This window comes from Carassius carassius, unplaced genomic scaffold (assembly GCF_963082965.1).
Source record: "Carassius carassius unplaced genomic scaffold, fCarCar2.1 SCAFFOLD_95, whole genome shotgun sequence".
In the NCBI taxonomy this organism is placed as follows: domain Eukaryota; kingdom Metazoa; phylum Chordata; class Actinopteri; order Cypriniformes; family Cyprinidae; genus Carassius; species Carassius carassius.
In genome coordinates, this window is record NW_026774998.1 from 1 (window position 1) to 144,179 (window position 144,179).

At 39.5% G+C, this 144,179-nt stretch overlaps 1 protein-coding gene and 1 non-coding gene across 3 annotated transcripts; one reads left to right on the top strand and one right to left on the bottom strand.

Moving 5' to 3' along the window:
* The first annotated feature begins 122 nt into the window (after positions 1–122).
* Positions 123–76,172, top strand: LOC132134043 (inactive dipeptidyl peptidase 10-like). Of its 2 annotated transcripts, none has more exons than XM_059546917.1 (26): positions 123–265; positions 49,482–49,596; positions 49,743–49,838; positions 54,782–54,876; positions 55,292–55,366; positions 62,061–62,113; positions 62,409–62,490; positions 63,101–63,221; positions 63,485–63,639; positions 65,112–65,209; positions 65,279–65,402; positions 65,505–65,543; positions 65,622–65,729; positions 65,804–65,895; positions 68,484–68,531; positions 68,758–68,879; positions 68,976–69,020; positions 69,117–69,215; positions 69,320–69,389; positions 70,745–70,939; positions 72,160–72,214; positions 73,023–73,122; positions 74,725–74,783; positions 74,853–74,925; positions 75,138–75,211; positions 75,321–76,172. In XM_059546917.1, the coding sequence occupies exons 1-26, from the start codon at positions 200–202 to the stop codon at positions 75,456–75,458; spliced, it is 2,397 nt and encodes a 798-aa protein (XP_059402900.1). In that variant the 5' UTR covers positions 123–199; the 3' UTR covers positions 75,459–76,172. The 2 variants fall into 2 exon arrangements, with proteins under 2 accessions (XP_059402900.1, XP_059402902.1); XM_059546919.1 differs by lacking the exon at positions 123–265 and adding an exon at positions 39,136–39,390.
* A 30,300-nt stretch (positions 76,173–106,472) lies between these two features.
* trnad-guc (transfer RNA aspartic acid (anticodon GUC)) lies at positions 106,473–106,544 on the bottom strand. The gene has a single exon. It is a non-coding gene; the product is annotated as a tRNA-Asp (tRNA).
* Between the last annotated feature and the right edge of the window lie 37,635 nt (positions 106,545–144,179).

A 144,179-nucleotide genomic window follows, 5' to 3' on the forward strand; every position in this document is an offset into this window, starting at 1 on the left:
GAGAGAAAGAAAGAGAGAGAGAGAGAGAGAGAGAGAGGGAGGGGGAGTGAGAGAGAGAGAGAGAGAGAGAGGGAGGGGGAGTGAGAGAAAGAAAGAGAGAGAGAGAGAGAGAGAGAGAGCATGGCTCAGTGCAGTCACCGAACATCATCAGAAGACTATCACTCTCTGAACTGATCGATCATTTCAGATCTTTTCCTCGATGAATCAAACGGCCAGTGTCTCTCATCAGGTGAAATGTCAGTCCTCTTCATCCAAGAGCACCACAGTAAGTGTTTTCTGTGTTTCTCACTGCAGCTGGAGTTTGTGTGTTGTTTTTTGGACTGAAAAGCAGTCAGTGACAGATTGACTGGCTAAACTGAACTAATCAAACACGGATGATCAATAATAATTCAGCTGATGTGACTGGCATGTAGTTGTCTTGATATTTCCCGTTATGCGGTTGTTTGTTTCACTTTTTATGTGCCAGAAACATCAGGAAAAAGATGAGATTACCGTGAACGCATGGAGTCAGTTTATCAGCAGTGTGTGATATTACAGTGATGATGAGAAGTTGTGATCTTTGTGCTGTTTGTCCATCTGTGACTGACAGCAGGAGCTTACTGAATCATACCCTAACTCTCATATCATATTCAGGGTTATCTGTAGTACATAGTGTACAACGAATTTGATCTATTATATATTATTAATTTAGGGTGATAGAAATGAATGATTCTCAGATGCATCACAAGTCGCTTTAATAATTCAGAACTGATTCCGAGCGTTTTTGAACGCAATGAAGCAGACATTCAAGATTCAGTCAGATTCAAGCATTTATACTGTTCCGGTTGATCGTATTATTTCAGATGTGTTGTGTGTGTGTGTGTGTGTGTAAATGCAATGCTGGACACGAGAGGTCAGTTAGTATCAAACATCACTCGTGTCCATCCATCATCTCAACATTACTCAGACACACACACGGTTAGTATGGTATAGTGTCTGTTCGTGTTCTCACATTACCTTCAGAGATGCTCATAGAGGAAACTCATGGTACACCACACACACACACACACACACACACACACACACACACTCTCTCTCTCTCTCTCTCTCTCTCTCTCTCTCTCTGACACACACATACACAAGTCAAGTCACCTTTATCTGTATAGCACTTTAAAGAAAAAAGATTGTGTCAAAGCAGCTGAACAGCATTAAATAGGAAAATAGAGTGTCAATAATGCAAAACGACAGTTCATCATTGAAATTGGTGATGTCATCATTCAGCTCAGTACAGTTTAAATAGTATATGTGCAATCAAGTAAACGATATCGCTGTAGATGAAGTGACCCCAACTAAGCAAGCCAGAGGCGACAGCGGCAAGGAACCGAAACTCCATCGGTGACAGAATGGAGAAAAAAACCTTGGGAGAAACCAGGCTCAGTTGGGGGGCCAGTTCTCCTCTGACCAGACGAAACCAGTAGTTCAATTCCAGGCTGCAGCAAAGTCAGATTGTGCAGAAGAATCATCTGTTTCCTGTGGTCTTGTCCTGGTGCTCCTCTGAGACAAGGTCTTTACAGGGGATCTGTATCTGGGGCTCTAGTTGTCCTGGTCTCCACTGTCTTTCAGGGATGTAGAGGTCCTTTCTAGGTGCTGATCCAGCATCTGGTCTGGATACGTACTGGATCCGGGTGACTGCAGTGACCCTCTGATCTGGACACAGACTGGATCTGGTGGCTACGGCGACCTCGGAACAAGAGAGAAACAGACAAATATTAGCGTAGATGCCATTCTTCTAATGATGTAGCAAGTACATAGGGTGTTATGGGAAGTGTTTCCGGTTCCGGTTTACCTAATTAATGCAGCCTAAAAATCCTTACGGATTGGATGTTAAAAGCATATTACTATGTTATGTGTAAGCCAGGTTTAAGAGATGGGTCTTTAATCTAGATTTAAACTGCAAGAGTGTGTCTGCCTCCCGAACAATGTTAGGTAGGTTATTCCAGAGTTTAGGCACCAAATAGGAAAAGGATCTGCCGCCCGCAGTTGATTTTGATATTCTAGGTATTATCAAATGGCCTGAGTTTTGAGAACGTAGCGGACGTAGAGGATTATAATGTAAAAGGAGCTCATTCAAATACTGAGGTGCTAAACCATTCAGGGCTTTATAAGTAATAAGCAATATTTTAAAATCTATGCGATGCTTGATAGGGAGCCAGTGCAGTGTTGACAGGACCGGGCTAATATGGTCATACTTCCTGGTTCTAGTAAGAACTCTTGCTGCTGCATTTTGGACTAGCTGTAGTTTGTTTACTAAGCGTGCAGAACAACCACCCAATAAAGCATTACAATAATCTAACCTTGAGGTCATAAATGCATGGATTAACATTTCTGCATTTGACATTGAGAGCATAGGCCGTAATTTAGATATATTTTTGAGATGGAAAAATGCAGTTTTACAAATGCTAGAAACGTGGCTTTCTAAGGAAAGATTGCGATCAAATAGCACACCTAGGTTCCTAACTGATGACAAAGAATTGACAGAGCATCCATCAAGTCTTAGACAGTGTTCTAGGTTATTACAGGTTATATAATTAACATCTCTGTTTTTTCAGAATTTAACAGTAAGAAATTACTCGTCATCCAGTTTTTTATATCGACTATGCAATCCATTAGTTTTTCAAATTGCTGTGTTTCACCGGGCCACGAAGAAATATAGAGCTGAGTATCATCAGCATAACAGTGAAAGCTAACACCATGTTTCCTGATGATATCTCCCAAGGGTAACATATAAAGCGTGAAGAGTAGCGGCCCTAGTACTGAGCCTAGAGGTACTCCATACTGCACTTGTGATCGATAGGATACATCTTCATTCACTGCTACGAACTGATGGCGGTCATATAAGTACGATTTAAACCATGCTAATGCACTTCCACTGATGCCAACAAAGTATTCAAGTCTATGCAAAAGAATGTTGTGGTCAACTGTGTCCTTTGTTAGTAGATGCACCAGGGACATGATTACCATATTTTTCGGACTATAAGTCACACCTGAGTATAAGTCGCATCAGTCCAAAAATACGCCATGATGAGGAAAAAAACATATAAGTCGCACTGGACTATAAGTCACATTCATTTAGAACCAAGAACCAAGAGAAAACATTACCGTCTACAGCCGCGAGAGGGCGCTCTAAGTCTTCAGTGGTAGACTACAGGAGCAAAAAGCAGCATTGAGTGCCCTCTGGCGGCTGAAGACGGTAATGTTTTCTCTTGGTTAATTTCTCTCAGTTCATGTCAAATTAATTTTGACAAATAAGTCGCACCTGACTATGGGTCGCAGGACCAGCCAAACTATGAAAAAAAGTGCGACTTATAGTCCGGAAAATACTGTATAACACTTAAAACCTGGAAAAATCTGATTTTTTGTGGTTGTTCTGTGGAGATTAAAAGAGAGATCAAGCTGAGAACTGAACAAATACATATGAGCTGCTTCTGCTAAGATACATGTGAGTTTCATGTCAAATTATGACTTTTATAATGACTAATACTGAATTGAAACTGACAGGTTTTAGAGTTTCAGATCCTCTATTCTTTTTAATAGTCACCTCCTTTTGTAGTCATTAGTCATCAGATACGCTTAAAATAATATGGAGCATTGACCATAAACTCCCTCCGTCCTGCAGTCGATCTGTGTGTTGAAGTTTGTACAGTCCAATTAGATGGTCATGATAGTTACTGTACTTTAATCAGATGCTCGTCTGCCACAGCAGCCCTTCAGAAACCTTTCCTTGCTTTATTTATCAGCTGCTTCAAGAGTGAACAGGGTATAGATTCACATCAGATGATTCTTATTTTTTTTATGTCTTAATATTTGTTTGACCACCTTCATGTCCATCACAGGTTTCTGAAGCGTCCTGGCTCTGCGCCGCCACAGTGTTGATTTGTCAGTGCTGCAGTTTGTAAGTTCTGCTGTGCAAATACTGCAACACCAGTTCCTGTTATTGGTTTTCTGGCACATCAAAGAGGAATTAAAGATGGTGTTGTAGATGATGATGGCTGTTGGTGGGCGGCAGGCTGCTAATGACTGCATGACTCTACAGCGCGAGCTCCCACGCAACAGATGCAGAAACACACAAACACACATGCTGTCCAGACTCCACAGTAAACACAAGTACAAACACGCTGTTCTTTAAAACCAGCTCTCCACCAGAGTTTGTGCGATTATAAACATGTTTTACACAGCTTCTGACAACAAGCAGTTTAGTGAGGATTTTTTTTTTGTGCAATATGAAAATGTTTTAAGATGACTAAACATTGACTTTGTGTGTTTTCCTAAATAGTATATTAATATAAACAGACACAAATATGAATAGTGTGTTTATAGTAAATAGTGTTCCATCTTTATTTAACTTGTGTAAACATCAGATGGAACAGATTTCTGATTCATTAAACCCAGACCCAGAGAGGTTTTATATCTGAGGTCTTCATTGCTTAACTTGGTTTTGACTTGAAGAAAATCTCCATCAGATGTGAGAATGGATGAGAGCGCTGTGCCATTTCTGACCTGCTGCTGTGTATATTAGAGAGGAATCTCCACACATATCTGCAGTCAGTCATGAGTCAGTGAGTTCAGGGCTGTGTAACAAACTTCTGTGAATGACACTACATTAGAAAACCCCAGAGAATCAGGTTTTATCACTTCAGTCCATTTACCATCGTAGATCTGAACTCTGTGATCAGATAATCATAGTGTGACGGAGGCACTTCTTCATGTCTGGATCTCCACATTCAGTGGAGGAGAAACCGATGCTTCTCTCCTCTGTAGATTAATGGGATAAACACTAAGATTTTTTTAGTTTTGTGAGGTTCATTTTCTGCCTCCTCGAAGGACAGTGTTTGCAGTTTTTACAGAGTGCTCTCTTCCCACGTTTCCAGTCGTAATGGATCTGATGTTCTTCATGTTTGTGCTGTAGAATCTGTGTTAGACCATGCTGCTCGTGCTGCGTCTGCTGCCTGACATCTGGCTCCGAGTCAGGAATAATACACCTACAAATACAGCTCATATGGACTATAAACACCTGAAAACAGACAGGCTTGTAAACGGTTGTGAAAGATGTTTTCCCTGTTTTGGGGGAAGGACTTTATTTAGAGTAGACCTTATTACAGTCAAATGTTTTAATACTTTTGTATAGTTTAGGGGTGAATAATTTTATTGTTTATTATTCATGCAACAATACTTATTACTGTAATAGTTTTCATTAGTAAGCATTGCTCTATGGTCTACCGCTCTTATCAATGTTTTCACATGACTTTGTGAAAAGTTAACCAGTAAAACTGAATAAAATACCCAAGGCTTCTTCATGGACAGTATCTGCATATTGAGCGTTTATTTCATTCTGTAACCTGCTTCTTTTGCAGATCTCTGTACGAGTGTTATGCTGGTTTTGATAGACTCACACGAATCTCCCACAAACACTGAACTATCACACCATCTAAACTCTAGGACACATGCAGACACTCATAAGAGGAGTTTACCTTTACAGATGTTCAGACTGTGGGAGAACCTCATTCATTCCTGAGAAGCAGCAGTAAATTCCAAATGTCTCTAATGTGCAGACCAGAGAGTGTGTTTGCAGACAGTGTAGTGTCCAGCCCAAGTGCTGTCCTGTAGTACTCCATTGTGTCCACTAGAGAGCGTCTGAGTCTCACAAACAGCCTTCAGAGGAACTAAAGCCTCAGAATCAAGGTTTTTACGGTTTTAATTTAAGGTTTAATATAATTTAAACTGATGAGTTATAAAGAAAATAACCCCCCCCCCCCCCCCGCCCTCACAGTTGTCATGAAGGAGAAAATTTGCTCTATAGACCAAAATAATTTTTTGAACCAGCCTGTCTATTTATTTGTTTATTTTTTGCTGTAAATTTGTAATGGATTTGTCTGTTTTAATTTAATATAGATATTTAGGATAGCTTTAAGCTAAGCAGCACAATAAAGATGTCAAGACATGAGACTTATGATATAGCTGAAATATAATCCATTGCAACATGTTCATTGTGTGTTATAAATGATCATACTTTTAAAAACTATAAACTCATAGTCATACTCAAGTAAAAGTACAGATATCTTACTAGAAAATGACTTTGGCAGAAGTTGATTACTTGAGTAAAAGTCTTAAGGCCCTATTTTAACAATCTAAATGCAAAGTGTAAAGCACACGGCGCAGATGCACTCAGGACGTGTCCAAATCCACTTTTGCTAGTTTAACGACGGAAAAACAGTTGGCGCGCCTGGGCACATGGTCTAAACGGGTTGTCCCTATTCTCTTAATGAGTAATGGGTGTTTATTTGGCGTAACGTGCAATAAACCAATCAGAGTCTCATCTTCCATTTATCTGCTGGTGTTGGGCCACTGTGTTTTCTGAGGTCAAAGGTCAACACAGCCGTATACCAGGAGGTTTTAGAGCACTTCATGCTTCCTGCTGCGGACCAACTTTATGGACATCAGAGTAACCTGGGCTCTCATAACACCTGAGCAGTGCCACAGACTGATCGACTCCATGCCACGCCGCATTGCTGCAGTCATTCAGACAAAAGGAGCCACAACTAAGTATTGAGTGCTGTACATGCTCATACTTTTCATACTTTTCAGTTGGCCAAGATTTCTAAAAATACTTTCTTTGTATTGGTCTAAAGTTATATTCTAATTCTCTGAGATACTGAATTTGGGATTTTCCTTAGTTGTCAGTAATAATCATCAAAATTAAAAGAAATAAACATTTGAAATATATCAGTCTTTTTGTAATGAATGAATATAATGTACAAGTCTCACTTTTTTTAAATGGAATTAGTGAAATGATCTACTTTTCGATGATATTCTAATTATATGACCAGCACCTGTATGTGTGTGTGTATATATATATATATATATGTTACGGCTGGCTCGTAAACCGCAACATAAGAGGCAGACAACAAATTCTTTAACAATAAAGCAACTGATTATCAAACCAAATAAACAATTTAAAAAAAACCGACGTCTTGGGGAAAAATAGAACACACGCGTGTGGTTAAACAAATATAGCAAAGGGATGATTAATACGAAAATAAAAATGTACAAATGACAAAGTTGGGAGAAGTGAGGGCGAAGCGAGCCTCCTCACATTCCAAGTCACCGGTCTTTATACTCTGGGTTAGTTAGCCGAGGATTGAATACACCTGTTGCCCAATTAACATCTGCACTGTGTAGCAGAGCCAGCAGGGGCAAACAGGCAGGCGTAACACCTCCCCCACAAAAGTATTCCTCTAAGGCAGTGATCCTCAATATTTTTTTCACAAGAGCCACATTGGCAGAGCAAAATCAAAAGGCGAGCCACTATTACGACAACATACTAAGTCACCTTTGCAAATGTGCATTTCTACATTCACTTTCTGTGCAAGTGGTTTCAAAGTGGGAAAGTCTGCTTCAGAAACCAAACTCCAGAAGTGGCCAACACCTGCTCTGAGTTCAACTTGGAGAATGTTATTTGTTTGCAGCTCAATTATTTCACTCTCCAGAGCAGCACGATTACCAGGGCAGAGCTGTGTGATGGTTGGCGTGAGGGAGGACACATCCACATGGAAGGGGTTTTCAATAAAATTGAAAATCTCCTTATGTTCAGTCACATCACTGAATCTGGATTCAAACTCACCCTTCAGCTCCTCCAAAACTTCAACAAATCTGCTGTAGCTGAAGTGCTGCTGCAGAGATGGGTCACTTGTGGTTGTTGTTCTGAGTTTAGGGAAGTGGATGAGTTGTCTGTCAGGTATCCACAGAGCAGTTATTTTGTTTTGGAATGCTCTGACTGCCCTCAGCATGTCACTTGGAAGCTTGTCTCTCCCTTGGAGCTGCAAGTTGAGAGTGTTCAGGTGACAGGTAATGTCAGTAAGGAGGGCCAGCTGGATGATCCAGTTTGGGTCTTTCAGCTCTGGCTGGTGTTTCCCCTTGGTGTCCAAGAAACTGTTGATTTCAGGAAGGAGGCTCAGGAACTGCTCCAGCACCCTTCCACGGGACAACCATCTTACTTCACTGTGCAACACTAAATCGCTGTACTCTGTTTCATAGTCCTGGATTAACTCTCTGAACTGTCTGTGGTGTAGTGCTCTTGAAACAATGTAATTGATGACATGCACAACCCTTTGCATCACATTTTGGAATTCACTGTTTCTGAGCTTTGATACCAGTGCCTCCTGATGGATGATGCAGGGGAAGCTGATGAAATTGGGGATTTCATCTCTTTTTTTCATGAGGCCAACAAGACCCTTCTCTTTGCCTCGCATGCTTGGAGCACCATCAGTACACACACTTTGTTTGGACCAGCTGAGATGATTTTCCTCAACAAATACTAAAAGTGCATTCAGAATATCTCTCACACCTCTTGTTTGGCCATGGAGTGGTAGTAAGCACAACATTTCCTCTTGAAAAGAGTTTTTTTTTTGGGAACCTCACCCAAGTGCACAGCTGAGGAACGTCAGTGACGTCTGTGCTTTCGTCCACTGCGATGCTGAAACAAGGTGCAGCGCGCAGATCAGCCAACAGCTGGTCACGTATGTCCTTTCCGATGTCTTCCATTTGCCTCATTATTGTTGAATCAGACAGCTGTAACCCTTTTATTTGTTTAATGATGGCGTCCTTGTTGTCAAAGTCGGCAAACAGTATTTCTGCTATTTCTGTCTTTCACTATTTCTGAGTCTGAGAAGGGTTTTTTAGCCCGCGCCAAAATCCACGCTATTTCATAAGATGCCTCTGTTAAACGCTCTGCAGTGGAGGTTGTCCGGTGGATAAGATTTTGCTGCTCACAAAGTGAAGCAGTGAGCGGTGCTATTTTCTTCTTTCTTAGTTCACTGCCAGACGGGTAACTTTCATTGAATTGTGGATGCGCGGTTTTGAAATGGCGCTCCAAGTTGCTTCGTTTGAAACTGACACAGGTTTGTTTGCATATTAAGCACAAAGAGTTCATGCCATGCAGAACAAATAAAAATTTGTCTGTCCACTTGTCTTGAAATTTTCTGTGCTCATCTTGTATGCTTCGTATTTTTCGTTTCTTGCTGGGTAACGTTACACCTGTCGTTTGTCTGCTCGTCCCCTCTCCGGTATCTTTGTGCTGATTTTTGTTTGCTGCTTCCTCAGACTCATTAACCTCATCCACTCCACTATTCGTTACAACACTTTGTGTCTGTCCGTCTGGTTTTTGAGCTCGTTTCTGTCCCTTTTTTATTAAAAACCGGTCCATTTTGTGTTTTATGCTAGCTAGCAGAGCTTTCGTCGCCTGCCTGCAAACGTGCACTGCGGTCAAATTTTGTAAACAATGTCACATGCACACATTTGAAAAAAAAATATTGTATTACAACTTACTGCCACGAGATGGCAGTTTAAGTCCGCTGTACCATTGCCGGTAAACAATGGAGCAGATTGTATTCAAAGGCAAGCAGAGCATATGAGCGGAGTGGAGCGGTGAGAAACTCCGCTCCCCTGCTCAAAGCTACATCAGGCCGCTCCGCTCATTTTCGCTCAGCGCTCAACGCAGTTTGCTTCGCGCTCCACTCAAATCACCCCCCGCTCTCTCCAAAAAAAAGAAAAAAATCTACATGTATATCACTTGTAGCGGTCCCCAACTTTTTTTGCGCCATGGACCGGTTTAATATCAGACAATATTTTCACGGACCGGCCTTCAAGGTGTGTGGCGGATAAATACAACAAAAATAAAATGATACGACTGGCATAAAAACTGGGGTATTTTTTAAAATAGCCTATTATAATAAACGTGAATCCAATGTGTAGGCCTACTCGCAACTTTATTAATAACAGCGTCCTCGCGCAGGCAAATGAGAAAGTTTGAACACAAACAAAATGCCCCCAAAAGAAAAAAAAATCTCTATGTTTTCAGTGCTGATGCATTCATGTAACATTTAAGGGCACTTAAAAGCTGTCACAACGAACCGGCAAAATGAATGATTATGAATATGTAAAATATAGCAGAAGACATTTACATTTTTTTTATGTCTGTCGGCTAGAAAGATGCTGACTCGTGATCTTCGCAGTAGTGAACGCGCCTGAGAGAAATGCACATTTCATACGGGAGGGAGAGCAGTCTGTTTTCTTTCGTTTTGAATTGTTTTGTTTAAAAGTAGACATTTCAAGCTTTATATATAGCCTATGTGAGGTCTGTGAGGCAAGTAGGCTATACGCTGAGTTTCGGTTCATTCATGAGACAAACTCCAGGTTCACACCGGCTCCTTCGCATCGTGGTTATCTATTTTCTATTTACTTCTTATTAAATCCAGACAATTGGTTGATGAAACCTTGATTAAAATTAAGATACAATTAATACAAAATGAAATTAAATTTAAAGACAGGCTTTGTGCTTTCTGTTTGAGGTCTCAGTGAAAGTTTTAAAGCAGTCTTAGTGCCGCTGTCAGAGCGCTCACGTCCGTAACGGAGAACTGTCCCATCCATAAGATTTTTTTTATTTTTTTTTTATTTTTATACATTTCTAAATAAATGCGACTTATAGTCCAGTGCGAGGCTAGGCCTATATGTTTTTTCTTCTTCATGGCACATTTTTTGACTGATGCGCCTTATAGGCTACACCTGTATGAATTCTCATTTTACTTTTTGAACTCCATTATTGAGCCGAGTTTTGCTTGAAAATAGTCTACTGTTGATGACTGTGCAAGACTAATGGATTCAGGGTCAGGCTTGAATGAGCATCCTTCAGACTCGTAGTGTGAGCAGAGCGAAATTGGAGCGGGAAATGCGACGCTCCGTCCACCATCCTTTTGAAATTGCCGCTCTGCGCTCGGTCCAAGATCCGCCCGCTCGCGCTCCCCGCTCGCTCCCCCCTCACATGCTCTGAAGGCAAGTGGCAGTGTGATACTGTAAGCTACTATGCGAGCCGCCAGTTATAGCTTGACGAGCCGCACAATGAGTAACTGTGCTCTAAGGAATACAAAAAAAAAAAATTGGAATTTCGCCATTGATCCCACTCTACTTGGTTCCTGATTCCTGGGCCCTAGGAGACAGGATAGAAAAAGAAGAGAGAGAAGGGAAAAAAGGCAAAACATATTTACAAGCTCACACTCGGGATAGGGCATCAGCAATGACATTTTCACTGCCCTGAAAGGGTTTAATGTCAAGAGAGAATGGCTGTAAGAAGAGACTCCACCGCATTATCCTCTGATTACTATCCTTCGTCTGATGTAAAAACACCAAAGGATTATGGTCAGTATAAACCACAACTGGACTTGCAGATGATCCCAAATAGACTTCGAAGTGTTGGATAGCCAAAACAAGAGCAAGCGCCTCCTTTTCGACAACAGAATATACACGCTGATGGACATTGAATTTTTTTTGAACAAACTGGATGTTCTACTCCATCTGGACGTTTCTGTAGGAGAACAGCTCCGGCTCCAGTGTCGCTAGCATCGACAGCAAAACAAAAAGGTTGAGAAAAATCTGGTGCAACAAGCACAGGAGCACTAGCCAACAGTGCTTTGGCTCCATCAAATGCCTGTTGGGAAACATTGGTCCAGTTAAAAGATACCTTAGTACTTACAAGATCAGTCAAGGGTGCTACAAGGGATGCAAAGTTAGGGCAAAACCCACGATAATACCCGGTCATTCCCAGAAACCTACGCAATTCCTTGCGATTTGTAGGCACTGGAAAAGCACAAATCGACTCAATCTTAGCTTCAATGGGGCGGACATGTCCATTTCCTACTATTTTACCCAAATAGGTAACTAGCTTTCCCAAATTCACATTGACAAATTTAAGGTTAAAGAGGCCGCAGTCAAACGAACAAATAACTCCCTTATTTGGGCTAGGTGATCTGACCAAGATGAACTGTACAAAACCATGTCATCCAAATAAGCCTAACAGTCAGACAATCCAGACAACACCTTAATAACCCATCGAGAAGGACCGTGAACACAATTATCCCCCATACAATTCAAGGAGGAACTCTGAAGAGGAAGTCCCCTCCTCACTCGAATGTGAAGAATTGTCTGGCACAGCTGTTACTAAGCCCACAGAAGATGCAGGAGAAAGATAAGATTTTAAAAAGTTTATATGGCAAACCTGTACTCCTTTGCGTCGTTCTGGGGTTTTCAAAATAATTCTGTCCAGAAAGGCATTTGAGGACCAGATAAGGACCTGCAAAACGGGCTTGAAAAGGGTTACTTACAAGTGGCAACAAAGCTAACACTTGGTCTCCACCCGATCCACTGCTCGTTTGTTAAACAACCTCTTCATCATACACTGTGACTTCCCCAGTTTTCTCTGAGCAATTGCTCGAGCCTCATACAGCCGATATCGAAAACAACTCACAAAATCCAACACATTTTGGGAGGGTTCAGAAGGAAACCAGTTGTCAGCTAAAACTGCAGTAGGACCACGAACTTCATGACCAAATACCAAGTCATTTGGACTAAATCCAATGCTCTCGAGTAACCTGTCGAACATAAGCAACCAAGGCAGCCCCTCCTCCCAATCAGACCCAAGCTCCACACAGTATGACCGTAACAAGGACTTCAGGGTCTGATGAAATCTCTCGAGTGCCCCTTGACTCTGAGGATGGTATGCACTGGAAACATTATGACTGATTTTCAGTTGTCGCAAAGCCTTCGCAAACTGACAGCTCATAAAATTAGAGCCCTGGTCAAACTGGATGACTCTAGGAATGCTAAATGTTGACAAAGGCAGTTAAAGCTTTGATAATGCATTTTGTATTGATGGACCCAACAGGATATACAGCTGGATACTGGGTAGATAGACACATAAATGTGAGTAGATATAAGTGACCAGATTTTGATCTAGGTAAAGGTCTTACGCAATCAATTTGCAAATACTCAAATGGTTTTGATATAGCTGGGATAGGTTGGAGAAGAGCCACAGGGATTTTCTGGTTTGGCTTACCAGTGAGTTGGCACACATGACAAGTTCTAATATGTTTAATAATTTTGCCACGTCTCTTTTTAAACCAGGCCAAAAGAACCTGCGTAGCAATCGATCATATGTTTTCCTCACCCCCATATGTCCAGCCACTCCATCATGAGCAAACCCGACCACAGACTGTCTGAATTTAAGAGGAACTACCACCTGAACATAAACCTTAGTAATGGGTTCAGATTCACTGACCCAACGTCTCAGCAACATCCCATCTTTTAGGAAGTAGCAAGAAGGTAACTGAGTCTCAATATCTCCCTCAATACAAATAATTGAGAACAAAGGTTTAAGTGTTATATCAGCTAACTGTTCTTGGATCAGGTTCTCTCTAGAGACATGAAAAATAGAGGATAAAAGATCCTCTGATACTTCTTTCTCCCGAGAGAAAAAATACTCAGAAAATAAATCTGATGATTCAGAAATGGTGTTATCTGCCAAGGTCATACCAAGTGGTTCTTTAACTATCCCTCCATCAATCTGATTTGATGGAACAAAACTACCTCCATCTACAGCATCCTCAGAATAAACGAGTAACGATTTCTCCACGGTTACCTCACTGTCAGGATGTAGATCAAGTTCACCTTCACACAGTCGGTCAGCTTTAAGTTGTTTTCCTCTGGCTCGGGTGACAGCACAGGAAGGAAACACATGGGGAAATCTCTTCCCACATTCATCAGGAACGTCTGCAGACATGGGTGTGGAAACAACAGCAGATGGTACAGATTTTGATGTTCCCCAGACATTTCCCCGAGCAAGATCGTTCCCCAGGATAAAAGAAACCCCTGGCACAGGAAGGGAAGACCGTATTCCAACAATTACATCACCAGATCAGAAGTAAGATGTACCTTGTGTAAGGGAACTTTTAAGGTCATTTCTATCCCTCTAATTAACACATCCTTCCCAGTCGCAGTCTGAGCGGAAAGTGGAAGATCTCCCTCTAGCAGAAATGATTGAGAAGCTCCAGTGTCTCTCAGAATCTTCAAATAAACTATTCCTTGTCCTGGCAAAGACACACTACCGTTAGTAATAAATGGAGCATACTCTGTATAATTATCTCCAACATCTACCTGATGCGAGAGCCCGTTCCTAATCTCAAAATTCTGTTGGTGCAGCGGTTCAAGTCCAACCAATCCAACTGGCTTAGCAGACTTCTTTAAAGCATTACATTCGGAGATTTTATGTCCTACCTTGTGACAGTAAAAGCAGATCACTTTACCTTTTTTCTCTGATAAATTCTGACTCGCCACAGGGGGCACACCTGACACCGTATTTGATGTACTCACTGGAGGCGTCCACAGATTCAGAGACAACCTTCTACTCTGATCACCTGAACCTCTATCAGGAAAAGAAACTCTGTGAGTCAGAACAAATTCATCAGCCAACACAGCTGCATCAGCTAATGTAAGAGCCTTCTGCTCTTTCAAATAAGTAGACACAGACCGTGGTACACAATTCTTCTACAAGCATTAACTCCCTTAACTGGTTAAAGGTTTCTACTTTCTGAGACTGACACCACCTTGTAAACGTAACCTCTTTTTCCCCGAGCAAATTCAACATAGGTTTGTCTTTCAGGTTTTTTATAACCCCGAAATCGTTGGGGATAAGCCTCCGGTACTAACTCATAGGCTCTCAAAATGGCTATTTTGACCCGTTTAAAATCTACACTCTTCTTCAGAAAGAGAAGAAAACACCTCCTGAGCCTTCCCTGTCAAAACACAATGCAGAAGCAGAGTCCAGTCCTCTTCTGGCCACTTTAGAGAAGCAACCCTTTGAAGATGGGCAAAATACTTGTCCACATCACGTTCACAAAACGGGGGAACCATCTTAATGTTTCGACCCACGTCAAAAGAAGAATGCACAACCTGAACGGATTTTGAAGCTTCAGCTTTTTTTACTTCCAGTTCAAGTTCAAGCTTCCTCATCTCATGCTGCCGATATTCACGTTCACTTTCACGTGCATACTCTAACTTTTTCAGCTAAAACTGTGTAAGCTCACGCTCCTGTTCAAGCTCTAATTTTTAGTTATTTAATAGTTTTTCCCCCATTCCCTATCTAAGGTTTTAGTACCTTCAAACGATATTCTCAGTTTCAAACTGTGTTTGTTTCTCTATAGACATTAAATGTCTGGTACTGGTACCAATATTGTTCCTGTTGTACATTAATGATCTGTGCTATGTATCGCCTAAACTTAAATTTATATTATTTGCCGACGACACCACAATCTTATACTCAGGAAAAAACCTTCAGCTAATTGTGAATGAGATCACAGTGTAGTTAAGGAGAAAACTTAAAAAATGGTTCAATCAAAACAAATTATCATTAAATATAATGAAAACAAAAGTGATGTTATTTGGTAAACGTAAGGAGGATGTACAGTTTCAAATCAAAATTAACAAAGAAACAATATTAGCTGGAGACCACAAATAAACAGCATACGTACTAAATTAGCAAAAAATATTGCAATTATGGGCAAGTGTAGATATCTATTGGACCAACAAGCTCTCCTTATCTTGTACTATTCGCTTATACTACCTTACCTCAGTTACTGCACGGAGATTTGGGGAAATACCTACAGTAGCAATCTAGAGACTGTATTTAAACTACAAAAAAAGCTATTAGGATAGTGCACAACGTTGATTTCAGGGACCATACCAACACACTGTTTATAAAATCTAACCTTCTAAAACTTGAAGATTTAATAAAACTAAAAGTGCTTTTAATTGTATTTAAAGCTAGAGCTAACCAACTTCCTAGCAACATCCAACAATTATTCACCAACAGAGAAGGCGGATATAATTTGCAGAGAACGCTTAATTTTAAGGTGCAGTGTGTTCGTACTACCCTCAGGAGCCAATGTGTCACTCGAAGAGGTGTGAACTTATGGAATGATTTAAAGGATGAATTAAAAAGTGCTGTAAATGTTCATCAATTTAAAAAACAATTTAAGATAAGTATCTTAAGGCAATATGTCAAATGTAATCACTAAGCAGGATTTCTGTCACTATCTATTAAAATGAGTATAATATATCATATCGTGCTGATACAACTACTGTCACCAATGTCTCCACATGATCTGTCATAATTAAAATGAGGAAATTGAGTTAAAATAATGCTGTTTATTACCATTGTCATTACTATCACGACACACAATAGACAAAAGAGAATTAGGGAAGACGAGACATGGACCCGTCGGGTGACTCCTCCAGACTGGCTCATGAAACATCATCTTTTTAAATGCATCACACAGCAAAGGTTATAAACATCGCCCGCTAAGACAATTATTTAGGGTAGCTGGGCGGGCCTGCTGGATGGGGCCGAGATCCACTTCCAACGAGCCCATGCCCTGGCTTTTTAAGGCACAACACAAGACAGGGTACACATCATCATCATCATCAAAATGAATGCTGTAAATGTACACCCAGTTGCTATGGAGATGATAATAACAAGGTAATAACAAGACAAAATATGTATAAGAAAAAATGGTTCTACACAATAGTGTTAGTAATGTGATACTATTGAATCTAATACTTGAATTATAGAATTGATAAAAATTATAATGAACATATGGTTAACCAAAAATTACTATAATAATAATAATAATAATAATAGAAAGAAGTGAATAATGTGGAGACTGGTCATGTCAGTTGTGCCAGTTATGATTGTTTTTTGTTAACAGTGGGTGTAAATTTTCTAGTAGTATACAGGATTCTGTATTAATGTTATCCTTCACGACATAATGCCTTATGGAAGATACTTATTAATGCAGATGTAGTCATGCTGCTTGTACAATAGATGTATCCTGTAACTCAAACACAGTTTGTACAGTTATCCCTATACGCTTGTGACAATATACATTGGATGTGGAATGTAGCTACAAGCTCTAACCATTTCAAATGCTGCAATTTGTAACGTCCATATTACTGATAGTATGGTTGGAAATGTAACTCATAAACAGGTGCACGCTCGTGGTGATGTGTGCCTGGGTATGAAAATGATATACTTGAATTTTGCACATTTTATGGTAACCTTATCAATGTAATATATATTGTTAAATGCAGTGTTATTTATTGAGTTACAATTGGGAATACAAATGTGAAATCCATGGGTACTGAGAGTATTGTACATAGGGGTAGGCGCATATAAGCTTCCTTGCGTCAGCCTACTCCTTTTGAGCTTCCATTACTGTGTAAGTTTATGACTTCTGTAACAACCATGATTTTGAACAGCTCAAATAAACTAAACTAAACTAAATCTGTTTCAAGTGGATGCACTACCCCACCAAAACTAGCTTCATCTCCTGCTACCAGAATTCCTTTCGCTATCAACTGGCTTTTAACAAATCCTCCTTGCGCTTCTTATCATTGCTAGTCAAAATGATCGCTTGACTCTCTGCGACTTCTAAAAGTTGTTCTTTGGTGCACCCAATCTGATAAAACACTTCCAAACCAATGTCAGAAAGCACAAATGATTATTCAATTAATACCCATCTCAATCCACTATAACACTAGAAACATCATAAAGATCAAGTGAATTAATAAGCCCAAGACATAAATCCTGCTTTTATTATTCAAATTAATAACACAGACATTAATCACACTTAACGTCACTGCAACAATTTCAGTGTTAAGGAGGATGATAAATGCACAATTTTAATAGGAATATAAGCTATCACTTTAAAAAAAAAAAAAAAAAAAAAAAAAGGAAGTCGTGGCCTAATGGTTAGAGAGTCGGACTCCCAATCGAAAGGTTGTGAGTTCGAGTCCCGGTCCGGCAGGAATTGTGGGTGGGGGGAGTGCATGTACAGTTCTCTCTCCACCTTCAATACCACGACTTAGGTGCCCTTGAGCAAGGCATCGAACCCCCAACTGCTCTCCGGGCGCCGCAGCATAAATGGCTGCCCACTGCTCCGGGTGTGTGCTCACAGTGTGTGTGTGTGTGTTCACTGCTCTGTGTGTGTGCATTTCGGATGGGTTAAATGCAGAGCACAAATTCTGAGTATGGGTCACCATACTTGGCTGAATGTCACTTCACTTTCACTTTCACTTTCAGCTCTGCATAACCACTCAATACAGTGCTAATTTACTTCAGTAAACCATCGGTCATACTCATTAGGTTACAACGGCTGTTTCAAATTTATTTGCTTCATCGATCAACTCTATTGTCCCCAACAGAAGATCGTCATGTAAACTAATTAAATTTTATAATTGTAACCGGTCTACACAATCATCTACTTCCTATATAAATTGGCAACTTAAACCACACACGAAAACATGCTCTTTGTAATAAAATTAAACAAATCAGGGAGAAATATAAAGTACTCACCAGGATTTCAATCAGCTTTACATCTCCGATATACCTGCCTGTTGAAACTATATCCTAGCTAGTCTTCAAAGGACTGCTGGGCTCGAGGCGACTTGAAACGCTGAACCTCGTAACAACCATACTCCAAATGAGTTCAGCTGCGCGAGAAGCGTACCCCCACCCAGGATTTCCTTCAGAAAACTCCAGATAAAATACAAATCAAAATCAACAAAGCAACAAACAGTGTTCCGATGGAAGGACTGCTCGCACACAGCCCAGCTGAAAACACTCTACTAACCGGAGTGAAAATGGACTCTTACAGAAATCCTGAAGAGACAAAAATACTCCCTCAGAAAAAAAATCTCGAACAAGGCCCCATTTTTATGTTACGGCTGGCTCGTACACCGCAACATAAAAGAGGCAGACAACAAATTCTTTAACAATAAAGCAAATGATTATCAAACCAAATAAACACTAAAAAAAAACCCTACGTCTAGGGGAAAAATAGAACACACGCGTGTGGTTATTAAATAAACAAATAGCAAAGGGATGATTAATTAAGGATGGCTGAAGCGAAACAGTCGTTCCGAAGCTTTGCGAGATCCCGAAGCGCAGATGTGTCGAAACACTGATCCGAAGCGTGATTCGAAACACCCATGTCACGTGACTATGACCAAACGAAGCCTCGAAGTGTTTCACTAATTGTTTCATCAGGTGTGGTCCGCCGAATCAGCGTTTGATTGGAACGGTCGGGAACAGACCACACAATCGCACATCTGTATAAAAGTGAAATAAACGCATTTTGACCTCGTGGGTTTTTGTGAGAGGAGTTTGACTTTGAGATAGCGGATTTTTGGTGATATAGTGACATAGTGCGATTTGATTAGTTATAGGCAATTTAGACTTACATTTAAATTTACACAACACATTGACTGAGAGGCTAGAGACAGACAGAGTATACATATAGTGACACATTAATAGATACATAGATATAAATATATATAGACAGCTAGATTAATAGATAGATACATATATAGATAGATTACAGATACATATATAAATACATATATTATAGATAGATACATATATAGATAGATTATAGATACATATATAAATACATATATTATAGATAGATACATATATAGATACATAGATTATAGATACATATCTAGATACATAGATCGATTCATATATAGATAGATAGATTTGGATAGATAGATAAAATGGAAGCTCCCCAGAAGAGATGCCGTACATCTGTGGTGTGGGAGCATTTCCATTTAGAAACCCCAAATAAAGTGAGATGTGTGTATTGTGATCGGCAGCTAGCCTACTGCAACAATACATCATCCATGATGCGCCATTTGAGGAGCACTCATCCTGCCATTTTGCAGGGTGCAGAGGATGGCATTCCCCCTGTACCTAGGCCTGCTACTGACACTGCTGGGCCATCTAAGCAAGGTATGCATTGTTTGGGATATAATTATAATTGAAATATAATTACAACCTTTTGGGACACTGTTTATAAAGTTTATAAGTTGTATAAAGCACTGATTATAAACACTGGAAGGTTTCCAAATAATGAACCAGTAGGCTATACTTTTAATAGATGTGCACTAATTGAAGCTGTATTTTTCCAATGTATTTGTCTGAAAGTATGTTTTGTCTTCTCTTTTAAAAGTCAGACAGAGGGAATTGGATGAGGCTCTTATAAACATGGTGGTGAAGGATCTGCAGCCCTTCACCATCGTGGACGATGAGGGATTCAGGGCATTTGTGAACAAGCTTGATCCAAGCTATGTCCTCCCATCCCGGAAGGTGCTTAAAATAATGGTCAGCGAAAAGTACAGCAAAGCCAAGGAGAAGACAATGGAGGACCTACAAAAGGCCGAATTTGTTAGCCTTACAGCTGACATGTGGTCCTCCATTAATATGGATGGATATCTTGGTGTGACTTGCCATTACATATCACCAGAGGCAAAAATGGCAACTGTTGTACTGGGTGTAAGGAGGTTTTACCAAACCCACACAGCCCAGCATCTCATGGAGGCTAAAGCCTTGCTAATGGCTGAGTGGGGAATAACCTCCAAAGTTCAGTGCATGGTGACTGACAATGCATCTAACATGATCCTAAGTGCCCAGCTACTCCACCTTCGCCATGTCCCATGTTTTGCTCATAATTTAAATTTGATTGTGAAAAAGGCACTAGATCAAACCCCAGTCATTAATGAAATACGCCAGAAGGCCAGAAAGATAGTGGGGCTGTTCAGATCCAGCTGCAAAGCAAAGGACAAGCTTGTGGAGATGCAGAGCTTGATGGGAAGACCAACTCTGAAACTGATACAGGAGGTTGACACGAGATGGAACAGCACATTTGACATGCTACAGCGCTTGTATGACCAACGTGAACCAGTGGCTGCTGCACTTTCCAACTTAAACAATGATACTGCTCCCCTGACAAGTATTGATTATGACATTATTGAACAATCATTGTCAATACTGCAACCATTCAAACTCGCAACAACAGAGATGTCAGAGGAAAAGAGAGTGTCTGCTTCAAAGCTTATACCACTGTACAGGATGTTGCAGCACAAGCTTGCACAGAAAAAAGGAAATGCAACACAGGAATCAACTGTTCAATTAGGTAGGCCACAATGACCATACTACCCATGTGATTGGCCATAACTGTCATATTATTGTCATTATTATAAATATGTGTTTCTCCTGTTTTGGCTCATAGGCTCACATCTGCAAGAAGGTCTGCACTCCAGATGTGGAGGTTATGAGAGTTTTAGAGCCTTGGCACTGGCTACACTGCTGGACCCAAGGTTCAAAAATGTGGCATTTGGAAATGCTGCCAAAGCCCAGGAAGCTGAAAAGCATATCACACTGGAGTGTGCTTCACTGATGCGTTCAAACACAAATCCTGGTGAGCAGTTTCAGTCTGTGTTATGTTATGTAATCTGAATCATGTAATATAATATATCCTTCATATATGCCGTCAGTTTAGGATTTGTTACTAATTGCTGTTTTCATTTTTATTCAGACCCAGAAATGTCAACATCACACCCATCATCATCACCATCAACATCAACACCAGTAGAAACACAGGACAGTTTATGGGAACTTTTTGATACTCGCATCCATCAAACCAAGATGATACACAATGCTACAGCTGATGCCACAGTGGAAGTGAAAAAATACATCAACGATGCGTATTTGCCCAGAACTCATGATCCACTAACTTACTGGAAAGAGAGAGCAGTAATCTTTCCTCATTTGTATGTCCTTGCAAAAAAATATCTTTGTATGCCAGCAACAAGTGTCCCTTGTGAGAGGATTTTTTCAAAGGCTGGAGAAATTATCTGTAAAAAAAGAAGTAGGCTAAGTCCTTCCACAGCAGATAAATTAATATTTTTGAATAAAAATCTCTAAAAAAGTGAGACATTGTGGCTTGATTTCTTTTATTAATATTCATTTTTCATGACCAAAATAACATTATGCACAGTGAGGAGCCTATAGGTTACAAGCTTCACATATTAGAACATTATAATAATAAAAAAACAACACATTTTTTTAATGGCTCGTCAAGGTTGTTTCAGATCAACACCTGCAAGTGACCACTAGGTGTCACCGTTGAGACGGGTGTCGGATTGATTCGAAGCCTCGAAACAATATGGCACATTTGGTTCAACTGTTTCATTGGTTCACGAGGCCTCGATTTTGCCATCACTATGATTAATACGAAAAAAAAAAAATGTACAAATGACAAAGTTGGGAGAAGTGAGGGCGAAGCGAGCCTCCTCACATTTCAAGTCACCGGTCTTTATACTCTGGGTTAGTTAGCCGAGGATTGAATACACCTGTTGCCCAATTAACATCTGCACTGTGTAGCAGAGCCAGCAAGGGCAAACAGGCAGGCATAACATATATATATATATATATATATGTTCATACACAGCTTGAGTAGCAAGATTGTATTCAGTTTTAACTATTTCCTCCATTCTGTATTTTTGGGTGAGAATTACATCTCATCTCGACATGAATGCAAGCATAGTTGATCTGATGTGTGAGAGTGGAAAAATAATATTTAATTATTCATTGCTAATTAGAATGAGTAACTAAAACAATACCTTAAAAATTAAAAGATGGAGGTTTTTGAGATCAGATATTTTTTAAACCGGTAAACTTCTATGAAGTTTTTAGTCTAAGGATCCAGTAAATGAATGTGTACAAACAGTAAGTTCAAAACCACTCTAATAAAGAGAAAACTCAACCGATTTCATCAGAGATTGTGGAGAGTCACGTCCAGAAGTATTCTTCAGTGTATATATTTGGCTTAAAGCAGGAGTGTGTTATAATGGACGCTGGCTGAAGCCTGAAGGTGCTGTAGATCATGTGCTGGTCATGTACTGATTCTGAATGGACTCATATAGTAGCCTGTACAATCGGGTCAAGGTAGCGTCTTCCTGTGGTCCTGTATGATATCACAGCTTGACTGGTGCCAAATTGTATTAAAAATTCTCTAAAAATTATTTTTATTTTATTTTTTGCATATATAAATTGTAAAATGTGTATTGGGTTACTATTTTCAAGTCACTGTATGCCATGGGAGAAACAGCGAGTCAAACATATGTTTAGACCTGCACAATTCTCAACAAATTGATTACATTTCTTTATTTTATTTTTTTTGGTAGGGCTCATCAACCTGTATTGAAATGGTCATGATAGTCCTGGATCAACATTAGTGAATCTACCCTGTATTGAAATGATGACGATAGCAATTATCAAAATATTGATTACAATCAGATTCAAAAAGCAATTGTTCTACTGTTTTTTTAAATGTCATATACTTTTTGCACAGTTTATTTGGACTAAAATCATAGCAATCTGTTTTAAAGTCCTGGAATTTATTGAAATTTTTAAACATTGTTATAACATTTGATTAAATATTAAATGTGTATTTGTTTGTAAAGGTATGAGAGAAATGAGATTTTTAGGGGTTAAAGTAAGCTTAGCTATTAGCTAAACGGCACATGGCTGTTGTATGTATGTTCAGAGTTGCATTACATTATGCCATTTAAGTGTTTTATTTTACAAAGAGTGACATTTACATTTAAGTGACATTTACAAAGTCAAAATACATTTACAGACAGAGAGACCGAGTGATAGACAGACTGATAGACAGACAGACTGACTGATAGACAGACAGACCGAGTGATAGACAGACTGATAGACAGACAGACTGATGGACCGACTAATAGACAGACAGACCAAGTGTCACGATTATTAGATGGAGTGCCCATGAACTTCATTAGAGGGCACTCCACTCAGGACCATTCCACCCATCAACCACCAGATGTCACTTGGACACTAGCACCTCTCATACTGTTGCACCACACCCGAACTACATTACCCATGAGTCACTGCATCACAATCACCCTGCCACACCTGCACCTCATTCATCAGCCAATTTCCTTGCCACACCTGCACCTCATTTACACACACACATAAAAGCAGCACACTCACTCTCACTCAATGCGAAGTCTTGTTTAGCCAGTCTGACATTTCCGAGCATTTTCCCTGTGTTTATTATTCCTGTGTTTTGACCTTTGGACTGTTTATTCCGACTCTGATTCTCCGCTGCCTGTCTCGATCCCTGCTTGTTTCTGATTACGATTCTGGTTATCCCTGACACACCTGACGCCATTCCTGATTTCTGCCTGTTTGACCATTCTTTAATAAAATGCTGCATATGGATCCGAACGCCTCCGACTCCTTGTTACACCAAGTGATAGACAGACTGATAGAAAGACATACAGACGCAGTGCTGTAGTTGTGTCTGAAGAAGTGGCTATATTCTTCATTTGTAGCCCGTTTTTAAGCGGCCCAGCAAAGGATGAATGCCTGTGTTGTAAACAGTGATGTAACACTACAGGTGCATCTAAAAAAAATAGTTGGGGTCACTTCATCTACAACGATATCGTTGACTTGATTGCAAATAAATGCACAGACATTATTTAACTGAACAGAGATGGCATCACTGAATTCAATGATGAACTGCCTTTAACTGTCATTTTGAATTGAATTTTAATTTATTTTTTATTTGATCAGGGACAATGCACAAAAAAAACAGTCTAAAAAGAAGAGATGTCATGTGCCAGGTTATAGCAAAAAATACTAATTTCATCATTTCAATATGGTGTAGATTTCCTAATGCTGATCCAGGACTATCGTCATCATTTCAATACGGGGTAGATTCGCTAATGTTGATCCAGGACTATCGTCGTCATTTCAATATGGGGTAGATTCGCTAATGTTGATCCAGGACTATCGTCATTATTTCAATACGGGGTAGATTCGCTAATGTTGATCCACGACCATCATGACCATTTCAATACAGGGTAGATTCACTAATGTTGATCCAGGACCATCATGACCATTTCAATACAGGGTAGATTCACTTATGTTGATCCAGGACCATCATGACCATTCCAATACAGGGTAGATTCACTAATGTTGATCCAGGACCATCATGACCATTTCAATACGGTGAAGGTTCAATAATGTTGATCCAGGACTATTGTCATCATTTCAATATGGGGTAGATTTGCTAATGCTGATCCAGGACTATCGTCATCATTTCAATACGGGGTAGATTCGCTAATGTTGATCCAGGACTATCGTCGTCATTTCAATATGGGGTAGATTCGCTAATGTTGATCCAGGACTATCGTCATTATTTCAATACGGGGTAGATTCGCTAATGTTGATCCAGGACCATTGTGACCATTTCAATACGGGGTAGATTCGCTAATGTTGATCCAGGACCATCATGACCATTTCAATACGGGGTAGATTCACTAATGTTGATCCAGGACCATCATAACCATTCCAATACGGGGTAGATTCGCTAATGTTGATCCAGGACCATCATGACCATTTCAATACAGGGTAGATTCACTAATGTTAATCCAGGACCATCATGACCATTCCAATACGGGGTAGATATGCTAATGTTGATCCAGGACCATCATGACCATTTCAATACTGGGTAGATTCACTAATGTTGATCCAGGACCATCATGACCATTCCAATACGGGGTAGATTCGCTAATGTTGATCCAGGACCATCATGACCATTTCAATACAGGGTAGATTCACTAATGTTGATCCAGGACCATCATGACCATTTCAATATGGGGTAGATTCACTAATGTTGATCCAGGACCATCATGACCATTTCAATACGGGGTAGATTCGCTAATGTTGATCCAGGACCATCATGACCATTCGAATACAGGGTAGATTCACTAATGTTGATCCAGGACCATCATGACCATTCCAATACGGGGTAGATTCACTAATGTTGATCCAGGACCATCATGACCATTCCAATACGGGGTAGATTCGCTAATGTTGATCCAGGACCATCATGACCATTTCAATACAGGGTAGATTCACTAATGTTGATCCAGGACCATCATGACCATTCCAATACAGGGTAGATTCACTAATGTTGATCCAGGACCATCATGACCATTTCAATACGGGGTAGATTCAATCATGTTGATCCAGGACTATCGTCATCATTTCAATATGGTGTAGATTTCCTAATGCTGATCCAGGACTATCGTCATCATTTCAATACGGGGTAGATTCGCTAATGTTGATCCAGGACTATCGTCGTCATTTCAATATGGGGTAGATTCGCTAATGTTGATCCAGGACTATCGTCATTATTTCAATACGGGGTAGATTCGCTAATGTTGATCCACGACCATCATGACCATTTCAATACAGGGTAGATTCACTAATGTTGATCCAGGACTATCATGACCATTTCAATACAGGGTAGATTCACTAATGTTGATCCAGGACCATCATGACCATTCCAATACAGGGTAGATTCACTAATGTTGATCCAGGGCCATCATGACCATTTCAATACGGTGAAGGTTCAATAATGTTGATCCAGGACTATCGTCATCATTTCAATATGGGGTAGATTTGCTAATGCTGATCCAGGACTATCGTCATCATTTCAATACGGGGTAGATTCGCTAATGTTGATCCAGGACTATCGTCGTCATTTCAATATGGGGTAGATTCGCTAATGTTGATCCAGGACTATCGTCATTATTTCAATACGGGGTAGATTCGCTAATGTTGATCCAGGACCATTGTGACCATTTCAATACGAGGTAGATTCGCTAATGTTGATCCAGGACCATCATGACCATTTCAATACGGGGTAGATACGCTAATGTTGATCCAGGACCATTGTGACCATTTCAATATGGCGTAGATTCACTAATGTTGATCCAGGACCATCATGACCATTTCAATACAGGGTAGATTCGTACAGAATGAAATATTTTTAAAAAAAATAATTCTGATGGTTATGACTTACAGCTTAAATTCAGTATCTCAGACAATTACAAATTATGTTTGAGCTTGATTAGTTTGATTCATTTTGAGTATAAATACTGGGTACAGTTTAAAACATGCAACCACAATTATGGGAAAGACTACTGACTTGACAGTTGTACAGAAGACAATCATCAAAACCCTCCACAAGGAGGGTAAGCCAAGAAAGGTAATCGCTGAAAGGGCTGCCAGTTCACAGAGTACTGTATCAAAATATATTCATGGACAGTTGACTGGAAGGAAGAAGTGTGGTAGGAAAAGGTGCACAAACAACAGGGATGACCACAGCATTGGGAAGATTGTCAGGAAAAGCCGATTCAAGAACTTGGGAGAGCTTCACAAGGAGTGGACTGAAGCCGGAGCCAGCGCATCAAGAGTCACCACACTCAGACATCTTCAGGAAAGAGCTACAGCTGTCACATTCATAGAACAAGACACTCCTGAACAACACTCCTGTCTGTCTGTCTATCACTCTGTCTGTCTGTCTATCAGTCTGTCTATCACTCGGTCTGTCTGTCTATCAGTCTGTCTGTCTGTCTGTCCATCAGTCTGTCTATCACTCGGTCTGTCTATCATTCTGTCCATCAGTCTGTCTGTCTATCAGTCTGTCCATCAGTCTGTCTATCTGTATTTCTATCAGTCTGTCTATCACTTGGTCTGTCTGTATCAGTCTGTCTATCACTCGGTCTGCCTGTCTATCAGTCTGCCCATCAGTCTGTCTATCACTCGGTCTGTCTGTCTATCAGTCTGTCCATCAGTCTGTCTGTCTATCAGTCTGTCCATCAGTGTGTCTGTCTTTCTATCAGTCTGTCTATCACTTGGTCTGTCTGTCTATCAGTCTGTCTGTCTATCAGTCAGTCCATCACTCGGTCTGTCTGTCTATCAGTCTGTCCATCAGTCTGTCTGTCTTTCTATCAGTCTGTCTATCACTCGGTCTGTCTGTCTATCAGTCTGTCTATCACTCTGTCTGTCTGTCTATCAGTCGGTCCATCACTCGGTCTTTCTGTCTATCACTCGGTCTGTCTGTCCATCAGTCTGTCTATCAGTCTGTCCATCAGTCTGTCTGTCTGTCTGTCTATCAGTCTGTCCATTAGTCTGTCTGTCTGTTTATCAGTCTGTCCATCAGTCTGTCTATCAGTCTGTCCATCAGTCTGTCTGTCTGTCTGTCTTTCTATCAGTCTGTCTATCACTTAGTCTGTCTGTCTATCAGTCTGTCTATCACTCGGTCTGTCTGTCTATCAGTCTGTCCATCAGTCAGTCTGTCTATCAGTCTGTCCATCAGTCTGTCTGTCTGTCTATCAGTATGTCTGTCTGTCTGTCTTTCTATCAGTCTATCTATCACTCTGTCTGTCTGTCTATCAGTCTGTCTGTCTATCAGTCGGTCCATCACTCGGTCTGTCTGTCTATCAGTCTGTCTGTCTATCAGTCTGTCCATCAGTCTGTCTGTCTGTCTATCAGTCTGTCCATCAGTCGGTCTGTTTGTCTATCAGTCTGTCCATCAGTCTGTCTGTCTTTCTATCAGTCTGTCTATCACTCGCTCTGTCTGTCTATCAGTCTGTCTATTACTCGGCCTGTCTGTCTATCAGTCTGTCCATCAGTCTGTCTATCACTTGGTCTGTCTGTCTCTCAGTCTGTCCATCACTCGGTCTGCAGGGATGACCACAGCATTGGGAAGATTGTCAGGAAAAGCCGATTCAAGAACTTGGGAGAGCTTCACAAGAAGTGGACTGAAGCCGGAGCCAGCGCATCAAGAGTCACCACACTCAGACATCTTCAGGAAAGAGCTACAGCTGTCACATTCATAGAACAAGACACTCCTGAACAACACTCCTGTCTGTCTGTCTATCACTCTGTCTGTCTGTCTATCAGTCTGTCTATCACTCGGTCTGTCTGTCTATCAGTCTGTCTGTCTGTCTGTCCATCAGTCTGTCTATCACTCGGTCTGTCTATCATTCTGTCCATCAGTCTGTCTGTCTGTCTGTCTATCAGTCTGTCCATCAGTCTGTCTATCTGTATTTCTATCAGTCTGTCTATCACTTGGTCTGTCTGTATCAGTCTGTCTATCACTCGGTCTGCCTGTCTATCAGTCTGCCCATCAGTCTGTCTATCACTCGGTCTGTCTGTCTATCAGTCTGTCCATCAGTGTGTCTGTCTTTCTATCAGTCTGTCTATCACTTGGTCTGTCTGTCTATCAGTCTGTCTGTCTATCAGTCGGTCCATCACTCGGTCTGTCTGTCTATCAGTCTGTCTGTCTATCAGTCTGTCCATCAGTCTGTCTGTCTTTCTATCAGTCTGTCTATCACTCGGTCTGTCTGTCTATCAGTCTGTCTATCACTCTGTCTGTCTGTCTATCAGTCGGTCCATCACTCGGTCTTTCTGTCTATCACTCGGTCTGTCTGTCCATCAGTCTGTCTATCAGTCTGTCCATCAGTCTGTCTGTCTGTCTGTCTATCAGTCTGTCCATTAGTCTGTCTGTCTGTTTATCAGTCTGTCCATCAGTCTGTCTATCAGTCTGTCCATCAGTCTGTCTGTCTGTCTGTCTTTCTATCAGTCTGTCTATCACTTAGTCTGTCTGTCTATCAGTCTGTCTGTCTATCAGTCTGTCCATCAGTCAGTCTGTCTATCAGTCTGTCCATCAGTCTGTCTGTCTGTCTGTCTATCAGTATGTCTGTCTGTCTGTCTTTCTATCAGTCTATCTATCACTCTGTCTGTCTGTCTATCAGTCTGTCTGTCTATCAGTCGGTCCATCACTCGGTCTGTCTGTCTATCAGTCTGTCTGTCTATCAGTCTGTCCATCAGTCTGTCTGTCTGTCTATCAGTCTGTCCATCAGTCGGTCTGTTTGTCTATCAGTCTGTCCATCAGTCTGTCTGTCTTTCTATCAGTCTGTCTATCACTCGCTCTGTCTGTCTATCAGTCTGTCTATCACTCGGCCTGTCTGTCTATCAGTCTGTCCATCAGTCTGTCTATCACTCGGTCTGTCTATCATTCTGTCCATCAGTCTGTCTGTCTGTCTGTCTATCAGTCTGTCCATCAGTCTGTCTATCTGTATTTCTATCAGTCTGTCTATCACTTGGTCTGTCTGTATCAGTCTGTCTATCACTCGGTCTGCCTGTCTATCAGTCTGCCCATCAGTCTGTCTATCACTCGGTCTGTCTGTCTATCAGTCTGTCCATCAGTCTGTCTGTCTATCAGTCTGTCCATCAGTGTGTCTGTCTTTCTATCAGTCTGTCTATCACTTGGTCTGTCTGTCTATCAGTCTGTCTGTCTATCAGTCGGTCCATCACTCGGTCTGTCTGTCTATCAGTCTGTCTGTCTATCAGTCTGTCCATCAGTCTGTCTGTCTTTCTATCAGTCTGTCTATCACTCGGTCTGTCTGTCTATCAGTCTGTCTATCACTCTGTCTGTCTGTCTATCAGTCGGTCCATCACTTGGTCTTTCTGTCTATCACTCGGTCTGTCTGTCCATCAGTCTGTCTATCAGTCTGTCCATCAGTCTGTCTGTCTGTCTGTCTATCAGTCTGTCCATTAGTCTGTCTGTCTGTTTATCAGTCTGTCCATCAGTCTGTCTATCAGTCTGTCCATCAGTCTGTCTGTCTGTCTGTCTTTCTATCAGTCTGTCTATCACTTAGTCTGTCTGTCTATCAGTCTGTCTGTCTATCAGTCTGTCCATCAGTCAGTCTGTCTATCAGTCTGTCCATCAGTCTGTCTGTCTGTCTGTCTATCAGTATGTCTGTCTGTCTGTCTTTCTATCAGTCTATCTATCACTCTGTCTGTCTGTCTATCAGTCTGTCTGTCTATCAGTCGGTCCATCACTCGGTCTGTCTGTCTATCAGTCTGTCTGTCTATCAGTCTGTCCATCAGTCTGTCTGTCTGTCTATCAGTCTGTCCATCAGTCGGTCTGTTTGTCTATCAGTCTGTCCATCAGTCTGTCTCTCTTTCTATCAGTCTGTCTATCACTCGCTCTGTCTGTCTATCAGTCTGTCTATCACTCGGCCTGTCTGTCTATCAGTCTGTCCATCAGTCTGTCTATCACTCGGTCTGTCTATCATTCTGTCCATCAGTCTGTCTGTCTGTCTGTCTATCAGTCTGTCCATCAGTCTGTCTATCTGTATTTCTATCAGTCTGTCTATCACTTGGTCTGTCTGTATCAGTCTGTCTATCACTCGGTCTGCCTGTCTATCAGTCTGCCCATCAGTCTGTCTATCACTCGGTCTGTCTGTCTATCAGTCTGTCCATCAGTCTGTCTGTCTATCAGTCTGTCCATCAGTGTGTCTGTCTTTCTATCAGTCTGTCTATCACTTGGTCTGTCTGTCTATCAGTCTGTCTGTCTATCAGTCGGTCCATCACTCGGTCTGTCTGTCTATCAGTCTGTCTGTCTATCAGTCTGTCCATCAGTCTGTCTGTCTTTCTATCAGTCTGTCTATCACTCGGTCTGTCTGTCTATCAGTCTGTCTATCACTCTGTCTGTCTGTCTATCAGTCGGTCCATCACTCGGTCTTTCTGTCTATCACTCGGTCTGTCTGTCCATCAGTCTGTCTATCAGTCTGTCCATCAGTCTGTCTGTCTGTCTGTCTGTCTGTCTGTCTATCAGTCTGTCCATTAGTCTGTCTGTCTGTTTATCAGTCTGTCCATCAGTCTGTCTATCAGTCTGTCCATCAGTCTGTCTGTCTGTCTGTCTTTCAATCAGTCTGTCTATCACTTAGTCTGTCTGTCTATCAGTCTGTCTATCCCTCGGTCTGTCTGTCTATCAGTCTGTCCATCAGTCAGTCTGTCTATCAGTCTGTCCATCAGTCTGTCTGTCTGTCTATCAGTATGTCTGTCTGTCTGTCTTTCTATCAGTCTATCTATCACTCTGTCTGTCTGTCTATCAGTCTGTCTGTCTATCAGTCTGTCCATCAGTCTGTCTGTCTGTCTATCAGTCTGACCATCAGTCGGTCTGTTTGTCTATCAGTCTGTCCATCAGTCTGTCTGTCTTTCTATCAGTCTGTCTATCACTCGCTCTGTCTGTCTATCAGTCTGTCTATCACTCGGCCTGTCTGTCTATCAGTCTGTCCATCAGTCTGTCTATCACTTGGTCTGTCTGTCTATCAGTCTGTCCATCACTCGGTCTGCAGGGATGACCACAGCATTGGGAAGATTGTCAAGGAAAAGCCGATTCAAGAACTTGGGAGAGCTTCACAAGAAGTGGACTGAAGCCGGAGCCAGCGCATCAAGAGTCACCACACTCAGACATCTTCAGGAAAGAGCTACAGCTGTCACATTCATAGAACAAGACACTCCTGAACAACACTCCTGTCTGTCTGTCTATCACTCTGTCTGTCTGTCTATCAGTCTGTCTATCACTCGGTCTGTCTGTCTATCAGTCTGTCTGTCTGTCTGTCCATCAGTCTGTCTATCACTCGGTCTGTCTATCATTCTGTCCATCAGTCTGTCTGTCTGTCTGTCTATCAGTCTGTCCATCAGTCTGTCTATCTGTATTTCTATCAGTCTGTCTATCACTTGGTCTGTCTGTATCAGTCTGTCTATCACTCGGTCTGCCTGTCTATCAGTCTGCCCATCAGTCTGTCTATCACTCGGTCTGTCTGTCTATCAGTCTGTCCATCAGTCTGTCTGTCTATCAGTCTGTCCATCAGTGTGTCTGTCTTTCTATCAGTCTGTCTATCACTTGGTCTGTCTGTCTATCAGTCTGTCTGTCTATCAGTCGGTCCATCACTCGGTCTGTCTGTCTATCAGTCTGTCTGTCTATCAGTCTGTCCATCAGTCTGTCTGTCTTTCTATCAGTCTGTCTATCACTCGGTCTGTCTGTCTATCAGTCTGTCTATCACTCTGTCTGTCTGTCTATCAGTCGGTCCATCACTCGGTCTTTCTGTCTATCACTCGGTCTGTCTGTCCATCAGTCTGTCTATCAGTCTGTCCATCAGTCTGTCTGTCTGTCTGTCTATCAGTCTGTCCATTAGTCTGTCTGTCTGTTTATCAGTCTGTCCATCAGTCTGTCTATCAGTCTGTCCATCAGTCTGTCTGTCTGTCTGTCTTTCTATCAGTCTGTCTATCACTTAGTCTGTCTGTCTATCAGTCTGTCTGTCTATCAGTCTGTCCATCAGTCAGTCTGTCTATCAGTCTGTCCATCAGTCAGTCTGTCTATCAGTCTGTCCATCAGTCTGTCTGTCTGTCTATCAGTATGTCTGTCTGTCTGTTTTTCTATCAGTCTATCTATCACTCTGTCTGTCTGTCTATCAGTCTGTCTGTCTATCAGTCGGTCCATCACTTGGTCTGTCTGTCTATCAGTCTGTCTGTCTATCAGTCTGTCCATCAGTCTGTCTGTCTGTCTATCAGTCTTTCCATCAGTCGGTCTGTTTGTCTATCAGTCTGTCCATCAGTCTGTCTGTCTTTCTATCAGTCTGTCTATCACTCGCTCTGTCTGTCTATCAGTCTGTCTATCACTCGGCCTGTCTGTCTATCAGTCTGTCCATCAGTCTGTCTATCACTTGGTCTGTCTGTCTATCAGTCTGTCCATCACTCTGTCTGTCTGTCTATCACTCTGTCTGTCTGTCTATCAGTCGGTTCATCACTCGGTCTGTCTGTCTATCACTCGGTCTGTCTGTCTATAAGTCTGTCTATAACTCGGTCTGTCTGTCTATCAGTCTGTCCATCACTCTGTCTGTCTGTCTATCAGTCTGTCTATCACTCGGTCAAGTCAAGTCAAGTCACCTTTATTTATATAGCGCTTTAAACAAAATACATTGCGTCAAAGCAACTGAACAACATTCATTAGGAAAACAGTGTGTCAATAGGGCCTATAACATCTACCTGTCCAGGGACTGCGGGTGGAAATTAGCATTTTTTGCTATAACCTGGCACATGACATCTCTTCTTTTTAGACTAATGTTTTTTTTGTGCATTGTCCCTGATCAAATAAAAAATAAATTCAAATTCAATTCAAAATGACAGTTAAAGGCATTTCATCATTGAATTCAGTGATGTCATCTCTGTTCAGTTAAATAATGTCTGTGCATTTATTTGCAATCAAGTCAACGATATCGCTGTAGATAAAGTGACCCCAACTATTTTTTTTAGATGCACCTGTAGTGTTACATCACTGTTTATAACACAGGCATTCATCCTTTGCTGGGCCGCTTAAAAACGTGCTACAAATGAAGAGTATAGCCTCTTCTTCAGACACAACTACAGCACTGCGTCTGTATGTCTGTCTATCAGTCTGTCTGTCTGTCTTTCTATCAGTCTGTCTATCACTCGGTCTGTCTGTCTATCACTTGGTCTGTCTGTCTATCAGTCAGTCTGTCTGTCTATCAGTCTGTCCATCACTCGGTCTGTCTGTCTATCACTCTGTCTGTCTGTCTATCAGTCTGTCTATCACTCGGTCTGTCTGTCTGTCTATCAGTCTGTCTGTCTGTCTATCACTCGGTCTGTCTGTCTATCAGTCTGTCTATCACTCAGTCTGTCTATCAGTCTGTCTATCACTCGGTCTGTCTGTCTATCAGTCTGTCTGTCTGTCTATCAGTCTGTCTGTCTATCACTCGGTCTGTATGTCTATCAGTCGGTCCATCACTCGGTCTGTCTGTCTATCAGTCTGTCTGTCTGTCTATCACTCTGTCTGTCTATCAGTCTGTCTATCACTTGGTCTGTCTGTCTATCAGTCTGTCTGTCCATCAGTCTGTCTTTCACTCGGTCTGTCTGTCTATCAGTCTGCCCATCAGTCTGTCTGTCTATCAGTCTGTCCATCAGTCTGTCTGTCTGTCTATCAGTCGGTCCATCACTCGGTCTTTCTGTCTATCACTCGGTCTGTCTGTCCATCAGTCTGTCTATCAGTCTGTCCATCAGTCTGTCTGTCTGTCTGTCTATCAGTCTGTCCATTAGTCTGTCTGTCTGTTTATCAGTCTGTCCATCAGTCTGTTTATCAGTCTGTCCATCAGTCTGTCTGTCTGTCTGTCTGTCTTTCTATCAGTCTGTCTATCACTTGGTCTGTCTGTCTATCAGTCTGTCTATCACTCGGTCTGTCTGTCTATCAGTCTGTCCATCAGTCAGTCAGTCTATCAGTCTGTCCATCAGTCTGTCTGTCTGTCTATCAGTATGTCTGTCTGTCTTTCTATCAGTCTATCTATCACTCTGTCTGTCTGTCTATCAGTCTGTCTGTCTATCAGTCGGTCCATCACTCGGTCTGTCTGTCTATCAGTCTGTCTGTCTATCAGTCTGTCCATCAGTCTGTCTGTCTGTCTATCAGTCTGTCCATCAGTCGGTCTGTTTGTCTATCAGTCTGTCCATCAGTCTGTCTGTCTTTCTATCAGTCTGTCTATCACTCGCTCTGTCTGTCTATCAGTCTGTCTATCACTCGGCCTGTCTGTCTATCAGTCTGTCCATCAGTCTGTCTATCACTTGGTCTGTCTGTCTATCAGTCTGTCCATCACTCTGTCTGTCTGTCTATCACTCTGTCTGTCTGTCTATCAGTCGGTTCATCACTCGGTCTGTCTGTCTATCACTCGGTCTGTCTGTCTATAAGTCTGTCTATAACTCGTCTGTCTGTCTATCAGTCTGTCCATCACTCTGTCTGTCTGTCTATCAGTCTGTCTATCACTCGGTCAAGTCAAGTCAAGTCACCTTTATTTATATAGCGCTTTAAACAAAATACATTGCGTCAAAGCAACTGAACAACATTCATTAGGAAAACAGTGTGTCAATAGGGCCTATAACATCTACCTGTCCAGGGACTGCGGGTGGAAATTAGCATTTTTTGCTATAACCTGGCACATGACATCTCTTCTTTTTAGAGTAATGTTTTTTTTGTGCATTGTCCCTGATCAAATAAAAAATAAATTCAAATTCAATTCAAAATGACAGTTAAAGGCATTTCATCATTGAATTCAGTGATGTCATCTCTGTTCAGTTAAATAATGTCTGTGCATTTATTTGCAATCAAGTCAACGATATCGCTGTAGATAAAGTGACCCCAACTATTTTTTTTAGATGCACCTGTAGTGTTACATCACTGTTTATAACACAGGCATTCATCCTTTGCTGGGCCGCTTAAAAACGGGCTACAAATGAAGAGTATAGCCACTTCTTCAGACACAACTACAGCACTGCGTCTGTATGTCTGTCTATCAGTCTGTCTGTCTGTCTTTCTATCAGTCTGTCTATCACTTGGTCTGTCTGTCTATTAGTCGGTCCATCAGTCGGTCTGTCTATCAGTCTGTCTATCACTCGGTCTGTCTGTCTATCACTTGGTCTGTCTGTCTATCAGTCAGTCTGTCTGTCTTTCAGTCTGTCCATCACTCGGTCTGTCTGTCTATCACTCTGTCTGTCTGTCTATCAGTCTGTCTATCACTCTGTCTGTCTGTCTGTCTATCAGTCTGTCTGTCTGTCTATCACTCGGTCTGTCTGTCTATCAGTCTGTCTATCACTCAGTCTGTCTATCAGTCTGTCTATCACTCGGTCTGTCTGTCTATCAGTCTGTCTGTCTGTCTGTCTATCAGTCTGTCTGTCTATCACTCGGTCTGTCTGTCTATCAGTCGGTCCATCACTCGGTCTGTCTGTCTATCAGTCTGTCTGTCTGTCTATCACTCTGTCTGTCTATCAGTCTGTCTATCACTTGGTCTGTCTGTCTATCAGTCTGTCTGTCCATCAGTCTGTCTTTCACTCGGTCTGTCTGTCTATCAGTCTGTCCATCAGTCTGTCTGTCTATCAGTCTGTCCATCAGTCTGTCTGTCTGTCTATCAGTCTGTCCATCAGTCTGTCTTTCTATCAGTCTGTCTATCACTCGGTCTGTCTGTCTATCAGTCTGTCTATCACTCGGTCTGTCTGTCTGTCTGTCTGTCTGTCTGTCTGTCTTGCATTTATTTGCAATCAAGTCAACGATATCGCTGTAGATAAAGTGACCCCAACTATTTTTTTTAGATGCACCTGTAGTGTTACATCACTGTTTATAACACAGGCATTCATCCTTTGCTGGGCCGCTTAAAAACGGGCTACAAATGAAGAGTATAGCCACTTCTTCAGACACAACTACAGCACTGCGTCTGTATGTCTGTCTATCAGTCTGTCTGTCTGTCTTTCTATCAGTCTGTCTATCACTTGGTCTGTCTGTCTATTAGTCGGTCCATCAGTCGGTCTGTCTATCAGTCTGTCTATCACTCGGTCTGTCTGTCTATCACTTGGTCTGTCTGTCTATCAGTCAGTCTGTCTGTCTTTCAGTCTGTCCATCACTCGGTCTGTCTGTCTATCACTCTGTCTGTCTGTCTATCAGTCTGTCTATCACTCTGTCTGTCTGTCTGTCTATCAGTCTGTCTGTCTGTCTATCACTCGGTCTGTCTGTCTATCAGTCTGTCTATCACTCAGTCTGTCTATCAGTCTGTCTATCACTCGGTCTGTCTGTCTATCAGTCTGTCTGTCTGTCTGTCTATCAGTCTGTCTGTCTATCACTCGGTCTGTCTGTCTATCAGTCGGTCCATCACTCGGTCTGTCTGTCTATCAGTCTGTCTGTCTGTCTATCACTCTGTCTGTCTATCAGTCTGTCTATCACTTGGTCTGTCTGTCTATCAGTCTGTCTGTCCATCAGTCTGTCTTTCACTCGGTCTGTCTGTCTATCAGTCTGTCCATCAGTCTGTCTGTCTATCAGTCTGTCCATCAGTCTGTCTGTCTGTCTATCAGTCTGTCCATCAGTCTGTCTTTCTATCAGTCTGTCTATCACTCGGTCTGTCTGTCTATCAGTCTGTCTATCACTCGGTCTGTCTGTCTATCAGTCGGTCCATCACTCAGTCTGTCTGTCTGTCTGTCTGTCTGTCCATCAGTCTGTCTCTCTATCAGTCTGTCTGTCTGTCTATCAGTCTGTCCATCAGTCTGTCTATCACTCGGTCTGTCTGTCTATCAGTCTGTCTATCACTCGGTCTATCTGTCTATCAGTCTGTCTGTCTGTCTATCAGTCTGTCTATCACTCGGTCTATCTGTCTATCAGTCTGTCTGTCTATCACTCGGTCTGTCTGTCTATCAGTCTGTCTGTCTATCACTCGGTCTGTCTGTCTATCAGTCTGTCTGTCTATCACTCGATCTGTCTGTCTATCAGTCTATCTGTCTGTCTATCAGTCTGTCTATCACTCGGTCTGTCTGTCTGTCTATCACTCGGTCTGTTTTTCTATCAGTCTGTCTATCAGTCAAGTCAAGTCAAGTCACCTTTATTTATATAGCGCTTTAAATAAAATACATTGAGTCAAAGCAACTGAACAAAATTCATTAGGAAAACAGTGTGTCAATAATGCAAAATGATAGTTAAAGGCAGTTCATTATTGAATTCAGTGATGTCATCTCTGTTCAGTTAAATAGTGTCTGTGCATTTATTTGCAATCAAGTCAACGATATTGCTGTAGATGAAGTGACCCCAACTAAGCAAGCCAGAGGCGACAGCGGCAAGGAACCGAAACTCCATCGGTGACAGAATGGAGAAAAAAACCTTGGGAGAAACCAGGCTCAGTTGGGGACCAGTTCTCCTCTGACCAGACAAAACCAGTAGTTCAATTCCAGACTGCAGCAAAGTCAGATTGTGCAGAAGAATCATCTGTTTTCTGTGGTCTAGTCCTGGTGCTCCTCTGAGACAAGGTCTTTACAGGGGATCTGTATCTGGGGCTCTAGTTGTCCTGGTCTCCGCTGTCTTTCAGGGATGTAGAGGTCCTTTCTAGGTGCCGCTCCACCATCTGGTCTGGATACGTACTGGATCCGGGTGACTGCAGTGACCCTCTGATCTGGATACAGACTTGATCTGGTGGCTACGGTGACCTCGGAATAAGAGAGAAACAGACAAATATTAGCGTAGATGCCATTCTTCTAATGATGTAGCAAGTACATAGGGTGTTATGGGAAGTGTTTCCGGTTCCGGTTTACCTAATTAATGCAGCCTAAAAATCCTTTAACGGATTTGGATAATAAAAGCATATTAGTATGTTATGTGTATGCCAGGTTAAAGAGATGGGTCTTTAATCTAGATTTAAACTGCAAGAGTGTGTCTGCCTCCCGAACAATGTTAGGTAGGTTATTACAGAGTTTAGGCGCCAAATAGGAAAAGGATCTGCTGCCTGCAGTTGATTTTGATATTCTAGGTATTATCAAATTGCCTGAGTTTTGAGAATGCAGCGGACGTAGAGGATTATAATGTAAAAGGAGCTCATTCAAATACTGAGGTGCTAAACCATTCAGGGCTTTATAGGTAATAAGCAATATTTTAAAATCTATGCGATGCTTGATAGGGAGCCAGTGCAGTGTTGACAGGACCGGGCTAATATGGTCATACTTCCTGGTTCTAGTAAGAACTCTTGCTGCTGCAGTCTGTCTATCACTCTGTCTGTCTGACTATCAGTCTGTCTATCAGTCTGTCTGTCTGTCTATCAGTTTGTCTATCAGTCTGTGTGTCTTTCTATCAGTCTGTCAGTCGGTCTGTCGGTGGTGTCGGGATCGCGCTTCAGCCCGCCCCTCCAGCGCAGCATCAGTCCACTCCTCGTTCGCAGCGGTTTATATTCGGTCAGAGTCAGGGCACCGTTCAGATCGATCAGAATCAGCTCGCGCTGCGGTGGAATGAGAAAGACCCTGCTCGGTCACGGACGCTAGCGGTGACACACCGGGGTTTGTTTTGGGGATTTCTCAGCGGCATCTGAAGCGGAATCATGACGGCCACCAAAGAGCAGCAAAGCCAGAGACCGAATCCGCAGGAAGAGGTAACAAACGGCATCTTCTCGCGTTACACGGTGCTTTTTCTTCTCGTTAGGGACCTATTTTTCCAGAATCCAGTGAGTATCGCGCGCACACCAACCCAACGCCCGCGCCCTTCATGACATCACCGGTTTAACTGCAGAAAAAATATCAAACATTTCTGCTGTCGTGTTTCTTCATCACCGGTCAGTCATTATTCGGTTTCTGCTCGTGATCGTTATTGAGATGGCCTCGCGCGCGCCCGTGTCTGTGTACCTGTCCATTCGCGGGAGCGCGCTGATGAAGATATCTGTCAATAACTAATGGTTCGCTATTTCTCTGACAGAACCGAGAAAACCTGCTGCATGTTCATCAAACCTGCGTTAGACGAGGTGATGGTGCTAGTTCTCTCATCGTGTGTTTTAGTTTGAGATCTCCATCTATCTGCTCTGTCACTATTGGGTTCATCTTCGATCATTTCAAAAGACAGACGACACAATTAAGGGACAGATAGATTTTGACTCTTAAAATGATATCATAACATCTGAATGTTTAATGCTTATTTGAAAATTAACTTATTTTTTTTCTTTCTTTTTTTTTGTAGCATTTGTTTTACAGTTTTTCTCAGCCACTTTGGTCCATTTCTCAAATCAGAAATGAAATTCTCAAAACTACTAGTACATCCTCCACATCATCTAGTCATTTATACACATCACAAAACCAGTTTCTCATTATTTTGAACAAGTTGCGATTGCTTTTGTACATTCATGCAATTGATTACGCACATTTATCTGTGGTTTCTTACATTATCAGTTGCTAATGTCATGTTGCTTAAAATGTATTATATAGTTTTCTGTGCAATAGTCTTACCCCTCAAAACATATCTTTAGTTCATCATATTGGTCATTAAATGCAAATGGTTCATCTAGTTGTCATAAGATGCCAAGCACATTTTTTTTAATATACATTATTAGTAGACTTTTTGTAAATTTGGCATGATTTGTGCAAGTGAATCTTGACTAATGAAGAGAATGTAGATGACAAACCAATGATAAATAAACAATTTCTCTGAAATAGCTCAAAGGTTCATCGCTTATACTGTATAGACAGAGGACAACACAAGAGTTACAAATTCTGAAAATTGACTTATTTTCATCTTTCTGCCCATATTTATTTTTCCTTTTCTATATCACAATGACATTGTAAAGGGTTTTTTATTTTTTTCATTTTTTTTGGGTCAGACCACTAGTAAAAGTGTAACTGGGAATACAATCCAGTCTCTTTCGATCAATATCCCACATACTTTTGAAATGGATATATGGCATACATAAGCATACAATACAGTAGTTTACATCAGAACATACCTCCAGATTATATTGTTATATTGAAAACATGACGATGCGATTTGACTGGCTTATCCATAAACTATGACACAAGGACTTGTCATTCTGATGGCACTGACATGTTCATTGACACAGATATTTATTTTTGAGAGATGAACTAAGGATTTTGAGCAAGAGACTGGCTTTTGCAGGTAATCCATGGTGTTTTGCTCTTTGTACGAGTTGTTTTGAGAAATGCACTTACTGGTTTGCAAATCTCAAGGATTATTCGAGAAATGTGCCAAACCGACTGAGAAAAACTGTATATATATCTATAAAATTACCCTAACTGCTTAAAATGAAAGTGTGATGTCGCTTACAGCTCCTGCAATTCAACTATTCCTAATAAAACAAGAAAACTCTTTCTGCTGGGTTATTTAGTGGAGATCAAAACATGCAACTTTGTTCTTTTTATTGAAAATGCTTTTTAGTCTCAATTTTACCAGCTGGCCTTCAGATGGACAACCATGATTGCTTTTATTATGGGGTTTTACTGTGGAAAATGTGGCATTTATTAGAATGACTGACTGGCAGAGCCAACTGTGAAGACTATGCAAAGAATAGAAATAATTCATTCCTCTGGTGATGTTTTGAACCAATGTTGTGGTTTTTTGTCTATTCTGTGATGAGCATGTGATTAATAAGATTTGAGCGTTTGATGATCCGTCACAAGGCCTAGCCTCACACGTGCACACTTCAGTGTTTCTGTAACTGGTCAGACTGGAAGTACATTGGAAGTTTTCTGAGTGTTATTCACTACAAACGTGCTGCAGCTGTTTGTCCGTCAGTCAGCTCTAAATGCTTCAGCTCTAGTCAAGTCTGATGCATTCTGACCTCAGTGTTTTTATTGTTTATCAGCTGCGAAACATCACTCTGATTCCAACAATACTGTTCCTTTATGTGTTTATCATTATACTAATTATTAAATAATTAATCATTAAAACTATTGTCATTATTAAAACATTGTTATTGTTGTTTTTTTATCATAATTGAAGTGAACAGGCTTTGAAGGGGTTGCAAAAGTTCCCAGTCTGTAGCGATGGAGTTCAATAATTACAAGATATGTTCAGTAAAAAATGTATTCTTTTAAAGGGCATGTTTATACAGACATTTTGATAACTTCTCACAGTATTAATACACTACAGTAAATGGCTTTAACTATATGACAGATGTCCTACTGTGCAAAAACTCACAGAAAACACACTTTAATAAGCTGGAAGCAGGGCTTCTGTCTCTCGCTCGATTTACAAGGTATTGTATATAATCTGCGAGAATCAGGGATCTGCGATCGATATGCAGGAGACGCTGGAACAGGAGGGATGTCTGATATGAAACAGACACAAAATATGGGAATTGAATCCATTAATTAGATTCAGAAGACTTGGCCAGTCGTTTATGTTCTTTTTGAAGTTTGTATGCACAAAACAGATGAAACATTCCTCACATATCTTCTTCTGTGCTCCAGAATGATAGGGTTATAGAGCGACAGGAGGGAGAAGCAATGATGACAGAAATGTGATTTTTGTATTTGTCTGATCAGATCAGCTTCATTTTTAAACTTTTAACAAATAGCATTTCTCTGAAAATATGTTTAAAATCTGCTAGAATGCTTAGAATAAATGTAATGTTGGTTAGTCAAGTCATATTGAGAATATGATGAGATGAGGAACTGAATGCTTCTGCAAATCCTTATTGCATTAAAGAAAGCCAGAGATTTGGTGACAGTAGTGTATTATTAATGTTGCCACATCTGTACATGTCAGATGATATTCAGTGCTGTTTGTTAAACGTCTGACCTCAGCTCAATGAATGTGTTTGGCATTATGATGCTTCACAAACACAGCTTTAGCAGTGGATCTCATTCATTATAGATCAGTTTCTGCACATCATTACATTGTGATGTCAGATGCAGAAAACCCTAAAACTCATCTAAAAGCAGCACAGCACTCAGAGAAGTGTCACTGTAATCTGGATATTATATAATGATGCATGTCATTACTGTGTTACAGCTAGATCCATCATTACTGTAGAAATCTGAAGCACGTTTAGAATTGCACACACATAGTTGCATATACATATTTTGTCAAGGCAAGGCAAGGCAAGTTTATTTATATAGCACATTTCGTACACAATGGTAATTCAAAGTGCTTTACATAAAAGAAAGTAAAATAGTCATGAAGAAATAATAAATAAAAAATAAAAACAAGCAATTTTAAAACTTTGAAAATGATTTAAAAATTGACTTATTTAAAATTAATTTAAAACAGTTAAAAATAGAAAATGATTTTACATAAAATACAGTGAATGCGTAAAATACAGTGCAATCAGTTCGGACATTGCACAGTGCTCATTCAATAAATGCACAGCTAAACAGATGAGTTTTAAGTCTAGATTTAAATGTGACCAGTGTTTTAGCACATATGATCTCTTCTGGAAGCTGATTCCAGCTGCGGGCGGCATAGTAACTAAAGGAGGACTCCCCTTGTTTTGTGTGAACCCTTGGTATTTCTAACTGACTCGATCCTAATAATCTGAGTGCTCTGTTAGGTTTATATTCAGTGAACATATCTGAAATATATTTCAGTCCTAGGTCATTTAGTGACTTACATACGAGTAAAAGTACTTTAAAATCAATCCTAAATGTAACTGGAAGCCAGTGTAAGGACCTGAGGACTGGTGTGATATGCTCAGATTTTCTGGTTCTAGTCAGAATCCTGGCAGCAGCGTTCTGGATGAGCTGCAGCTGTCTAATGGTCTTTTTGGGAAGGACGGTGAGGAGCCCATTACAATAGTCCACCCTGCTGGTGATGAAGGCATGAACAAGTTTCTCCAAGTCTTGGCTGGAAACAAAACATCTAATTCTTGCAATGTTTTTTAAATGATAGTATGCTGATTTAGTTACTGCTTTGACATGACTATTGAAACTAAGGTCTGTCTCCAGAATCACACCAAGATTCCTGACTTGATTTTTAGTTGTTTGACCCCTAGAGTTAAGGTATGCATTCACCTTGAGAACTTCATCTTTGTTTCCAAATGCAATGACTTCAGTTTTTTTCCTTGTTTAACTGAAGAAAGTTCTGGCACATCCAACTATTAATTTCATCAATGCATTGGCAGAGGGAGTCCATTGGGCTGTAGTCATTTGGAGATAAGGCTAGGTAAATCTGGGTATCATCAGCATAGCTGTGATAGGCAATTTGGTTCTTTCTCATTATTTGACTTAGGGGAAGCATATACAGGCTAAACAAGAGCGGTGCAAGAATTGACCCTTGTGGGACTCCACATGTCATGGACATCCACTTAGACTTATGCTCTCCTAGACTCACATAATAACCTCTCCCTTCTAAGTATGACCTGAACCATTTGAGTACCATCCCAGAAAGCCCGACCCAGTTTTCCAGTCTCTCTAGTAGTATGTTATGATCGACAGTGTCAAACGCAGCACTGAGATCTAGCAATACCAGCACCGATATTTTGCCAGAGTCACAATTTAAGCGAATTATTATCCAAATCCGTTAAAGGATTTTTAGGCTGCATTAATTAGGTAAACCGGAACCGGAAACACTTCCCATAACACCAGATGTACTTGCTACATCTTTAGAAGAATGGCATCTACGCTAATATTAGTCTGTTTCTCTCTTGTTCCGAGGTCACCGTAGCCACCAGATCCAGTCTGTGTCCAGATCAGAGGGTCACTGCAGTCACCCGGATCCAGTACGTATCCAGACCAGATGCTGGATCAGCACCTAGAAAGGACCTCTACATCCCTGAAAGACAGCGGAGACCAGGACAACTAGAGCCCCAGATACAGATCCCCTGTAAAGACCTTGTCTCAGAGGAGCACCAGGACAAGACCACAGGAAACAGATGATTCTTCTGCACAATCTGACTTTGCTGCAGCCTGGAATTGAACTACTGGTTTCGTCTGGTCAGAGGAGAACTGGCCCCCAACTGAGCCTGGTTTCTCCCAAGGTTTTTTTCTCCATTCTGTCACCGATGGAGTTTCGGTTCCTTGCCGCTGACGCCTCTGGCTTGCTTAGTTGGGGACACTTCATCTACAGCGATATCTTTGACTTGATTGCAAATAAATGCACAGACACTATTTAACTGAACAGAGATGACATAACTGAATTCAATGATGAACTGCCTTTAACTATCATTTTGCATTATTGACACACTGTTTTCCTAATGAATGTTGTTCAGTTGCTTTGACGCAATGTATTTTGTTTAAAGCGCTATATAAATAAAGGTGACTTTGACTTTGACTTTGAATATCATTTATTATCTTAATGAGTGCTGTCTCTGTGCTGTGATGCGGTCGAAAACCATATTAAAAATTGTCCAGGTATCCATTTGAGTTTAAGTATTTGTTCAGCTGACTAAAAACAACCTTTTCTATAATTTTGCCTATAAAAGGAAGATTAGATATTGGTCTAAAATTGCTCAAAATGGTGTTATCAAGATTGCTCTTTTTCAGGAGGGGTGTAACAACTGCATTTTTTAAAGAGTTTGGAAATGTCAATGTCAATGTCAATGTCACCTTTATTTTTATAGCGCTTTAAACAAAATACATTGCGTCAAAGCAACTGAACAACATTAATTAGGAAAACAGTATCAATAATGCAAAAATGATAGTTAAAGGCAGTTCATCATTGGATTCAGTGATGTCATCTCTGTTCAGTTAAATAGTGTCTGTGCATTTATTTGCAATCAAGTCAACGATATCGCTGTAGATGAAGTGTCCCCAACTAAGCAAGCCAGAGGCGACAGCGGCAAGGAACCGAAACTCCATCGGTGACAGAATGGAGAAAAAAACCTTGGGAGAAACCAGGCTCAGTTGGGGGCCAGTTCTCCTCTGACCAGACGAAACCAGTAGTTCAATTCCAGGCTGCAGCAAAGTCAGATTGTGCAGAAGAATCATCTGTTTCCTGTGGTCTTGTCCTGGTGCTCCTCTGAGACAAGGTCTTTACAGGGGATCTGTATCTGGGGCTCTAGTTGTCCTGGTCTCCGCTGTCTTTCAGGGATATAGAGGTCCTTTCTAGGTGCTGATCCAGCATCTGGTCTGGATACGTACTGGATCCGGGTGACTGCAGTGACCCTCTGATCTGGACACAGACTGGATCTGGTGGCCACGGTGACCTCGGAACAAGAGAGAAACAGACTAATATTAGCGTAGATGCCATTCTTCTAATGATGTAGCAAGTACATAGGGTGTTATGGGAAGTGTTTCCGGTTCCGGTTTACCTAATTAATGCAGCCTAAAACTCCTTTAACGGATTTGGATAATAAAAGCATATTAGTATGTTATGTGTATGCCAGGTTAAAGAGATGGGTCTTTAATCTAGATTTAAACTGCAAGAGTGTGTCTGCCTCCCGAACAATGTTAGGTAGGTTATTCCAGAGTTTGGGCGCCAAATAGGAAAAGGATCTGCCGCCCGCAGTTGATTTTGATATTCTAGGTATTATCAAATTGCCTGAGTTTTGAGAACGTAGCGGACGTAGAGGATTATAATGTAAAAGGAGCTCATTCAAATACTGAGGTGCTAAACCATTCAGGGCTTTATAAGTAATAAGCAATATTTTAAAATCTATGCGATGCTTGATAGGGAGCCAGTGCAGTGTTGACAGGACCGGGCTAATATGGTCATACTTCCTGGTTCTAGTAAGAACTCTTGCTGCTGCATTTTGGACTAGCTGTAGTTTGTTTACTAAGCGTGCAGAACAACCACCCAATAAAGCATTACAATAATCTAACCTTGAGGTCATAAATGCATGGATTAACATTTCTGCATTTGACATTGAGAGCAAATGTCCCAGAAAGAAGTGAGGCGTTCACCACTTCTAAGAGATCTGCTTCTAAACAATTTACCACACTTTTGAAAAAAGATGGGAAGTGTGTCAAGATAGCAGGTTGACGATTTTAGGTGCTGCACTATTTCTTCCAAAATTTTGCTTGTCAGGTAAATGTTCATCCCTTATGTGAATATACTCTAGGAATTACAGTTTTTCTCGATTGGTTTGGCTCATTTCTTGAAACCGAGATGACATTCTCAAAACCATAAGGTCATTTGGCCAAACAGTCTTACAGTTCTGCTCAACATTATAGCTCACTAGCAAAATCAAATATCTTTCCCCAAACTCTTCTTCCATGCTTCTAAAGCAGATTCCTTTCCCATATAAAAGGTCAGTACAGTCAAAATAGCACAGATCCTTCTCAATTGCCTTGGCACATGTGCATTCATTTAGTGCTTTTGTCAAAATAACCTGGATGGTTTAGCACAACACCATGGATCCCCTGCAAAAGCTCATATCTCTCCCAAAACAGTTTATCCATGTGTCAAAACTAAATATCCTTCTCATATAAATAGTCAATGCCCCCAAAATGCATTATACCTTTGGCATTGTTTAAGCACTGCAAGTCAAAATGCTTAGACGTTTTGTCACTGAGGCACAGGTCTAGCAACAGAATACCACTATGAATAAAACTAAAAGATTTTACAGTAAAATCAGCCTCCAATAAACCACTCATACTCAAGGAAACTGTAAACATTTTTATTCGTACAAAGAAATGTTAACCCTCTGGAGTCTAAGGGTATTTTTGGGGCCTGGAGAAGTTTTGTCATGTTTTGTCATAATCTCACTGTTCATTAGAGAACATACTGTGAAAAGAAAACATATACAGGATTCTGTAAATGTGAACAGTTATAAACACAAACAAAAAACAAAAAAAACTCTAGCCTACCATACTGTAAATAAAGTTTCAGAACTATAGTACAGTAATATTTTCAGTGGTCGCCATTGTCACCCTCTCTTTCCTGGCCACCATCCTCATCCTCCTGGCCGTCGACACGCTGCTCTCTGTTAGGCCATAAATTCTCATCCACATCGCAACGGATATTTTCTCTTGCGATGCAGCGAGGGAAGAAACGGCGTGAATGTCTCAACCATCCCCTACATTGATCCCCTGTGATGTCCTCACATGCAGCATCCATTGCATGCAGCAGGGCCCTCTGGTCTTGAGCCTGATGCTCATACACCCTCCACCTCCAAGCTGATTGATTGTCAAGTACTGTCATTAATTTATCAAATGTTCCAAGAAATTCTTTCATGGTATTATATCTTTGACTAATTTTGACAGTTGAACAGACAATTGTGCATATGATGACTTACACAATGAAACCATGCTGATATGTTTTGGAGAGAGTAACCATTTCACTGAAAAATCAACTAATCAGTTTAGATCAGCAAGATCTATTTATTTGGAAAATGTGCTAAATGTGGGCTCATTGTGCTAACTGTAGCTACTTGTACATAATCATTTGAAAAAAAGCACAGAGTCACTTGAGACATGTACTAAAGCATTTGCAATTTGATAAAACCAATGAAAAATGACATTCTGTTGTGAACAATTGCAAGGTGGTTTGGAGATTTGTCCATGTTATTTTGAGAATGTCATCTCGGTTTCAAGAAATGAGCCAAACCAATCGAGAAAAACTGTAATTGTGTGTTTTCTAAATGCAGAATATTTTACTGTTTTAAAATCAACAACAACAACCACAAAAAATACCTTTATTCTCTGTCTCTGAGATTGCAGAGGTTTCCAGATGTTGTGTTCAGTGGTCGGTTGCATAAAGTGCTTAGATTAGTCTTACAAGTAAGTCATCATATTTTTTTAAAGCCGGTTACACAACAACATTGTAGATTGGTCTAATGTGAATCCAGAAGGTAAGAGTCACTAAGATCTCAAGACAGTGGCAAAGTTTATGTAATCTGAGCCTGATGTCTGTTTTATTGTTCTGACATGCACTGACCTTTATATATAGACGGTAGGAGTATTTTTGCACAGTGACATTGCTGACGTTGCTTACGTGGGCTTTTTTATGTGTTTTGAGCGGTTCATGTGTGTAGGAAACACTATGGATTGTGGTGTTTGATGGTGTGAGATGGAGTGAGCTCCGCCGCTCGTGTCGAGTGATGAAGGATGAATCTGTCCGTCCTTTGACCGTCATAAATGTGTCCTCGGCGAGGTCACCTCTCTCAAAATAACGGCACGCTCTCTCTGTCTCACGCTCACAGCGACATTTGAGGGGCTCATCTTCATAATTTCTTTGTTTTATTTTGTATTATTGCTCTCTGAAGTTGCAGAAAATTGTCACATGTTTAACCCTTTCATGCAGGCTGCAGAGAGCTGTAATATTAAAGTGTTTGATGACTGAAGTATTTCAGTGTTTTATGATCCTCCAAAAGGACAGCAATTACTGTTGACTGAAGACATAAATGTACAAGATCTAAATATGAATGTCCTTTAACTCATTGTCGGTTTGCTCTTCTAAACTGGAGCAGAGTCTTCTTTAGGTCACTCTGATTGTGAATATCACTGTATTATTGTTTTATCACATTCATTGCAGAAGTCCATGGAGGTCTGACGAGATCACAGAGTCGTTTCAGTCCCTATAGCAGGATAAACGTGGTAGACATTAGTTTCATCAGTGAGCAGAATCGCTCCTGTAAGGTGTTTCTAGTCCTTCATGAAGGTGATGAATGACTGAAGTGTTGAGCAGAAAGCCTGTCCATGATTCCACATTACCTGCCTCATATTAGTCCTGCTTCTGTTACTCAGATCATTTAGACTCGTCTATCATCAAGTACAAATGAACTCAAATGAAACCTTTATCATTCTTAGCTTCCTGCTGTGCAGCTGAAGAACTGAGGTGTGTGTGTGTGTGTTTGTGAAGGACCTGGCGGGCATGAGTGCTCCTCAGAGGAACTGGAAGGGGATCGCCATCGCTCTGCTGGTCATTCTGGCAGTCTGTTCTCTCATCACCTTGTCTGTGATCCTCCTCACTCCAGGTACTGCAGCACACACACATGACAGGGCTCGTGAGCTTCAGTCTGGCTGTAGTCTGGAGCATTAGGCTGATGTGAGCGGCGATACTCGATCCGATGTGTGATGCCTTCACGGCTCTGTTTCTGTTGTCTCTCTGTCTGTGTGACAGTGGATACGCAGCCCAGCAGTGACACCAAGCTGACGGTGGAAGATCTCTTCAGCGCAGATTTCTACATACACGACCCTGAAGCTCGCTGGATCAATGGTAAGACGATACGACCGCAAGGCCATTCATTTCTAATGGATCTCATTCATTAATTATCTGTACACCGTCATGAGCTCTTAAGCACAGCTGATCGCAGAGGATGATTGATCAGGAGCGCAGACGCTGAGCAATAAACATTATAAAACTAGTCATTTAAACAAGAAACACTGACCAAGTAAATCGCTTGGATATTCAACTAAATCTTCACTGTGGGTGACTAAATGATGTCTAACATTAGCCACTGGCTAATAAGTTCTCAGATTTTACTCAGAGTCTTACATACCTGCAGAAATACCTGCTTACATGACCTGCAGTCGATGTAAACTATATTCTTTGTTGTATTTTTGCTGGTCAAATTAACGTTCCTTTGAGATTCTTCAGCTTTTAAGAACTGACAGGTTTTCCCGTAGTGGGTGGAGCTAATGCACAAACAACAATCTCATTGGCTGACGATCACCTATTATCTTCCCTGTTTTGATTTCAGCAAATCAATTCGAGTGAACAACTCAACCTTCTTATTAGTAGAATTCTAAGTATTATTATTGTTATTAGCTTATCAGTATTATTGTTAGTTTTTTCACCATTTGTTTTACAGAAACACTGAATAAAAAACCCCCACCAGTCCTAAGTTCAGTAAAAATGACTAATGGGCATTCATACATGGTTGTAATTCTAATTACTAAAGTTCTACCATTAAATAATCGATGACTGACTGATGTTAAGAATGTAGTACTTTCAGATGTTTAAAAAGCTGTGCCATTTTACAAACATTTATATATATTTAAAACACACACACACATACATGCATATATGGTAAATCAGTCTGGCGAGTAAGGTAAAAAGTTTCCAAGCCAATGGCGATTCAATGTGAGTGTAAATGTGTGTAGACTTTGTGATCAGTAATTCTGAACATCTAAAGGGGTAAATGCAGATGATTTCACAGGCAGAAAACAAAGCAGAACTTTGGTCGTGCTGGATATTTAGTTTCCCTCGAAAGTGCAAAATCCTCAAAACTCTGAAAGACCTCAGAAGATTTACAGCCAGATCCAGTGTCTGTTCCTCAACCTGAACAAGCCTCCTCAGAGCTCAGTTATCTGGATTGTGGGCCCTCTGTCATTTAATATCAGGTCTAATATGTATTTATATGGAAAGCATAACATTTTAAAGGCCATCTGTTTCATTGAAGTCACACCCTGAGTCATAATTTAATTCAATTCAATTCAAGTTTATTTGTATAGTGCATTTTACGATACAAATCATTACAAAGCAACTTTACAGAAAATTATGTTTCTACAATATTTAGTAGTAGCTTATAAGTGGTGACTGTCAGTTTGTGCCAGACGTAGTCAGCCAGACGATGAACATTATTAACAGCAATTATTATATGATGCAGTCACACTTGTAGCAATAATTGTTAGTTCTGTTGTTGATTCAGGGTTAGCATCATCTGGGGTCCTCTGAGGGTCAGCAGCATCTGCGTGATGGGTTGTAGCGTGGTAGAAGGCTAGTTAGGTATAATGTGAAGCTTCCTGCAGGACTCTGAGCAGGAGAAGAGCGATTTGACATTTATAATTTTCCCATATTATATATTTCTTGTCTCTCTGAGGCTGTGAGAGAAGCTCATTCCTGATCGAAGACTCTTTGAGGACATCAAATACTGTTTCCTGCATCATAAGAACCAATGAAACACAGTAGAAATAGTTGGGCCAGCATAACTCAGTGTGTTAGAATAATTCACATCATGGAGTGTGTGAAAGAATATGATGATGAACCTGACCTTTTAGATCTGTGAAAATAATCTTGATACTGAGATATTTTTGCCATATCAGGCCTCAACATTGTGTGAGTGTGTGTGTAAGTGTGTGTGTGTGTGTGTGAGTAGTGGATGTGGTAGTTGCTATGGTAACAGGGAGAGGGAAAGGGGTACTCTTACATTGGTGGAAGCAGCATTAATATTTCATTGTGTGTGAGTGTGTGTGTGTGTGTGTGTGTGAGTGTAAGTGAATGTGTGTGAGTGCGCGTTTGTGTAAGTGTGTGTGTGAGTGGTGGATGTGGTAGTTGCTATGGTAACAGGAAGGGATAAGGGGCACTCGGGTCTTACACTGGCGGCAGCAGCATAAATATTTCATTGTGTGTGTGTGTGTGTGTTTGTTTGTCTGTAAGTGAGTGGGTGTGTGCATGTCTGTGTGAGTGTGTGTGTGTGTGTGTCTTTGTGTCTGTGTGAATCTGCATGTGCGTGTGTGTGTGAGGGTGTGCACCCGTGCAAGAGTGTGTGTGCGTGAATCTGTAAATGAGTGTGTGCGTTAATGTACATGTGAGTGTGTGTCTAATCTATGAGTGTGTGTGAGTGTGTGTGAGCGGTGGATGTGGTAGTTTCTACGGTAACCGGAAGGTATGAGGGGCCATACAAGCCTGGCACTCTCACACACATACATTGTCCATTTAACATATATACATATATATGTAATGTGTGCATGTCTGAAGAAAACGTGTATGTAAGAGAAGAATGTATGTATGTCGTAGCCTAATGGTTAGAGAGTCGGACTCCCAATCGAAAGGTTGTGAGTTTGAGTCCCGGGCCGGCAGGAATTGTGGCTGGGGGCAGTGCATGTACAGTTCTCTCTCCACCTTCAATACCACGACATAGGTGCCCTTGAGCAAGGCACCGAAACCCCAACTGCTCCCCGGGCGCCGCAGCATAAATGATGAACACTGCTCCGGGTGTGTGCTCACAGTGTGTGTGTGTGTGTTCACTGCTCTGTGTGTGAGGGAGTTGTGATCAAAAAGACCATGTTAAAAACAGCTGTTATTCCTGACATGATGCAATTTATAACACAAACCTATACAAAATATATAATCATGATATATTTATCTGTAAGACAGATGCACTGCAGACGGACACAGAGAGAATAGTCTCGCAAGCAGAGAAAATACTGTAACAGACAGAACAGAACAGAACACAAAACCATAAATATAAAATTAGGGGCGGATGAATATGGATGTATTTCTGAGGAGAACTGACAGTCTTCAGAAAAGTTTCGATGGCATTTTCTTTTTACTCTTAATATGTACAACTATAACGCTGCTAGAGTTCTATGAGCGCCACCTACTGTCAGAGATTGAATTAGCATTTTCATCAGAATCAGAAAGAGCTTTATTGCCAAGTGTTTACACACACAAGGAATTTGTCTTGGTGTCAGGAGCTTCCAGTACAGAGAGTGGAAACACAGTGCAGACATACATATAATCAAGGTAATAAAACACTAATAATAATAATAAAGAGTAATAATAAAATATGAATGTTTGTTCAAGGTTAGTTTGGCCAGTAACAGAGAAAAATAAACATTAAATAAATGTTAAAAAAAAATTAATAAAAAAAAAAAGAGTATGGGAATCAACTCATTTGATTGTGAAAAGTAAATAAATAAATAAAATCTGCAATTGTAATTGGTCACAAAAAAATCCTGATCAGTGCATCCTTAGCTGGAATCGAGTTAGACCGACCTGAAAGACCTGAAAAAGCATGGTTCATTTCAGGTTTATCTTTGAACTTTTCTACCTATTTGTGTAAAATGGTTATCATTTATTACAATACAATGTTACAGCCACAATATGTCTTATTGATTGATTGATTGATTGTGGCAAGGTCTGTGAACATTTTGCCAGAGGAAATTAAGAATTTAAACCACTGACTTAACTGGGCCAGTAGAAAATTTCCTTAGGGTTGAGCCCTGTCAATACGATTAAAAACAATAACATAATGATATTTTAAAGTTAAAAACGTAAAATGTGTACTTGAAAAGAAAACAGGATGACTTTGAATAGCAACATTGTGAATAGCATAAAATTGTGAGGAAGAGCTAGGCAAGTCTTGTATTTCCTGGTCTGAGAGTGACTTCCTGCTTAAAAAGGAAGTGATGGATACCAAAAAAGGCAGAAATATATGTATGTGAAAGGAGAATGTAAGTGTGTGAGAGTGCCAGAATGAATTAAGCCTTGTCAGGCCCCTCATAGGAAGTGATAAGGGGCACTCAGGTCTTACACCGGTGACTGCAGAATGAATATTTAATTGTGTGTGCGTGTGTGTGTGTGTGAGTGCGTGCGAGTGTGTGTGTGTGAGGAAGCTAATCCTTCAATTCCTGCTTCTCTTCCAGGCATATCTGTGTTTATTAGTCACTCCAGACTTAGGGGAAGTCGTGGCTTAATGGTTAGAGAGTCAGGCTAGGGTATGTACAGCGATCTCTTCACCCTCAATACCACGACTGAGGTGCCCTTGAGCAAGGCACTGAACCCCCAACTGCCCCCCGGGCACAGCATCATGCCCACTGCTCCGGGTGTGTGTTCACAGTGTGTGTGTGTGTGTGCACTTTGGATGTAGAGCATTTATTCCGAGTATGGGTCACCGTTCTTGGCTGTATTTCACATCAATTCTTCTCTTCAGTGTTCTCAGGGGTGGATGAGATACAGCTCAAGCTGACGTAACTGAGTGTGTAGATCGTCCTCTAGTGAGCTTTTGTGTGTATGCTCAGCACATGTCCTTCAGATCGAGTCAACGCATCACATCTGCAGAGAAGACCAGAATAAATATTTCACAGCAGAGTTTCACCTGTTTCATGAGTGCTGTGCTGCTTTAAATAGAGACTGACCTCTGACTGATGCTCCTCTGGATCTTCTACACAAACCTCTCGCTGAATCAGCTCTGACTCGTCCTGGTTGTGCTGTTCCTGGAACTCTTTAAGTTGAGCCGTTTGTGCCATTACACATCACTGTTTGCATTCATTTACACATAGCTGACTGTTTACATGAATAAATCACCAAGATGAGCATTTAGACCAAAAAGTACATTTGATCCTGCATTGCTGTGAGATGTGAATGCTCTTCAAAACCTTACAAACATGATTTGTTATTATATATTCTCTTTCTCCTCTTTCACTCTTTGCCAGATTCTGAGGTCATCTATAGAAATCACCACGGTCATGTGATCAGGTTTAATATCCTCACGAACGAGACCGAGATTGTGCTGAAGAACACCACATTCGTGAGTGAAACCTGAACATGCGTTTACATACGACTAATGCAGTTTGCACAATGTTAATCATTAATAAAATAAGCAGCATCAAAAATGTTGTGAGTTTGTTTATTTAGTAGTGCCCTGAATAATTTATTTCACCTAAATGATGTTTGCAGTCCACAGGACAAAATGATAGTTTAACCTTCACGAGTGAGCCTGTTCAACAGTTTACATAATAATTCATAATAAATTCAAGACCGTAGAACTGCTTTTATAATACTTAACTTTTATCTCTAAATATCATGAAAGTTGAATTGCTTTCTTGATATGAGGCCTTAAGATTTTCATAATGAGATGTTCCCAGCAGAAATGTTGAAGTGCAGTCTATAGATTTTTGAATATCAATACAGTAATAAGGATAATATCATTTGTGTTTTTCCAGGATACTTTCAAAGCCACCAGATACTCCATAAGCCCAGACATGAAGTATGTGCTTTTTGCCTACAATGTAAAACAGGTAAGGGCTGCTTCCTGCAATAAAACAGATGTGTTGTTTATAATAGTGAAGGGTACAGTATGCCCGAATCTGAAAACTCGTGTTATTATTGACGCTAGTGGCTCGTAAAAGAATTGCAGCCAGTGAGCATGTGCTTATTCACACTTGCTATAGGCACGCGAGAAAATGAGATATAAGACACAAGAGACCAAATGTCATTAACAGATAACAGGTCATAACCTAATTAACTGCCTAAAACGAACTCTTATGATTGTTTTATGTCACAGCCTTTGGATTTTGCCAGAAAAAACGTCTCGGGTCATGCATGTAACCATGGTTCCCCGAGAGGGAAAGAGACACTGTAGAGGGGGACACTTTGGGTAATGCTTCCAGCATGACCAGTGTCTGTAACATGTAAAACAATGCCAATCCTATTGTTCCACGTGGCCCATGATGTCATAGGCGGGTACCCAATAGTATAAAAGGGAACCTGCTTAATACATCACCAACTCAGCATCTTCTTCCCTCTCTGTGAATCATGGTTACTTGCGAAACCCGAGATGTTCCTCTTCAAGAGAACTTAGAGCTGCATCTTCCTCTAGGGGACACTTTTGGGGAATGATATCCAATCATGCCGTGCTGAGGCACTTGCCTGTCCACCTGGTGAGAGAGTACTAAGGAGGTGAAAGACATATACCAAACCTTTCCTCAGAAAGGGGCCAAGCCACTGATGCCTTTGGCCACTCACATAACTTGGTAGAAACATTGGAGCCTGTGTGCAAATATAGCCAGAATAATAAGACCACTGGAGAGGCTGGAGGCATAAAGAAGCTCAAAGATGGCTAAAACAATCTCAGCTAGAACACATATATCCTCAGATATACCTAGGAAGGGGCTACCCGACAGGACCATAAAACTAATACCGATACTAGATAGACAGGTAAATGTTCCTATAATGCTGCCCAGACCACAGAGAGTGGGCTATCCACTTATGACCCTAGCAGCAGAGGTCTAGGCGAGGGCTCAGGGAGAATGCTATATAAAGCCCTAAGAAGGGGAGTAGTCACTGAGCTAGCACAGAGATATCCTCAGATAGCTATGTACCTAAGATGGGCTACCAGAAGGGGACCGACTCAACTACCCAGACCACATAGAGTGGGCTGTCTGCTTACACCCATTGTCTAGGTAAGACACAATCTACGTGCTAATAGTACTGTCTAAGTGGAGCTCTGCTCTAATATAGAGAGTGGATGCTTCAGCAGAATGACTCCCATAAACGAGCGGAAGCCTAACAACACTCAATCCTGGTATGTAGAGTGCAGATCAACATGCAGACAGTTCATCAAGGCAGCCCTACAGAAAGTTGAACACTCAATCCCAATGTCTAGCTGGATCATAAGTGCTCTATCATACAGCTAGTATTCAAGTAAGCCCATCCTGCCCTAACAATAGCTGGAATATAACCACCCTCAGATGGTTATACTAAGCAGGTCCCCAAATTAGTGACAGTCCTTCAGTAGGTTAGTGAGCACTGTATATGACCAGAGGCTCCCAATATCAAAGCATGATTTAAGCAGCAGCCATAACACTAGTTGCTCAAACACCCTGGGAGAGAAAGCTTGCAAGCATCTCTCCACAATATACCCATTCCAAGTGAGGCTCTCCACAAACATGATGTTTTATTAACAATAAAACTGTCCTTTGGATGCGACGTTAAACTGAGGTCCTGATACTCTGTGGTCATTAGAAATCTCATGGCACTTCTGGTAAAGAACATGGTGTTACCCCAGTGTCCCGGCCAAATTCCCTCCACTGGCCCTGGTCAATCATGGCCTCCTGATAATCCCTTTTCATTGAATTGGCTCTATCAGAGTCGGAATCAGCTTTATTTCCAGGAATGTTTACACATATGAGGAATTTGTTTTCGTGACAGAAGCTTCCACAGTGCAACAGACAGTGACAGGACAAAAACACAGATAATAAAGTAATAAAAATAGAATATGTAAATAGGGAACAACAGTATAGATTAACAATTGTATGTACAGGTATATAAAGTGCAAATTCAAAATATAAACTAAGTATGTGTGTTAGATAAATAAGTGTATGAGTGTATAAGTGTTGTGTGTTCCATAGTTATTATCAAGTGTTCATGAGATGGATTGCCTCAGAGAAGAGTTCTGTTCCTGTGTCTGGTCAACAACTGTCTGGAACAACTGTTCCTGTGTCTGGTCATTCTGGTACTCAGAGCTCTGTAGCGTCCACCAGATGGCAGCAGTTCAAAGAGGAAGTGTGCTGGATGTGAGGGGTCCAGAGTGATTTTACTAGCTCTTTTGCTCACTCTGGATGAGTACAGTTCTTGGAGAGAAGGGAGGGTTGTACTAATGATTCTCTCAGCAGTCCGGACTACCCTCTGTAGTCAGATTTGGTAGCTGAGCTGAACCAGACAGTTATAGAGGTGCAGAGGACATCCAGGTGGATGCTACCCACTGGTGGTGGTTGAGGAGAGATCCCCTCCCACAAGTGCTTTGGGTGTACAACTATACACAATAAAGCACTTTATAATCCATGCCTTATCCATTAAGCAAGGTTTGGGAGGAGCACAATCAGATAATCAACCAGTTCAGCACAGGTGGAGCTCATCAAGTTGATCAACTTAATTAGCATGATACGTATATGTATACATATATGTTTTTTGCAGAATACACTCAACCAATCACAGCACACCATTCCTAGCAGTCTAGACAGTAATTTCAGCCCTCTGAATACATTTATGCATTTAGCAGACTAGTAAATTTATTTTACTAGTATGTGTGGTACCTGGGAATTGAACCCACAAACTTTTGTGCTGTTACTGCAATGCTCTACCACTGAGGCACGGGAACACACCTATACATGTGATTTGTCATCCACATCTCGTCAGAAAAGCTTGTTTTGTGGTTAATAGTACAGGTAAATCTCAATAAAATGCTTTCAGATGGAAAATATTCAGATGCATTTAATACACAGAGCTGTAGTCCTTTGACAAGCTACGCTATATCAAATTCATTAGATGAATAAAATTTGATTATGAATTATGATTATGATTTATTTTTTCGTTAATACAGCACATAGCACTAATCAACTAAATGAATGTTACAATGCAAAGATGAATGCACTTTTGGAAGTTGAATGTAAGGGAAATGCCATTTTGGATTTTCTGTCATCTAATGTGATATTGTAGTTCATATTCTTGTTCATGAAGAAATTTTATTTTATTATTAATTTATAGCATTAACAAGATGACCAGTTGAATTCATTTTATGAGCGATGTTTTTAGCCCAGGGCCTGTATATGACATTAGTATTGACCAAGTTCAGAGGCTGTCATATGTTGATCAACTTACTATGTTGTGTATTTTCATCATTTTCAATATGAAAAATAAATTTCATATTCATTCAATGGATTTACTGCATTTTGAGAAGAAAAAAAGGATAATGGATTTATCGCATCTTGGGAAAAAAATAAAATAAATTTATAATAAATCTTTGAAAATCAAAACCTGGATTAGAATTTTTAAAGTTATCATAACCTAAAGATGCTATGTGAAAGTTTGAAACAGAAAATAGTGGTTTTCATCTTGCCTCTTTCTTGGTAAAGAAACCACATTTTTACCTTGCTTACTATAGGCTAAATCCTATTATACAGTATGTAAGTGTGAACTTGTGAAATGCATATTAAAGAGGCACAACTGAACTGAATATAGCTCTGCCTGTGATCTCATGATCCCACATGCTCTGAGCTAAAAAAAAAAAAAACTTTCTGTGCTCACACTTAACTGACCGTTATAGCAACACAAGCATTATCCACAGCAAAAGCATTATCTGCATCATTAGGTAAACCAATTATAAACAGTATGCGGATACGCTTTGCCCCGCATCCCTCAGGAATAGGAACAAATGCGAGCAGAGCGTTATCACTGGCTACGTTTACATACAACCAAATAATCCATTTGTAATTGGATTGACGGCTCAATTGGAATACAATTTTTATTGGATTGAAGGGGGTGGTTTATCCCTTTTCTAATATGATTGAGAGTGCTTGTAAACTCTCGGTCGGATTGAAGCATGAAACTGAAAGTACTGCGCATATGCAATGATGTAGAAATAGCGTAATGACATATGACGCACGGCTCTTCCTTTTAAATAAAGTGTTGTATACATGTGTGTCCTGTCAAGTCAAGTCAAGTCACCTTTATTTATATAGCGCTTTAAACAAAATACATTGCGTCAAAGCAACTGAACAACATTCATTAGGAAAACAGTGTGTCAATAATGCAAAATGATAGTTAAAGGCAGTTCATCATTGAATTCACTGTTCAGTTTAAATAGTGTCCGTGCATTCATTTGCAATCAAGTCAACAATATCGCTGTAGATGAAGTGACCCCAACTAAGCAAGCCAGAGGCGACAGCAGCAAGGAACCGAAACTCCATCGGTGACAGAATGGAGAAAAAGACCTTGGGAAAAACCAGGCTCAGTTGGGGGGCCAGTTCTCCTCTGACCAGACGAAACCAGTGACTGCAGTGACCCTCTGATCTGGACACAGACTGGATCTGGTGGCCACGGTGACCTCGGAATAAGAGAGAAACAGACAAATATTAGCATAGATGCCATTCTTCTAATGATGTAGCAAGCACATAGGTTGTTATGGGAAGTGTTTCCGGTTCCGGTTTACCTAATTAATGCAGCCTAAAAATCCTTTAACGGATTTGGATATTAAAAGCATATTAGTATGTTATGTGTAAAACAGATTAAAGAGATGGGTCTTTAATCTAGATTTAAACTGCAAGAGTGTGTCTGCCTCCCGAACAATGTTAGGTAGGTTATTCCAGAGTTTTGGCGCCAAATAGGAAAAGGATCTGCCGCCCGCAGTTGATTTTGATATTCTAGGTATTATCAAATTGCCTGAGTTTTGAGAACGTAGCGGACGTAGAGAATTATAATGTAAAAGGAGCTCATTCAAATACTGAGGTGCTAAACCATTCAGGGCTTTATAAGTAATTAGCAATATTTTAAAATCTATACGATGTTTGATAGGGAGCCAGTGCAGTGACAGGACCGGGCTAATATGGTCATACTTCCTGGTTCTAGTAAGAACTCTTGCTGCTGCATTTTGGACTAGCTGTAGTTTGTTTACTAAGCGTGCAGAACAACCACCCAATAAAGCATTACAATAATCTAACCTTGAGGTCATAGATGCATGGATTAACATTTCTGCATTTGACATTGAGAGCATAGGCCATAATTTAGATATATTTTGAGATGGAAAAATTCAGTTTTACAAATGCTAGAGACGTGGCTTTCTAAGGAAAGAGTGCTATCAAATAGGACACCTAGGTTCCTAACTGATGACGAAGAATTGACAGAGCAACCATCAAGTCTTAGACAGTGTTCTAGGTTATTACTTGCAGAGTTTTTAGGTCCTATAATTAACACCTCTGTTTTTTCAAAATGTAGCAGTAAGAAATTACTTGTCATCCAGTTTTTTATATCTACTATGCATTCCATTATTTTTTCAAATTGGTGTGTTTCACCAGGCCACGAAGAAATATAGAGCTGAGTATCATCAGCATAACAGTGAAAGCTAACACCATGTTTCCTGATGATATCTCCCAAGGGAAACATATAAAGCGTGAAGAGTAGTGGCCCTAGTACTGAGCCTTGAGGTACTCCATACTGCACTTGTGATCGATATGATACCTCTTCATTCACTGCTATGAATTGATGGCGGTCATATAAGTACAATTTAAACAATTACAAAACTGTCATTATAAAACTCTCCTAAAAGTGGAGTAGGACAACCTCTCACCAGTCCTTATTTTGGATTCTCATCCAAAAACAACTAGTTTTTGGCATGGAGAGGGGCATTTTTACTGCGTGATAAATATGAGCATCACGGCACAGCGGTTTATATGTATATTTATCAATAAATGCCCATAAATGGATACATTTTAATTCTGCTGTTAAAAACAAATAAATACACAGTGTAGGAGAGTGGTTATGTGCAAACAGTGAGAAACCCTTTATTTGTTTAGTGTGCGCATGTCAAAAAAAATATTCAAATTTGAAGTGCACATCAACCCTATTTATTTAGCGTTCATTACATTCAGTTTCATCAATCGGATTCATCGGATGAATTCAGTTTGATTGAACCCAAAATTGTGCATGTAAACGTAGCCGTTTTGACTCATCACAATGAGCGCACAGTCATGCTCAACTCACCAGGAAGATTCGTTTCACACATGTGTACAAACAAACAGCTCCAAAGACAACAAAAGTTTGTGATGTATTCTGCAGTTTCCCTTTCATACTCTTGGGTACCCGCCAATGACATCCGAGGCCACGTGGACCAATAGGATTTGCATTGTTTTACACTTTACAGACACTGGTCATGATGGCAGCATTCCCTGAAGTGTCCCCTAGAGGGGGACACAGCTCGAAGTTCCACCGAAGGGGAACTAACCTGCGTCCTTGTGTACTTTCATAAGTAGCCTAGAAGATACTTACATATGGTACCATTAAAGAAATGCTTTGTCCCTGAAAGACAAGAAAATCACAATGAATCATTGAGCTGAGTTACACTTAATTTTCATTAACTGTGAATCAAAGGTAATGAAGTGATTTAAAATGTATTCAGGATTGTTGTGTTTTATATGTGTTGTTGTTTTCTGACCGCAGGTTTACCGGCACTCTTTCACGGCGTCCTACATCTTATACAGCATTCACACCAGGTGGAGTAAGAGCTTTTCATGAGCTCACTGAATCTCACAGACATACAAACAGGACTTTACTTTAAGTGTTGAAGGCAGAACCATCTGAAAAGAGCTGAGGGGTTCAAACGTACTGAAGCAAAGTACAGCGGAAATTAGAAATGCTTTGAACGTGCTGCCGTGATGTTGAACATTATTCAGATCAGCCAGCAATCACCCACTGCAGCAGAAACACACCAGCTACTGATAATGTCAGTCTGACCACTGTGTGTGTGTGTGTGTGTGTGTTTGTGTGTATGTGTGTGTGTGCAAGTAGGGAGGTTCTGCAGCTGGATCCTCCAGAGGTTTTGAACTCTAAACTGCAGCACGCAGCATGGGGTGTTCAGGGCCAGCAGCTGGTGAGATCGTCTTTCATTCACTATGGTGTTCATTTATTAACAGTATCTTACAAAAGTGAATACACCCCTTATATTTCAGCAACCATATTGGTATATCTCCTCAAGGGACAATACTATAGAAATTAAACTTGGATATATTTTAGAGTAGTCAACGTGCTGCTTGTATAGCAGTACAGATTTACTATCCTCTGAAATAACTTAAGTTACAGCCATTATTATCAATATAGTATTGGCCCTTAAGAAGATATACCAACGTGGCTGCTGAAATGTGAGAGGTGTACTCACTTTTGTGAGATACTGCATGTGCTAGACAATGCTATAAATACAATAAATCCAGATCCAAATCTGTAGGATCATCTTTATATGTTGTCGTATCAGCCAGCCCTACAACCTGCTCTATATGAAGCACTGATAGGTTATAGACATAAGTTAAACTTTGAAATAAATCAAACATGACTTGAGGACAAAAGACGGGTCAGTCTCCAGTAAGGTGTCTAAGAAGCATGTCAGAGCACATTCAATAACACTGAATAAAACACAGCTAAGTTTTAGTTAGGTTACAGTATTTAAAGAGGCTTGAAAAGATTTTAAATATTTACTGTGTGTGTAGGTGTACATATTTGAGAATAATATTTACTATCAGTCGGACGTCAGGAGTAACTCGCTGCGACTGACCTCATCTGGGAAAGAGAGCGTCATCTATAACGGCATCGCTGATTGGCTCTATGAAGGTGAGGCTCAGTTATCTCTCTGTTTATGAGTAGATTTAAGAAATATATAATGATGATGCATTTTTCCTCTCGTGAGACACAGTAAGTGTCATTCAGTTTTTTCTTGTGTCAGCGGATAGTAAATTAGCTCTCAGTTTCTTCAGATAATGAGGAGTACTGTATGGTGATACTCAGTTGTTTGTGTGTGACTCTGAGATCTCATACAGTCCAGTTTACTATTCAGTGTTTTTGTAACTTTTGTTTTGTTGGAAATCTGTGCTCAGAGGAGGTCCTGCACACGCATGTGGCGCACTGGTGGTCACCTGACGGCGAGCGCTTGGCATTTCTGGTCCTGAATGACAGTCTGGTGCCAAACATGCCATTGCCCACTTTCACTGGCTCCACATACCCTAAAGGCAAACAGTACCCGTATCCGAAGGTAACATCATGCTCAGATGTACACTCCACGGACAAAAGTTTTGGGACACACTAATTATCAAATTAAGCAGTTTCAATCAACCTATTTGCCACAGGTGTTTAAAGTATAGCATTTGCCACGGCTCACCGAATGCTGAGGCTCATGGTGTGTAAAAGTCGCCAGAGCTCTGCTGATTCCAGAGCTGTAGAGTTACCACTGGCATTAATATCAGCACAAAGACTGTGCAGTGAAGGTTCATGAAAGGGTTTCAATGGCTGAGCAGATGCATGAAGCCTAACATCACCAGTATAATGCCAAGTGTGGCATCGAGTGAATAAAGCACACAGACACTGGACTCTGGAGCAGTGGAAACCTGTTCTGCATAGAGACCAATCACCTGCCTGCCTGCATTGAGCTGACTGTAAAGTTTTCTGGATGAGAGATGATGGTACAGGGCTGTTTCTCTGTTGGACTCTGCTCTTTACTTCCACTGAAGTGAAATCTAAATGATTCAGCATGCAAAGACATTTTAGACAATGCTGTGCTTCCAGTTTTGTAGGTATAGTTTGAGGAAGGCCCTTTTTATTCCTGCATGACTGTGACACAGTGCACAAAGCAAGTGTCACAAAGATGTGGTTGGATGAGTTTGTTTTGGAAGAACACTGAGTTCTGAACTTTCACTCAGGAAAAACTTTATAGTATTGTACAATATATAATATTGGGAAGTCGTGACCTAATGGTTGGAGAGTCGGACTCCCAATCGAAAGGTTGTGAGTTCGAGTCCCGGGCCGGCAGGAATTGTGGGTGGGGGGAGTGCATGTACAGTTCTCTCTCCACCTTCAATACCACGACTTAGGTACCCTTGAGCAAGGCATCGAACCCCCAACTGCTCCCCGGTCGCCGCAGCATAAATGATGCCCACTGCTCCGGGTGTGTGCTCACAGTGTGTGTGTGTGTGTTCACTGCTCTGTGTGTGTGCATTTCGGATGGGTTAAATGCAGAGCACAAATTCTGAGTATGGGTCACCATACTTGGCTGAATGTCACGTCACTTTCACTATATAAAGATGTGGGAATCTAGAGTTGGATTTTTGCGTTCATCCATTACTGTAAATAATATTGTTAACATAGTATTAGGAAGGTACAGCGTGAAACATCAGTTTATGAAGACCATGTTTAACTGTTAACCCAGGTACGAGCTACATTGAAAGATGAAACAGAATTATATTTGGATTCTGTTAAGCATGGTTTAGAATGAGCCAGTTAACTAGTTCAGGTGTGTCCATGTAGGATATTGACTGAAGCACCATTTCACCTAATCGAGTGTCATTCTGACATTTTGAAGTGTGGCTCAATTGTTTAGAGACATAAATGGACAGTTGTATGTTGAAGGAAATGTTAGATTTCTTTGGCCATCTGTTCTTGGTGCAAAGATTAAATTATTTGTGTAATTGTTTTTATAATTTAAATTGTTGATGCATGTTCTGTTTGCAGGCTGGGCAGCCCAATCCAATGGTGAAAGTGTTTGTAGTCAATCTGTATGGACCGACACACACTCTTGAACTCACACCACCAGATGAGCTCAAGCTCAGGTATGGAGTTAGTGTGTTCAGATCTGTCTGGAGACTCAGACAATGATCTGACACTCTCTGTGTCTGTAGGGAGCACTATGTGGTGATGGTGAAGTGGATCAGTAAGACCAAGACAGCAGTGCGCTGGTTAACCCGACCGCAGAACGTCTCTATTCTGACAGTCTGTGACTCCACCACTGGAGCCTGCATCAAGGTACACACACACACACACACACACACACATCTCACACACAAAAACGCACCATCACACACACAGCTGTGTGCTTGTGATGATGATGGTGTTGTTTCTTTTCAGAGGCATGAGGAAACATCAGACGTTTGGCTCTCCAGACAGGTGAATGTCCACTAGATGTTTGCATCATGATCTTCTGTCTCTTGAGTTTAATCTGGTGTCCCTCGGCTTCTTCTGCAGAATCAGGAGCTGTTTTTCTCTCGAGACGGCAGCCGTTTCTTTCTGACGGTGCCGGTGAAGCAGGGAGGACGAGGAGACTTCCAGCATGTGGCCATGTTCACCTCTCAGGTACAGACACGGCAGCTCCGAGTGGCGCTTCTGCATCTGTGTGTGTGATCTGTAGCATGTCTGTGTTTCTTCAGGCGCGTGCAGATCAGAACGAGCTGCGGCACCTTACATCAGGAAACTGGGAGGTGACGCAGATCCTGGCTTACGATGAGAACAGCCAGAGCATGTGAGTAAAGCATCCAGGACTTCACATGAAACCCAAGTGACAAGTGACGTGACATTCAGCCAAGTATGGTGAGTAGGGATGTCCCGATCAGGTTTTTTTGTCCTCGAGTCCGAGTCATTTGATTTTGAGTATCTGCCGATACCGAGTCCCGATCCGATACTTCTATAATACATAAAAAAAGAATAAAGAAGAGCGAAAAAACAGATCCAGGATATTCAATAAATTACATTTTGAAATATATTCAAATATAAAACAGCTATTTTAAATAGGCTAGTAAAAATATTTCAAAATCTTACTGTTTTGCTGTACTTTGGATCAAATAAATGCAGGCTTGGTGAATAGAAGGGACTTCTTAAAAAAAAAAAAAAAAAAAAACCTTAACAAGCTTACTGTTCAAAAACTTCTGACTGGCAGTATAGGCAACTTTATTTTTTCTCTAATTTCTAGCTTTTAATTGGCTTAAAAATCTATAAATGCTGGACAATAACAAATAATAATGATTTGTTTATATACTACAAACACTGTTTATCAAATAATAATGCAGAATAGTTTCTATACTGTAATAAATACTATGTCAATCAGCACTGCATTGTTCATACTTTATTTATCACCTGCTGGAGATGACTTGAAGAACAATTTATTGTCGTGATCGTATATTAACGTCTTCGTGTTTGCATAAGTTTCTGTTTTCCTGTGCGCACCACAGCATAGCTGGACGCTTTTGTCCATATTAGGAATATTCTGATATCAGCGCGAGAGCGCGCTCCGGCTTCGAGTATGAATGAAACACACACTGCATGAGAGTTTAGCGCTCTCTGATGTTCATCTCGCTGTATCCTGGGTCCGAATGAAATATCAGGTCATGCGCAAACTATCATGTCTCTTTGAGTTTGAATCTATATTTATTCACACCAGCTCTTGAAAACAAAGTAATGTCATGCCGCACGCGTTGCTGTTGCTGTGTGGAGTCAAAAGGGTCTAACTCTGTGCCACCGCATAACAAAAGATGTATTAAAAATTAATGAGAATATATATATATCCGAGTCCTGATCAGGAGGTAACGTCCGATTCCGATACCACGCGATCGGGCCCGATTTCTGATCACGTGATCGGATTTGGACATCCCTAATGGTGAGCCATACTCAGAATTTGTGCTCTGCATTTAACCCATCCAAAGTGCACACACACAGAGCAGTGAACACACACACACACAGTGAACACACACCCGGAGCAGTGGGCATCATTTATGCTGCGGCGCCCGGGGAGCAGTTGGGGGTTCGGTGCCTTGCTCAAGGGCACCTCAGTCGTGGTATTGAGGATGGAGAGAGAACTGTACATGCACTCCCCCCACCCACAATTCCTGCCAGCCCGGGACTCAAACTCACAACCTTTCGATTGGGAGTCCGACTCTCTAACCATTAGGCCATGACTCCAGCCAGACCTCTCTATAGCCAACATGCATTTCCATCCAATAATGCAAACCTGGTCTAACTGTTGCCTTGTCCAAACACCAACACTTGAGAGAGTGTGCACAAGACTGTCCCAGATCACAGTCAGGCAGAAGCAGTGATTGTCAGGCGTATGTTTCAGTGAAGCAGGGTTCTCTGATCAGCAGTGAATATGCCCCGCAGAAGAAACCCAGGAAATGATAGCGCTAGCTGAATTAACAGATGATTGAATGGCTTTCATTGATTCAACGTGACTAATAAACACACGACTACCACAATATATGGTTTATATGAGTTCCTCTTATCATTTTCATTATGATAAAGTACATCTATAATGCAAAGCTAATTGACATAGTCTTTTTCACTGTTTAGAATAATATGAAATATGTTGCGTGCATTATTCTGTGTAAGAAGCCACATAATCTCACTGACGAATTGATTTCAAACATTCGATTGACTTTATGAAATGAGTTTGGAGTAAAAGGATGTTATTAAATGTGGTATTTTCATGTGCTCTCAGATGGAGCAGCATTTACTACACAGAGCCGTAGTTCACTGACAAGCCACGCAAACAGCTTTCATAATCACAGAACCATTTTTAGGATTCCATAATTGTGTGATTATATCGTCAGCAATTTTTTTTGCATAGCTTGTCAGAGAACTACGGCTCTGTGTAGTAAATCCTGCTCCATCTTTTACATTGTGGTAAAAAATGTATAGCCAGAATGCACTGTAAATCGTGGATAAAAGCGTCTGCTAAATGCATAAATGTAAATGTATCTGAAAGCAGGTTATGGAGATTTACTACTGATCACAGAACCGGCTTGACCAGATGTGCATGACAATCACATTTGATTAATCGTACATCGCTATAAAAAATAATTTGGTAGAAAAACAAAGTGTTACGCTTTTTATAGGTGCAAAGATGAGTAGTGGTGATATTTATTTTGTAAGTGTGTCCCATCAGGTAATGAAAAGTCTGACACACACTTGTGGGCTTCATCCTCACTTTGAACACTTGGGCCAAACACAGGAAATACGTCATATAAGTAGTCAAGTGTGTGTATTTGGATGAAGGGAAAGTTACATGTGATCACAGTGATTTGAAGGCACTTTAAATGTCTGTCTGATCTAATGCAGATTTTTCCTGAGCACCGAGGGCTCCTCGAGCCGCCGGCAGCTCTTCAGGTGAGATTACGTGTGTTCGTGTCCGTTTCTCCGTTTGCAGAAAACACTAAGCAAACTGGACCAAACAGGTGAAACGTGTTAGAAGTTTTAAGAAATGTGTCTTCGTTTCAGTAACTGTATGAATGGTGTCATGGCAAAATCAGTCCAAATGAATCATTTATAGTGTGTTTGCAATCAAGAAAATCTGCAGGAATGCAGGCCACTGATTGGTCCGTTCTGTGTGCAGTGTGTCCACAGTGGGCCTGTTTCCACGCCAGTGTTTGACATGTGAGCTCAATGAAGCTCACTGCACGTTTTTCAGTGCTGACTTCAGCCCCACTAATCAACACGTCCTGCTGCACTGCAAAGGTATGATGGCGTTTATTATTTACTCTTACAGAGCTAACCTTTCACCCCTTGTCAAACTAGCACAGGCTGTGGTTGAAGTGTTTGGTTTTCCTGCAGGTCCAGGAGCGCCAACAGTTTTCATACACACTCTGAACACGGCCAGTGAGTCTTCATTATTTGCATTAATTCTTCTGTACATCTTTCTGCTGTGTTCTGCGTTAAAAACTCTAATCATGTGTTGTGTTGATGTCTCTTCAGATTATTATGTCCTGGAGAATAACTTTGTGCTGAGAGCTGCTCTCAGATATAAACGCATCCAGTTGCTGGAGTACAGAAGCGTCCAGACTGACCACTTCGGTAACACAGCGCAGTTAGTGCTGGAGCTCCTGCACTGAAACAGACTCTAATGCCCTTGAAGATATTTGATAGATCTTTTGTCTGTTCTTCATGTGATTTTACAGAATTGCCGCTGAAGATCTCCTATCCACCCGATTTCTCTGAGTCCCGCACTTACGCCCTTCTGCTGATGATGTAAGATCTGTGTGAGTGTGTTTCTGTGCGAGTATGTTTTTGTGACATATGTGTGTGAGTGTGTGTATGTGTGTGTGTGTGTGTGTGTGTGTGTTATATTTTGTCTGGAGGACTGAGAGAAATACACATCATATGACTGGAGAATTAGAAAATTTCTCTTTGCTCGACCATAAGAGTCAGTGAAAGACTCGTCTCAAGCAGACATTGTGTTTGTGGAATTGGAATTGAACTACTGGTTTCGTCTGGTCAGAGGAGAACTGGCCCCCCAACTGAGCCTGGTTTCTCCCAAGGTTTTTTTCTCCATTCTGTCACCGATGGAGTTTCGGTTCCTTGCCGCTGTCGCCTCTGGCTTGCTTAGTTGGGGTCACTTTATCTACAGAGATATCGTTGACTTGATTGCAAATAAATGCACAGACACTATTTAACTGAACAGAGATGATATCACTGAATTCAATGATGAACTGCCTTTAACTATCATTTTTGCATTATTGACACTGTTTTTCCTAATGAATGTTGTTCAGTTGCTTTGACGCAATGTATTTTGTTTAAAGCGCTATATAAATAAAGGTGACTTGACTTGACTTGACATTGTCCCTCATCCAAATCACTGAAGTCAGAATCTCCTTCATCTCTCCTCTGATCTCTGCTCATTGTCTGCATGTCACACCATTTATAAGCTTGACATAAAGCAACTGGACATTTAATAGACATTTCCAGGAGCACCTGAAGTATTTCTGTCTTTGATTTTCTCCACTGAATCATCTGACCTGTACACTGAGACTCTGATTGTTTGGGTCTTTTAGAATAAATAACAGGTGCTGCTATACAGCAGTGATGCAAACATTGTGATTGGTAGTTTGCCCTAAACCAAAATGTCAGTAACAAGCAAAAAGAAGTCTCTTTGAATTGTCATGTTTTTTGGAAATGTTTGTGGACTACTTTCACAAATACAAATACCTCTATGCTTTACTTACAATGGACAGAGGTTTTGTACATCTGGTACTGTTAGACCTGTCCATTTGCATTGGTTCATGGGGGTCTTTGAGTAGTTTTGATTTAAAACCCTGTGATGTGCAGATAAGGAGGATTTTTAAAGAGAAATATCCACTGAACAACTCTCTGTGAGTAGAAATGCTGTCACACGTTTCTCAGGCTGAATTTGAAAGGTGCTGTAAACACACTTGACCAGGGAGAGGCATGTATTTTATATCAGACGTAGATCATGAAGGCTCGAAGATGGAAGTGAGAATACGCTGATGTGTTTCATCTGTGTGTCAGTGATGCTGGTCAGCAGGTGAAAGAGCAGTCCTGGACCAGGTCTCAGTGTTGATCAAGGTTTTCTCTGTGTTTATCAGTGACACTGCCCCCGGTGGTCAGCAGGTGAATGACCGTTACTCACTGGACTGGGACTCAGTGCTGGTCAGTTCAGACAATGTCATCGTAGCTCGTCTGGACGGCAGGGGAAGTGGCTTCCAGGGTCAGAAGGTGTTACAGGAAGTGCACAGACGCCTGGGATCCGTGGAGCTGCAGGATCAGCTGCTCGCCGTCGAGTAAGAACATTTACCTGCTTTTCCCCTTCTGTCAGTTGATCAGAAATGACACAATGCCACTCTCTTGCTCTGTTTGGGTGATCTACACACACATGGTTGTGAATAGGGATGCACCGATATCAGTATTGGCCTGATACTGCGCTCCTTTACTCGTACTCTTAAAAATGCCCCGATACCAAAAGCTGATGCTACATAGTGTGGTGTGTACAGAGCTGTGTCCAGAAAAAGAAACACTGACAACAGAACAACAGAGATTAGAATTAAGTGATTAGAGATTAAGGATGTCTATGAAGTACATGTAAGTAATTAATACAATGTTAAACATTCAATATTCACACCTGTATAGCTGATGTGCACGAGCTGATAAGCAGAGTGCGCAAAGTGGATTGAGTGAAAATCTCACAGTTCATCACTGGATAGATTGTAGTTCGGTTGGATATGTCAAAAGCAAGCAAGCAAAACAGTGTACAGGTTACTAAAGTTATTTGAGAGCGAGCGAGAGAGAGAGTCAGAGAGCACTCACTTCTGTTTGCATGATCTTGATTGCTGTTCCCTCCATTAGCACATGCATTTGAATTTAAACTAAATAGTAAATATAAAACAAACAAAAATTATAGGGGCCTTGACTATAAACAACATTTATATTAAACCTCAAGCATACACGATTACGGCAAAAGTGAGATTAGCAGACTGTGTGAAATGCTCTAGGCTGGAAGTGTCTTCTGCACCGATGCAAACGTGTGTATTTTTAACTTGCTCTAAAATTATGTTTTTAATTTGTACGCGAGGGTCCGCGTATAGTGCGCATGATGCAAATTACATCACCAAAATAGTACGTATAATGTATAAGGAGTGGATCCCTGCATCACAGTATTGAGCTGCTGCAATGGAGCATATCTAATGCGCATTTAAATGAACAGTGAAAGTAACAAAAGCTTATACATTTCAACAGGTATGGAAGTGTGGAAATAACTGAAAGAAATATCTGTTTGCTAACTGAAGCCAACTAACATGAATGATCTTCTTCTTCTTCTTATTATTATTATCATAATTATTATTTTGTTTCTGTACCCAATATTTGTTAAAAAATAATAATAATTATGTGAAAATACAGCTAATACCAAAAATGAAAGCATCAGTATTGGACTCATTCTGAAAACAGTTGTATAGGTGCATCCCTAGTTGTGAAACATGCTAAGGGTGTCAAGCTTTTCTTCCAGGTACCTGCTGAAATTGCCGTACATCGATCGAACCCGGATTGGTGTGTTTGGCAGGGTAAGACTCAATCAAGTCAAGTCAAGTCTGCTTTATTGTCAATTCTTCCACATGTACAGTACATACATACAGAGACCCCCGGTGCATACAGATAACATTAACAGTAGAGCCTAAAATCTAGATCATATATTAAATGTAGATACAACTATACAATAAGGGAATGTAAAAAAGACATATAATAAAATTAAAAATAAAGTTAAATAAAGCAGCACAAGGCACATGGCAGACAGAGTGCAAACCAGTGAAGTGAACAAACAGTGCAGATAAAACATTTTTAATGCAAGAAGAAGCTTATTTAGTCTGATTAAACTGACAAAGGGCTCAAGAGCAGTTATTTTATTTAACTGACTGATGAGGTAGTGGAATGGCTTCAGTTCCATGATGAATGAGGTAGTGAGCAGACCAATGATGCACAAAGTGACTGGTGCATGTCATCGTATATTAGTGGGGGGGGGGGGGGGGGTTTGGTGAAGCTGTCCTTCAGTCTGCTGGTCCTGGCCTGGAGACTCCGCAGTCTCCTCCCTGATGGCAGCAGACTGAAGAAGCTGTGTGACGGGTGTGTTTGATCACCTGCGATGCAGAGGGCTTTATGGGTGAGAGGGGTTCCGTAAATGTCCTGGAGGGAGGGGAGAGAGACACCAATGATCTTCTCAGCTGCTCTCACTATGCGTTGCAGAGTCTTCAGCTCTGCAACAATATAATTGCGTAATTATACTGTAATTATACATCACTCTCGGCTGCTGTAACAGAAGAAACACCGATGAAAACTGTCAGGTATTTAAACCCGTGTGTTTGTGTCGTTCTGCAGGGTTATGGAGGATATGTCGCACTCCTGCTGATTAAATCCTCGGAGAACCTGTTTAAATGCGCAGCAGCCGTGTCACCTGTAACGGACTGGAGTCTGTATGGTAAGTTACTGGTGATATTGTGATTATGTGAGGCTTTGCACTGATATGTATCACGAACCTCAGAACAGTTTCACACTCGTGACTCTGTGGTACTTTGAGGGAATCTGACCTCACTTTTTGCTCCTCTCCCCTCTCCCCATCCCCCCCCTTTCATCCCTCTGCGGTTGTCAAGGGCCAGTGTTAATAAATCTAGATTTAATTTAAAATAGACAATATAGTCACGTCGTTTCATCACAGAGCGCTGGGCACTTTAATGCGCTGTATGTTTAATTGGCTACATTCATACTCAAAGCTGGAGGGCGCACTCATACAGAAAGTCTAAATACTGCCGCTCCATGTAAAGCAGTTTAGTGGCTCCTGATGCCTGCAATTTATATACATTATAATTACCCAATGATATTGCTGCGACAGACATTATTAAAATATGTATTTTTCTCCCATCTCCTATTTATTCCCTTGAGGGCTTCCTTATACATCATAACCATATATTTTTCATTATTAAAATATATATTAAAAGTATTATATAAGAGTTATTGTAAGGTTATTGTCCAGCAGTGTATTTTATTTCTTAGCCAATTAAAAGTAAGAGATCAATTTTTTTTTTGTTTGTTTTCTTTTTTGCCAATTAGACATACATAAATAAATATATTATCAGGCCTATTATTATTACTACATTTGACATTTCTGTCCCCCTCACTTCTGAAATGATTGCCACTCCCCATGCCCAGTAACATAACTGAATATAACACTTAAGTTATATGCCATGTTATCTTTATTTGGGGATCAAATATGTTGCGGCTCCACCTTAATTTTATTTGATGGGAAAGGGACCAAAATGGCTCTTTTGACTTGAAGGTTGGAGAGCCCAGGATAAGAGGATATTTGACTAATTCTGCATTTAAACAATTAATTCTCTGCTGGTGGCTCAATCCACAGGACAGTGACCATCTGATCTGGATTACGAATTTGAGAATAATGTTTAACAATAATAATAATTTGCATGATTTGATGTGATATGAGCTAAACGATCCTTACACTTTTTTCCTCAGTTGGTCAGATCAAACATGGCAGACTTGCTTGCTTACTGGTTTAGATGACAATATCCGGTGAAAGTTCTTATTAGAGTCATATATTCCAAGACGTAGGCTAAAATCTGTTATTGCGAAGTACAGTAAATATCCACACTGGTGCGGTGACTGACAGCCACACATTCCCATCAAAACATTAGATTCATCCACGCTGGAGCTGTGCCGGAGCACAACCCACGCAAGGAAGATAATTAGGGACAGCTGCAATTGCAGGTTTTCAAACAGAGATGGCGACAAAGAGGCTACATTTACCGACTGCAGCTTTACATTTACATTTATGCATTTAGTACATGCTTTTATCCAAAACGACTTACAGTGCATTCACTCTATACATTTTATTTATTTATTTATTTATTTTTACCAGTATGAGTGTGTCCCTGGGAGCCACAGGGACAATGTTAAATATTGGTTGAGGTGTCTATACAGTGTCATTTATAAATAAATGTGTTAAAGGTCTCTCTCTCGCTCGCTCTCTCACTCAATCTCTTTCTCTCTCTCTCTCTCTCTATCTCAGCCTCGGCCTTCTCTGAACGCTATCTGGGTTTCCCTCTTCAGGATGACAGCAGATATCAGGTTGGCGCTGGTTAGTTGTTTTGGACTGAAATGTGTTTGAGATGTTAGTGACAGACTGTGTGTCTCTAGTTCTCCAGTGTGCTGCAGAATCCACAGGGTTTCAGAGAGCAGACACTCTTGCTGCTGCACGCCACTGCAGACGGTCAGTTACAGTGTGTGTGTGTGTGTGTGTGTGTGTGTGTCTGTGTGTATGCATGAGTGCGCGAGCGGACGTGAGTGTGTGTGTGAGTGTGTCTTGCTTGTTTCTCTTGTAACTTTTTTTGGATACTTGACCTGATGGCGCTACATTCACAATAGAAATGACCTCTCATAGCGGATCATATGATAATTTGACTCAAATCTTTTTTCCTGTAGCAAATGTTCACTTCCAGCACACGGCCGAGCTCATTAAGAACCTGGTGAGGTTTGGGGCGAATTACACACTGCAGGTACTGAACGCTGACGATGGACATGTGTTTCAGCATCAGTGTGTCTGTGTTTATCAGTGCTTGACTGTAGCCTTGTTTGTTGATGGTTTTCTGGATGGTTGTTCTTTAGATTTATCCAGACGAAGGTCATTTCTTATCCAAGAGCAGCCAGCGGCATGCGGCTTCAACACTGAGCAGCTACTTCAGATCCTGCCTGCAGGAGGATATGCTTCCCATCAGTGAGGAGGAGGAGGAAGAAGAAGAGTAGAGTGAAGATGAGATGCAACACAGAAGCATCTGCTGACACACACACATACACACATCAGGACAATAAAACACACTGGACAAGCATCCAGAGAACACTAATATAAACAGAGAGAGCCAGGAGTGTGTGTGTGTGTGTGTGTGTGTGTGTGTGTGTGTGGGTGTGACAGAGAGAGTTTCTGGCCTATAGATCATTATCGCTGGAAATGGATTTGAATATTTAACATATCATAAGTCACTTTTTTGGCGGATGCATTGGCCGATCACAGGACTGTCCGGTGGAGCTGCTTCAGTCAGCCATTGCATGGTCCTTTTACTCAGCTTCACTTCTTTTGCCACTCTCTGTCTCTCTCTGTATGTTGTCGCCTTCCAGAGGAGCTGCGTTTCTTACCGTTTCTTCATTCACTGAGAAGAAGCCTAATTCCATCCGTTGAAAGCTGGAGGATGGTTATCGAGAGCGAGGCCCCGTCAGCACACATGCATGATGCTGTGTGTAATTGCAGTGCATTGTGGGATGGTGCTGTTGTGTGCTGGACAGAAGAGGGTGCACAGATGTGTTATTGGACATTCATCAGACAGATCCACTCAGACTGTTTTGGATCAGTTTATTTGTATTGCTGACTGTTTAGTTTTACTGTTGGTGGGGGGTTTGGGTTGATTGTTATTGTCTTCTCGTTAAAACAGTCATGTCTATAAATAAACAGCTAGTCGCAAAACAGCACAATTTCATTTTGATGTGCTATATTTTACCATCAGAGTCACACAGCCAGACCATCAGCAGGATCTAGTGCTGGCATCAGAATGACGGACACATTCACAGACGGACTGGAGGGAATGAATGCAGCATACTTCAGCCCAGTTTTTGGAAAAAGACACGCTTTGATTGGTATTACTTTGGATGTCTGTTATTTCTTTAAAATAGTTGAGACAGGATTGCTGGATCAGGAATCTGTCCTGGGAAAGTCAGGTGTCTCCATCAACTGCTGCGCTGCAGGTAAAGATGTGTTACTGAACATCACTGAAAATGACAGTTCACTGATTGTTGGTGTCACTCTAAAGCTGTCTGACCTTGCATTCTTTGGCAGCGAGCAGTGACCATTCTCAAACTCATAACTGTTGATCATAAAATATTTCCAAATCTGTAGGATTGTCCCTGTAACTCATCCACTGGCCTTGGAAAGATAAATGAATACAGACACAAAACAATCAAACTGCTGCTTAATTTAACATGTCAAGTAGTTTATATCAAGACAGGATTGCTGAATTCCTAGCCAGTGGCAGTGGAAACATTTACATGGGTTTCGTGCTGAAAATGATTTACTATGAACCTGGTTATACACATGAAGCAAATTGCATTGTCTAAGTCAAGTCACCAATACAGATGTGTCATTACAGCTTCAAAGTGTAAAAAAAGTGATGTGACATTCAGCCAAGTATGGTGACCCATACTCAGAATTCGTGCTCTGCATTTAACCCATCCGAAGTGCACACACACAGAGCAGTGAACACACACACACACACACACTGTGAGCACACACCCAGAGCAGTGAACACACACACACACACACTGGGCATCATTTATGCTGCGGCGCCCGGGGAGCAGTTGGGGGTTCGATGTCTTGCTCAAGGGCACCTCAGTCGTGGTACTGAGGGTGGAGAGAGCACTGTACATGCACTCCCCCCACCCACAATTCCTGCCGGCCCAAGACTCGAACTCACAACCCTTCGATTGGGAGTCCGACTCTCTAACCATTAGGCCATGATTTCCCGTGTTAATCAAGAAAATAGTGGGTAACACTTTAGAATACTGTTCCATCATTAATGAATAACCACAAGAACACATGAGTAACACAATATTAGCACTCTAGTAACTTCTAGTATCTAACAAAAAACTAAGGTAACACTTTAGAATACTGTTCCATCGTTAATGAATAACTACACAGGAACAAATGACTAATGCACTATTAACAAGAAACTGATTAACGATTAAGTAATAGCACTCAGGTGAAAATGGTAGTTCACTATTAGGTAATCAATAACTGCTATTTTTTCATATATCCCGGAGAACTACTAAGAACTACTGTATACATGTTAAATTATGCATAATGTATAATTAATTCTAAAATGAAGATCATGGTAACCCACTAGTAATGACTCAAGTATTACCAAATCCTTCTAAATAAACTACAGATTACTTGGATCAGTATTCTAAAGCGAAGATTGCAGTATCCCACTAGAAATTATTTAAGTGTTACCAAATCTAGCAAAATGAATTACTAACCAGGACCTTACAAAAGCCTAAAACGTTTACAATGACTTCAGTTATTACTCGGGGTTATCATGTTATTCACTTCAGAATATGCATCCAAAAAATTAGGAATTCCTTTAGAAGAAAAATAGTAACACCTGAATAATTACTATCCAATACCTTACAAACCCTACATTTGACTAAGCAATATTACTTTCGGTAACACTTCATAATAATGTTCTGTTATAAGTTATTTATAAATTATTAGTTAATGATGAACTAATCATTTACAAAGCATGACGGGACACACTGGACACACTGTTTTTCTAATGAATGTTGTTCAGTTGCTTTGACGCTATGTATTTTGTTTAAAGCGCTATATAAATAAAGGTGACTTGACTTGACTATACTTTAATAAATGATTAATAAGTAATAAGTTAACATTTTAGTAATGTTTTATTAATTTAGTTATAAGTCACTTATAAGTAATTTAGTCTAGATGGAAATAAGGGTCCACGCGCACCCCTCTGCTTTTTTTATGCCACCTGATTTTTTAAAATCTTTTTTTTTTTAATTTTAAAAGTGTCTATTTTCATAATCTGCCAGGTACCAAGCTGAAATAATGTCCCAAAGGGTTCTTTTTTAACCCTTTTGCTGCACCCGACCGGAACCCGAAAAATCAAAAAATTATATAGAAAGTGGCATAACATTAGAAGTAAACAACATACAGAGACAAATGAACACATTTTCCCATACAATTCTGACCCCAGGAATTTAATGGAATGGTTATTTTTGACATTTGACAACATATTGACCTTATTTCTGGACAAAATTAGCAAAAAATGGACAAAGATGTGTAGAGGATCAACTATTTTTTCGATTTCTGAAGTGCATAGGGTGATTATTTTTCCACAACCTGTTATTTCTTTATCATTCAAGTGTCTGTTTTAAGATTAAATTGGGTACCAAGCTGAAATAATGTCCAAAATGCTTTATTTTTAACCCTTTGCACCAAACCCGAAAAATCTAAATATGATATAAAGTTGCATAACTTACCCGTTTTCATCGATAGAGGTGTCGAAGTCTAGCACATAGGAGGATGTGCTTTGGAAGTTTCCACTTGCTGTTAGTTGCTGCTCGACACGCATCTTTTGTAATAGAATAGACCAGCCTCTGTGTCTTCTCACACTTGTCGCCATCAAGTGTCCCAGTCACCAATGAGCTCGGAAATTGTACAAGATGCTCTGGAAGAAGCACGTCCATCTTCACAGCATCTAGCTCCTGTGCTGTCGGGGGCCATGGTAGCTCCTTTGACTCTTTGAATGCCTTTATAATGTGAGAATGGAGGGTGAGTGCTGCTTCTTGAAGTTGGTCAGCTGTTCTAAGTTTGTATGCACATCCAACTGCATTATAATTCATCTACATTAATGCTGAGCCAAGTTCAAGCTTGCCCCTGAACTTAGATTTTGCTTTGTCACAGAAAATGCACTGATTGGGAAACAAGAAGGAACACCTTCTTGGAGCTCCTTCAGATTGAACTGACAGTGATTTGACATGGCGCAGAGAATCCCTTTTCAATGATAATGATTCACCAGATGTAGAAGCCTTTGACACTTGTAAATGATCTATTTTCCCTGTAAAGCTTTTATAGCATTATTGGTGATAGCCAAATGTATCCAAAGACAAGTCCTCTAATTTCAATGTAATCTGTTCACAAATATCCCCCTGTGGTATGGTGAACTGACGTCTTCACAGAGTCTCATATCTAGTATACTGTGTAGATATGATAGCTTCTCGCTATCAGGTTGTGGAAAAAAAAATCACCCTATGTGCTTCAGAAAACGAAAGAAAAGTTGATCCTCTACACATCTTTGGCCATTTTTTGCTATTTTTGTCCAGAAATAAGGTCAATATGTTGTTAAATTTCAAAAATAACCATTCCAATAAATTCCTGGGGTCAGAATTGTATGGGAAAATGTGTTCATTTGTCTCTGTATGTTGTTTACTTCTAATGTTATGCCACTTTCTATATCATTTTTGATTTTTCGGGTTCCGGTCGGGTGCAGCAAAGGGTTAAAAAAGAACCCTTTGGGACATTATTTCAGCTTGGTACCTGGCAGATTATGAAAATAGACACTTTAAGGATTTTAAAAAATCAGGTGGCATAAAAAAAGCCGAGGGGTGCGCGTGGACCCCTATTTCCATCTAGACTAATTAGTTAATGATCAACGAATCATTTACAAAACATGACTACCGTATATGTTCATAAATGATTAATGAGTGGTATGCTAACCATTTACAAATGTGTTGTAAGTTATCTTAAAAAAAGTTTAAATCATGAAATAAATCAAACTGATCATTAGTAGATGGTTTATAAGTTATTAGTTGATACATTATTTATCACTTATAAATAATTGAAGTATTTATGTCAAAATCGTTTTGTATAATTATCTCAATAAACAATTTATTGGTGAATTTGTTAGCTGGTCTGTGTTCAAAAGCACAAACATGCAGGTATGCTAAAGCACTATTTTTAAGAAGAGTAACTCATTTGTTTTGAAGTGGATAAACATTTATAAATGCTCTAGTCAGGTGATTCCAGTGAGTTGTGTTAAATCCTTTCTCTAATCAGCACAGACTTGTGTTCTGTGTCGAGTGTGTGGGATCTAGAGCTGTAATCGGGCCTTAAAAGTTAGGCCCGACAGGACCCGAGCCCGACAAGTACATTTTGATTGACAGCTTTTTTAAAGCCCGAACTCGTTTACAGCCCGACATTATTCAAATGTGCGCACGCCACGCACACAACTCTTTTGCCTTTTGTCAATAATGAGTCATTTATACATGTTTTAACATAATTTATTCATAACTAACGTAGACTAGGCCACTTGGAAGTTGGAATAAAGAAATAAAATAAGTCCTCTGTGACATCTTAACATCTCAGCATTCTAGACAAAGGCTCATTTAGTCTATAAATAGACCAACGCACCAATAAAAACGATTCAATTTTAACCAATTAAATTAAGATACATTTTAAATTAAGATGGGTAGGCTATTTGGCAATAACGAAATTAAGATAAAGGCTCAGATTTACTTCGCACTAGCAGATGATATTTAATAAAAGAATAATGCCAACATTAGCGTAAATACTCTGTCCACAATATGCATTTAAGACTCAATTAATATTTAGTTATCATTTGAAAAACCATTACTCACAGAGATTAGGCTAAGCCTACATGTTTTTGTGGAGGAACATGATTGAATCCACTGTAGATGTCTTCAGCGCGTTCCTGCGCTCACTGATGGTGCATCATTATTCACTCATTATTCTCATTATAAACATGGTCAAAACTTTTCCACACCTCAGACTTTGCTTTAGTTGCTGGTGCAACCAAAACGTGATCGCCAGAGGCAAGCCTCCATTACATCTACTCAGCATCCATTTTCGCATCTTTCTCGCGATAATCGAAACACATCACATGACTGCTCGTTTACCTCGCAAATCGTAGCGCAAGCCTGATACCTTCACCAGTCAGTGCTTAGTACACACTACAAAGTGTTCAACACCTGTCATAGATGATGTGTAACGCATGAATAAATCATTTACAAAGCTTTCTGCATGCATGCCCTAATCTAAAGTGTAAACTATTCATCACTTCTAAAATGTTACATATCACTTGTAGACCTTTATTATCTGTTACAAATTATTTGTATATGAAAACAAGTCATTTATAACACTTTCTGCATCCCCTAATCTAAAGTGTTAACTATTCATCACTTCTAAATGTGTTACATATAATTAGCAGATCTTTATAAATTATGTACAAACTACAGTTTGTAAATTTACCATGTATTTGCCATATGCAAAGGTTCTGGTATACCTTTCAGTTACAGGATATACAAATCTATACAAATCCCTTATATGATATTTAAATTATAAATATATTTTTTTGCAAATATATTTTACTATATATAGATATCTTTGAGCCTCTAACTCGCTCCTTATACACAACTTTTTAGCAACTTCACAAAAAAATGCAATATAGATATATTGAAAGAGACTATAATCTTATTTAATATACCATTGTATAAAAAAGATCATTTTAATCTCCCTACTCCACCCTATAATCTTAAAGGCCGTGTTGCAGGGTTAATTTTTAAATGAATTTGTGCAATTTGCTTGTTGGTAATAAACATTTAAACTGTTATACATTGTATTTTATGTTGTTGGGTATCACATGACCGCCATCAGTTCGTAGCAGTGAATGAAGATGTATCCTATCGATCACAAGTGCAGTATGGAGTACCTCAAGGCTCAGTACTAGGGCCGCTACTCTTCACGCTTTATATGTTACCCTTGGGAGATATCATCAGGAAACATGGTGTTAGCTTTCACTGTTATGCTGATGATACTCAACTCTATATTTCTTCGCAGCCCGGTGAAACACACCAATTTGAAAAACTAATGGAATGCATAGTCGATATAAAAAACTGGATGACGAGTAATTTCTTACTGCTAAATTCTGAAAAAACAGAGGTGTTAATTATAGGACCTAAAAACTCCGCTTGTAATAACCTAGAACACTGTCTAAGACTTGATGGTTGCTCTGTCAATTCTTCGTCATCAGTTAGGAACCTAGGTGTGCTATTTGATCGCAATCTTTCCTTAGAAAGCCACGTCTCTAGCATTTGTAAAACTGCATTTTTCCATCTCAAAAATATATCTAAATTACGGCCTATGCTCTCAATGTCAAATGCAGAAATGTTAATCCATGCTTTTATGACCTCAAGGTTAGATTATTGTAATGCTTTATTGGGTGGTTGTTCTGCACGCTTAGTAAACAAACTACAGCTAGTCCAAAATGCAGCAGCAAGAGTTCTTACTAGAACCAGGAAGTATGACCATATTAGCCCGGTCCTGTCAACACTGCACTGGCTCCATATCAAGCATCGTATAGATTTTAAAATATTGCTTATTACCTATAAAGCCCTGAATGGTTTAGCACCTCAGGATTTGAATGAGCTCCTTTTACATTATAATCCTCTACGTCCGCTACGTTCTCAAAACTCAGGCAATTTGAAAATACCTAGAATATCAAAATCAACTGCGGGCGGCAGATCCTTTTCCTATTTGGCGCCTAAACTCTGGAATAATCTACCTAACATTGTTCGGGAGGCAGACACACTCTTGCAGTTTAATTCTAGATTAAAGACCCATCTCTTTAACCTGACATACACATAACATACTAATATGCTTTTATTATCCAAATCCGTTAAAGGATTTTTAGGCTGCATTAATTAGGTAAACTGGAACCGGGAACACTTCCCATAACACCCTATGTACTTGCTACATCATTAGAAGAATGGCATCTACGCTAATATTTGTCTGTTTCTCTCTTGTTCCGAGGTCACCGTGGCCACCAGATCCAGTCTGTGTCCAGATCAGAGGGTCACTGCAGTCACCCGGATCCAGTACGTATCCAGACCAGATGCTGGATCAGCACCTAGAAAGGACCTCTACATCCCTGAAAGACAGCGGAGACCAGGACAACTAGAGCCCCAGATACAGATCCCCTGTAAAGACCTTGTCTCAGAGGAGCACCAGGACAAGACCACAGGAAACAGATGATTCTTCTGCACAATCTGACTTTGCTGCAGCCTGGAATTAAACTACTGGTTTCGTCTGGTCAGAGGAGAACTGGCCCCCCAACTGAGCCTGGTTTCTCCCAAGGTTTTTTTCTCCATTCTGTTACCGATGGAGTTTCGGTTCCTTGCCGCTGTCGCCTCTGGCTTGCTTAGTTGGGGACACTTCATCTACAGCGATATCGTTGACTTGATTGCAAATAAATGCACAGACACTATTTAATTGAACAGAGATGACATAACTGAATTCAATGATGAACTGCCTTTAACTATCATTTTTGCATTATTGACACTGTTTTGCTAATGAATGTTGTTCAGTTGCTTTGACGCAATGTATTTTGTTTAAAGCGCTATATAAATAAAGGTGACTTTGACTTTGACAAAACGGAATATAATACGAAAAAGTAGGTACTATCTTACAGCGGTCTCCTTTCCCCAAAATGCATTGCATCACGTCACGTTGGGGAGAGAATTTACCAAAGCCCGCCTTGAGAGCATTGAGAGTGACGAGAGAGACGAATAGTAGACGAGAGTATTCAGATAGCGCAGATTATAGATAAATAGATAAATATATAGATATACATAGATAGATAGACTAGATATATAGATAGATAGATAGATAGATAGATAGATAGATAGATAGATAGATAGATAGATAGATAGATAGATAGATAGATAGATAGACACACGGACAGACAGACAGACAGATATCGACCAACAGCGACCAAAACGCAGTACCATGGGACAGCACCGCCCACACAAGCACCTGCCAAACACAGCGACAGTAACGCGGCTACGTTTGCAACAACATTTTCACCGGAGGAAGAGATAAATGCTTAGAAATGCTCATATAGCTAGCATGATGCCTTCTATTTCTAGATGGCAAAGACAACGTTTACCAGTTCTACGACACTATGACAAAGGTTACCGGTACTTATCTGAACTAACGTCATGATCACTGCCACTAGATATAAAGAAAACGTTGATTTTTCACTCGGTGCTATTCAATGACAGTAAAAAATATAAGTGTCGTTATTGTGCACTGCTGCTCGTAGACTAGCTCCAGTGTTCATTGCTGCGTTGCTAAATGATAGCAACTCACCAGGACACTTCACCAACTCTCCACTCATTCTCCTCGGACCATGCATTTAATTGGCTTTGACGGCCGTCAGTTCTTGCCAATTCCTCATTTGCCCTCTCACGTCTGGCTGGTTCATAATTACATGGCTGCTGGCCATCATACATGTTGGCTCTCGCCACCTCTTCCTCATCCCAGTCAGTCGCTATAGTTCTGATGCTGCGTTCCAGGCAGGTTTTTGAGCTCGTAATCACTATTTCAAACCACGACTAACGACTTTGTACCGTTCCAGGCAAGTTACGCCGAACTTTCTGAGTGCAATGAATTGTAGCTAGATTATTTATTTTACCAAAAATACCAAAAACTTTAAAAAACTGGTCTTTAAGACCATTTCTGAGACAAAATGATATAGATCTAGATGATATAGATCTTGAGTGATTTATGTAGCTATTAATCGAAAGTGGTGGTTAACCTGCAACATGGCCTTTAATCATAACCATTTTGACAATATAAAAAGTGGTAACAGGCAGATATACGTACGTTAGTCACAATAATTTATTTAAAACATTACAAAAAGCAGTATAAAGAACAGATAAAACGACGCGAGTGCTACATTACCAGTGTTCTGACAAAAAAACAATTTTGTGTGAGTTTCAGGATGAAATTAAAGTGTTTAATCGCTGTCAAGTCAAGTCACCTTTATTTATATAGCGCTTTAAACAAAATACATTGCGTCAAAGCAACTGAACAACATTCATTAGGAAAACAGTGTGTCAATAACGCAAAATGATAGTTAAAGGCAGTTCATCATTGAATTCAGTGATGTCATCTCTGTTCAGTTAAATAGTGTCTGTGCATTTATTTGCAATCAAGACAACGATATCTCTGTAGATGAAGTGACCCCAACTAAGCAAGCCAGAGGCGACAGCGGCAAGGAACCGAAACTCCATCGGTGACAGAATGGAGAAAAAGACCTTGGGAAAAACCAGGCTCAGTTGTGGGGCCAGTTCTCCTCTGACCAGACGAAACCAGTAGTTCAATTCCAGGCTGCAGCAAAGTCAGATTGTGCAGAAGAATCATCTGTTTCCTGTGGTCTTGTCCTGGTGCTCCTCTGAGACAAGGTCTTTACAGGGGATCTGTATCTGGGGTTCTAGTTGTCCTGGTCTCCGCTGTCTTTCAGGGATGTAGAGGTCCTTTCTAGGTGCTGATACACCATCTGGTCTGGATACGTACTGGATCCGGGTGACTGCAGTGACCCTCTGATCTGGACACAGACTGGATCTGGTGGCTACGGTGACCTCGGAATAAGAGAGAAACAGACAAATATTAGCGTAGATGCCATTCTTCTAATGATGTAGCAAGTACATCGGGTGTTATGGGAAGTGTTCCGGGTTCCGGTTTACCTAATTAATGCAGCCTAAAAATCCTTAAACGGATTTGGATATTAAAAGCATATTAGTATGTTATATGTAAGCCAGGTTAAAGAGATGGTTCTTTAATCTAGATTTAAACTGCAAGAGTGTGTCTGCCTCCCGAACAATGTTAGGTAGGTTATTCCAGAGTTTAGGAAATAGGAAAAAGATCTGCCGCCCGCAGTTGATTTTGATATTCTAGGTATTATCAAATTGCCTGAGATTTGAGAACGTAGCGGACGTAGAGGATTATAATGTAAAAGGAGCTCATTCAAATACTGAGGTGCTAAACCATTCAGGGCCCGGTTCCCCGATAACGTTCACTCTTAGCGCACTAAGAAGACATCGAAAGATATATCTTACCAAAGTTGTTGATGTTTCTAAGTGTGTTCCCCGAAGTGTCCCTTAGGAAGCTTCTTAGCAGGCTGCCTCTTACGTCCGACGTTACAAGAGCGCTGTCCAAAGTCAGGGTGCTGAATTAGTTGGCATCGATTGCTCATGAATCGATTTTCCACTTCACATGAAGGTGCATTACAGCGTTAAGAAAGACAACACGTTCTATGCAAATGAAACATTCCTCAAATTATTACAGTAACATTTATTTTTAACATAGTTTAAGTTATCAGTAGAATATAGACTATAAATTAAATTATCAAATGGTCAGTAATATGTTCACACGATAAGCTATGTTGTGATGGTTAGACGAACCGGGTATCCCTCGCTAATCATCCACCCTCCTTATCCCGTGGTGCCGCTTTTTTGACATGGGTTTAACGACTTATGAAAATTATATAATACACTTTTATATTAATGGTAAGGTACTTTACAATCAGAATTGATTGGCAAGCAGCTGCACTTACTTCTGTTTAATGCGGTATTGATTGCAATTGGTTTATGTTTTTAATAAAAAACAACCTATCTACAATGAACAGAGAGAGAGAGAGAGAGAGAATTAGATACAAAATATGCTGGGGAAGCAACGTAAACAAGGGCACCAAGCTTCTCGTCAGGGAACTTAAAGTTTTGCTGGACCTTGCCACCAAGTCGAAGATCACACTCCTATGGTCCACTATAACCTGCATGTTTATGGTCGCGTATCCCTTTCGCGATATTTCCTCCCGATCAATCACTGATGGATTGGCGATAGGGATGAGTGTGCCATCCACCAGGATGTAATCCCCGGCATGGCGCAGAAGGGCGTTGGTGACTGTGTGGACACACCTCCACACCGAGGTCTTGATTAGGCTGTAGCCCTCTCCCACGACCTCGATGAATCTCTCTGTAGCAAAATAAATAAATAAATAAATAATAATAACAATAATAAAAAATAAAAAAAACGTAGCGCTGGGCTTCAGGGCTTAAAGCAGAATTCCGCCGCGTTAGCCTGGCCAGCGCAGGTCTGGGAAGGTCCAGTTGCTCCACAATGAGCTGTCTTGGGAGGGGATTTTTTTTTAATATAGCCACGTCAGGCAAAATCTCAAAAGGGCTTAAGTTTTGCCGAATAAAAAAACTGACATGGACTAAATGGCTCCGAGTCCGGCTCCGTCTTTGATTCAATACAAGGACATGTTGGATCGCTGCCATAGTTGGTCGCTTGATTACCCATTTAAAGATCTTAGCCATTTAGAGCCAAATTGTTTGCCAGATTTTAATTATCAAAAAAATGATTGCCAATTCGCTTTAATTACATTACGAAAAAGCCTAGGCTAATTACCACCTTATTAGTTCTGTAACCACATAAAGTCAACTTCATAAATAGGCCTGTATCCATTGCAAACATAATTTATTATGAGTCTTAAAAAATAACAGAAAATCATTGTTGAGCCACAAAATTGTCAACATAACATAGTTTGACTTGTACTTCGCTGCGCTGGTTTCTAAAGACTGCTGTACAGTAGCGTCATGAGCTCAAATAACGCTAAGAGAGAGCTACGAATGGTCCAGACCAACCTTATTAAAGTGTGACTTACAGAAGATATACTTAGCGTATGAACGTGTCGGGAACCGTGCCATAAGGTTAAGAGAGAGGTTAAGGAATAGGTTAAGAACTACTTAGCGATAAGAACGTTTTGGGGAACCGGGCCCAGGGCTTTATAAGTAATAAGCAATATTTTAAAATCTATACGATGTTTGATAGGGAGCCAGTGCAGTGTTGACAGGACCGGGCTAATATGGTCATACTTCCTGGTTGCGTCGCTGCATCTCACTCAACACAAATTGGCATGTCGCAAACAATCTATGGTGGTCGCAAATCACAAGTGACAGCCAATAAGGAGCGAGTTTTGACGTCACTGCCGCAAACCAGTGTCGTTGTGTTGAAGCACAAATTTTGAAAGTTTTAACGGATGAGACGGCAGCTATGTAACGTTACTGTTATTAATGTTTAATGATTATATTACGGAAAACAAATCTTTCTCATATGGTGGTATCGTATGACTTCTGAACACTTGGAATAAAATGCACAAAATAATTGACTACGTTTATGGTGCATTTTCATGTTAGGTGAGCAGCTGTGCATGGAAAAAAAACAATTAAGTTCTCATTAAATGGTGGCAGAGTGTTAATTTTTTTATTTAAAAAGATAAAGTTCAAGCTTGGTTAAAGTGATGGAATGAGATGGATCATGTAACAGGAAAATCTGCAAATGATATGTAACACATATAGAAGTGATGAATAGTTTATATTTTAGATTAAGGGATGCAGAAAGTGTTATAAATGACTTGTGTACATATACAAATAATTTGTAACAGGTAATAAAGGTCTACAAGTGATATGTAACACATTTTAGAAGGGATGAATAGTTTACACTTTAGATTAGGGCATGCAGAAAGCTTTGTAAATGATTTATTCATGCGTTTACACATCATCTATGACAGGTGTTGAACACTTTGTAGTGTGTACTAAGTGGTACTAAGTGGACTGGTGACGGTATAGACAGCTGTCTTCTCTGACACACATGGAGTCTTTAACTCTGTCATTAGATCCACACACTCCACACAGAACACAAGTCTGTGCTGATGAATGTAAGGATTTAACACAAGCGACTGGAATCACCTGACTAGAGCATTTAAAAATGTTTATCCACTTCAAAACAAATGAGTTACTCTTCTTAAAAATAGTGCTTTAGCATACCTGCATGTTTGTGCTTTTGAACACAGACCAGCTAACAAATTCGCCAGTAGAAAAAAAAAAAAAATATTTTCACAAGATAACGATTATGGGTTTTCGTAATAAAAAAATTATATCTTTAAGGATTTAACTGTGGGTCATTTTAAAAAGGTAAATAAAAAATAAACAGAAAATGTATTGGTTATACAACAGTCTTCAACAAGACCACAAAAGGAGCAAATTTCATCAACATCAAAATATTTACAGATAGTAGATAGTAAACCTGTCGCAGTCAGTCATATCTTTGAAGTTGTTGTGCTTGTTATAATGTCATAGGTCACATAATAACTTAAACATAGATTGCATTCATACTCAACAAGATTTGGCTGTAGAGTATCTACTCTTTTAGTGCTTGTTAAGTAAGTACTTATTGAAATTAAGTACCTACTCATTTTTATGGTTCTTTTTATCTTCATCAATCCAAATTTCTTCACCATACTTCTGCATTTTGATGTTATGATTGGCAGTCACAATAAAAGACCGGTCGATGAGGATCTGAAAATTTTCACAGATTCTTATGAACTTTTTTTTTTTGTATTCTTTTTTTTTTTATCTTCCACAAAGACAGAGACATAGATGGTGCCTTGCCCGGAAATGCGGAATGAGCCTTTCTCCGGTATATGAATGTAATTAATCCAGGAGTTTAGTTTATAAACCATCTTCAGGTCGGTGGAAATCTCTTCCCCCAAATTTATCACCATTTCTTCCAGCCTCATTTTATCCACTCCATAGAAAATCAAAATATTCTTCCCAGTTGCGTTGGCCACGTAAGTATTTGAGCGTGAAATCGCTCTCCCCATGTTTTTAAATGGGACCTGGGAAGAACTGAATTTTTAAAGAAAGAAACAATGTAATATCAACAGGGATTCAGAACACTGAAATGTTGTTTTCATTCAAATCTTTTCAATCTTGGTACTTTTCTAATCATTATGTGACAGTACTAGCACTCTGTACATAACAGATATTTGTCCATATGAATTAGAGCTTGGGAATTCTGGCCTGTGATTGGTTCAGAGGAGACCATATCATTTGTTATACCGTCTTAACCTCAGGTCATCTCCTGGCAATATACATTTTTAAATACTGGCAACATTATTATTGACAAACCCAACCAACTAAGCATCAAGAATAGGATAAATTTTGTCATTTTAGTTAATCTATTATGGTATCCTAAAGGTGTAAAGATGTAAAATTAAAGAGAAAATAACAGTCAATTATGCTGCATTTACATACAGTATAAAATATCACTATAATCAAGAATATCAAATAAATACTTACTGCAGAAATAAGAGTATATAACTGTTGTATATTCTGTTCAGGAGACAAATGTTTCCTATTAACAGTTGGTTTAACAGGTAACTTGCAGTCACTGTGTGCAGTAATCCACAAAAAGCAGCTTCAAAAGTTAATGTAGCTGACAGAGAACTAAGAGTATCTGCTTGTGAAACCTTACGCCCACAGCAGATTACATCTTTTTCACTTTTCTGGTATAACATGTCTAATTCCACAAATTTTTTTCAACTTATTTCATGAGAGTGAAAAATATGTGGCATGCCCTTTAAAGCAAGAGAGTTACAAGGAAGTCATGTTACACAATCATGAAAGGCCTTCCGTTCGGATAAGAGGATAAAAAGGTTTTATCTTTGCATGGTATCATGCCATTAATTTGCTAGAATGCTTGAGAATATTTCTAGCATGTTTAGCACACAATGACATATTTTACTGTGTTGCTAAAAGTGCATGCCAGTGTAAAAAGTTATAACTATAACCGAATGTCTTCTGGCCAGGACTCACATGTGAAGTTTGAGGCAGATTGGACATTGTATACATGAGTTACAGTAATGTTCTGTTTCACTGCATTAATAGCATGTTCTTAGGAGTCCATAACAGTGTTAAACATGTCACTTCCTGTTACCAGCAGGTGGCGCTATGACTATAATCATAATAATATACGGGCATGTTGATGTGTTCACATTAGAAGTCATCACTGTCACTTCAGAAAACTTGTGCACATCCCTAGTCCTACTATGCATTATGTAGCTGTTGTTGTAATGCTTAAATATAAAAATTAATTTGAAATAACCCAATAAATAAATTAAATAATTCTTACCGTTTGGGATTTAAGACAAGTCTGCTGCCATCCTATATTCAAGAAGTTATTAATGATGATTTTTAAGAAGATTCTTTTCAAGAATTTGAATTCTTGTTAGGTTTTGTCTTCAGAACAATCTTAAGAAAAAAGATAAGAATATTCTTAAGATGGATTTTTGGGAATACAAACTATTCTTAACTTTTTTCTAAAGTTAAAAACAAAGAAGAAAATGGCAGTTAAGAAGAAATTTATTCTTAAGAATGTTTCATGAATCCGGCCCCAGGTCTTCTTCATTTGGAAATGCCTCTTATTACTCCTTGAGTTCCCCTTCTTCCATTTACATTTACATTTACATTTACATTTAATCATTTAGCAGACGCTTTTATCCAAAGCGACTTACAAATGAGAACAATATTGGCGGCTGTACTGCGTTTGAGCTCCGTCACTATATTCTTTTCATTGACTATTTTTAACTCAAAAATCAATTGTATACATCATCGTTTCCGTTTATATAACGTGTGAATATATCCTCTATTGTATTCTACAACAAAAACAATCAGAGCGCCTCGCTATCACTAGTTTTATTTTGATCTCCCGGGTCCGCTATTAGCTTTTAGCCCGTTAGCATCAGCGGCGTGGTTGCAGCTAACTGCGCTAACATTGCTAATACTCTATTCACACACATTACCACTGCTGTACTCACTGTTACTTGCTTTAATGGCGGATGAATGTCTCCACTCTGTGCAGCTCGAGCTCGAGGCCGTGGGAAAGCAGATTCGCGACCTGGAGGTGAGGCAGGCCCAGCTGAGAGAGCGGAGAACCGCGCTGGAATCATCCCGGGCTGACGCTCACAAGTCCGGGGTAAGTATACAGCGATCTGTTAACAGTCCCACCACGTCTACTCCGTGTGTTTCTCTGCACAGGCCCGGTGAACCCAGGACGCGATCTTCCCAGATGTCCTTCACTGCGACGCCGGGACACCACGGACCCTGGGTGCATCCACAGCGGAGGACGCGAGCCGGGTCCCGGGCGACGACTTCTCCCCCTCCTGCCTTCGACATCTCCATCCGGAACCGCTTCGCTCCCCTCCGCGAGACAGGACGCGACGCTGTGATCATCGGAGACTCCATCGTCCGACACGTAAGTGCTACGTTAGCCGAAGGTAAAGTGCACACTCATTGTTTGCCTGGTGCTCGTGTTCTCGATGTTTCTGCGCAGATACCCGCGATCCTGAAGGTCGACGAGAGCCCCAGAGCGGTCGTGCTTCACGCCGGGGTTAACGACACCACGCTGCGGCAGACGGAGACACTGAAGAGGGACTTCAGCAGCCTGATCGAGATGGTTCGCAGCACGACGCCCGCGGCGACGATCGTCGTGTCAGGACCACTGCCCACGTATCGACGAGGACACGAAAGGTTCAGTAGACTTTTTGCTTTAAATGAATGGTTGTTGTCATGGTGTAAAGAACAGAAACTGCTATTTGTTAATAACTGGAATCTTTTCTGGGAGCGTCCTAGGCTGTTTCGCGCTGATGGATTACACCCCAGCAGAATCGGAGCGGAGCTGCTCTCTGACAACATCTCCAGGACACTTCGCTCCATGTGACTAGTAAGACAATTCTCTAATAACTATTATGATGAGTTTTGTTCCACCCGCTTAAATGATAAAAGTACTTGTGCTGTAAAAACTATTAAGACTGTGTCTGTTCCCCGAATAGTGAGGTCAAAATATAATGTAGGATCTAGAAAAAATCTTATCGTAATTAAACCAGAAAAATGTAAAGTAAATGAACAAAAACAATTTTTAAAGTTTGGGCTCATAAATATTAGATCACTCACACCCAAAGCAGCTATTGTAAATGAAATGATCACAGAAAATAGTTTTGATGTACTCTGCTTGACTGAAACCTGGCTAAAACCAAATGATTATTTTTTTGGTCTAAATGAGTCTACTCCACCAAACTACTGTTATAAGCATGAGCCCCGTCAGACTGGTCATGGAGGAGGTGTTGCAACAATATATAGTGATATTCTCAATGTTACCCAGAAAACAGGATACAGGTTTAACTCTTTTGAAATACTTCTGCTAAATGTTACACTGTCAGACATGCAAAAGAAATCTAATGTATCTCTTGCTCTGGCTACTGTGTATAGACCACCAGGGCCGTATACAGAATTCCTAAAAGAATTTGCAGATTTCCTCTCAGACCTTCTAGTTACAGTTGATAAGGCGCTAATCATGGGAGATTTTAATATTCACGTTGATAATGCAAATGATACATTAGGACTTGCGTTTACTGACCTAATAAACTCCTTTGGAGTCAAGCAAAATGTCACCGGGCCCACTCATCGTTTTAATCATACACTAGATCTAATTATATCGCATGGAATCGATCTTACTGCTATAGATATTGTACCCCAATGTGATGATATTACAGACCATTTCCTTGTATCGTGCATGCTGCGTATAACTGATATTAACTATATGTCTCAGCGTTACCGTCTGGGCAGAACTATTGTTCCAGCCACCAAAGACAGATTCGCAAATAACCTGCCTGATCTATCTCAACTGCTATTTGTACCCAAAAATACACATGAATTAGACGAAATTACTGACAACATGGGCACTATTTTCTCTAATACATTAGAAGCTGTTGCTCCCATCAAATTGAAAAAGGTTAGAGAAAAACGTACTGTGCCATGGTATAACAGTAATACTCACTCTCTCAAGAAAGTAACTCGTAGTCTTGAACGCAAATGGAGAAAAACTAACTTGGAAGTTTTTAAAATTGCATGGAAAAACAGTATGTCCAGCTATAGACAGGCTCTAAAAACTGCTAGGGCAGAGCATATCCACAAACTCATTGAAAATAACCAAAACAATCCAAGGTTTTTATTTAGCACAGTGGCTAAATTAACAAATTACCAGACGCCACCTGATTCAAATATTCCACCAACGTTAAATAGTAATGACTTTATGAATTTCTTCACTGATAAAATAGATAACATTAGAAATACAATAGCGAATGTAGATACTACAGCGTCTAACACTTCAGTTTCATCCATCGCACCCAAAAATAAACTGCAGTGCTTTACAAATATAGGACAGGAAGAGCTAAATAAACTTATCACTGTATCTAAACCAACAACATGTTTATTAGATCCTGTACCCACTAAATTACTAAAAGAGCTGTTACCTGTAGCCGAAGAACCGCTTCTCAATATCATTAACTCGTCGTTATCTTTAGGTCACGTCCCAAAACCATTCAAGCTGGCGGTTATCAAGCCTCTTATTAAGAAACCAAAACTAGATCCTAGTGTACTGGCAAATTATAGGCCTATTTCAAATCTTCCATTTATGTCTAAAATTTTAGAAAAAGTTGTGTCTGCTCAATTGAGCACCTTCCTGCATAAAAATGATCTGTATGAAGAATTTCAGTCAGGTTTTAGGCCCCACCATAGCACAGAAACTGCACTTGTTAAAATTACAAATGACCTGCTTCTTGCGTCAGATCAAGGCTGCATCTCATTTCTAGTCTTACTTGATCTTAGTGCTGCGTTCGACACCATAGATCATGACATACTCATAGATCGATTACAAAACTATACAGGTATTCAAGGGCAGGCTCTAAGATGGTTTAGATCCTACCTGTCCGATCGCTACCATTTTGTTTACTTAAATGGGGTGTCATCTCATTTATCATCAGTAAAATATGGAGTGCCACAAGGATCCGTCCTAGGTCCCCTTCTATTTTCAATATACATGTTGCCCCTTGGTAATATTATTAGAAAATACGGAATTAGCTTCCACTGTTATGCTGATGATACTCAGCTATATATTTCAACGAGACCAGATGAAACTTCCCAATTATCTAAGCTAACAGAGTGTGTTAAAAATGTAAAAGATTGGATGACAAATAATTTTCTCCAATTAAATTCGGATAAGACAGAGATATTAATTATTGGACCAAAAAACACCACACAGAATCTTGTAGATTACAATCTGCAACTAGACGGATGTACTGTTACTTCCTCTACAGTCAGAAATCTGGGTGTTATATTAGACAGCAATTTGTCTTTTGAAAATCATATTTCCAATGTTACAAAAACCGCATTCATCCATCTTAGAAACATTGCCAAGCTACGAAACATGTTATCTGTTTCTGATGCAGAAAAGCTAGTTCATGCTTTCATGACCTCTAGACTGGACTATTGTAATGGACTTCTAGGTGGTTGTCCTGCTTCGTCAATAAACAAGCTACAGGTAGTCCAAAATGCAGCAGCTAGAGTCCTTACCAGGTCAAGAAAATATGATCATATTACCCCAATTTTACAGTCTCTGCACTGGCTACCTATTAAGTTCCGTATCTGTTACAAATTATCATTACTTACCTATAAGGCCCTAAATGGTTTAGCTCCTGCGTACCTAACTAGCCTTCTACCACGCTACAACCCATCACGCACCCTAAGGTCACAAAACGCTGGACTTTTGGTAGTTCCTAGGATAGCAAAGTCCACTAAAGGAGGTAGAGCTTTTTCACATTTGGCTCCCAAACTCTGGAATAGCCTTCCTGATAATGTTCGGGGTTCAGACACACTCTCTCTGTTTAAATCTAGATTAAAAACGCATCTCTTTCGCCAAGCATTCGAATAATGTATCTCTTAAATTGTGAGTGTAGTTGCATCTGCATTTTTATTCTTTAGCTTGGGTTAAACTAATTTTACTTTGTTGGATCAGCAGCTATGCTAATGATGTCTCTATTTTGTTTCTATGTTTTGCCACGGGATTTACATCCCGTGGTAACTAGGATTTACACAAGCTCCAGTCTGGATCCAGAACACCTGAGAAGAGATGATGCTGACCCTCAGAGGACCCCAGATGATGCTAACCTTGAATCAACAAACAGAACTAACAATTATTGCTACATGTGTGACTGCATCCTATAATTACTATTAATTAATAAAATTGATAGTTCATCATCTAGCTGACTACGTCTTGTATTATTATTATTATTTTTATTTTTCTAAAATCCTGTCAAACGTGCACAAACTACTAGCTACTACTAAATATTGTAGAAACATAATTTTCTGTAAAGTTGCTTTGTAATGATTTGTATTGTAAAAAGCGCTATACAAATAAACTTGAATTGAACTGAATTGAACAATAGAAGCAGTCAGGTCAACAAGAGAACAACAACAGTATACAAGTGCCATGACAAGTCTCAGTTAGTCTAGTATAGAACGCATGGTTGCACTTTATTTTACAGTACGTGTACTAACATGTACTTCTACTGTACTTACAGTGTATTTATCTAAGAAAGTTCTGGTAATACAAGGTAACTACATGGGGTAGGGTTAGGTTTAGGGGTAGGTTCAGGGTTAGTACCTAGTTATTACATAGTTATTGTAATTACTATAATAAGTACATAGTATGTACATGAGGAACAGGACTGTAAAATAAAGTGCTACCGAACGCATAGGTAGGGTTTTTTTTTATTTATTTATTTATTTTTTTTTTATTAAAAGACAAGAAAATGAAAAGTGCTAGTGTTAGTTGGTTAAGTGCAGGCGAAAAAGATGAGTCTTTAGCTGTTTCTTGAAAATGAGTAAAGACTCAGCTGTACGAATTGAGATTGGGAGGTCATTCCACCAGCTGGGCACAGTCCAGGAAAAGGTCCTTGAGAGTGATTTTGAACTTCTTTGGGATGGTACCACAAGGCGTTGATCACTTGCAGAGCGCAAACTTCTGGAGGGCACATAAGATTTAACTAGTGAGTTTAGGTAAGTTGGTGCCGTGCCAGTGGTCGTCTTGTAGACTAGCATCAGTACCTGGAATTTGATGCGAGCAGCTACTGGTAGCCAGTGTAACCTGATGAGGAGCGGAGTAACGTGAGCTTTTTTTGGCTCATTGAAGAGAACCCTCGCTGCTGCATTCTGGATCAATTGCAGAGGCTTGACAGTACATGCAGGAAGGCCCGCCAGGAGAGCATTACAATAGTCCCACCAGGAGAGCATTACAATAGTTGGTTAAATCTTATGTACCCTCCAGAAGTTTGCGCTCTGCAAGTGATCGACGCCTTGTGGTACCATCCCAAAGAAGTTCAAAATCACTCTCAAGGACCTTTTCCTGCATGTACTGTCAAGCCTCTGCAGCTACCGTCGGGTCATCTGGTTGGAATGAGAGGTAGAGTTGGGTGTCATCAGCGTAGCAGTGATAAGAAAAGCCATGCTTCTGAATGACTGATCCTAATGATGTCATGTAGATTGAGAAGAGAAGTGGTCCAAGTACTGAGCCTTGAGGAACCCCAGTAGCAAGGTGGTGTGACTTTGAAACATCACCCCTCCAAGACACACTGAAGGATCTGTCAGAGAGGTAGGACTTAACCCACAGGAGTGCAGTTCCAGAGATGCCCATCTTTCTGAGGGTGGACAGGAGAATCTGGTGATTAACAGTGTCAAAAGCAGCAGAAAGGTCCAGTAAAATGAGTACCGAGGATTTTGAAGCTGCTCTTGCTAGTCGCAGGGCTTCAGTAACCGAGAGCAGAGCAGTCTCAGTTGAGTGGCCACTTTTGAAGCCAGATTGGTTGCTGTCCAGGAGGTTGTTCTGTACAAGGAACATAGAAAACTGGTTGAACACCGCTCGCTCAAGTGTCTTTGCAATGAATGGAAGAAGGGATACCGGTCTGTAGTTTTCAAGAAGCGCTGGATTTAGAGATGGTTTCTTGAGCAGTGGGCTTACCCGAGCCTGCTTGAATGCTGAGGGAAATGTTCCAGAGTGAAGAGAGGAGTTGATAACGTGAGTAAGCGAAGGTATGACTGAAGAAGAGATCGCTTGAAAGAGGTGAGTGGGGATCGGATCAAGTGGACAAGTAGTAGGATGATTGGACAGGAGAAGTTCGGAGACGTCCATCTCTGAGAGTGGGGAGAAGGAGGAGAAAGAGTGTGCAGCGGTCATTGTGAAGTTGTCCTCAGTCTGCGGTGTGGAGAATTGGCCGCTGATGGATCTCGTCTTATTTGTGAAGAAAACTGCAAAGTCGTCCGCTGTAAGAGTCGATGGAGGAGGTGGTGGCGGCGGATTAAGAAGAGAAGAGAAAGTCTTGAAGAGTGTCCGAGCGTCACAACAGCTGTTAATTTTGTTGTGGTAGTAGGATGTTTTAGCCGTGAAGACATTTGCAGAGAAGGAAGAGAGGAGAGACTGATACACACTGAGGTCTGTAGAGTTTCTTGATTTCTGCCATTTCCTCTCTGCAGCCCTGAGTTTAGAGCGATGTTCACGGAGAACCTCAGACAGCCAGGGGGCAGATGGGGCAGTGCGTGCTGGTCTCGACAACAGTGGGCAAAAGTTGTCCAAGCAAGATGTTAAAGTGGAGCAAAGAGTGTCCGTAGCGCTGTTCGTGTCCAGAGCAGAGAACTGAGAGAGTGCAGGAAGCGAGGATGAAACCACAGAAGATAGGAGAGATGGAGAGAGTGAGCATAGGTTCCGTCGAAAGGTGACCTGCGTTGGAGTGTGAGGCACTTCAGGAGTAAGTGCTAGGTTAGCAGTAATGAGGAAGTGGTCTGAGGTGTGCAGTGGAGCAACTGAAGAGTTGTCCACAGAGCAACAGCGCGTGTAGATGAGGTCCAGTTGGTTGCCTGATTTGTGAGTCGCTGTAGTAGACACTAGCTTGAGATCAAATGAGGCGAGCAGAGTTTTGAAGTCAGCAGCCTGGGGTTTATCTAGGTGGATGTTGAAGTCACCAAGCAGTACCAGAGGAGTACCATCTTCAGGAAAGTTTGATAGCAGCACATCCAACTCCTCCAAGAAGTTTCCCAATTGACCTGGGGGACGATAAATGACCACAAAGTGGATTTTAACAGGGTGGGTTACAGTAATGGCATGTGATTCAAATGAACCAGTACCTGTAGGTGATGGCTGAAGATCAAATTTCCATTCTTTTGATTTAAGGAGACCTGTCCCTCCACCCCTCCCAGTGGTACGAGGAGTGTGGGAACAAGTGAAATTAGTGGAGAGGGCTGCAGGGGTGGCAGTATCTTCAGGTTTGATCCAAGTCTCTGTCAGTGCCATGAGGTTGAGACCGGAATGAGTAGCAAGAGAAGAAATGAAGTCGGCTTTGTTAACTGCAGACTGGCAGTTCCAGAGACCAACTGGAATAGAGAGCGTAGTAGTAGAGGTCAGAGGGACAGGCCGTAGGTTTGTCAGACAGGCCTTCCTGCGACGTCCATAGCGTGCTCTCCGAGTGTTAGTAGTGATAGTAGAGATCTGAAAGCACATAGTGACTACAAGTGTAAGATATTTGAGAACAAGGTATACAAAAAGTGAAGAAAGAGGAGAAAAGCAATACTCAAGTGCCCTGTCGGTGTCCTTGTTCGGTGGAGTCCCGCAGGTAGAGTCGATTGTCTTTACACTCGTCCGTCTTCACACGAGGAGGGAAACTTAGCGCTTTTGTATTAGCCTGATTACCTGTGATTGAAGTCAGCTGGCCACGCCTCACTATTTAGCAGATCGAAACCAGGCAATCCCGCGATAGGCAAACGCAAAACCAAGCGCCACTTTCAGCACGTATTAACCAGGGTAAGACACACACAATTTAAACCAAAAACTTTCCTAGCAATGAAGATCACACACTAGTCTGATGAGAAAACAAGGCAAAACACTCACAAGCTGCTGTCCTTCTCTGTAGCTCGACTATTTCTTCATTATTTCTTTATTACGTTTTTTTATCCTCTACCTTCTTTTTACATATGTTTCCAATGAGTAACCCTAATAGCACACATACATCGGGCCAACGTCGACCCGATCTACAAAATTCCATCAGCACAATGTTGCTCAGGGAGCGTTTGCTAACCCGGAAAAAGCTGCAGCGAAGTCGGCCTCTGATCGGAAATGCTCTCCGGCCGATTTGGGACGATGCAGCTGTAAATCTCCACTCTGCATGTACGTGGTTCACCGCTACGGATACTCATCGTTACGGACCACCGGCAGCTACCGCCACTCGTAAATAATAAAACAATACACACCACGCTCAAGAACAGCTTTATTAATATTTTCATTTTTTTCATATTACATGTACAAATACATTAACATTTACCAGATGCTTTGATCAAAAGTGGATATTTCAGGATTATTTGTAGTCTCTTGAAAATTAACCATTATTTTACTACAGCATTTGCAGTAAAAAAAATGGTAAAAACAAAATCAACCATAGTTTTAGTACAGTCACCATGGTTTAACTATGACTGTTGCAGTTAAACCATAGTAACTACAAAAATAACTAGTTTTGTGTACAGTTAACATTATCCTTCAACATATTTAAAAGGTAAGTAAAAAAAAAATCAATTTTGTATTGTTTCAATGTTGTTAACGTAAAAGAACTGTAGAAAAGGCCCCAAAGTTATGTTAGTGTTGCTATAATTTAGTACAGTTGACCATATTGTGCTTTATGTTTCACGCTTAGGCCTACTCCGTTTATTCAGTGCTTGTAACAGGGTAGCAAAAGCGCGTGCCGGTTTGCATAGTATATCTGACGTCACGCAGTTAGTATGCAGTACGATAGAGATAGTCAGTCGGTTGTCAAACAGTTAGTATTCAGTATGACAGAGATCGTTGGTGGGTTAGATTATAATTGTGAGTGACATTTTCCTCAGAGTGTGCGTGAATGAGAAAAGTAAGTATATCTGCCGCATTACTCGTGATATTGTATTTCTTTGTCAGCTGTTATTTCTGATATTTGATATAGATGAGAGTTAGGAGTTTAGGGATCGCTACATGACCGTTGTGTTAATCATATCCATGTTTGTATGTTACTTTCTAGCTTTCAGTACGTCAGGTTTAAATCTGTCACATCGCGTTTAGATGTTTTAATTTATTCAATACTTGTTGTTATGAATGTTAAGTACCTTGTGGCTGAGTAAAATCTGCAGTGGTGTTAAATATCATTATCTGGACCGCTATTGAGGCTTTAAAGTATACCATAGACAACAGTAAGTTCTATCTACGTATTAGTAACTTAATGCATGGTACAAATCTTAGAAGTGTTTAAATCCTTTCTCTCTTCTTACATTTAGAGTTTAAGGGAAATATAGTCATATTCTGACTACTGTTCATTTATGTTTGTAATGTGTATTAGTGCTTAAAGAGGAATGAGTGTATGCATATGTTCCTTAATTCATTTGTATTTGTTTTCCTCTTTATAGAAACCACACTCAAATTATACTCACCTTTAAAATCACTCATACAAGAAAGAAGAAGGAATAAACAGAATAATAAGAATTATTTCTCCGGTCTTCATTTCATACTCTGGAATATTTGGCCTTGAGTGGTGTTCTGGCCGACACACCTGAGTGAACCTGGTGATAAACACAGAATTAGCACCTAGTCTGAGCGTCTACCCATTGCCTTTACTTCAAGAACAATGTTTATTATTTCTCCAAGATATCATTTATTTGCCATCAAAACTGATCCAAAACAGCATTTTTTCATTTAGATGCTGGATAAAGTGTTTGTCATTTTGTCAAAACTCGTTTCAATCAACCTATTTGCCACAGGTGTTTAAAGTATAGCATTGGCCACACAGTCTGCATTTACAAATATTTGTGGGAAAAATGGGTCATTCTGAAGAACTTATTGAATTCAAGCTTGGTAGTCTATGACAGGGCTATTCATTTAGTTTAATTTGAGGGCCAGATTATCGTATTGAAAATTTGAAGGGGGCCAAAGGGGTTGGTGGCGACCCCAATCTCTTTATGGGGGATATATAAAATAATGAATTAAAATTAAATGCATATTCAGCAATAAAATGAATTAATATTACCAAAAGCAACGTCTATAAAAGGTTAACATTTGTGTTGTCAATCAAAAAAAAAAAAAAAAAATTTAATCAATAAAATAAAACTAATCACACATTTATTGTAATATGAACTAATATGAAGTGAAAAGTGAAAGTGAAGTGACATTCAGCCAAGTATGGTGACCCATACTCAGAATTTGTGCTCTGCATTTAACCCATCCGAAATGCACACACACAGAGCAGTGAACACACACTGTGAGCACACACCCGGAGCAGTGGGCAGCCATTTATGCTGCGGCGCCCGGGGAGCAGTTGGGGGTTCGATGCCTTGCTCAAGGGCACCTAAGTCATGGTATTGAAGGTGGAGAGAGAACTGTACATGCACTCCCCCCACCCACAATTCCTGCCGGCCCGGGACTCGAACTCACAACCTTTCGATTGGGAGTCCAACTCTCTAACCATTAGGTCACGACTTCCCAAAGAGCTAGGTCTCCCTGTCGGGGAATCGAACCCCGGTCTTCCGCGTGACAGGCGGAGATACTGTCCACTATACTAACGAGGAGCTGATATATTGTCATTTCACACTGAACCGACAAATGAATCAAGAAATAGCATAAAGATGGTATATTTAAAATATTTAATGACTTCTCTTTACAGTCTCATTATTAACATTTTTTTTATAATACTGCTGATGATGTCTCTATTAAACATCTTCCCCTTTAGCCATTAATTATAGCCATTCAACATTACAGTATAATTAAGTGTTATTTTTTAACATTTATCTAGGCTCTGAAAAATGTAACAAATCTTAATTGAATGTAAAACAATCTTCACATAAACTATAAATTGCATATGCATAAACTAAATAGATTTATCTTTTTGGGGAAGTCGTGGCCTAGTGGTTAGAGAGTTTGACTCGTAACGCTGGGGTTGTGGGTTTGAATCTCGAGCCGGCAACACCACGACTTGAACCCCCAACTGCTCCCTGGGCGCCACAGCATAAATTGCTGCCCACTGCTCCGGGTGTGTGTTCACAGTGTGTGTGTGCACTTTGGATGGGTTAAATGCAGAGCATGAATTCTGAGTATGGGTCACCATACTTGGCTGAATGTCATGTCACATTTTTTTCAAGCAACAAAAGTTAATCAGCGACTAGAACAGTTGAGTGATTTCTCTTTTTCATTTCCATGATTTCCATCAATGACAGACTTTCAGCAAGCTTCACTTTAACAGCAATGGTGTCTCTTTAAAATCTAATGTGCGTGAGGTATTTCTCACACACATCAGGTTTTTTTCCAGCTCTTTATGATTATTTTGGACTTTAGAACTCATTTAAGGCAGTGTTTAAAAAAAATCACTCACCGAAACTGAGTATTTTGACATAATTGTGTGTTTTTGTCGTTTGAAGTGCCACTGGCACACTTGTCTGAAGTGGCTTGCCAGCATACGTTCAGCCAAACGCAAGACTTTCAAACTATACTGCATTTGATAATTACCTTCGTCCAGTCTGCGCTATTTCTGCATTATGGCGGATAACACTGTCTTTATACTCTTTTTAAACTGTGGATATCTCATAACTCCCTCTCACAAGCTCTTGTCAACGCCGCCATCTATTGATGTTGCATTCACTGATAGTTTCTAGTTGTTCAAAACAAGGTCAAAACTAGCCCAATTGCTTTTCGGGGGGGGGGGGGGGTGGGGGGGGGAGCGATTGTCTTTACACTCGTCCGTCTTCACACGAGGAGGGAAACTTAGCGCTTTTGTATTAGCCTGATTACCTGTGATTGAAGTCAGCTGGCCACGCCTCACTATTTAGCAGATCGAAACCAGGCAATCCCGCGATAGGCAAACGCAAAACCAAGCGCCACTTTCAGCACGTAATAACCAGGGTAAGACACACACAATTTAAACCAAAAACTTTCCTAGCAATGACGATCACACACTAGTCTGATGAGAAAACAAGGCAAAACACTCACAAGCTGCTGTCCTTCTCTGTAGCTCGACTATTTCTTCATTATTTCTTTATTACGTTTTTTTATCCTCTACCTTCTTTTTACATATGTTTCCAATGAGTAACCCTAATAGCACACATACATCGGGCCAACGTCGACCCGATCTACAAAATTCCATCAGCACAATGTTGCTCAGGGAGCGTTTGCTAACCCGGAAAAAGCTGCAGCGAAGTCGGCCTCTGATCGGAAATGCTCTCCGGCCGATTTGGGACGATGCAGCTGTAAATCTCCACTCTGCATGTACGTGGTTCACCGCTACGGATACTCATCGTTACGGACCACCGGCAGCTACCGCCACTCGTAAATAATAAAACAATACACACCACGCTCAAGAACAGCTTTATTAATATTTTCATTTTTTTCATATTACATGTACAAATACATTAACATTTACCAGATGCTTTGATCAAAAGTGGATATTTCAGGATTATTTGTAGTCTCTTGAAAATTAACCATTATTTTACTACAGCATTTGCAGTAAAAAAAATGGTAAAAACAAAATCAACCATAGTTTTAGTACAGTCACCATGGTTTAACTATGACTGTTGCAGTTAAACCATAGTAACTACAAAAATAACTAGTTTTGTGTACAGTTAACATTATCCTTCAACATATTTAAAAGGTAAGTAAAAAAAAAATCAATTTTGTATTGTTTCAATGTTGTTAACGTAAAAGAACTGTAGAAAAGGCCCCAAAGTTATGTTAGTGTTGCTATAATTTAGTACAGTTGACCATATTGTGCTTTATGTTTCACGCTTAGGCCTACTCCGTTTATTCAGTGCTTGTAACAGGGTAGCAAAAGCGCGTGCCGGTTTGCATAGTATATCTGACGTCACGCAGTTAGTATGCAGTACGATAGAGATAGTCAGTCGGTTGTCAAACAGTTAGTATTCAGTATGACAGAGATCGTTGGTGGGTTAGATTATAATTGTGAGTGACATTTTCCTCAGAGTGTGCGTGAATGAGAAAAGTAAGTATATCTGCCGCATTACTCGTGATATTGTATTTCTTTGTCAGCTGTTATTTCTGATATTTGATATAGATGAGAGTTAGGAGTTTAGGGATCGCTACATGACCGTTGTGTTAATCATATCCATGTTTGTATGTTACTTTCTAGCTTTCAGTACGTCAGGTTTAAATCTGTCACATCGCGTTTAGATGTTTTAATTTATTCAATACTTGTTGTTATGAATGTTAAGTACCTTGTGGCTGAGTAAAATCTGCAGTGGTGTTAAATATCATTATCTGGACCGCTATTGAGGCTTTAAAGTATACCATAGACAACAGTAAGTTCTATCTACGTATTAGTAACTTAATGCATGGTACAAATCTTAGAAGTGTTTAAATCCTTTCTCTCTTCTTACATTTAGAGTTTAAGGGAAATATAGTCATATTCTGACTACTGTTCATTTATGTTTGTAATGTGTATTAGTGCTTAAAGAGGAATGAGTGTATGCATATGTTCCTTAATTCATTTGTATTTGTTTTCCTCTTTATAGAAACCACACTCAAATTATACTCACCTTTAAAATCACTCATACAAGAAAGAAGAAGGAATAAACAGAATAATAAGAATTATTTCTCCGGTCTTCATTTCATACTCTGGAATATTTGGCCTTGAGTGGTGTTCTGGCCGACACACCTGAGTGAACCTGGTGATAAACACAGAATTAGCACCTAGTCTGAGCGTCTACCCATTGCCTTTACTTCAAGAACAATGTTTATTATTTCTCCAAGATATCATTTATTTGCCATCAAAACTGATCCAAAACAGCATTTTTTCATTTAGATGCTGGATAAAGTGTTTGTCATTTTGTCAAAACTCGTTTCAATCAACCTATTTGCCACAGGTGTTTAAAGTATAGCATTGGCCACACAGTCTGCATTTACAAATATTTGTGGGAAAAATGGGTCATTCTGAAGAACTTATTGAATTCAAGCTTGGTAGTCTATGACAGGGCTATTCATTTAGTTTAATTTGAGGGCCAGATTATCGTATTGAAAATTTGAAGGGGGCCAAAGGGGTTGGTGGCGACCCCAATCTCTTTATGGGGGATATATAAAATAATGAATTAAAATTAAATGCATATTCAGCAATAAAATGAATTAATATTACCAAAAGCAACGTCTATAAAAGGTTAACATTTGTGTTGTCAATCAAAAAAAAAAAAAAAAAATTTAATCAATAAAATAAAACTAATCACACATTTATTGTAATATGAACTAATATGAAGTGAAAAGTGAAAGTGAAGTGACATTCAGCCAAGTATGGTGACCCATACTCAGAATTTGTGCTCTGCATTTAACCCATCCGAAATGCACACACACAGAGCAGTGAACACACACTGTGAGCACACACCCGGAGCAGTGGGCAGCCATTTATGCTGCGGCGCCCGGGGAGCAGTTGGGGGTTCGATGCCTTGCTCAAGGGCACCTAAGTCATGGTATTGAAGGTGGAGAGAGAACTGTACATGCACTCCCCCCACCCACAATTCCTGCCGGCCCGGGACTCGAACTCACAACCTTTCGATTGGGAGTCCAACTCTCTAACCATTAGGCCACGACTTCCCAAAGAGCTAGGTCTCCCTGTCGGGGAATCGAACCCCGGTCTTCCGCGTGACAGGCGGAGATACTGTCCACTATACTAACAAGGAGCTGATATATTGTCATTTCACACTGAACCGACAAATGAATCAAGAAATAGCATAAAGATGGTATATTTAAAATATTTAATGACTTCTCTTTACAGTCTCATTATTAACATTTTTTTTATAATACTGCTGATGATGTCTCTATTAAACATCTTCCCCTTTAGCCATTAATTATAGCCATTCAACATTACAGTATAATTAAGTGTTATTTTTTAACATTTATCTAGGCTCTGAAAAATGTAACAAATCTTAATTGAATGTAAAACAATCTTCACATAAACTATAAATTGCATATGCATAAACTAAATAGATTTATCTTTTTGGGGAAGTCGTGGCCTAGTGGTTAGAGAGTTTGACTCGTAACGCTGGGGTTGTGGGTTTGAATCTCGAGCCGGCAACACCACGACTTGAACCCCCAACTGCTCCCTGGGCGCCACAGCATAAATTGCTGCCCACTGCTCCGGGTGTGTGTTCACAGTGTGTGTGTGCACTTTGGATGGGTTAAATGCAGAGCATGAATTCTGAGTATGGGTCACCATACTTGGCTGAATGTCATGTCACATTTTTTTCAAGCAACAAAAGTTAATCAGCGACTAGAACAGTTGAGTGATTTCTCTTTTTCATTTCCATGATTTCCATCAATGACAGACTTTCAGCAAGCTTCACTTTAACAGCAATGGTGTCTCTTTAAAATCTAATGTGCGTGAGGTATTTCTCACACACATCAGGTTTTTTTCCAGCTCTTTATGATTATTTTGGACTTTAGAACTCATTTAAGGCAGTGTTTAAAAAAAATCACTCACCGAAACTGAGTATTTTGACATAATTGTGTGTTTTTGTCGTTTGAAGTGCCACTGGCACACTTGTCTGAAGTGGCTTGCCAGCATACGTTCAGCCAAACGCAAGACTTTCAAACTATACTGCATTTGATAATTACCTTCGTCCAGTCTGCGCTATTTCTGCATTATGGCGGATAACACTGTCTTTATACTCTTTTTAAACTGTGGATATCTCATAACTCCCTCTCACAAGCTCTTGTCAACGCCGCCATCTATTGATGTTGCATTCACTGATAGTTTCTAGTTGTTGCCAGGTTTTCGCAAGAAAACCCGGCCAACGCTATTCAAAACAAGGTCAAAACTAGCCCAATTGCTTTTCGGGGGGGGGGGGGGGGGGGGGGGGGTTGCTTAAATTCACATTCCAGGGGATAAATATAATGTTATTGGAGTCGCTTCAACCCGATGACATGAAAAACAACCCGTGGCAACATTGTTAAAGTAGCCCAATTGTCACTTTCCAGTGACAATTCAGTCAATTTCCAGTGTTGTCACCTTGTGGACAAACTAACTTAATTAGTGCAAACTGTTTTTATACAGTCTATGGTGCAAAAACAATTCAAGGCATATGTGCGGTCTGCACGTACTCTTCTCACGGGCCGAATGAAGGTGATTCCGCGGGCCGCCAATTGAATAGCCCTGGTCTATGATGTACCTGTTCAAAACAGTACCAGTTTCAGTTCATGAAATTTCATCCCTGATATATATTCCATGCTCAACTATAAGTGGTATTATTGGAAATATAGCATTTAGAAACAGCACAACTACATAAAGTCACAGAGCGGCTTATCGAATGCTGAGGCTCATGGTGTGTAAAAGTCGCCAGAGCTCTGCTGATTCCAGAGCTGAAGAGTTACCCCTGGCATTAATATCAGCACAAAGACTGTGCAGTGAAGGTTCATGAATGGGTTTCAATGGCTGAGCAGATGCATGAAGCCTAAACTCACCAGTATAATGCCAAGTGTGGCATAATGCCAAGTGAATAAAGCACACAGACACTGGACTCTGGAGCAGTGGAAACCTGTTCTGCATAGATCACCTGCCTGACTGCATTGTGCTAAAAGTTCATCCATTACTGTAAATAATATTGTTAACATAGTATTAGGAAGGTACAGCGTGAAACATCAGTTTATGAAGACCATGTTTAACTGTTAACCCAGGTACGAGCTACATTGAAAGATGAAACAGAATTATATTTGGATTCTGTTAAGCATGGTTTAGAATGAGCCAGTTAACTGGTTCAGGTGTGTCCATGTAGGATATTGACTGAAGCACCATTTCACCTAATCGAGTGTCATTCTGACATTTTGAAGTGTGGCTCAATTGTTTAGAGACATAAATGGACAGTTGTATGTTGAAGGAAATTTCACATACACACACACACACACACACACACACACACAACAAATGTCAAATGCAGAAATGTCAATCCATGCATTTATGACCTCAAGGTTAGATTATTGTAATGCTTTATTGGGTGGTTGTTCTGCACGCTTACTAAACAAACTACAGCTAGTCCAAAATGCAGCAGCAAGAGTTCTTACTAGAACCAGGAAGTATGTCAATGTCAATGTCACCTTTATTTATATAGCGCTTTAAACAAAATACATTGCGTCAAAGCAACTGAACAACATTCATTAGGAAAACAGTGTCAATAATGCAAAAATGAGAGTTAAAGGCAGTTCATCATTGGATTCAGTTATGTCATCTCTGTTCAGTTAAATAGTGTCTGTGCATTTATTTGCAATCAAGTCAACGATATCGCTGTAGATGAAGGGTCCCCAACTAAGCAAGCCAGAGGCGACAGCGGCAAGGAACCGAAACTCCATCGGTGACAGAATGGAGAAAAAAACCTTGGGAGAAACCAGGCTCAGTTGGGGGGCCAGTTCTCCTCTGACCAGACGAAACCAGTAGTTCAATTCCAGGCTGCAGCAAAGTCAGATTTGTGCAGAAGAATCATCTGTTTCCTGTGGTCTTGTCCTGGTGCTCCTCTGAGACAAGTTCTTTACAGGGGATCTGTATCTGGGGCTCTAGTTGTCCTGGTCTCCGCTGTCTTTCAGGGATGTAGAGGTCCTTTCTAGGTGCTGATCCACCATCTGGTCTGGATACGTACTGGATCCGGGTGACTGCAGTGACCCTCTGATCTGGACACAGACTGGATCTGGTGGCCACGGTGACCTCGGAACAAGAGAGAAACAGACAAATATTAGCGTAGATGCCATTCTTCTAATGATGTAGCAAGTACATAGGTTGTTATGGGAAGTGTTTCCGGTTCCGGTTTACCTAATTAATGCAGCCTAAAAATCCTTTAACGGATTTGGATAATAAAAGCATATTAGTATGTTATGTGTATGCCAGGTTAAAGAGATGGGTCTTTAATCTAGATTTAAACTGCAAGAGTGTGTCTGCCTCCCGAACAATGTTAGGTAGGTTATTCCAGAGTTTGGGCGCCAAATAGGAAAAGGATCTGCCGCCTGCAGTTGATTTTGATATTCTAGGTATTATCAAATTGCCTAAGTTTTGAGAACGTAGCGGACGTAGAGGATTATAATGTAAAAGGAGCTCATTCAAATACTGAGGTGCTAAACCATTCAGGGCTTTATAAGTAATAAGCAATATTTTAAAATCTATACGATGCTTGATAGGGAGCCAGTGCAGTGTTGACAGGACCGGGCTAATATGGTCATACTTCCTGGTTCTAGTAAGAACTCTTGCTGCTGCATTTTGGACTAGCTGTAGTTTGTTTACTAAGCGTGCAGAACAACCACCCAATAAAGCATTACAATAATCTAACCTTGAGGTCATAAATGCATGGATTAACATTTCTGCATTTGACATTGAGAGCATAGGCCGTAATTTAGATATATTTTTGAGATGGAAAAATGCAGTTTTACAAATGCTAGAAACGTGGCTTTCTAAGGAAAGATTGCGATCAAGTAGCACACCTAGGTTCCTAACTGATGATGAAGAATTGACAGAGCAACCATCAAGTCTTAGACAGTGTTCCAGGTTATTACAAGCAGAGTTTTTAGGTCCTATAATTAACACCTCTGTTTTTTCAGAATTTAGCAGTAAGAAATTACTCGTCATCCAGTTTTTTATATCGACTATGCAATCCATTAGTTTTTCAAATTGGTGTGTTTCACCAGGCTGCGAAGAAATATAGAGCTGAGTATCATCAGCATAACAGTGAAAGCTAACACCATGTTTCCTGATGATATCTCCCAAGGGTAACATATAAAGCGTGAAGAGTAGCGGCCCTAGTACTGAGCCTTGAGGTACTCCATACTGCACTTGTGATCGATAGGATACATCTTCATTCACTGCTACGAACTGATGGCGGTCATATAAGTACGATTTAAACCATGCTAATGCACTTCCACTGATGCCAACAAAGTATTCAAGTCTATGCAAAAGAATGTCGTGGTCAATTGTGTCAAACGCAGCACTAAGATCCAATAAAACTAATAGAGAGATACACCCACGATCAGATGATAAGAGCAGATCATTTGTAACTCTAAGAAGAGCAGTCTCAGTACTATGATACGGTCTAAATCCTGACTGGAAATCCTCACATATACCATTTTTCTCTAAGAAGGAATATAATTGTGTGGATACCACCTTTTCTAGTATCTTGGACAGAAAAGGGAGATTCGAGATTGGTCTATAATTAACTAGTTCTTTGGGGTCAAGTTGTGATTTTTTGATGAGAGGCTTAATAACAGCCAGTTCGAAGGTTTTGGGGACATGTCCTAATGACAATGAGGAATTAATAATAGTCAGAAGAGGATCTATGACTTCTGGAAGCACCTCTTTCAGGAGCTTAGATGGTATAGGGTCTAACATACATGTTGTTGGTTTAGATGATTTAACAAGTTTATACAATTCTTCCTCTCCTATAGTAGAGAATGAGTGGAACTGTTCCTCAGGGGATCTATAGTGCACTGTCTGATGTGATACTGTAGCTGACGGCTGAATGGTTGCAATTTTATCTCTAATAGTATTGATTTTAGAAGTAAAGTAGTTCATAAAGTCATTACTGCTGTGGTGTTGGGAAATGTCAACACTTGTTGAGGCTTTATTTTTCGTTAATTTAGCCACTGTATTGAATAAATACCTGGGGTTATGTTTGTTTTCTTCTAAAAGAGAAGAAAAGTAATCGGATCTAGCAGTTTTTAATGCTTTTCTGTAGGATATGTTACTTTCCCGCCAAGCAATACGAAATACCTCTAGTTTTGTTTTCCTTCAGCTGCGCTCCATTTTTCGGGCTGCTCTCTTTAGGGTGCGAGTATGCTCATTATACCATGGTGTCAAACTGTTTTCCTTAACCTTCCTTAAGCGTAAAGGAGCAACTTTATTTAAAGTGCTAGAAAAGAGAGAGTCCATAGTTTCTGTTACATCATCAAGTTGTTCTGAGGTTTTGGATATGCTAAGGAATTTGGATACATCAGGAAGATAACTTAAAAAGCAGTCTTTTGTGTTAGAAGTGATGGTTCTTCCATACTTGTAACAAGAAGTAGAATTTACAATTTTGGCTATATGAATTTTGCAAAGAACTAAATAATGATCTGAGATATCATCACTTGGCTGAATAATTTCAACACCATCAACATCAATTCCATGTGACAGTATTAAATCTAGAGTATGATTTTGACAATGAGTAGGTCCTGAAACGTGTTGTCTAACACCAATAGAGTTCAGAATGTCTATAAATGCTGATCCCAATGCATCGTTTTCATTATCAACATGGATATTAAAATCACCAACTATTAAAACTTTATCTGCAGCCAGAACTAACTCGGATGTAAAATCACCAAACTCTTTAATAAAGTCTGTATGGTGCCCTGGTGGCCTGTATACAGTAGCCAGTACAAACATAACAGGGGATTTATCATTAACATTTGTTTCTTTGGATAATGTTATATGAAGTACCATTACTTCAAATGAGTTATACTTGAAGCCTGCCCTCTGAGAAATCCTGAAAACGTTGTTATAAATTGAAGCAACACCTCCACCTTTGCCTTTTAGACGTGGCTCATGTTTATAACAGTAATCTTGGGGGGTGGACTCATTTAAAATAATGTAATCATCAGGTTTTAGCCAGGTTTCTGTCAAACAGAGTACATCTATATTATGATCAGTGATCATATTATTTACAAAAAGTGTTTTCGTAGAAAGGGATCTGATATTCAATAAGCCAAGCTTTATCATTTGTTTATCCATATTGCTTCTGTTTTTTATTTGTTGAACCTCAATTAAATTGTTAATCTTAACTTGGTTTGGACGTTTTTTGTATTTTCTAGTTCGGGGAACAGACACAGTCTCTATAGTGTGAGATCTAGGTGAAAAAGTCTCTATGTGCTGAGAATTAACTGACCTCTGTGACGGGAGGCAGCTAGCAGACGGTCGGTTTAGCCAGTCTGTCTGCTTCCTGACCTGGGCCCCAGTTAGTCAAGTATAAACACTAAGACTATTTGCCATATTTCTAGAGAGAAGAGTGGCGCCACCCCAGGAGGGATGAAGACCATCTCTTTTAAACAGGTCAGGTCTGCCCCAAAAGCTCGTCCAATTGTCTATGAAACTTATGTTATTCTGTGGGCACCACTTAGACATCCAGCCATTGAGTGATGACAATCTGCTATGCATCTCATCACCACGGTAAGCAGGGAGGGGACCAGAGCATATTACAGTGTCTGACATCGTGCTTGCAAGTTCACACACCTCTTTAATGTTATTTTTAGTGATCTCCGACTGGCGAAGTCGAACATCATTAGCGCCGGCATGAATAACAATCTTACTGTATTTACGTTTAGCATTAGCCAGCACTTTTAAATTTGCCAAGATGTCAGGCGCTCTGGCTCCCGGTAAACATTTGACTATGGTGGCTGGTGTCTCTATATTCACGTTCCGTACAATAGAATCACCAATAACTAGAGCACTTTCATCAGGTCTCTCAGTGGGTGCATCACTGAGTGGGGAGAACCTGTTTAATGTTTTGATCGGAACAGAAGAGCGGTGTTTTGACCCACGACTACGCTGCCTCACCGTCACCCAGTTGCCCTGCTGCTGGGGCTCTGTTTCCGGAACTGAACAATGTACAGGAATTCCTGAGCTAGACGCATCCAAAGCCGTATCTAGAGCCCTAACATTCTTACTGTCCTCATTTAAAGTTTGGATGCGTGTCTCTAATTCTGAAATCTTCTCTGTCAGCCTAACTATTTCCCTGCATTTATCACATGTGAATCCCTCATCAGCGACAGAGATAGATAAACTGTACATGTGGCAAGAGGTGCAAGAAACAATGATAGGAGAAGCCATTACTCACCGTGCTTGATGAAAATTCTTACTGCGGTTGTTTGATGAACTTGTGAAAAATTAAATAAAATAAAAGTGAACGATCAAAGTTAATCTGATAAGATTGATCGATAATATCAGAAATATGGTGTGAATTAAGTTATATTTTACCACTTTAAAAAACAGAGAGTGATAGTAAGATAAAGATTCTAGAGAAAAAAATAAAATAAAAACAGCTACACGGAGCTACAATTTGCTACAGAAGGCCAACAGGAAGTAGAGAAAACACTGTCCAACAGCGACACCCGCAGGCAGTCAGTCAGTCAGTATGACCATATTAGCCCGGTCCTGTCAACACTGCACTGGCTCCCTGTCAAACATCATATAGATTTTAAAATATTGCTTATTACTTATAAAGCCCTGAATGGTTTAGCACCTCAGTATTTGAATGAGCTCCTTTTACATTATAATCCTCTACGTCCGCTACGTTCTCAAAACTCAGGCAATTTGATAATACCTAGAATATCAAAATCAACTGCAGGCGTCAGATCCTTTTCCTATTTGGTGCCTAAACTCTGGAATAACCTACCTAACATTGTTCGGGAGGCAGACACACTCTTGCAGTTTAAATCTAGATTAAAGACCCATCACTTTAACCTGGTTTACACATAACATACTACAGTTTTTTTTTTCGATTGCTAAACGACAGTGAGCACAACTGCAGTCACATGTGCAAAACTCTAACTACAGTCTACACAGCAACAGTTCATGTGGACCAAACTCTAGTTCGTTTTTCATTGCTTGAACACAGTTTTCAAAACTCTACACACTTATCCCACGGCTTTAACCACAACCTGCACAGCACTGTGGATTTACAGCACTTTGTTCAAATGCTAACACACTGCTATCAAAACTGTGAACCCCACATTCAAAACAGAATAGATTTCAAACACTGCTGATTGCAATTTCAGGATTAGCCCCTCAAGTATTTTTTCGAATTACAGTATGTACTTTTAGTGTCTACCTTTTTTTTCTCTCATTATTGTAATTCCGTAAATTACTACAGACTATTGAAGCAAACTGCTAATTTTCATTTACCTTAAAGGATTGTTGTGTTCAAAAAATGTAAATAAATCATGTGAAAGAATGTCACTCTTTTCTTTGAAGAAAATATGACTTTGTATGAAGTCACTGAAATTGTCCAAACTGTAAAGATGAAAAGTTAGTATTTTCTGTATGTGTTTGATGCTAGTGTTTTTCCTCTCAATGTGTTCTGAGTGACAGTGTGTGTTATCTCAGTGGGGTTTGTGTGTAGTGTTTGGCTGCACTGAGCCTGTTTTGAGCCATGTGTTAAGAGTTGTGTTGCTTTGAATGAGTTTTGTAGGTGATGTGAACTGTTTATCTCAGGTGACTGTTGGTAGTGCAGAGTGTAGTTAGAATTTTGCACATGTAGCTCCAGTTGTGCCCACTGTCGTTTAGCAATCGAAAAAAACTGTAATATGCTTTTATATCCAAATCCGTTAAAGGATTTTTAGGCTGCATTAATTAGGTAAACCGGAACCGGAAACACTTCCCATAACACCCGATGTACTTGCTACATCATTAGAAGAATGGCATCTACACTAATATTTGTCTGTTTCTCTCTTATTCCGAGGTCACCGTAGCCACCAGATCCAGTCTGTGTCCAGATTACAGGGTCACTGTAGTCACCCGGATCCAGTACGTATCCAGACCAGATGCTGGATCAGCACCTAGAAAGGACCTCTACATCCCTGAAAGACAGTGGAGACCAGGACAAAAGACCTAGGTAAAGACCTTGTCTCAGACAACCACCAGGACAGGACCACAGGAAACGGATGATTCTTCTGCACAATCTGACTTTGCTGCAGCCTGGAATTGAACTACTGGTTTCGTCTGGTCAGAGGAGAACTGGCCCCCCAACTGAGCCTGGTTTCTCCCAAGGTCTTTTTCTCCATTCTGTCACCGATGGAGTTTCGGTTCATTGCCGCTGTCGCCTCTGGCTTGCTTAGTTGGGGACACTTCATCTACAGCGATATCGTTGACTTGATTGCAAATAAATGCACAGACACTATTTAACTGAACAGAGATGACATCACTAAATTCAATGATGAACTGGCTTTAACTGTCATTTTGCATTATTGACACTGTTTTCCTAATGAATGTTGTTCAGTTGCTTTGACACAATGTATTTTGTTTAAAGTGCTATATAAATAAAGGTTACTTGACTTGACTTGACTGCCAAAAGCACCAAAAGTTGGTTAAATGACCATGGTGTTGATGTGCTTGACTGGCCAGCAAACTTACCAGACCTGCACCCCAGAGAGAATCTATGGGCTATTGTCAAGAGGAAGATGAGAAACAAGAGACCAAACAAAGCAGATGAGCTGAAGCCCACTGTCAAAGAAACCTGGGCTTCCAGACCACCTCAGCAGTGCCACAAACTGACCACCTCCATGCCACGCCGAATTGAGGCAGTAATTAAAGAAAAAGGAGCCTCTACCAAGTATTGAGTACATGTACAGTAAATGAACATACTTTCCAGAAGGACAACAATTCACTAAACTTTTTTATTGGCTTTATGAAGAATTCAAATTGGTTGAGATAGTGAATTTGTGGGTTTTTGTTAATTGTTAGCCAAAATCATAAAATAAAAAAATAAAAAACTAAGACTTAAACTACTTCAGTCTGTTTACATTGAATTTATTTAATACATGATTTTCACAATTTGAGTTGAATTACTGAAATAAATGAACTTTTCCTCGACATTCTAATTCATTAACCCACTGGGCAAAGTTATTTCCAGTTGACGTCTTGTGGACGTCTTTTTATGTCTTTGCAGACGTTGAAAATACGTCCACTGAGGAGCCAGAATGAAAGTTTTTATGACGTCTTTTTTTGACGTCTTCTGTACGTCCGATTTAGACGTTCACAGAACCTCCTTACAAGGTTAAAAACTAGTTCAAAAGTGGTCAGTGTAAATATTTTCAACATCATTTAAGGTTCATTTAGACAAAATTTATACTGTTTCGGGACCAAATCAACACTCTCAGGATGCATTAGATTTAGACTCATGTTATTTCAATGTAATTTCCAGACACTGTGTTTGTCCTAAAATCAAGAAAATAAAATAATCTTCATTAAATAATGAAATAACTGACGATTGAGCATGTGGTAAAATCAACTGCAAATCAAAGACATTAAATCTCTGAAGATCTCAGCAGAGGAGGATCAAACATCTCCACAAACAGCTTCATCAGCTTCACTCATTAGATTGACTTTATTTCTGTCAGACATCTAGAGAAGCTCTTATTGAGAATTAACAGAGGTTTAAATGTTGATATTTGATTCATTTGAAGTCACCATTGTGGTGAACAGTGTTTGGTTTAGTTGGGATCTTGGTCCTCATTCTTCTTGTGTTAGCTTGTCTCTGTCTGTTATAACTGTGTGTTTGTGAAACACTGTTGTTGTAGCAAAGAAAGACAAATTTAAGAGAGCTCAGGTGTTATCAGCTCTTTGTTGGTGAAGATAAAGTCATCACATTACAAGTATTTGAGGTCATGAAGTAAGTGTTGTTTTGTTTGTATACATCTCCTAAACCTTTTGACTCTACAGTACAGTCACCAAGAGCAAAATACTTATTTTGAAGTTGGACAAAATGCATGCGTTTGAAATATTTTGAGCAAAAGCATCATGTACTCACACACAGACATCTAGATTTAGCATATGCATCACAACAATGGTGACAATCAAAACAAACAAAACCGCTTCATAGCACAAACTCATCCTTATTTTCCAGACCTTTTAGTTTTAATTGTCACCATTGATGTGATGCATATCCACAATCCTGATGTCTGTGTGTGACTACATGATGTGTTTTTTAAAAATAAGTACATTCTTTATTTCTACAAGGTGTCTGTCCATGAAAATAAATACATAGTTGCAACAAAACATTAATAATGTATTGTGCTATAGTTTAATCACCATTAAAAGCAAGATGATAACGCTTGATCTTAATGCTTTCTGCCACATTAAGAGTGTTTTATAACACACAGTTATAACAGCCAGAGACAAGCTAACACAAGAAGTATGAGGACCAAGATCCCAACTAAACCAAACACTGTCCACCACAATGGTGACGTCAAATGATGTTGATAAAAATGATGTAAATTGATCCTCCTCTGCTGAGATCTTCAGAGATTTAATGTCTTTGATTTGCAGTTGATTTTACCACATGCTCAATCATCAGTTATTTTATTATTTCATAAAGATTATTTTATTTTCTTGATTTTAGGACAAACACAGTGTCTGGAAATTACATTGAAATAACATAAGTCTAAATCTAATGCATCCTGAGAGTGTTGATTTGGTCCCGAAACAGTATAAATTATGTCTAAATGAACCTTAAATGATGTTGAAAATATTTACACTGACCACTTTTGAACTAGTTTTGAACCTTGTAAGGAGGTTCTGTGAACGTCTAAATCGGACGTACAGAAGATGTCAAAAAAAGACATCATAAAAACTTTCATTCTGACTCCTCAGTGGACGTCTTTTCAGCGTCTGCAAAGACATAAAAAGACGTCCACTGGACGTAACTTTGCACAGTGGGAAGAAGCACCTGTATGTACAGTTCAATGTCAAAACTGCTTAAGATTAATGTAAGTTATGTATATAAACAAATCTACATAGAGTAAGTAAACATAAGTTATCTATTTCATTTGTACTGTTGATAAAATGAGGAACATTTGTGTTGGATAAAAAGCAAGTGAACACATAAGCAACTAGCTCAACATGTAAATGCAGTCTATCACAGAGATGACTGACTCTTGTCTGGATGTTACAGGGACAGATGAGACACACGTGTGTTTATCTGGTGAAGAGTGACTGAAGAAGAAATACTGCCATCAAAGGCTCTCAGTAAGTACACTACAGTCATCAATAATACATCTTTTAAATCTTAAGTTGTAGTTCATTTTAATTATAGCAAACAGAGTTATTACAGCACTTTTCTGATTCTTTTGTATTGTGTTTGTGCATCTTTGCAGGATCTGAAATGTCTGCAGACTGCTGTGTGCTCTGAGGATGGAGAGGACCACAGCAGCATCCTGGAAATTGTCCAGTCTCATGGATGAAACACTCCATCACTGCATCTCCTCTTGTCTTCTCATCATTACCTGATGTTGCTGTGGTCTCTTCATCCTCAGTGACCCCAGAGCCAGGGGATGTGAGTTTGGTCAAGTTTGTTCTGCTGGTTTCTGTTCATACAACATCAGTCAATAAAACCTGAGTTTCAGAAGCTTCAAAAGCATGATCAAATAAAGTCATGAAAAATTTGAAAGTCAGGCTCCATTGACTGATACTGTATGAACACAATCCAGCAGGAGAAACTTGACCAAAATCACCTTTTGTGTTCAGGAAAACACACACACACACACACACAAACACACACACATTGAACACAGTATTGAACAGCATGGAGGCAAGTAAATAATGACTTAATTTATATGTTTGGGTAAACGAACCCTTTAAAGCCCCAAATAGAAACATATGAAATATATGAATGCATTTATATTCTAGCAGCACCTTGAAGAAAAAAAAAACTTAAGAAATAAGCAGCTTTATTGAGCGTCTTTTACAGTCTCTGCACTGGCTACCTATTAAGTTCCGTATCAGTTACAAATTATCATTACTTACCTATAAGGCCCTAAATGGTTTAGCTCCTGTGTACCTAACTAGACTTCTACCACGCTACAACCCATCACGCTCCCTAAAGTCACAAAACGCTGGACTTTTGGTAGTTCCTAGGATAGCAAAGTCCACTAAAGGAGGTAGAGCTTTTTCACATTTGGCTCCCAAACTCTGGAATAGCCTTCCTGATAATGTTCGGGGTTCAGACACACTCTCTCTCTGTTTAAATCTAGATTAAAAACGCATCTCTTTCGCCAAGCATTCGAATAATGTATCTCATAATTTGTGACTGCAATTGTATCTGATCAAATGTCCATTCTTATTCTTTAGCTTGGATTAAACTAATTAATTTTACTTTGTTGGAACAGCAGCTTCGCTAATGATGTCTCAATTTGTTTCTCTGTTTTTGGTAACTAGGATTTACACAAGCTTCGGCCTGGATCCAGAACACCTGAGAAGAAATGTTGCCAACCCCTCAGAGTACCCCAGATGATGCTAACTCTCAAACAACATACAGAACTAACAAATATTGCTACTTACTATGCAATCACATAATAACTGCTATAGTAATGTTTTGTATTCATTTTGTATTTTTTTTTTATTCCTGTCATATGCACATAAACTGATCACCACTTATAAGCTACTACTAAATATTGTAGAAACTTAATTTTCTGTAAAGTTGCTTTGGAATGATTTGTATCATAAAAAGCGCTATACAAATAAACTTGAATTAAAAAAATTGAATTGAATTATTGTTCATAAGTGTTGGGGTGGGGTAGAAATGTTTTCTGAGGTAATTAATTTTTAAGTAGTGATACTTACATTTTTCAAGTGTAAAATCAACAGTCTTCTCCAAAGGCGAGATCTTCTTGCAGCTTATCCATGTCTCCTTTGTGCAGATATTACAAATATTGCAAACGCTAAAGAAAACTGTACTAGGCATATCACAGACGTGCTTTATAGTTTCCATTGGCTTCCTTTACAGTCACGTATTGTTTTTAAAACTCTAACATTAACATACAAAGCTATACATGGAACTGCCCCTTCTTATATTTGTGACTTAGTCACCCGATACATGCCTTCTCGTTCCCTTCGGTCTGCTGATTCCCTTACTCTTCAACAGCCTCCCTATAGATTAAAATCTATGGAGGAGAGAGCTTTCTCTGTTGCTGCACCTAGGTTATGGAACGCGCTACCCATTGCTGTTAGAGAGGCTCACACAATAGCCAGTTTTAAGAAGCTGTTAAAAACTAATCTTTTTAAAATTGCTTTTATGGACTCTCAGTAATGTTCTACTGTGTTGTACTGTGTCACAACCGGCTTCAAGTCATGACAAAAAGGAGGACGCTGTGAAAACCAAATTACTAATTAATCTTTTATTTAAACTGTGAATAATTAGATTGAGTTCTGAAAGAAGGTTTTTGGCAATTTCATCGTAACAATGTATCTTAAAACACAAAGGGAAAAATGATACTTACAAAATAAAAAAAGAAACCAAACACCAAAATAACCCCAAACAAAACCCAAGAGGCAATCTCCCTTCTGAACACATTCAACACCCAAACTTAAGTAAGGAGAGATAACAAGCAACAGGTGCACACGATTTAGCAGTACAGCTCCCCCCACTGGCCGGCCGTAGCGGGGAAGCAGGAGACCCATCACACACACCCCCCTAAAAAGAATAGACCACCAACAATCAAAAAATAAGAAATAAATCACTATCATGTTCACCAGACAGCATTAATGCCATGTCGGTTATTCTAAACATCCAGTATCTCAGTTCTTCACCTCCTTCCATCAACCTTGGCACCTAGGAAGCAAAATTTAAGAAATTGATATAATGAGTATTTTATGATTTATTCTCTTTACTTTGTATTGCATTTATTGTAGTTTTTGAATTGTATTTGTTTGTAGCACTTTGGGTTCTAAAAAAGCACATTATAAATAAAATGTATTATTATTATTATTATTATTAGGTAGGGTAGTGGAGTTACTGTGCATCTGTCACTCTTATTTTCTTTTTATTATCATTACTGCAGAACTAATAATTACATACAGGCTCAGGGAAAGATGGTAGTGTCTTTAACAATGAAAAATCATAAATGGAAAACATAACTATAATGGTTTTGCATACATCATAATATGAAATTATATACACAGGAAAAAAAGGATTAAATAACTTTAAATAATCAATATTCATAAAACCATAATGCATTAAAAAAATACATTTGTTGTTATTTATAAGCCTCAGGGAAGAAACGAGAGAGAAATTCATTAAGAAAAAGAATAGATTAGATTAATATTTTTACACATAAATAATAATAATATATTCACAAGATAACAATTTTGGGTTTTCGTAATAAAAAAAAATTGTATCTTTAAGGATTTAACTGTGGGTAATTTTAAAAAGGTTAAAAAAATCAACATAAAATGTATTGGTTATACAACAGTCACAATAAAAAGGCAGCTGTTTCTTCAACAAGACCACAAAAGGAGCATCAACATCAAAATATTTACAGATAGTAGATAGTAAAACTGTCGCAGTCAGTCATAAATTTTAAGTTGTTATAATGTCATAGGTCACATAATAACATATATTGCATTCATACTCAACGAGATTTGGCTGTAGAGTACCTAATCTTTTAGTGCTTGTTAAGTTAGTACTTATTGAAATTAAGTACCTACTCATTGAGTATGCCATTTCTGCCATTGTCTAGGAAAGTGGGGGACCTTGGAGTCAAAAAGGCTAAAAAACAGTCATATGAACTATTATCATTCCAATTAACCTCACCAAAATGGGTCATGGTTCCTGCCGTCTTCATCAATCCAAATGTTTGCACCATACTTCTGCAGTTTGATGTTATGATTGGCAGTCACAATAAAAGACCGGTCGATGAGGATCTGAAAATTTTCACAGATTCTTATGAACTTTTTTTTTTTGTATTCTTTTTTTTTTTATCTTCCACAAAGACAGAGACATAGATGGTGCCTTGCCCGGAAATGCGGAATGAGCCTTTCTCCGGTATATGAATGTAATTAATCCAGGAGTTTAGTTTATAAACCATCTTCAGGTCGGTGGAAATCTCTTCCCCCAAATTTATCACCATTTCTTCCAGCTTCATTTTATCCACTCCATAGAAAATCAAAATATTCTTCCCAGTTGCGTTGGCCACGTAAGTATTTGAGCGTGAAATCGCTCTCCCCATGTTTTTAAATGGGACCTGGGAAGAACTGAATTTTTAAAGAAAGAAACAATGTAATATCAACAGGGATTCAGAACACTGAAATGTTGTTTTCATTCAAATCTTTTCAATCTTGGTACTTTTCTATTCATTATGTGACAGTACTAGCACTCTGTACATAACAGATATTTGTCCATATGAATTAGAGCTTGGGAATTCTGGCCTGTGATTGGTTCAGAGGAGACCATATCATTTGTTATACTGTCTTAACCTCAGGTCATCTCCTGGCAATATACATTTTTAAATACTGGCAACATTATTATTGACAAACCCAACCAACTAAGCATCAAGAATAGGATAAATTTTGTCATTTTAGTTTATCTATTATGGTATCCTAAAGGTGTAAAGATGTAAAATTAAAGAGAAAATAACAGTCAATTATGCTGCATTTACATACAGTATAAAATATCACTATAATCAAGAATATCAAATAAATACTTACTGCAGAGATAAGAGTATATAACTGTTGTATATTCTGTTCAGGAGACAAATGTTTCCTATTAACAGTTGGTTTAACAGGTAACTTGCAGTCACTGTGTGCAGTAATCCACAAAAAGCAGCTTCAAAAGTTTATGTAGCTGACAGAGAACTAAGAGTATCTGCTTGTGAAACCTTACGCCCACAGCAGATTACATCTTTTTCACTTTTCTGGTATAACCTGTCTAATTCCACAAATTTTTTTCAACTTATTTCATGAGAGTGAAAAATATGTGGCATGCCCTTTAAAGCAAGAGAGTTACAAGGAAGTCATGTTACACAATCATGAAAGGCCTTCCGTTCAGATAAGAGGATAAAAAGGTTTTATCTTTGCATGGTATCATGCCATTAATTTGCTAGAATGCTTGAGAATATTTCTAGCATGTTTAGCACACAATGACATATTTTACTGTGTTGCTAAAAGTGCATGCCAGTGTAAAAAGTTATAACTATAACCGAATGTCTTCTGGCCAGGACTCACATGTGAAGTTTGAGGCAGATTGGACATTGTATACATGAGTTACAGTAATGTTCTGTTTCACTGCATTAATAGCATGTTCCTAGGAGTCCATAACAGTGTTAAACATGTCACTTCCTGTTACCAGCAGGTGGCACTATGACTATAATCAAATACGGGCATGTTGATGTGTTCACATTAGAAGTCATCACTGTCACTTCAGAAAACTTGTGCACATCCCTAGTCCTACTATGCATTATGTAGCTGTTGTTGTAATGCTTAAATATAAAAATTAATTTGAAATAACCCAATAAATAAATTAAATAATTCTTACTGTTTGGGATTTAAGACAAGTCTGCTGCCATCCTATATTCAAGAAGTTATTAATGATGATTTTTAAGAAGATTCTTTTCAAGAATTTGAATTCTTGTTAGGTTTTGTCTTCAGAACAATCTTAAAAAAAAAGATAAGAATATTCTTAAGATGGATTTTTGGGAATACAAACTATTCTTAACTTTTTTCTAAAGTTAAAAACAAAGGAGAAAATGGCAGTTAAGAAGAAATTTATTCTTAAGAATGTTTCATGAATCCGGCCCCAGGTCTTCTTCATGTGGAAATGCCCCATATTACTCCTTGAGGTCCCCTTCTTCCATTTATTACGTTTTTTATCCTCTACCTTCTTTTTACATATGTTTCCAATGAGTAACCCTAATAGCACACATACATCGGGCCAACGTCGACCCGATCTACAAAATTCCATCAGCACAATGTTGCTCAGGGAGCGTTTGCTAATCCGGAATACGCTGCAGCGAAGTCGGCCTCTGATCGGAAATGCTCTCCGGCCGATTTGGGACGATGCAGCTGTAAATCTCCACTCTGCATGTACGTGGTTCACCTCTACGGATACTCATCGTTACGGACCACCGGCAGCTACCGCCACTCATAAATAATAAAACAATACACACCACTCTCAAGAACAGCTTTATTAATATTTTCATTTTTTTCATATAACATGTACAAATACATTAACATTTACCAGATGCTTTGATCAAAAGTGGATATTTCAGGATTATTTGTAGTCTCTTGAAAATTAACCATCATTTTACTACAGCATTTGCAGTAAAAAAAAATGGTAAAAACAAAATCAACCATAGTTTTAGTACAGTCACCATGGTTTAACTATGACTGTTGCAGTAAAACCATAGTAACTACAAAAATAACTCGTTTTGTGTTCAGTTAACATTATCCTTCAACATATTTAAAAGGTAAGTAAAAAAAAAATCAATTTTGTATTGTTTCAATGTTGGTAACGTAAAAGAACTGTAGAAAAGGCCCCAAAGTTATGTTAATGTTGCTATAATTTAGTACAGTTGACCATATTGTGCTTTATGTTTCACGCTTAGGCCTACTCCGTTTATTCAGTGCTTGTAACAGGGTAGCAAAAGCGCGTGCCGGTTTGCATAGTATATCTGACGTCACGCAGTTAGTATGCAGTACGATAGAGATAGTCAGTCGGTTGTCAAACAGTTAGTATTCAGTATGACAGAGATCGTTGGTGGGTTAGATTATAATTGTGAGTGACATTTTTCCTCAGAGTGTGCGTGAATGAGAAAAGTAAGTATATCTGCCGCATTACTCGTGATATTGTATTTCTTTGTCAGCTGTTATTTCTGATATTTGATATAGATGAGAGTTAGGAGTTTAGGGATCGCTACATGACCGTTGTGTTAATCATATCCATGTTTGTATGTTACTTTCTAGCTTTCAGTACGTCAGGTTTAAATCTGTCACATCGCGTTTAGATATGTTTTAATTTATTCAATACTTGTTGTTATGAATGTTAAGTACCTTGTGGCTGAGTAAAATCTGCAGTGGTGTTAAATATCATTATCTGGACCGCTATTGAGGCTTTAAAGTATACCATAGACAACAGTAAGTTCTATCTACGTATTAGTAACTTAATGCATGGTACAAATCTTAGAAGTGTTTAAATCCTTTCTCTCTTCTTACATTTAGAGTTTAAGGGAAATATAGTCATATTCTGACTACTGTTCATTTATGTTTGTAATGTGTATTAGTGCTTAAAGAGGAATGAGTGTATGCATATGTTCCTTTATTCATTTGTATTTGTTTTCCTCTTTATAGAAACCACACTCAAATTATACTCACCTTTAAAATCACTCATACAAGAAAGAAGAAGGAATAAACAGAATAATAAGAATTATTTCTCCGGTCTTCATTTCATACTCTGGAATATTTGGCCTTGAGTGGTGTTCTGGCCGACACACCTGAGTGAACCTGGTGATAAACACAGAATTAGCACCTAGTCTGAGCGTCTACCCATTGCCTTTACTTCAAGAACAATGTTTATTATTTCTCCAAGATATCATTTATTTGCCATCAAAACTGATCCAAAACAGCATTTTTTCATTTAGATGCTGGATAAAGTGTTTGTCATTTTGTCAAAACTCGTTTCAATCAACCTATTTGCCACAGGTGTTTAAAGTATAGCATTGGCCACACAGTCTGCATTTACAAATATTTGTGGGAAAAATGGGTCATTCTGAAGAACTTATTGAATTCAAGCTTGGTAGTCTATGACAGGGCTATTCATTTAGTTTAATTTGAGGGCCAGATTATCGTATTGAAAATTTGAAGGGGGCCAAAGGGGTTGGTGGCGACCCCAATCTCTTTATGGGGGATATATAAAATAATGAATTAAAATTAAATGCATATTCAGCAATAAAATGAATTAATATTACCAAAAGCAACGTCTATAAAAGGTTAACATTTGTGTTGTCAATCAAAAAAATAATAATAATAATTTAATCAATAAAATAAAACTAATCACACATTTATTGTAATAAATCGTGACTAAATGATTACTAATATATTGTCATTTCACACTGAACCGACAAATGAATCAAGAAATAGCATAAAGATGGTATATTTAAAATATTTAATGACTTCTCTTTACAGTCTCATTATTAACAATTTTTTTTATAATACTGCTGATGATGTCTCTATTAAACATCTTCCCCTTTAGCCATTAATTATAGCCATTCAACATTACAGTATAATTAAGTTTTATTTTTTAACATTTATCTAGGCTCTGAAAAATATAACAAATCTTAATTGAATGTAAAACAATCTTCACATAAACTATAAATTGCATATGCATAAACTATATAGATTTATCTTTTTGGGGAAGTCGTGGCCTAGTGGTTAGAGAGTTTGACTCGTAACGCTGGGGTTGTGGGTTTGAATCTCGGGCCGGCAATACCACGACTTGAACCCCCAACTGCTCCCTGGGCGCCGCAGCATGAATGGCTGCCCACTTCTCCGGGTGTGTGTTCACAGTGTGTGTGTGCACTTTGGATGGGTTAAATGCAGAGCATGAATTCTGAGTATGGGTCACCATACTTGGCTGAATGTCATGTCACATTTTTTTCAAGCAACAAAAGTTAATCAGCGACTAGAACAGTCGAGTGATTTCTCTTTTTGATTTCCATCAATGACAGACTTTCAGCAAGCTTCACTTTAACAGCAATGGTGTCTCTTTAAAATCTAATGTGCGTGAGGTATTTTTCACACACATCGGGTTTTTTTCCAGCTCTTTATGATTAATTTGGACTTTAGCACTCATTTAAGGCAGTGTTTAAAAAAAAATCACTCACCGAAACTGAGTATTTTGACATAATTGTGTGTTTTTGTTGTTTGAAGTGCCACTGGCACACTTGTCTGAAGTGGCTTGCCAGCATACGTTCAGCCAAACGCAAGACTTTCAAACTATACTGCATTTGATAATTACCTTCGTCCAGTCTGCGCTATTTCTGCATTATGGCGGATAACACTGTCTTTATACTCTTTTTAAACTGTGGATATCTCATAACTCCCTCTCACAAGCTCTTGTCAACGCCGCCATCTATTGATGTTGCATTCACTGATAGTTTCTAGTTGTTGCCAGGTTTTCGCAAGAAAACCCGCCCAACGCTACTCAAAACAAGGTCAAAACTAGCCCAATTGCTTTTCGGGGGGCGGGTGTGGGGGGGGGGGGGGGGTCCCAGTTAAAAATCGGGGTTCCCCTGCTTAAATTCACATTCCAGGGGATAAATATAATGTTATTGGAGTCGCTTCAACCCGATGACATGAAAAACAACCCGTGGCAACATTGTTAAAGTAGCCCAATTCAGCTGAAAAACCGCGGACTTTGCACTGTTGCATCTCTTCCTTTTCTTTTTCGGCTGTCCCGTGCCAGTGTTGTCACCTTGTGGACAAACTAACTTAATTAGTGCAAACTGTTTTTATACAGTCTATGGTGCAAAAACAATTCAAGGCATATATGCGGTCTGCACGTACTCTTCTCACGGGCCGAATGAAGGTGATTCCGCGGGCCGCCAATTGAATAGCCCTGGTCTATGATGTACCTGTTCAAAACAGTACCAGTTTCAGTTCATGAAATTTAATCCCTGATATATATTCCATGCTCAACTATAAGTGGTATTATTGGAAATATAGCATTTAGAAACAGCACAACTACATAAAGTCACAGAGCGGCTTATCGAATGCTGAGGCTCATGGTGTGTAAAAGTCGCCAGAGCTCTGCTGATTCCAGAGCTGAAGAGTTACCACTGGCATTAATATCAGCACAAAGACTGTGCAGTGAAGGTTCATGAATGGGTTTCAATGGCTGAGCAGATGCATGAAGCCTAAAATCACCAGTATAATGCCAAGTGTGGCATAATGCCAAGTGAATAAAGCACACAGACACTGGACTCTGGAGCAGTGGAAACCTGTTCTGCATAGATCACCTGCCTGACTGCATTGTGCTAAAAGTTCATCCATTACTGTAAATAATATTGTTAACATAGTATTAGGAAGGTACAGTGTGAAACATCAGTTTATGAAGACCATGTTTAACTGTTAACCCAGGTACGAGCTACATTGAAAGATGAAACAGAATTATATTTGGATTCTGTTAAGCATGGTTTAGAATGAGCCAGTTAACTAGTTCAGGTGTGTCCATGTAGGATATTGACTGAAGCACCATTTCACCTAATCGAGTGTCATTCTGACATTTTGAAGTGTGGCTCAATTGTTTAGAGACATAAATGGACAGTTGTATGTTGAAGGAAATTTCACATACACACACACACACACAACAAATGTCAAATGCAGAAATGTTAATCCATGCATTTATGACCTCAAGGTTAGATTATTGTAATGCTTTATTGGGTGGTTGTTCTGCACGCTTACTAAACAAACTACAGCTAGTCCAAAATGCAGCAGCAAGAGTTCTTACTAGAACCAGGAAGTATGACCATATTAGCCCGGTCCTGTCAACACTGCACTGGCTCCCTGTCAAACATCATATAGATTTTAAAATATTGCTTATTACTTATAAAGCCCTGAATGGTTTAGCACCTCAGTATTTGAATGAGCTCCTTTTACATTATAATCCTCTACGTCCGCTACGTTCTCAAAACTCAGGCAATTTGATAATACCTAGAATATCAAAATCAACTGCGGGCGGCAGATCCTTTTCCTATTTGGTGCCTAAACTCTGGAATAACCTACCTAACATTGTTCGGGAGGCAGACACACTCTTGCAGTTTAAATCTAGATTAAAGACCCATCACTTTAACCTGGTTTACACATAACATACTACAGTTTTTTTTTTTTCGATTGCTAAACGACAGTGAGCACAACTGCAGTCACATGTGCAAAACTTTAACTACAGTCTGCACAGCAGCAGTTCATGTGGACCAAACTCTAGTTCGTTTTTCATTGTTTGAACACAGTTTTCAAAACTCTACACACTTATCCCACGGCTTTAACCACAACTTGCACAGCACTGTGGATTTACAGCACTTTGTTCAAATGCTAACACACTGCTGTCAAAACTGTGAACCACACATTCAAAACAGAATAGATTTCAAACACTGCTGATTGCAATTTCAGGATTAGCCCCTCAAGTATTTGTTCGAATTACAGTATGTACTTTTAGTGTCTACCTTTTTTTTCTCATTATTGTAATTCCGTAAATTACTACAGACTATTGAAGCAAACTGCTAATTTTCATTTACCTTAAAGGATTGTTGTGTTCAAAAAATGTAAATAAATCATGTGAAAGAATGTCACTCTTTTCTTTGAAGAAAATATGACTTTGTATGAAGTCACTGAAATTGTCCAAACTGTAAAGATGAAAAGTTAGTATTTTCTGTATCGGTGTTTGATGCTAGTGTTTTTCCTCTCAATGTGTTCTGAGTGACAGTGTGTGTTATCTCAGTGGGGTTTGTGTGTAGTGTTTGGCTGCACTGAGCCTGTTTTGAGCCATGTGTTAAGAGTTGTGTTGCTTTGAATGAGTTTTGTAGGTGATGTGAACTGTTTATCTCAGGTGACTGTTGGTAGTGCAGAGTGTAGTTAGAATTTTGCACATGTAGCTCCAGTTGTGCCCACTGTCGTTTAGCAATCGAAAAAAACTGTAATATGCTTTTATATCCAAATCCGTTAAAGGATTTTTAGGCTGCATTAATTAGGTAAACCGGAACCAGGAACACTTCCCATAACACCCGATGTACTTGCTACATCATTAGAAGAATGGCATCTACGCTAATATTTGTCTGTTTTTCTCTTATTCCGAGGTCACCGTAGCATCCAGATCCAGTCTGTGTCCAGATCACAGGGTCACTGCAGTCACCCGGATCCAGTACGTATCCAGACCAGATGGTGGATCAGCACATAGAAAGGACCTCTACATCCTTGAAAGACAGTGGAGACCAGGACAAAAACCTAGGTAAAGACCTTGTCTCAGACAACCACCAGGACAGGACCACAGGAAACGGATGATTCTTCTGCACAATCTGACTTTGCTGCAGCCTGGAATTGAACTACTGGTTTCGTCTGGTCAGAGGAGAACTGGCCCCCCAACTGAGCCTGGTTTCTCCCAAGGTTTTTTTCTCCATTCTGTCACCGATGGAGTTTCGGTTCCTTGCCGCTGATGCCTCTGGCTTGCTTAGTTGGGGTCACTTCATCTACAGCGATATAGTTGACTTGATTGCAAATAAATGCACAGACACTATTTAACTGAACAGAGATGACATCACTGAATTCAATGATGAACTGGCTTTAACTGTCATTTTGCATTATTGACACTGTTTTCCTAATGAATGTTGTTCAGTTGCTTTGACGCAATGTATTTTGTTTAAAGTGCTATATAAATAAAGGTTACTTGACTTGACTTGACTGCCAAAAGCACCAAAAGTTGGTTAAATGACCATGGTGTTGATGTGCTTGACTGGCCAGCAAACTTACCAGACCTGCACCCCAGAGAGAATCTATGGGCTATTTTCAAGAGGAAGATGAGAAACAAGAGACCAAACAAAGCAGATGAGCTGAAGGCCACTGTCAAAGAAACCTGGGCTTCCAGACCACCTCAGCAGTGCCACAAACTGACCACCTCCATGCCACGCCGAATTGAGGCAGTAATTAAAGAAAAAGGAGCCTCTACCAAGTATTGAGTACATGTACAGTAAATGAACATACTTTCCAGAAGGACAACAATTCACTAAACTTTTTTATTGGCTTTATGAAGAATTCAAATTGGTTGAGATAGTGAATTTGTGGGTTTTTGTTAATTGTTAGCCAAAATCATAAAATAAAAAAATAAAAAACTAAGACTTAAACTACTTCAGTCTGTTTACATTGAATTTATTTAATACATGATTTTCACAATTTGAGTTGAATTACTGAAATAAATGAACTTTTCCTCGACATTCTAATTCATTAACCCACTGGGCAAAGTTATTTCCAGTTGACGTCTTGTGGACGTCTTTTTATGTCTTTGCAGACGTTGAAAATACGTCCACTGAGGAGCCAGAATGAAAGTTTTTATGACGTCTTTTTTTGACGTCTTCTGTACGTCCGATTTAGACGTTCACAGAACCTCCTTACAAGGTTCAAAACTAGTTCAAAAGTGGTCAGTGTAAATATTTTCAACATCATTTAAGGTTCATTTAGACAAAATTTATACTGTTTCGGGACCAAATCAACACTCTCAGGATGCATTAGATTTAGACTCATGTTATTTCAATGTAATTTCCAGACACTGTGTTTGTCCTAAAATCAAGAAAATAAAATAATCTTCATTAAATAATGAAATAACTGACGATTGAGCATGTGGTAAAATCAACTGCAAATCAAAGACATTAAATCTCTGAAGATCTCAGCAGAGGAGGATCAAACATCTCCACAAACAGCTTCATCAGCTTCACTCATTAGATTGACTTTATTTCTGTCAGACATCTAGAGAAGCTCTTATTGAGAATTAACAGAGGTTTAAATGTTGATATGTGATTCATTTGAAGTCACCATTGTGGTGAACAGTGTTTGGTTTAGTTGGGATCTTGGTCCTCATTCTTCTTGTGTTAGCTTGTCTCTGTCTGTTATAACTGTATGTTTGTGAAACACTGTTGTTGTAGCAAAGAAAGACAAATTTAAGAGAGCTCAGGTGTTATCAGCTCTTTGTTGGTGAAGATAAAGTCATCACATTACAAGTATTTGAGATCATGAAATAAGTGTTGTTTTGTTTGTATACATTTCCTAAACCTTTTGACTCTACAGTACAGTCACCAAGAGCAAAATACTTATTTTGAAGTTGGACAAAATGCATGCGTTTGAAATATTTTGAGCAAAAGCATCATGTACTCACACACAGACATCTAGATTTAGCATATGCATCACAACAATGGTGACAATCAAAACAAACAAAACCGCTTCATAGCACAAACTCATCCTTATTTTCCAGACCTTTTAGTTTTAATTGTCACCATTGATGTGATGCATATCCACAATCCTGATGTCTGTGTGTGACTACATGATGTGTTTTTTAAAAATAAGTACATTATTTCTACAAGGTGTCTGTCCATGAAAATAAATACATAGTTGCAACAAAACATTAATAATGTATTGTGCTATAGTTTAATCACCATTAAAAGCAAGATGATAACGCTTGATCTTAATGCTTTCTGCCACATTAAGAGTGTTTTATAACACACAGTTATAACAGCCAGAGACAAGCTAACACAAGAAGTATGAGGACCAAGATCCCAACTAAACCAAACACTGTCCACCACAATGGTGACGTCAAATGATGTTGATAAAAATGATGTAAATTGATCCTCCTCTGCTGAGATCTTCAGAGATTTAATGTCTTTGATTTGCAGTTGATTTTACCACATGCTCAAGCATCAGTTATTTTATTATTTCATAAAGATTATTTTATTTTCTTGATTTTAGGACAAACACAGTGTCTGGAAATTACATTGAAATAACATAAGTCTAAATCTAATGCATCCTGGGAGTGTTGATTTGGTCCCGAAACAGTATAAATTATGTCTAAATGAACCTTAAATGATGTTGAAAATATTTACACTGACCACTTTTGAACTAGTTTTGAACCTTGTAAGGAGGTTCTGTGAACGTCTAAATCGGACGTACAGAAGATGTCAAAAAAAGACATCATAAAAACTTTCATTCTGACTCCTCAGTGGACGTCTTTTCAGCGTCTGCAAAGACATAAAAAGACGTCCACTGGACGTAACTTTGCACAGTGGGAAGAAGCACCTGTATGTACAGTTCAATGTCAAAACTGCTTAAGATTAATGTAAGTTATGTATATAAACAAATCTACATAGAGTAAGTAAACATAAGTTATCTATTTCATTTGTACTGTTGATAAAATGAGGAACATTTGTGTTGGATAAAAAGCAAGTGAACACATAAGCAACTAGCTCAACATGTAAATGCAGTCTATCACAGAGATGACTGACTCTTGTCTGGATGTTACAGGGACAGATGAGACACACGTGTGTTTATCTGGTGAAGAGTGACTGAAGAAGAAATACTGCCATCAAAGGCTCTCAGTAAGTACACTACAGTCATCAATAATACATCTTTTAAATCTTAAGTTGTAGTTCATTTTAATTATAGCAAACAGAGTTATTACAGCACTTTTCTGATTCTTTTGTATTGTGTTTGTGCATCTTTGCAGGATCTGAAATGTCTGCAGACTGCTGTGTGCTCTGAGGATGGAGAGGACCACAGCAGCATCCTGGAAATTGTCCAGTCTCATGGATGAAACACTCCATCACTGCATCTCCTCTTGTCTTCTCATCATTACCTGATGTTGCTGTGGTCTCTTCATCCTCAGTGACCCCAGAGCCAGGGGATGTGAGTTTGGTCAAGTTTGTTCTGCTGGTTTCTGTTCATACAACATCAGTCAATAAAACCTGAGTTTCAGAAGCTTCAAAAGCATGATCAAATAAAGTCATGAAAAATTTGAAAGTCAGGCTCCATTGACTGATACTGTATGAACACAATCCAGCAGGAGAAACTTGACCAAAATCACCTTTTGTGTTCAGGAAAACACACACACACACACACACACAAACACACACACATTGAACACAGTATTGAACAGCATGGAGGCAAGTAAATAATGACTTCATTTATATGTTTGGGTAAACGAACCCTTTAAAGCCCCAAATAGAAACATATGAAATATATGAATGCATTTATATTCTAGCAGCACCTTGAAGAAAAAAAAAACTTAAGAAATAAGCAGCTTTATTGAGCGTCTTTTACAGTCTCTGCACTGGCTACCTATTAAGTTCCGTATCAGTTACAAATTATCATTACTTACCTATAAGGCCCTAAATGGTTTAGCTCCTGTGTACCTAACTAGACTTCTACCACGCTACAACCCATCACGCTCCCTAAAGTCACAAAACGCTGGACTTTTGGTAGTTCCTAGGATAGCAAAGTCCACTAAAGGAGGAAGAGCTTTTCACATTTGGCTCCCAAACTCTGGAATAGCCTTCCTGATAATGTTCGGGGTTCAGACACACTCTCTCTCTGTTTAAATCTAGATTAAAAACGCATCTCTTTCGCCAAGCATTCGAATAATGCATCTCATAATTTGTGACTGCAATTGTATCTGATCAAATGTCCATTCTTATTCTTTAGCTTGGATTAAACTAATTAATTTTACTTTGTTGGAACAGCAGCTTCGCTAATGATGTCTCAATTTGTTTCTCTGTTTTTGGTAACTAGGATTTACACAAGCTTCGGCCTGGATCCAGAACACCTGAGAAGAAATGTTGCCAACCCCTCAGAGTACCCCAGATGATGCTAACTCTCAAACAACACACAGAACTAACAAATATTGCTACTTACTATGCAATCACATAATAACTGCTATAGTAATGTCTTGTATTCATTTTGTATTTTTTTTTTATTCCTGTCATATGCACATAAACTGATCACCACTTATAAGCTACTACTAAATATTGTAGAAACTTAATTTTCTGTAAAGTTGCTTTGGAATGATTTGTATCATAAAAAGCGCTATACAAATAAACTTGAATTAAAAAAATTGAATTGAATTATTGTTCATAAGTGTTGGGGTGGGGTAGAAATGTTTTCTGAGGTAATTAATTTTTAAGTAGTGATACTTACATTTTTCAAGTGTAAAATCAACAGTCTTCTCCAAAGGCGAGATCTTCTTGCAGCTTATCCATGTCTCCTTTGTGCAGATATTACAAATATTGCAAACGCTAAAGAAAACTGTACTAGGCATATCACAGACGTGCTTTATAGTTTCCATTGGCTTCCTTTACAGTCACGTATTGTTTTTAAAACTCTAACATTAACATACAAAGCTATACATGGAACTGCCCCTTCTTATATTTGTGACTTAGTCACCCGATACATGCCTTCTCGTTCCCTTCGGTCTGCTGATTCCCTTACTCTTCAACAGCCTCCCTATAGATTAAAATCTATGGAGGAGAGAGCTTTCTCTGTTGCTGCACCTAGGTTATGGAACGCGCTACCCATTGCTGTTAGAGAGGCTCACACAATAGCCAGTTTTAAGAAGCTGTTAAAAACTAATCTTTTTAAAATTGCTTTTATGGACTCTCAGTAATGTTCTACTGTGTTGTACTGTGTCACAACCGGCTTCAAGTCATGACAAAAAGGAGGACGCTGTGAAAACCAAATTACTAATTAATCTTTTATTTAAACTGTGAATTTGAGTTCTGATAGAAGGTTTTTGGCAATTTCATCGTAACAATGTATCTTAAAACACAAAGGGAAAAATGATACTTACAAAATAAAAAAGAAACCAAACACCAAAATAACCCCAAACAAAACCCAAGAGGCAATCTCCCTTCTGAACACATTCAACACCCAAACTTAAGTAAGGAGAGATAACAAGCAACAGGTGCACACGATTTAGCAGTACAGCTCCCCCCACTGGCCGGCCGTAGCGGGGAAGCAGGAGACCCATCACACACACCCCCCTAAAAAGAATAGACCACCAACAATCAAAAAATAAGAAATAAATCACTATCATGTTCACCAGACAGCATTAATGCCATGTCGGTTATTCTAAACATCCAGTATCTCAGTTCTTCACCTCCTTCCATCAACCTTGGCACCTAGGAAGCAAAATTTAAGAAATTGATATAATGAGTATTTTATGATTTATTCTCTTTACTTTGTATTGCATTTATTGTAGTTTTTGAATTGTATTTGTTTGTAGCACTTTGGGTTCTAAAAAAGCGCATTATAAATAAAATGTATTATTATTATTATTATTATTAGGTAGGGTAGTGGAGTTACTGTGCATCTGTCACTCTTATTTTCTTTTTATTATCATTACTGCAGAACTAATAATTACATACAGGCTCAGGGAAAGATGGTAGTGTCTTTAACAATGAAAAATCATAAATGGAAAACATAACTATAATGGTTTTGCATACATCATAATATGAAATTATATACACAGGAAAAAAAGGATTAAATAACTTTAAATAATCAATATTCATAAAACCATAATGCATTAAAAAATTACATTTGTTGTTATTTATAAGCCTCAGGGATGAAACGAGAGAGAAATTTAATAAGAAAAAGAATACACATAAATAATAATAATATATTCACAAGATAACAATTTTGGGTTTTCGTAATAAAAAAAATTGTATCTTTAAGGATTTAACTGTGGGTAATTTTAAAAAGGTTAAAAAAATCAACATAAAATGTATTGGTTATACAACAGTCACAATAAAAAGGCAGCTGTTTCTTCAACAAGACCACAAAAGGAGCATCAACATCAAAATATTTACAGATAGTAGATAGTAAAACTGTCGCAGTCAGTCATAAATTTGAAGTTGTTGCACTTGTTATAATGTCATAGGTCACATAATAACATATATTGCATTCATACTCAACGAGATTTGGCTGTAGAGTACCTAATCTTTTAGTGCTTGTTAAGTAAGTACTTATTGAAATTAAGTACCTACTCATTGAGTAAGCCATTTCTGACGCAGCCATTGTCTTGGAAAGTGGGGGACCTTGGAGTCAAAAAGGCTAAAAAACACTCATATGAACTATTATTATTCCAATTAACCTCACCAAAATGGGTAATGGTTCCTGCCGTCTTCATCAATCCAAATGTTTGCACCATACTTCTGCAGTTTGATGTTATGATTGGCAGTCACAATAAAAGACCGGTCGCTGGGGATCTGGAAATTGTGACAGATTCTTATTAAATTTTTCTTCTTTTTTTTTCTCTTTTTTTTTTCCACAAAGACAGAGACATAGATGGCGCCTTCCCCGGCAAAGTGACATGTCTCATTCTCCGGCAGGTCAATGTAACGAATCCGGGAGTCTAGTTTATAAACCATCTTCAAGTCGGTGGAAATCTTCCATGATTTATCACCTATCTCTCCCCCCACATTTACCATCCTTTCTTCCAGCCTCATTTTACCCACTTCATAGAAAATCAAAATATGCTTCTCAGTTGCGTTGGCCACGTAAGTTTTTGAGCGTGAAGTCTCGTTCCCCATGTTTTTAAATGGGAGCTGGGAAGATCTGAATTTTTAAAGAAAGAAACAATGTAATATCTACAGGGATTCAGAACACCGAAATTTTGTTTTCATTCAAATCTTTTCAATCTTGGTACTTTTCTTGTCATTATGTGACAGTACTAGCACTCTGTACATAACAGATATTTGTCCATATGAATTAGAGCTTGGGAATTCTGGCCTGTGATTGGTTCAGAGGAGACCATATCATTTGTTATACTGTCTTAACCTCAGGTCATCTCCTGGCAATATACATTTTTAATTACGGGCACCATTATTAACTGAGCATCTAGTATAGGATTAATTTTGTCATTTTAGTTAATCTGTGATGGTATCCTAAAGGTGTAAAGATGTAAAAGTAAAGATAAAATATAAATAAACAGTCCATTATGCTGCGTTTACATAAAGTATAAAATATCACTATTATCAAGAATATCAAATAAATACTTACTGCAGAGATAAGTTAAAATAACTGTTGTATATTCTGTTCAGGAGATAAATGTTTCCTATTAACATTTGGTTTAACAGGTAACTGGCAGTCAATTCATCTACAGCGATATCGTTGACTTGATTGCAAATAAATGCACAGACACTATTTAACTGAACAGAGATGACATCACTGAATCCAATGATGAACTGCCTTTAACTCTCATTTTTGCATTATTGACACTGTTTTCCTAATGAATGTTGTTCAGTTGCTTTGACGCAATGTATTTTGTTTAAAGCGCTATATAAATAAAGGTGACATTGACATTGACTGTGTGCAGTAATCCACAAAAAGCAGCTTCAAAATTTTATGTAGCTGACAGAGAACTAAGAGTATATGCTTGTGAAACCTTATGCCCACAGCAGATTACATCTTTTCACTTGTCTGGTATAACCTGTCTAATTCCACAAATTTTTGTAATTTATTTCATGAGAGTGAAAAATATGTGGCATGCCCTTTAAAGCAAGAGAGTTACAAGGAAGTCATGTTACACAATCATGCAAGGCCTTCCAAAGGCCATTCGTTCAGAGGATAAAAGAGGATAAAAAGGTTTTATACTTTGCGTAGTATTATGTCATTCATTTGCTAGCATGTTTGAGAATATTTCTAGCATGTTTAGCATACAATGGCATATTTTACTGTGTTGCTAATGGTGCATACCAGTGTAAAACTTCACTTCCTGTTGCCAGTAGGTGGCTCTATATATATAACCAAATATGAGCATGTAGATGTTTTCAGGCCAGGACTCTTATCAAACATGTGAAGTTTGAGGCAGATTGGACGTTGTATGCATGAGTTACAGTAATGTTCTGTTTCTCTGCACTAATAGCATGCTTTAACACTTAGCTAAGTGTTGCTAACATGTTTTAGCATCCTTCAAGAATGTTGCCAGCCTATTTAAGACTTGTTGACTCTTTTTAATATGTTCCTAGGAGCCCATAAGTGAAGTCGTGGCTTAGTGTTTAGAGAGTTTGACTCCTAATCCTAGGGTTGTGGGTTTGAGTCTCGGGCTTGCAATACCACGACTTAGGTGCCCTTGAGCAAGGCACCGAACCCCTAACTGCTCCCTGGTCGCCGCAGCATAAATGGCTGCCCACTGCTCTGGGTGTGTGTTCACTGCTGTGTGTGTGCACTTTGGATGGGTTTAATGCAGAGCATGAATTCTGAGTATGGGTCACCATACTTGGCTGTATGTAACGTCACTTTCAATTTCACAACAGTGTTAAAAATGTCACTTCCTGTTACCAGCAGGTGGCATATGACTATAATCAAATATGGGCATGTTGATGTGTTCACATTAGAAGTCATCGCGGTCACTTCAGAAAACTTGTGCACATCCCTAGTCCTACTATGCATTATGTAGCTGTTGTTGTAATGCTTAAATATAAAAATTAATTTGAAATAACCCAATAAATAAATTAAATCATTCTTACTGTTTGGGATTTAAGACAAGTCTGCTGCCATCCTAAATTCAAGAAGTTATTTATGATGATTTTTAAGAAGATTCTTTTCACGAATTTGAATTCTTGTTAGGTTTTGTCTTCAGAACAATCTTAAGAAAAAAGATAAGGATATTTTTAATATGGATATTTGGGGAATACAAACTATTCTTAACTTTTTTTCTAAAGTTAAAAACAAAGAAGAAAATGGCAGTTAAGAAGAAATTTATTCTTAAGAATGTTTCATGAATCCGGCCCCAGGTCTTCTTCATTTGGAATGCCCCATAGGACTCCTTGAGTTCCCCTTCTTCCATTTATTACTTTTTTATCCTCTACCTTCTTTTTACATATGTTTCCAATGAGTAACCCTAATAGCACACATACATCGGGCCAGCGTCGACCCGATCTACAAAATTCCATCAGCACAATGTTGCTCAGGGAGCTTTTGCTAATCCGGAATACGCTGCAGCGAAGTCGGCCTCCATGGTTTGGTTTAACTATGACTGTTGCAGTAAAATCATAGTAACTACAAAAATAACTAGTTTTGTGTTCAGTTAACATTATCCTTCACATATTTAAAAGATAAGTTAAAAAGATTTCAATCCAGTTTGTATTGTTTCAATGTTGGTAACATTTGTAAAAGAACAATGTTTATTATTTCTGCAAGATATCATTTTTTTTTACCAGCAAAACTGATTCAAAACAGCATTTTTTTTTATTTAGATGCTGGAAAAAGTGTTTGTCATTTTGTCAAAACTCATTTCATTTTGCATCATCCTGCGGAATGCTGCTTACAAATGAAAGGGGACATGCAGGTACACATAACTCAGAGAAAGAGTAAATATTGTTCATTTACAGGTATTAGAGATGTTGCAATAATACAAAGCAGGTTGAAAATCCTCAAACTTGCCCTTATAGGCAATATAAGGATAATATTTGTTTTGTGTGTCCATGTACAGCTGCCGTCGTCTGTAGTCTTTGTGAGTGTTGGCGTCATCATCACAAGCGAGTTTGGATTCAGTCTGGAGCTGGTGTAATCTCTAGTAACCTTGGGATGGGCATCCTGAGATAGAAGCAGGAAATAATAAAAAAGAAAGTTTAGCATATATATATATATATATATATATATATATATATACTGTATAGGTACTGTTGGTTCAATTTTTGTTTAAAAAAATGGAATCGTCCCTGAAATTATACATGTATTAAACTAGTGCAGATACTAGGCCATTTTTTTTCATCAAAATTACAATATTACAATAAAGTTATATATATTATATAGCCTGTTGAGGAAGAAAACGATACTACACAGCTCGAAATTCAGTATGAACACATAGCCTAATGCCAACCTATAAAGCATGATGTTTTAATCAAGCTGTTATTTATTTTTTATGTATGTGTACATTAAAAGGGTCATTCTGGCAGCAAGAACGATCCGGAACTAAATGATGTTTTGGCATATGATGTGTTTATTGAACCAATCAGATAAGATTAAATGAAAAGTCAGCCAGAGGCTCATTTGATTGGCTAAAAGAAAGTGGTGGACCCGCTCTCTTCCCTCGAAGCTCTCTTTATTTAACACATGCCAAACATGCCTTCTCGAACATAACTTCTATTCTCTCCTTCATCAGCAGCACCTCAACACTTAAGCATTACACTGCCACCTTGTGGTTAACTATGAACACCACAGCAGTGCATATTTTATATTTTTTGTGACAATGCAACAATGAACTGATTAGTCAACTGACAGTTCTATCAGCTGTCCCGAAATGCGAGTGAAAGTCTTGTACGCAGTGTGCAGCAGGTCACTGTAGTGAAGATGCGCTGATGAGAAGCGCGCTCTGAGAGAGTTCATAGATTCAAAATGATGCTGTCATCTACGTACATGGGAGGGATATGGAGCAAGTAGCCACTGAATTGTCCTTAGCCATGGACAAAATAAGTAATTGGCTGAAATCTTCTTGCTTAACATTAAATATTGAAAAAACTGTTGAAATGTATTTCGCTAAGTCCAATAAAGTTAAAGATATGCCTAACATCTATGTTAATGGACAAAAAAATTACATCGTGACTGAGACAAAATATCTAGGTGTCCATTTGGACCAAACTCTAAATTTTAAAAACATATTAAAAGAATGTGCAACTCTATTAAATATAATATCTCCATTTTTAGACACATTAGGAATAGTCTGACAACTGAAGCATATTTAATGTATTTTAATGCCATGATCTCTCCACACATTAGCTACTGTTTGTCCTGTTGGTCTCAGGCCAACGAGACCACACTCAAACCGCTCAGATCGGTCTATAATCAGGCGTTAAAGGTGCTTGACAGGAAAGCCCCTCGCTATCATCACTGCAATATTCTCAGTATATATATATATTAAGTTTTGACACCCTAATTCGATATAAAATTTAAGAACTGTTTTCAGAATTGTTAATAATACTGTAATATTCTCTGGTTAGGTTGGTGACGAGATGCATAGCAGATTGTCATAACTCAGTGGCTGGATGTCTAAGTGGTGCCAGCAGAATAACATAGGTTTCATACACAATTGGATGAGCTTTTGGGGCAGACCTGACCTGTTGAAAAGAGATGGTCTTCATCCCTCCTGGGGTGGCACCGCTCTTTTCTCTAGAAATATGGCAAATAGTCTTTATATTATAGTTTATACTTGACTAACTGGGGCCCAGGTCAGGAAGCAGACAAACTGGCTAAACCGACCGTCTGCTAGCTGCCTCACGTCACAGAGGTCAGTTAATTCTCAGCACATAAAGACCCTTTCACCTAGATATCACACTATAGAGACTGTGTCTGTTCCCCAAACTAGAAAATACAAAAAACGTCCAACCTGAGTTAAGAGTAACAATTTAATTGAGGTTCAACAAACAAAAACAAGATGCAATACGGATAAACAAATGATAAAGCTTGGCTTATTGAATATCAGATCCCTTTCTACGAAAACACTTTTTGTAAATGATATGATCACTGATCATAATCTAGATGTGCTCTGTTTGACAGCAAACCTGGCTAAAACCTGATGATTACCTTATTTTAAATGAGTCCACCCCCCAAGATTACTGTTATAAACATGAGCCGCGTCTAAAAGGCAAAGGTGGAGGTGTTGCTTCAATTTATAACAACGTTTTCAGGATTTCTCAGAGGGCAGGCTTTTCTAGCATTTTAAATACAGTTGCTCCTTTACGCTTAAGGGAGGTTAAGGAAACCAGTATGACACCATGGTATAATGAGCATACTCGCACCCTAAAGAGAGCAGCCCAAAAAATGGAGCGCAGCTGGAGGAATATAGCCAAAATTGTAAATTCTACTTCTTGTTACAGGTATTGAAAGAACCATCACTTCTAACACAAAAGACTGCTTTTTAAGTTATCTTCCTGATGTATCCGAATTCCTTAGCATATCCAAAACCTCAGAACAACTTGATGATGTAACAGAAACTATTGACTCTCTCTTTTCTAGCACTTTAAATACAGTTGCTCCTTTACGCTTAAGGAAGGTTAAGGAAAACAGTTTGACACCATGGTATAATGAGCATACTCGCACCCTAAAGAGAGCAGCCCAAAAAATGGATCGCAGCTGGAGGAAAACAAAACTAGAGGTATTTTGTATTGCTTGGCAGGAAAGTAACCTATCCTACAGAAAAGCATTGAAAACTGCTAGATCCGATTACTTTTCTTCTCTTTTGGAAGAAAACAAACATAACCCCAGGTATTTATTCAATACAGTGGCTAAATTAACGAAAAATAAAGCCTCAACAAGTGTTGACATTTCCCGACACCACAGCAGTAATGAGTTTATGAACTACTTTACTTCTAAAATCGATACTATTAGAGATAAAATTGCAACCATTCAGCCGTCAGCTACAGTATCACATCAGACAGTGCACTATAGACCCCCTGAGGAACAGTTCCACTCATTCTCTACTATAGGAGAGGAAGAATTGTATAAACTTGTTAAATCATCTAAACCAACAACATGTATGTTAGACCCTATACCATCTAAGCTTCTAAAAGAGGTGCTTCCAGAAGTCATAGATCCTCTTCTAACTATTATTAATTCCTCATTGTCATTAGGATATGTCCCCAAAACCTTCAAACTGGCTGTTATTAAGCCTCTCATCAAAAAACCACAACTTGACCCGAAAGAACTAGTTCATTATAGACCAATCTCGAATCTCCCTTTTCTGTCCAAGATACTAGAAAAGGTGGTATTCTCACAATTATATTCCTTCTTAGAGAAGAATGGTATATGTAAGGATTTCCAGTCAGGATTTAGACCGTATCATAGTACTGAGACTACTCTCCTTAGAGTTACAAATGATCTGCTCTTATCATCTGATCGTGGGTGTATCTCTCTATTAGTTTTATTGGATCTTAGTGCTGTGTTTGACACAATTGACCACAACATTATTTTGCATAGACTTGAACACTTTGTTGGCATTAATGGAAGTGCATTAGCATGGTTTAAATCGTACTTATATGACCGCCATCAATTCGTAGCAGTGAATGAAGAAGTATCATATCGATCACAAGTGAAGTATGGAGTACCTCAAGGCTCAGTACTAGGGCCGCTACTCTTCACGCTTTATATGTTACCCTTGGGAGATATCATCAGGAAACATGGTGTTAGCTTTCACTGTTATTGTGATGATACTCAGCTCTATATTTCTTCGCGGCCCCGTGAAACACACCAATTTTAAACTAATGGAATGCATAGTCGATATAAAAACTGGATGACGAGTAATTTCTTA

Excerpts from the sequence above, each read along its gene's own strand:
- LOC132134043 (XM_059546917.1), top strand. The coding sequence starts at position 200 with ATGAATCAAACGGCCAGTGTCTCTCATCAGGTGAAATGTCAGTCCTCT. Across the intron at positions 68,532-68,757 it reads AGCCGCCGGCAGCTCTTCAG|TGTGTCCACAGTGGGCCTGT; the intron begins GTGAGATTACGT and ends TTCTGTGTGCAG. Across the intron at positions 68,880-68,975 it reads CGTCCTGCTGCACTGCAAAG|GTCCAGGAGCGCCAACAGTT; the intron begins GTATGATGGCGT and ends GTTTTCCTGCAG.